At 44.2% G+C, this 144,179-nt stretch overlaps 1 protein-coding gene across 2 annotated transcripts; it reads left to right on the top strand.

Annotated features, from left to right (window-relative positions):
• Window positions 1–53,537: 53,537 nt before the first annotated feature.
• On the top strand, window positions 53,538–116,069 carry PCOLCE (procollagen C-endopeptidase enhancer). Of its 2 annotated transcripts, none has more exons than XM_063449767.1 (9): window positions 53,538–53,736; window positions 93,428–93,536; window positions 93,702–93,960; window positions 94,762–94,886; window positions 107,206–107,342; window positions 112,588–112,976; window positions 113,175–113,246; window positions 114,585–114,758; window positions 114,843–116,069. In XM_063449767.1, exons 1-9 carry the CDS (start codon window positions 53,651–53,653, stop codon window positions 114,971–114,973), a joined length of 1,482 nt encoding a protein of 493 aa, XP_063305837.1. In that variant the 5' UTR covers window positions 53,538–53,650; the 3' UTR covers window positions 114,974–116,069. The 2 variants fall into 2 exon arrangements, with proteins under 2 accessions (XP_063305837.1, XP_063305838.1); XM_063449768.1 differs by having other exon boundaries at window positions 53,539–53,736; window positions 112,588–112,958.
• The last annotated feature ends 28,110 nt before the right edge of the window (window positions 116,070–144,179 follow it).

The raw sequence follows: 144,179 nt of genomic DNA, 5'->3' as shown, positions 1-144,179 counted from the left end.
GCAGGTAGGAAGGGGGGGAGTAGCGTTTATATGGAACGCTTAACTCCTCCCACAAATACAGGCCTTACGGCCTTAAACATATAAAAATTCAACAATTTCTGGCACTCTTCCCAAACAAATGAATCACATCCAATAATTACCAGGTGCCTCTCCGTGCGAAAATATAAACCAAAAAAGATTGAGAGCACTCAGTGGATTTTGTAACTCAATACTATATTAAATATAACGCATACAAATCAACGTTTCGACCGTCTAGCGGTCTTTATCAAGATCATTTATATATATATATATATATATATACTTTTTTTTTGTTATTATTTAGTTCTTCCATTTTAAAGTTGCTGACAACGTTTAGGGCCAAGGAGGCTACTGCAATTCTTACCTCTGACTGATTATTTTTATTTTTCTAATTTTAGTTAGTTAATTAGGGTGCGTGGTAATTCATAGGAAGTTGGGGAGTTTATTGTTACGCTAGGGGTGAAAAGATTTGAAAAAAATAGAAAAAAAAATATTTTATAACATTATTTAGTTAAAGTTCTTGTGTAAAAAGTAAAAAATGCTTAGGAAGTTATGAATTCTATCAGCAGACAGGCAGTGCCCCAGAGTTTGATGCAGGTTAATACGGTGATTAATACCTTCTTTTAAAAATGGTAGGCCTTTGTGGGGTGGTTTGATTTATCAGCCTGCTAAGATGCTCTAAAATTGCACATGGACCCAGCGTCAAAGTTTGAAAAAAACTGATATGGCTTAGTCTCCAATGTGCCCCTTCAACATCCCCATATCCCTAAAAAAAGGTACACATGGGGGCAGTGGTGTATCCTGGTTTTGTGCTGCCCTAGGCAGGACAAAACTCAGGCGCCCCTCTCCCCCACCCCCCCCCCCCACCCCCGCGACACCCCCACCCAACCCTTCCCCCTCCCCGTCCCGCCTTCTAAATACACACATACACACACAAATTCACTGACAGATACGCATACACTAGCTAACAGACACACACACACTAGCAGACACACACACTCACTAACAGACACACACCCTCACTAACATACACACACCCTCACTAACATACACACACCCTCACTGTCAGACACACACACTCTCATATATATAATATATAATAATATATATAATATAATATATAACATATAATATAATATATAACATATAATATAATATATAACATATAATATAATAAATAACATATAATATAATAATATATAATATAATATATATAATATATAATACATTATATAATACATAATATAATAAAATTATATTTATAATATAATATATATATAATATATATAATGTATATAATATATATAATATATATATAGAATATATAATATATATAATATATAATATATAATACATTATATAATACATATAATAATATAATATTTAATATATATAATATAATATATAATATATATAATGTATATAATATATATATAATATAATATATATAATATATTTAATATAATATAATATATATAATATAATAATATATAATATAATAATATTATATCATATATATAATATAAATATATAATATATAATATAATATATAACATATAATATAATATAATATATAATATAATATATAACATATAATATAATAATATATAATATAATATATAATACATTATATAATACATAATATAATAATCTATATAATATAATATATAACATATAATATAATAATATATAATATAATATATAATACATTATATAATACATAATATAATAATCTATATAATATATAATATAATATATATAATATAATATATATAATATAATATAAATATATAATATAAAATATATATATAATATATATAATATAATACAATATATAATATATAACATATAATATAATATATAACATATAATATAATAATATCTAATTAATTTAACCTACCCCCCAGCCTCCTTACCTTTGGGAATGCTGGGGGGAGGTCTCTTTCTCCCTGGTGGTCCAGTGGCTGCCGGGCGTGCAGGCTGCTGTGCGCTGGTGGGTAGGCGGCTGGCGAGGGAGCTCTTCCTTTGAGCGCTCTGCTCAGCTCCCTCGCGCGCCGCAGAGTGAGGCTGGGAGCCGGAAGATGACGTCATATTCCGGCTCCCAGCCTCACTCTGCGGCGCGCGAGGGAGCTGAGTAGAGCGCTCAGAGGAAGAGCTCCCTCGCCAGCCCCCCGCCCCCCAGTGCCGACCGCCAGCCCATCAGCCCGACCGGCAGCCTTGTTAGCCGCAAGGCTAACAAGGCATTTGCCTTGGGCATTTGGGGGCGGCGTTTTTTGCCGCCCCCTGGAAAATGCCGCCCAAGGCAAATGCCTTGTTTGCCTTGCGGCTAAAACGCCCCTGCATGGGGGTATTGTTGTACTAAGACGACATAGCTGAGCAACATAATAGGTGTTATACTGCCGTAGCACACATAAGGATTGCAAAATATACAGTAACATCGCCAAGTGTGTGTCAAAAAGGCAGAAAAAATGCTAATTGCTACTAGACTTGGTACAAACTAGCAAAAAAATGATCGTACGCTAGGGTTTAAAATATGCCCTTTGAAATACTCTGGAGTGTCTACTTTTACAAATGGTAGGCCTTTGTGGGGTGGTTTGAAGTATCAGCCTGCTAAGAGGCTCTAAAATTGCACATGGACCCAGCGTCAAAATTCAAAGTTTGAAAAAAACTGATATGGCTTAGTGTCCAATGTGCCCCTTCAGCATCCACATATCCCTGAAAAAGGTACACATGGGGGTATTGTTGTACTAAGACGACATAGCTGTGCAACATAATAGGTGTTATACTGCCGGAGCACACATAAGGGTTGCAAAATACACAGTAACATCTCCAAGTGTGTGTCAAAAAGGCAGAAAAAATACTAATTGCTACTAGACCTGGTACAAACTAGCAAAAAAATGATCCTACGCTAGGGTTTAAAATATGCCATTTGAAATACCCTGTAGTGTCTACTTTTACAAATGGTAGGCCTTTGTGGGTGTTTTTCGAACCGTCAAACTGCTATAATGGCCCAAATTGAAACATAGGCCCATCAAATCCGTCTCTCAAAATTCTACTGTAAATACCGAAATGGACAGGTCTCCTATATGGCGCTGTAGCTTCACGAAATAGTGCCAAAGACATACAATGGGGGTGTTATTTTACTCAGAAGACTTAGCTGAGCATAATATTGGGGCTTTGATCATGGTGGCACATGTCAAATATACACAATGCCTAGCAAAAATGTAATGCGGATGTAAAAAATGCCCCAAATTATTTTTTACCACAAACTTTGACATACATTGGTGAAAACATGGGGGCATGTTAAGGCACAATATGCACCATATGAGATACCCTTGAGTGTCTACTTTTACAAATGGTAGGCCTTTGTGGGGGTTTTTCCAACAGTCAAACTGCTATAGTGGCCCAAATTGAAACATAGGCCCAGCAAATCCATCTCTCAGAATTCTACTGTAAATACCGAAATGGACAGGTCTCCTATATGGCGCTATAGCTTCACGAAATAGTGCCAAAGACATACAATAGGGGTATCGTTGTACTCAGCAAATGTAGCTGAACACAAAATTAGGTTTTGTACAGGAATAGCACACACTAACTTTACGAAATGCACATGAGAAGTTCTTTGTTAGAATTTTGTGTGTCAAAAAAAACTAAATTTTTGTCCAATATTTAGCAGGGATTAGCGGTGAAATGGCTACGTTAAAAGTGTCAAAATAATGTTAGTTAAATAGCCTGTGATGTCTGCTTTATATAAATATATACTTTTGTGTGACAATTTTGTTTTCTTTTATGGCTATTAGGCTTACAAGACAAACATACCAAATTCTAAAATCGCTCCACATTAAAAGTTTATTTTACTCCTTGTGCTTTGTGACCTGTAACTACCAAAAAAAACTTAAAATCCCAGACACATTATATATTCTGTAAATCAGAACAATTAAAATAATTTATTTTTAATTACTTTCCTTAACCTGCACTAATTATGCACACATTATTATTGCAAAAACTGAAGAAAAAAAAACAATATTTTTACATTTTTGGTCATTTTTGGTATTTTTTTTATAATAAATAAGCATTTATATATATATATGTTACATCAATTTAAAGCCCTTTTTGTCCTTTAAAAAACGGTATATAATATGTGTCGGTGCAATAAAATCGTAAAATGCAAATTGCAGATGAACGCAAACAGCAAAAAATTTGAACATTTCTTGGGTCCTTAAGTGCAAGACAAGCTTTTGAAACTGTGTCCTTAAGGGGTTAATGGAAGTGAATTAGGGATAACAACACAAGAAAAGAACTTGGGAATTGTTATAAGCAACAACATATGCAACAATGTGCAACGTAAATCAGCAGTGGCTAATACCAGTAAGGTATTGTCATGCATGAAAAAGGGCATTCATTCTCGGGATGAGAATATAATTTTGCCTCTTTATAAATCACTGGTAAGACCACACATTGAATATGCTGTGCAATTTTGGGCACCTGTTCTAAAGAAGGATATTATGGCACTAGCAAAAGTGCAGAGGCGGGCTACAAAATGAATAAAAGGAATGGAACATATCAGCTATGAAGAAAGGTTAACAAATTTAAACCTCTTTAGTTTAGAAAAACATCGCCTGAGAGGGGATATGATAACATTATACAAATATAATCGGGGTCAATACAAACCATTGTGTGGAAATCTATTCACAAACCGGCCTTTACATAGGACACAAGGTCATGCGTTTAGACTGGAAGAAATAAGATTTTGACTAAGGCAAAGGAAAGGTTTTTTTTACTGTAAAAACTATAAGGATGTGGAATTCTCTGCCTGAAGAAGTGGTTTTATCAGAGTCCATACATATGTTCAAACAGCAACTATATGCATACTTGCAAAAACAGAATATTCAAGGATATAATATTTCAATGTAGGGTAATAGCTGCTTGATCCAAGGATAAATCTGACTGCCATTCGGGGGTGAAGAAGGAATTTTTTTCCTAGTTTGTTGCAAAATTGCAACAAACTGTTTTTGCCCTCTTTTGGATCAACAGCAAAAACAAATGTGAGGAAGGCTGAACTCGATGGACGCAAGTCTCTTTTCAGCTATGTAACTATGTAACAGGAGGCAAGGTTGTTGCTCACATGCAATAAAACATTAACCAGTAAACAGTGCCTAACAGGTATAGAGTGGACAATATGATCATCATATGGCAATAGGTATGCAGAGTATCTGTTAGCCACGTTGTCTGTGAGAGGATAAATTCCAGCCCTCCCATCTGTGTGTAGGAGCTTAGAAAGGGGGGGGGGGGATATGGGGGGGAGGGGATGACTCTCAAGATGGCAAGACATGTATATTAGCAGCTCCGGCAAATTTGAGCTTTAACCCTGTCTTAATACTTTTACTGCGACTAGAAACAGCCGAGAGCACAGAGCAGCCTGCTAAGCAACTTAGGGGACACTCCTGGTCCCAGAAAAAGCCACTCCGACAAGCAAATTAAACGTCTGGCCATGCAGCCTAGCAAGTCAGGCAGCCCTTTGGCTGGGAGAAGCGGCCGATCTCCCTCCTAGGGTTGTGGGACTCCAATCAACTCTCCTGCAGCCCCGTAACCTCCCTCTTCCCCCTTTGGACAAGTGGGGGATATGCCAGTCCCCACATGGGAATCTTACCTCTCTATAGCAACGGATACGACTTCAGATGACCCTACGGACACGCGGCACATTCAAGATGGCTGAAGCCCTGCAGACTCCACGTGGTCAACTGGGCCTACAGAGTCTGGCATGGCGGGAATAACTTGAGGTCGAATTCGACAAGATGTGCCAGGAGTTGTGGCTTCGCATGAGCAACCGCTCATGTGCTCCTATCCCATCTGCTCAGGCCTCCGACCACAAGAGTGCACGTGGAATAGAGAAGACTGTCCCTCCCTCACCCATGGCTGCACAGTGTTCCCGTTGAGCAGTGTTCCCGTTGGCATCATGCTCCCAATACCGATGAGGCAGCTGAAGAAGAGATCGAAACAGGTGCCACGCCATAAGACAGGTCACCAATGGTACCACCATGACCAAGATCCACATGGGGTCGTCGTCATCCACTCAGCTCACACACTGGGGATGCTCATGGCTGGTATAAGTGGCTCTCACACGCAGAGGACTCCAGGGACCCTGCTTGGGTCACTGGATATAGCTGGAGCAGCAAGCCAAGTGGTATGAATCAAGCAGAGGTCAGGGGCTGGTGGGGGGGACTGGCTGGGGACTATGGGACTTATCCCTCTCCTATGTGGTGGATGCTGTTGGGCTGACATCGGCTAAACTGATACATTGTGGGACAGGCTGTGGGGCCTACATAGCTTAGCTTATGTCACTTTTATATGAACTCTTACTCTATTTGGGAGTACCCAGTGGTTACCGGAATTGATTTACATACTCCTGCAGTGTTTTTTATTTTGCCTTTACACTCTGGTATCACTGTGTACAGCTTCTCAGTGAACATGGCCCTACACACTCGATGTTTGTACCTTGTTTAAAATAAGCTCATACCAACTCTAGTACATGACATACCCTAGAATTCCATAGTTTACTGAGAATCATCTGCAGGTGTAATGATTATCTTGTTGTCATGTTATTATTTTTCATCCTTCTTTAAATTAAGTGCATATATCTTGTCAAGTCATACATTGTACTGCAATTTTGTTTGTTTTATATCATCTTGTGGATATGACACTCCTGTTATAGAATTATTAAAACCCTTATTAAATTTCCCATTAACTTCATTATATGACAGATTTTCCTCTGTCAACAGCATTTAGAATATTAGAAAGAGAATGTATTTTCTAGAAGGATATGAGTAACACCAGAATTGTCAAGTTCCTGTAATATGAAACATTGTATGCCATAGTTAGATCATGAGAACTGTACTAATGAAATGTGTATTCACTAAGCCTGAGAAACTAACCTTGAAGCTAAATGGTGCCAAGTACTCAAAATGGCTGGCTGCCAGATCCCCCCCTCCCATCGAGCGAGCCTCGTGCTAAACAACAATGGCGCTTGAATCTTATGTCCACTCCCGTGTCAAAGATGACGACATCCCATGATGGGAGGATGCCCAACTAGCCACTTAACCCCTAAACCAATTAATAATATAGATGGGAGGGCATTTAACTTACCACTTAACACCTAATCCAATTAATAATGTTTATTTGTTGTTATCTTGATATTCTATGATGATGTAATATTGCCTTTAAAAGGGTCTGCATACCCGCTTTTTGACCAGATGCCATTAAATTTTCTCGAAGTTCTTTTAACCTGAACTCCGTGTGTCAGTGTGAATTTACTTCTGCGTATACGCAATTTAATCATCTCAGATTTGGACAGGAACAGATAGTCATTCAAACATATTTGTTTGCTTAAAATAATCTATATCATTCCAAACATAAAAAAATTACAAAAAAGAAAGGGAAAGATAAAGGATGAAGTCGCAGCAAGGAAAACGAATGGGCAAAGGAAAAGATGGGGAGAGAAGGTGGTTGAAGGGGGAAAGGTGGAAGAGAGAGGGGGGTAGAGGTGAGGACTGAGGAACTAGCCCATCTGCCCGGAGTATGCGGTTCTTCCTGGTTGAGCCATGTGGTGGTTAAGGTATCAAGGATGTATCGGTCAAGAGATCTATCCAGATGCAGGATAGGAGTGATCCAACTCCTTCTCTTATGCCAGTGCCCCCGCTCCGCCACTTACGCCAGCCATGGCTGCCACCTCTTCACGTGTTTCTCATCAGTTCCCAGCAACGAGGCCTGCACAGACTCTGCCATGTATATCTCCTCCACTCTGTCCAACCATTGTCCCATCGTAGGGGTTGTGTCCTGCTTCCAATGTACCGGGATCAAGGTTTTGGCAGCGTTCAGCAGATGTCAAAGGATTTACTTTCTGTAAGCTGTAACGGTAGTTGACATGGATTGTAGAAGGACCTTTTCCATGTCGAAACATCCCGTGTCGCCAAAGATCTCCTCCGATTTCTGTTTCACCCCCTCCCAGAATGGCACAATGCGCAAGCATTCCCACCATGTATGCGTTATAATTCCCGGCCCTTCTCCGCACCTCCAGCAGACATTAGGCATGGCTGGGAAGATTCGATGCAGGCTGTCCGGAGTTCTGTACCAAAACGCCAGAAACTTATAGTTGGTTTCCTGATATTTGGAACTAGAGGAACACTTGTGGTGGAGTATGAGTATCTTCTCCCACTGAGCCCCTGTGAATGACTTGTCCAGAATACGTTCCCATAGCTGGCGGAAAGTGTCTTTACTCTCCAGATGTCCCACGAGAAGGTGCTGGTATAGAAGGGACACTGCCCTATACAGGGTGGTTGTGCCATCACAAAGCCCTTCGAACCATGTTATGTATCGGTGTAATGCATCCCTGTTTGGAAGCTTCTGGTAAAAAATACTTGATCTGTGTGTATCGGAATGTTTGCAGGCTCGATGGCGGGTTGCCTTCGGTCAGCTTCAGCAGAGATGTCAAGCCCGAGTTGTTTAGTAACTTACAAATAGTAAGAAAGTCATCCCCTCCGAGGAAGTCCCATGACAGTAGTGGTCATCCAACCCCTATGTGGGTATTGTGTGGTATCCGGATCAACAGGCTCAGCTGGAGATAAATGGGGAGCTCCCCTGATGCTGTCACACGTCTTCAGCGTTTGGGCCACTGTAGAAGTGGGCTCAAGATCCGCTTGTGTGGGTCTTTTCGAATTCCACACGGCCGTGAGGAGGGAAGAGCACAGGTGACCTTTATCTAGTTCAACCCATTGTTTGTGTGTCGAGTGGGTATGCCATTCCAGTATCCGCTGTAGGACCTATTTACGTAGGTCAGGGAGTGCCAGACCACCCCATTCCCTTGATTGTCAGAGTAGTTTGTGATGGAGTCTAGCCTGGCCTCCACTCGATGCGTATCATAGCGGAGCATAATGAAGCAAAGTAAGCCGTAGGTAGAGCCAGAGGACGTGTTTGGTAGAGGTATAGGATTCGGGGCAGTACATTAATCTTGAGCAGTGGCGTACTAAGGGGGGGGCGGGGGGGGCGGCCCGCCCCGGGTGCCACTTACTAGGGGGGTGCCATGACGTCCAGTGTCATGTGTCACCCCCCATCATTACGCTGCGGCGGCTGCGCACAGCCGCAGCACCTTTGCGGCCCGTCGGGACTTACTTGAAGGAGAAGGGGGAGGAGTGTTGCGGGCCGCGGCGTCGCGCACCGTGATGACGTCGTGCGCAGCGCCGTCAGCCCGCCTTCACGGATATCCAGCTGAAGGTTCCAATATCCGGGCGGTGAGGCACCCAGTCGGTCAAGGCATCATCAAAATGTGAGTAGATTAATTAAGGGGGCTGTATTAAAGGGGGTGTGAATTAATTAAGGGGGTGGATTAAGGGGGGTGTGGATTAATTAAGGGGGTGTATTAATTAAGGGGGGAGTGAGGATTAATTAAGGGGGTGTATTAAGGGGGGTGAGGATTAATTAAGGGGGTGTATTAAGGGGGGTGGATTAAGGGGGGTGGATTAAGGGGGGTGTGGATTAATTAAGGGGGTGTATTAATTAAGGGGGGAGTGAGGATTAATTAAGGGGGTGTATTAAGGGGGGTGTGGATTAATTAAGGGGGTGTATTAATTAAGGGGGGAGTGAGGATTAATTAAGGGGGTGTATTAAGGGGGGTGAGGATTAATTAAGGGGGTGTATTAAGGGGGGTGTGGATTAATTAAGGGGGTGTATTAATTAAGGGGGGAGTGAGGATTAATTAAGGGGGTGTATTAAGGGGGGTGAGGATTAATTAAGGGGGTGGATTAAGGGGGGTGAGGATTAATTAAGGGGGGTGTGGATTAATTAAGGGGGTGTATTAATTAAGGGGGGAGTGAGGATTAATTAAGGGGGGTGTGGATTAATTAAGGGGGTGTATTAATTAAGGGGGGAGTGTGGATTAATTAAGGGGGTGTATTAAGGGGGGTGTGGATTAATTAAGGGGGTGTATTAAGGGGGGTGTGGATTAATTAAGGGGGTGTATTAATTAAGGGGGGAGTGAAGATTAATTAAGGGGGTGTATTAAGGGGTGTGTGGATTAATTAAGGGGGTGTATTAAGGGGGGTGAGGATTAATTAAGGGGGTGTATTAATTAAGGGGGGTGTGGATTAATTAAGGGGTTGTATTAATTAAGGGGGGAGTGAGGATTAATTAAGGGGGGTGAGGATTGATCAAGGGGGGTGTATTAATTGGGTGTATTAATTAATGGGGTGAGTATTAATTAAGGGGGTGTATTAAGGGGGGTGTGGATTAATTAAGGGGGCTGTATTAATTAAGGGGGAGTGATGATTAATTAAGGGTGTGTGAGGATTAATTAAGGGGGGTGTGGATTAATTAAGGGGGCTGTATTAATTAAGGGGGGAGTGAGGATTAATTAAGGGGGTGTATTAATTAAGGGGGAGTGAGGATTAATTAAGGGGGTGTATTAATTAAGGGGGTGTATTAATTAAGGGGGAGTGAGGATTAATTAAGGGGGGAGTGAGGATTAATTTAGGGGGGTGTATTAATTTGGGGTGGTGTATTAATTAAGGGGGAGTGAGGATTAATTAAGGGGGGTGAGGATTAATTAAGGGGGGTGTATTAATTAAGGGGGTAGTGAGGATTAATTAAGGGGGTAGTGAGGATTAATTAAGGGGGGTGTATTAATTAAGGGGGAGTGAGGATTAATTAAGGGGGTGTATTAAGGGGGGTGAGGATTAATTAAGGGGGTGGATTAAGGGGGGTGGATTAAGGGGGGTGTGGATTAATTAAGGGGGTGTATTAATTAAGGGGGGAGTGAGGATTAATTAAGGGGGTGTATTAAGGGGGGTGTGGATTAATTAAGGGGGTGTATTAATTAAGGGGGGAGTGAGGATTAATTAAGGGGGTGTATTAAGGGGGGTGAGGATTAATTAAGGGGGTGTATTAAGGGGGGTGTGGATTAATTAAGGGGGTGTATTAATTAAGGGGGGAGTGAGGATTAATTAAGGGGGTGTATTAAGGGGGGTGAGGATTAATTAAGGGGGTGGATTAAGGGGGGTGAGGATTAATTAAGGGGGGTGTGGATTAATTAAGGGGGTGTATTAATTAAGGGGGGAGTGAGGATTAATTAAGGGGGGTGTGGATTAATTAAGGGGGTGTATTAATTAAGGGAGGAGTGTGGATTAATTAAGGGGGTGTATTAAGGGGGGTGTGGATTAATTAAGGGGGTGTATTAAGGGGGGTGTGGATTAATTAAGGGGGTGTATTAATTAAGGGGGGAGTGAAGATTAATTAAGGGGGTGTATTAAGGGGTGTGTGGATTAATTAAGGGGGTGTATTAAGGGGGGTGAGGATTAATTAAGGGGGTGTATTAATTAAGGGGGGTGTGGATTAATTAAGGGGTTGTATTAATTAAGGGGGGAGTGAGGATTAATTAAGGGGGGTGAGGATTGATCAAGGGGGGTGTATTAATTGGGTGTATTAATTAATGGGGTGAGTATTAATTAAGGGGGTGTATTAAGGGGGGTGTGGATTAATTAAGGGGGCTGTATTAATTAAGGGGGAGTGATGATTAATTAAGGGTGTGTGAGGATTAATTAAGGGGGGTGTGGATTAATTAAGGGGGCTGTATTAATTAAGGGGGGAGTGAGGATTAATTAAGGGGGTGTATTAATTAAGGGGGAGTGAGGATTAATTAAGGGGGTGTATTAATTAAGGGGGTGTATTAATTAAGGGGGAGTGAGGATTAATTAAGGGGGGAGTGAGGATTAATTTAGGGGGGTGTATTAATTTGGGGTGGTGTATTAATTAAGGGGGAGTGAGGATTAATTAAGGGGGGTGAGGATTAATTAAGGGGGGTGTATTAATTAAGGGGGTAGTGAGGATTAATTAAGGGGGTAGTGAGGATTAATTAAGGGGGGTGTATTAATTAAGGGGGAGTGAGGATTAATTAAGGGGTGTATTAATTAAGGGGTGTGTGGATTAAGTAAGGGGGGTGTATTATTTAAGGGGGGTGGATTAATTAAGGGGGGTGGATTAATTAAGGGGGAGTGAGGATTAATTAAGGGGTGTGTGGATTAATTAAGCGGTGTGTATTGATTAAGGGGGTGTGGATTAATTAAGGGGGTGTGTATTAATTAAGGGGGTGTATTAATTAAGGGGGGAGTGAGGATTAATTAAGGGGGTGTGGATTAATGAAGGGGGTGTATTAATTAAGGGGGAGTGAGGATTAATAAGGGGGGTATATTTATTAAGGGGGGTGTGGATTAATTAAGGGGGGTGTATTATTTAAGGGGAGGTGTGGATTAATTAAGGGGGGTGTATTAATTAAGGGGGAGTGAGGATTAATTAATGGGGTGTATTAATTAAGGGGGGTGAGCATTAATTAAAGGGGTGTATTAATTAAGGGGGTGTATTAATTAAGGGGGGTGTATTAATTAAGGGGGAGTGAGGATTAATTAAGGGGTGTGTGGATTAATTGAGGGGGGTGTATTAATTAAGGGGTGTGTGGATTAATTAATGGGGGTGTATTAATTAAGGGGGGTGTATTAATTAAGGGGGGAGTGAGGATTAATTAAAGGGGGCTGTGGATTAAAGAATTAAAGGGGGAGGTTTAAATAATGGGGGTGCAGGGGTTTTTTGATTAAGGGGGTTGCAGTATTCTATTTATTAAGGGAGGATGTGCAGTGCAGATTTTTGTTTTTTGTTTTTTGTTAAGGGGTTGTGCAGGGTTTTTATACGGGGTGTGTGCAGGTTTTTTGTTATTAAGAGGGGTTGTGCACATTTTTATGTGTAGGGAGTGAATGAAATTTATGTGATCGGGGTGCAGGGTTTTTATGTGTAGGGAGTGTATGAAATTTATGTGATCGGGGTGGGGGGGGGGGGGGTGCCACACTCAGGGTCCGCCCCGGGTGCCAAATGCTCTAGGTACGCCCCTGATCTTGAGTATTGCAATCATACCGAACCATGAGATATGATATGGGTGTGTAATTGCCAACGTGCCTTCAGCAGTTCACCATATGTCGCCACCAGTTGGGAATGTTTGTGTAACGGACCGTTTCACTTACAAGAGGATAAAACCCAGTTTAGGCGATAATCCCCTTTTTGAGAGACAGGCACAGCTACTGCAGAACACCAAACTCCCAAACTGGATACAAGATAACACTCCGAACTGGAACAGCTGAACAAGAAAAGCATACAATCCGCTTACACTCCTGGCAGTCAGCATACAATCCAATTCCCCCCAAGAACGAGACGACACTTCATTTTGAGGGTTAAACAGGAACTCCCGGCTGGCTCATCCAGCCTGGCTTTTATTACACTTGTACACTTACAGGCCACACCCAGGGGGATGCATGAAATAACCAATCACATACATGGTTCAGCCCACACATCCCCTCCCCTCAGATACAGTAAACCCAATTATACAGTACACATTTTTAACCAAGTTCTGGATGTACCCCAAAAACAGGGGGTACACCTTTAAAGCATCGCTGGATAGCCCTTATTCAGGGGGACAACATATCCAAAAATCAGTTCATTCGGATAAACGGTTCGGGAGATATAGGGTTCCAAAGATTTGACCGACCGCATGGGTAAAGTATCCGAAAACAGTTCCATGCATTTTGGCCCTGCGGTCGGTCACAGACAAGGGAATGAAAACAGGCGAATTGCCTGTGTTATAGAGCCTGGAGAGGGTTTGAATGAATTCCCTTGTTTGTGGGGTTCTTTCTACCGAACGGCGGGCCATTCGGTAGTTTCTATACGAATTACTGGAAGTATGGAGGTCTCAGCGGTGTTTGCCTAGTCGAGGGTCCGATTTTAGTTCCAGACACTCGACGGCAAAACACCGCTGTTCGGGAGTTTAAGATGGCCGCCGCCACGTGTTCGTTTCCCGAATGGCGGCCACCCAGAGGACAAAGAATACATTACACTGATTGCCAATTTTATTAAAGGACACGGAGGCTCTTATTATGCTTTTCTCTTTCTTTTATTCTACAGCAGCAAAAGAAAATATTGGACATATATTATATGAAAAGGAAAAAACAGTTCAATCACATCACATCAATTATAACGTAACCTCTAAAGGGTTACACAGCTACCATATATGAACCAATCAGGATGTCCCCATTACAACAAAGTCCCATGTGACCCTAAGCCACTCCTCTTTCTTTTGCTGCTGCAGCCTCAGATAAGTGCAAAACTCTGTTGTGGACAGTTATAGTCTTGTTTGTTTTTTCAGTAACTTTACCTTTAATTCGTTTTCCTTCAGTTTGTTGTATGTCTCTTTAACCCTGGTGGGTTTTTCTTCTAGTGAAATTCGTGTGTTTCTACTAGTTTTTCTGCTTCCCTCTGCCTTCCTCGCCCCCTCCCTCCTCCGGTCGGGTTGTTTATTTCCCGACCGTCTTTCTTCCGTTTTCCTCCCTCCGGGTCTACCTCTTCACCGGGTACCGCTGCCGATCGCGGTCCCGGCGGTCCGCGGTAACCGCGGTCACGGCGGCCATCTTTGTTACTGGCAGTTTTGCCGCGCTTCTGCTAGCGCGGCCAATCGGCTGGTTTGGGGGCGGGAGATACATTTGATGCCGGGCAAAACTCTCCCTGTGTTCCCCAGGAACTTATTCCTGAGGGAACACTCGGTGAGATTACTGTTTTGATTAACTTTGTCTGGTGCAAAAAAATAAATAAAAAATTCTGCTGGTTTACCCCACATTAGTGCCTGGTGCCTATTAGTATTATCAGTTGCTCTTTACTCCACTGTCATTGGGGGTTATTATTAGCCTTGAGGTTATAGTTAAAGGGGTACCTCTACACTGTGCCTATAAAATATTTTTCTACTACCATCCCAACATGCAGTCTGACAACAGTGCTTATGGTGCCGCTGCAGCTAGGGCCACCATGCCCACCCCCCCATTACAAGGCCCCAAGATGCCCATAGCGCTGGACACAGCGCAGGAGCATATGGACTCGGAGGAATTACATTCCCTGATAGACGCGGCCATGGCTAAGTCAGTGACTCAAGCCATATTTTCCGCCATGGGTTCCATGTCGGATAATTTATCCCATTCCATAACCATGGCGATGAGAGCCACGCAACTGCCAACTAACCCCGTGGCTAATCCCCCTGAGAATAAACCGGCGGCCCCTAGTGGGCGTAAGGCCGCTAAAAAATCTCGTCATTTGGACGAGTCAGCCTCCAAAACCTCAAAGACGGACAGGGTACGTCCTGTCACAGAACCTGTGGTCGGACCACAACAAAGAGCCCCCCACCGGGCAAAATCGGTGAGGAAATGGAAGAGGGCTAAGGCCCTATTGGAATCCTCCGACTCTGAATCGGAGCTAGAGGAGGCAATGAGTGAGTCCGAAGAGGAGGACTCTGAGGAATTTAGTGAAGACACTAATGAGATTCAATGGCGGGACTATAGCTCCGGCGCAGGCACGGACATGGACCGTAAGAACGGAGCTGACGACTCCGCCTTAGTGGACCCTCAGGGCGAACCTTTGTTTGACCCTGATACCCTACATCACCTGAGGTCCTCGGAATGGTACCCCCTGGACCACGTGGCTAAATACATAGCGGCCCGCATCAGAAAGCCACTGGATAAGGTGGCGCGAAACAAGCTACGGGCAGAGTGCCCTCGCCCCACGGTCCATGCGCCACCCCGGACGTGGACCCCAAAATCGCCCAATTTCTGGGCAAGTCAGGCTGGAAGGCTAAGAAAGGCCTAGACTTTGCCTGGCGGAACTGCCAGGACAAGGTATTGGACATCCTTGGACCACTCGCGAGGATGTTCGATATGGTGGAAATCGCGTTGGCAGGAGGGGCACCGCTGGATCTGGAAACCCTCAGGGGGTGGATCCAGCGTGCCGTGTGTCTTCTGGGCAACGCGAATACGGCAGTGGCCACGGAAAGACGCAAGGCGATTTTAATAAAGATTGAGCCTAAATTAGTTAATCTGCCCATCTCTGAACCAGGTCCCCAAGCTAAAGCCCTTCTGTTCGGGGATAATTTTGTAAAGGAACTAGGCACCTATGTGGGCACCTTCACGGCACTGGATAAGGCTCAGGCCAGTATGAAGAGAGTGTTCCATCAGAGGGTTTTTGGCGGGGCCGGCAGATATCGGGGCCGTCTGCCTGGCCGCTCGCCCCGGGGACCATACCGGGGCTCTCGTGGCTCCATGCAACCTAGGTTCACACCCCCGGAACCCAAACACTTCTCACCATTCTTCCCGGTTCGGGGCAGACCGTGGCAGACTCGAGGACCCAGAGGTTCTTCATATGGCAGACGACCTTATGGTAAGTGCCCTACCTCCTCATATGTCTACACTAACTGTGTTGGGGGGCAGACTGAGCAAATTTGTCAAAGCATGGCACATGATCACTGCAGATGCCTGGGTGCTTCACGCGGCCCGGGGTTATTCTATAGACTTCGTACAATACCCGGTCCAAGTGACACCCCCCAACCGAATGGTGTTCCCCAGGCGGGACCGAGAACTGATAACAAAGGAAGTCCAGGCATTAGCCTCAAAAGGGGCAATCTATACTGTTCCCCCTGGCACACCGGGTTTCTTAAGCAACCTATTTTTAGTACCCAAAAAAGGCGGGGGCGTTCGCTCAGTCATAAACTTGAGACCTTTAAACCTGTTTGTCATGTACCACCACTTCAAGATGGAGGGTATACACTCACTCCGAGACCTCCTCCTCACAGGGGACTGGATGGTCAAACTCGATTTGAAAGACGCATACCTTACGGTCCCAATGGCCGAAGACTGCCATCACTTCCTGCAATTCCACTGGGGAGGGACCATGTGGCGATTCCGATGCCTGCCGTTTGGCCTCTCGTCAGCCCCCTGGTGCTTCACAAAGCTCATGAAACCAGTGGTCGCCCTCCTACGCAGCAGGGGCGTACGGCTCATAATATATCTGGACGATATCCTCATCATGGCTCAAGACCCGTTTCTGCTACAAGTACATTCCTCCTGGACGAGAAATCTATTGGAAAATCTGGGTTTTCTGATCAACTGGGAGAAGTCGATCATCGAACCCTCGCAAACTATAGAGTTCCTGGGATTCACCATAGATGCAGTGAACGGAACGCTCCTACTCCCAACGACCAAAGTCAAGGCCATCAAAAAAGAGCTCAGACGGACGCTCACACGTCCTATCCTCACACTGAGACAATTGGCCAGGATTGTAGGCCTTCTCTCGGCATCGATTCAGGCAATTTTCCCCGGACCACTACACTACAGAGCGCTTCAGCGATTAAAGGCAAAATACCTTCGTTTGGGGCACTCATACTCAGACTCTGTGCCTCTCGACTGTGCCGCCAAAGACGAAATCAAGTGGTGGCTACAACACATGGAAGCCTGGAATGGCCGCGCGATCTTCGGAACAGCACCGGACCTCGTAGTGGAATCCGATGCAAGCTTGAGCGGCTGGGGCGCGCGCTGCGGACCTTTCTCCACCGGAGGACGATGGTCCAAGGAGGAACAAGGACTTCATATCAATTGCCTCGAACTGTTGGCAGGTTCGTTTGCTTTACGGAGTCTTTTTTTTTTAATTCTTTATTTTTGTAGTGCATGAAGGTATAACAGTGAATGTGTGGTACCCCGACGGCATTCCACACACATTTTAGTGACTTTAATAACATTGGGGTATATAGGTACTTTGCACATTTTTAATATATTAACATGAGAGGTCAACTGTATGAGCTATAGCTTAGAGGAGTGTTCAACGCTCATAACATGATAAAAATAGGTTAAGTTATGCATCAGGATTGTCAGATATTGATAGGCCGGGCCCCTGAGACCTTTTAAGATTCACAACTATGCATTTACATGTGGTTTGAGTATAACCAAGGTCAACAGGTGAGGTATAAGATGCAGGTACACATATTACAAGAAAATTAACAGATTACACTGCACTGGCAGGTTATACATGTTACTTAGCTTATCAGGACGAAAACAGCTTTGTGGTGTAACCCTGTGCCATGTTGCTCGTATTGGGAACTGATGAGAGCTGAGAGTGGTAGTTAGGTATGCAGGCTAAACTAGGCTAGCGAGTGTCCAGTGTGGGGCGCGGTATTGCGCTATGCTCCATCTTAGTAGACTATAGAGCCTGGACTTAGTGTAAATCATGCTTAGTTAACAGGTTTGTGAATCCGGCTTATGAGAGTATGAAGAGAGTGCAGGTAAAAGATTAATAGACAGAGTAAACAACACAAATTAACAGATTAACACAGCGAGCCGTATGTCTAGCGTTCAGCATTTGTAACTCTTAGGAAATATACTTGATAAGTTAACGTTGGTATAAGCCTCTTAGAGCTGGCAAGGTGTACACGTTCACTGGTATGTGAAGGGTGTGTGATTAGAATGCAGAGCTAGGTTGTATTGAGGGTTGAGTGGTTGCTTAGACTATATAGCCTAGACTGCAAAGATTGCCTACGTGAGTAGCTAGAGGAACATTTGTAATATATAGCATACAAGAAAAGTGTAAAAATGTTCTGCGTGCTAGGTCAGGGTTGTTATGAGTATGGCTATGGTAGCTTTGCTGTGAGTCTCTGGTACCAGATCTTCCAGCGTCCCTTGATGGCCATCAACCCACGCCGCTTGCAGGCTTTGGGGGTGAGTCTTTCACTGTGTTAGTCCAGCATGGTAGTCCTTGTGGTGTGGCTCTGAGGGACCATGTGCCATGCAGGTGGGGTCTTAGTAGTGCCCAGGGGTTCAGGTCGTTGCGGCCGCAGGGCCCGGCGTCTCCACTTTGGGGGTCGGCTCCGGTAAGTGTCTTCGTGGTGTATGGCCGCGCAGCTCTCTGTGATGCAGCGTTGGCTTGGAAGTGGTGCTTAGAGCTGCGTTGGTAGCCAGGAGTTTGGTCGGATGAGATGTTTGAGAGGATCGGCGCCTTTTCCCGCCTCGAGGCCCTTCGGTGTCTGCGCTGCCGGACGGCCATTTTAGAGGCTTGGGGTACTTGCCTGTAGGAGCTGCGTTTCGCTGCTGGACGTATCCAGGAGGCTACCGTTCGGACAGCTTGGCGGTGGGTTGCCCCTCTGCTGCGTAGAGCTGCTGTGAGGCCCGCACAGAGCCGATCAAAGACCTCCATGGGGGACATACATGGTTTAGGGTGTGTAGTCCGCCGTCTGGGTACATGCTGGGCTGCCATTTTGGTTGGTCTTTGGCGAGTTTCTGCACTCCTATGTTGCATCGCTGGCTTGTTCGTTTTTCCTACTGGTATACATGTCCAGTGGGGACCGGGATGTCCCTCACCGGTCCAGAGGGGGGGGGGAGGCTGATGTGATGTCGCTTGCGGGCTTTTGCGCCCTGGAAAGCTGCCGTTTCCTTCTGGCTTCAGCCTCAGTAGGCCGCATTTGAATTTCAGCGTTTCCGACGTCGGCAGGCCCCGGGGTGGTGTCGTTGGGTTCAGCGGGGCACCCCCGACGTGGGTGATGCCCCCTTGGGTAGTTTTGGCTGGGTAGCCTTTGCTTATTGCCCGGTATTTCTCCTGCCTGGCCGGAGCTCATGTTGGATGCGTCCATGCGGCTCGGCGGTCAGGCTCCGCCTTTACGGAGTCTTTTGAATGTGTCGACCAACTGCTCCATCCTGTTACGCATGGACAACGTTTCAGCGGTTCGATATATCAATCACCTCGGGGGCACGAGGTCAGCAATGCTGGCGGAATTGGCAAAGGACTTCTGGCGGTTCTGCCTGGACCGCAACATTTCAGTGCAGGCGGAACACATCCCGGGGATGAGCAATGTAGTAGCGGATTGGAACTCCAGACATCTACGGGATGCCAGCGACTGGCGGCTGAACCCGACCATCTTCAGCCACGTGCAATCACTGTGGGGGCCTCTGGACATCGACCTGTTCGCGTCACGGCTGAACACACAATTACCAAGGTTTTTCAGTTGGAGGCCGGATCCAGAGGCTCTAGCGGCGGACGCGTTCCGACAACAGTGGCCGAACACCAGACATTACGCGTTTCCCCCATTTTCTCTCATCGCACGGACCTTGCTACACCTCAGACGACAACAGACATCTCTAATCCTCGTATCTCCCTTTTGGACGTCTCAACCCTGGTTCCCTACACTGTTGGAACTATCCATAGACCTGCCGAGATTGCTGCCGGTGAACGACAACATTCTCTTAGACCCAGATGGCAATCCACACCCGCTCATAATGCAGCTAGTGGCATGGCTCCTTTCAGGGGACTCGACGATATCCCAAATGTTCCACAAACGACTCTGGACCTCCTGGCAGGAGCGTGGGCCCCGGGGACAAGAAAATCATATCTACATGCCTGGAACGCATGGTATGGTTGGTGCGTGGAACAACACGTGGATCCCATATCTGCAACTGTGAGTCACGTCCTGGCTTTCCTTACTTCACTGTACGACCATGGCTTGGCATACCGTACAATTAATCTATATAGATCAGCGATCTCGGCAGGCCACGTAGGTTAGAATGGAATTCATACAGGGAAACATCCGATGGTGTGCCGACTCCTACGCGGCATAAAATTTGCACGACCACCACGACCTCGATATTCGGAGGTATGGGATGTGAACCTCGTTCTCCAACTTCTTGAAGGTTGGCCGAGGAACGAGGACTTGTCGATCAAACAACTCACCACAAAATTGGTCACGCTGCTTTGCCTCATCTCCTGTAAGCGGGTCTCAGATGTACGAGCATTGGACATTCAGGCACGCTCATATACACCGGAAGGGGTGACCTTTGATATATCGAGACGTACAAAAACGTCCATCACGAAGGTTTTTTACCCCGTTTTTCCACATAACAGTAAGTTATGCCCAGTAGCCTGCCTCAAAGAATATGAAGCACGAACGGCGAAGATCCGAGATCCCCAACGGGCGGAACTATTCCTGGCCGTTCGACAACCGCATCGTCCGGTTTCCACAGTCACTCTATCTCGATGGGTCAAATGGATCATGACGTCAGCAGGCATTGATACTTCCACATACGGAGCACATTCAATGAGAGATGCGATGGCATCAAAAGCATTCTCATTAGGCTGTAAATTGGAAGATCTTCTCCGAGCGGCCGACTGGTCGAGAGAATCCACTTTCCGTTAATTTTATTTTTGTCCAGTTTCTCATTTTTCCATGTCGGTGATCACACAGCTTTAAACTAGCATAATAAGAGCCTCCGTGTCCTTTAATAAAATTACCAGATTTTACTAATTTCATGACGTAAAGTCATGATTTTATAAAGGACACGGAGGCGAGTATTATCCCACCCATGAGAGGTAAGTTACCCGCCTCTGAGAATACTATGCATGTTAATGTGATATCTTAGTACCATTCGTGTGATTATATTGAGAAAGATTTAATGTCAGATAATTTTGGAATATGATTGTGGGAAATACTATCCAAGACCATATTTTACCATTTTGTTTCTCTGTCTTACAGCTTCCTAATTGGAGTGCAATAATGGTTCAAGCATGCCCACAAGTCTATGAATGGAGGATGACCAGTTTTCGTCCAGTTTGGTTGGACCTCGTTTTGATGTCATCTTCTATTGGATACAATGTTTTGTTTTTTCTACACGATTATTGGTTTTGGTTTTCTGTTTTTCAAGGTCGAGTTTGGAGTGTCCATCAGCAACACCAAAAGAAAGAGGAGTGGCTTAGGGTCACATGGGACTTTGTTGTAATGGGGACATCCTGATTGGTTCATATATGGTAGCTGTGTAACCCTTTAGAGGTTACGTTATAATTGATGTGATGTGATTGAACTGTTTTTTCCTTTTCATATAATATATGTCCAATATTTTATTTTGCTGCTGTAGAATAAAAGAAAGAGAAAAGCATAATACTCGCCTCCGTGTCCTTTATAAAATCATGACTTTACGTCATGAAATTAGTAAAATCTGGTAATTGGAGGCACACTTATTCCTGGGTGGTCTGGTTGTTCGGTAGTTTCACTCAATATACTGAATGGAGTTATTCTACCGAACAATCAGAAGAATGCTGCATACATATAACCCAGGTTAACTGAACACATAAATGCATACATGATATTAAAGGACTAAAGGCAGTATTACTGTAATATGCTCCACAGTCTTAAAAGTACAGTATCCCAAAAGTCCCAATAGGTCCACGGATGGCCCTTAAAGGCCCAGTAGCAGTAATATAAACTATTACATGCCCAAATATAGTTTTTACAGTGCAATATGTCCAGGGGCCATAGTCGCAGGGCAGGAGGCTAGCAACCAGGCTTCTCCAGTTCACAGTGGCGAAGTTGGTTTCGCCACAGTTTGTGTTGAGCCTCCACGGCCGTAATTTTCTCCACAAGTTCGATGGTCTGGCGTTGTGAGTTAAGCGCATCAATGTGCCCCTGATTATGCTTTTGTGAGATTCCCAAATTGTGGTCGCCGTGAGTTCGCCCGGCGTGTTTAGTTCAAAGTATGAGACTTGCTCTGTAGCTTCCAGGTCTAGTAGAAGGGAATCGCGCAGGCGCCATGACCAAGTGGCCGGGCGCGTCCATGGGGAATCCATCTCCAGTACCACTGGGCCGTGGTCCGACCAAACAACTGCCTTTATCTCTGCTGTTTGGATAGTTGGAAGTTGTTCTTGTTGCAGGAATATATAGTCGATTCTCCAGTATCGTCTGTGGACCGCAGAGTAATGGGTATATTCTTTATCCTCGGGGTGCCTTGCTCTTCAACAATCTACCTGTCGCAGATTCTGCAGTGATTTCTGTATGCGCCGTAAAGCCCCTTGCGCTATTCAGCTATGACCCATGGATGAGTCCACTAAAGGATGCAGGGGAACGTTAAAGTCGCCTCTAAAAAGCAAAGTCCCCTCCGTGAACGATGCAGGCTTGGGGCAGGATTTTGCGGACGTATTGAGAATGATTGATTATTATTAGGTACATATATTGTTGCGAATGTGTATCTGCGGTCCTGAATATCTCCTTTCAAGAAGAGGTACCTGCCACCTTGATATATCACTCTATCCATCTCTTGGAATTGTAGCCTTGCCTCCAGGAGTATAGCTACTCCCCCTTACGAGCTGTAGGGTGGTTACTGCAGATGGCCTTGGGGTATTGTTTGCTTTTCAAGAGTGGTGCAGCCCCTGCATTAAAGTGTGTTTCCTGAACGAAAGCTACGGAGATGCGACGCTTGCTCAGGTCCTGTAGCAACTGTGTCCTGCGTACCAGAATGTTTAAACCTCAACAGTTCAGAGTGAGGATACGGTACGGGTCTGGTACGTACGCCATTTGGGAGACTGAAGGGCGGTCCGTGGCTGCGACCTGCAACGCTACAACTGGCTAAGCGGTGTTCTATGGGAGGCGAGAGAGAAGTCCCCGACAGTGAAAGCTCAGTCACCTCCCAGTTAGTAATGGGGGTAACCCGGGGGTGGGCCTCACCCCTTACCGATGACCGCCAAGCAATAACGGTTCTCCCGGCAGGGAGGGCTGGGGTGGGGTGGGGGGGTGCAGAGAGAGTCTAGGGAAGAGAGGAGAGAGTGTAGGAGGGAGGCAAAAGGGTACGCTGTAATTTCACATTACTTGTATACACGTTCCTGGATGCTTCAATACAGCCGCTGTCTCAATCTAATTTGCAGGTTTTCTTCAAAGCCCATCCTACAGCCAACATCAGTCCAGTCAGCACCCCCTCATATCAAGACCTCATCCTAGACTGGAACGCCTCTTAACACGCAGCAGATATCTGGCCAGCTCGGCCCTCTCTACCAATACATCACGGATGTACAATAGAGCATTCACTCTCTATACCAAATTCACGTTAGATTACCAGATAAGCGACACACACTCTCTAGACTCCATAGAGGCGTTTATCTCCTTTTGCTACCTTATCACTAAACACAAACTATGCCTCACAGGAATACATCATCACATCCTAAGTGCCTACCCTAGCACAAATTCTTTCATGTCTACCTATCCCATTAAGAATATACTGAAAGGCATACAATGCTTAGACAAACCCATTACCACTACCAGACTTCCTATTGACGGGCCTAAATTTTGTGCACTTTCAGACATTCTGGACACCAACCCATTTGAAACTCACACTAATCTGTTAATTAAAATGGCAGTTTATCTGGTTTGGGGCTGCTTTGCTGCGTCAGGGCCTGGACGGATTGCTATCATCGAAGGAAAAATGAATTCCCAAGTTTATTAAGACATTTTGCAGGAGAACTTAGGGCCATCTGTCTACCAGCTGAAGCTCAACAGAAGATGGGTGTTGCAACATGACAATGACCCAAAGCATAGAAGTAAATCAACAACAGAATGGCTTAAACAGAAGAAACTACGCCTTCTGAAGTGGCCCAGTCAAAGTCCTGACCACAACCCGATTGAGATGCTGTGGCATGACCTCAAGAAAGCGATTCACACCAGACATCCCAAGAATATTGCTGAACTGAAACAGTTCTGTAAAGAGGAATGGTCAAGAATTACTCCTGACCGTTGTGCACGTCTGATCTGCAACTACAGGAAACGTTTGGTTGAAGTTATTGCTCCCAAAGGAGGTTCAACCAGTTATTAAATCCAAGGGTTCACATACTTTTTCCACCTGCACTGTGAATGTTTACATGGTGTGTTCAATAAAAACATGGCAACATTTCATTCTTTGTGTGTTATTAGTTTAAGCAGACTGTGATTGTCTATTGTTGTGACTGATGATCAGATCACATTTTATGACCAATTTGTGCAGAAATCCATATCATTCCAAAGGGTTCACATACTTTTTCTTGCAACTGAATAGAGTTTGGACACTGATGTACTCCTTGCAAATTGTGATCTATAAATGCCAAATATAGGTACAAATCCTATATGAAGGATTTTCAAAATCCGGTGTCCGATAAAGTTTATCTTAACATTACGTTCCATGCTCAATGTTGTCATGATTAAATACTTAAAGGGACTCTATAGTCACCATATAAAAGCAAGAAAGACAGGTCCCCCAGCCTTCCTTCTTGCTTTTATATGAACTTTCATTAATTAAAAAAAAAAAATCGGTGTTTTTATATTAAAAACTTACCTCCGTTCCAGCGCCGAGCTCCCCGCTAGGCCGCGCCCCCTTTTTCGTCAAAATGACGAAATCGCGGGGCCCAATGGGACGGCTTCGCGCTGGACCAATCGCGTTCTTCATAGAGCGGCATTGAATGCCGCCCTATGAAGAACCTGAGCGCTTTACCGCGCATGTGCGCGGAATGCGCGTTCGCGAGCTGAGCTGTCTGACTGACAGCTCAGCTCGCTTTCTAAAATTATCAATAAGGGGGGGGACCTACTGTCCCCCCCCGGCCCCCACCCCTGAGCGGCGGGTGGGGGCCCTAAAATTATCAATAAGGGGGGGGACCTACTGTCCCCCCCCGGCCCCCACCCCTGAGCGGCGGGTGGGGGCCCTAAAATTATCAATAAGGGGGGGGACCTACTGTCCCCCCCCGGCCCCCACCCCTGAGCGGCGGGTGGGGGCCCTAAAATTATCAATGGGGGGGGGACCTACTGTCCCCCCCCGGCCCCCACCCCTGTGCGGCGGGTGGGGGCCCTAAAATGATCAATGAGGGGGGGGACCTACTGCCCCCCCCGGCCCCCACCCCTGAGCGGCGGGTGGGGGCCCTAAAATTATCAAAAAGGGGGGGGACCTACTGTCCCCCCCCGGCCCCCACCCCTGTGCGGCGGGTGGGGGCCCTAAAATTATCAATGAGGGGGGGGACCTACTGTCCCCCCCCCGGCCCCCACCCCTGAGCGGCGGGTGGGGGCCCTAAAATTATCAATGAGGGGGGGGACCTACTGTCCCCCCCCCGGCCCCCACCCCTGAGCGGCGGGTGGGGGCCCTACAATTATCAATAAGGGGGGGACCTACTGTCCCCCCCGGCCCCCACCCCTGTGCGGCGGGTGGGGGCCCTAAATACAAAGGGGGGGGGGACCCTAGTTAACCCTCCCCCCCCCCCCCCCCAAAAAAAAAATATCTCCCTACCTACCCCCCTCACCCTAAAAATAATGAGGGGGGACCATTAACTAAAAACCTGTAAAAAAGAAAAAATGAGATAAAATCAACTTACCATTCGATGTTTTCTTTCTTCTAAAATCTTCTTTCTTCAGCCCCAAAAAAGGCCAAATAAAAATCCATAATAACCGACGCAATTAAAAAAAAAAAAAAAAAAACCGAGCGCAAAAAAAAATAATCCATCTTCACCCATGGAGGGCTCCGCGCAGACTGAGCTCCGCAGGGTGGGGAAGGCTTATAAAGCCTTGCCCCGCCCTGCAATTAGGCTAAGAACACTCTGATTGGTGGGTTTGAGCCAATCAGAGTGCTCTTTGTCATTTTACAAGCGTGGGAAAGTTTTTTGGAATTTCCCCACGCTTGTAAAATGACACAGAGCACTGTGATTGGATGGGTTTCAAGCCATCCAATCACAGTGCTCTGTGTCATTTTACAAGCGTGGGAAAATTCCAAAGAACTTTCCCACGCTTGTAAAATGACACAGAGCACTGTGATTGGATGGCTTGAAATCCATCCAATCACAGTGCTCTGTGTCATTTTACAAGCGTGGGAAAATTCCAAAGAACTTTCCCACGCTTGTAAAATGACAAAGAGCACTCTGATTGGTTTAAACCCACCAATCAGAGTGTTCTTAGCCTAATTGCAGGGCGGGGCAAGGCTTTATAAGCCTTGCCCACCCTGCGGAGCTCAGTCTGCGCGGAGCCCTCCATGGGTGAAGATGGATTATTTTTTTTGCGCTCGTTTTTTTTTTTTTTTTTTTTTTAATTGCGTCGGTTATTATGGATTTTTATTTGGCCTTTTTTGGGCTGAAGAAAGAAGATTTTAGAAGAAAGAAAACATCGAATGGTAAGTTTTTTTTATCTCTTTTTATTTTTTTACAGGTTTTTAGTTAATGTTCCCCCCCTCATTATTTTTAGGGTGAGGGGGGTAGGTAGGGAGATAATTTTTTTTTGGGGGGGGGGGGGGAGGGTTAACTAGGGTCCCCCCCCCCTTTGTATTTAGGGCCCCCACCCACCGCTCAGGGGTGGGGGCCGGGGGGGACAGTAGGTCCCCCCCTTATTGATAATTTTAGGGCCCCCACCCGCCGCACAGGGGTGGGGGCCGGGGGGGGACAGTAGGTCCCCCCCTTATTGATAATTTTAGGGCCCCCACCCGCCGCACAGGGGTGGGGGCCGGGGGGGGACAGTAGGTCCCCCCCTTATTGATAATTTTAGGGCCCCCACCCGCCGCACAGGGGTGGGGGCCGGGGGGGACAGTAGGCCCCCCCCCTTATCGATAATTTTAGGGCCCCCACCCACCGCTCAGGGGTGGGGGCCGGGGGGGGACAATAGGTCCCCCCCTTATTGATAATTTTAATTTTAGGGCCCCCACCCGCCGCACAGGGGTGGGGGCCGGGGGGGGGGGGACAGTAGGTCCCCCTTATTGATAATTTTAGGGCCCCCACCCGCCGCACAGGGGTGGGGGCCGGGGGGGGACAGTAGGTCCCCCCCTTATTGGACCTACTGTCCGGGGGGGGACAGTAGGTCCCCCCCTTATTGATAATTTTAGGGCCCCCACCCGCCGCACAGGGGTGGGGGCCTGGGGGGGGACAGTAGGTCCCCCCCCTTATTGATAATTTTAGGGCCCCCACCCGCCGCACAGCGGTGGGGGCCGGGGGGGGGGGGGGAAGGAGAGTAGGTCTCCCCCCCCCCCCCCCCCCTTCAACCACTATTGTGGACAGTCAGCTCCCTGTGGGTTCGGGCTTCAGCTGTCAGCTGAAGCTGAAGCTGTCAGCTGAAGCCACGCCCGCAGCAGTGCTGACAGGCTATCAGCACACAAAGCGCGTTCACAGTGCTTTGTGTGCTGATAGCCCGTCTGATGCATTCACCCAGAATGCATCGGACGAGAGGCCTTTTTAGGGCCTCTGAACTCGGAAGTCCCTCTGGTGGCCGTCTGATTGACTGCAACAAGAGGTGTTCCAAGCTTCCAATGTAAACACTGCATTTTCTCAGAAAATACAGTGCTTACAAGAAAAAGGCTCCGGGTAGCTGTAGCACTCACCTGAACAACCTCATTAAGCTGAAGTTGTTCAGGTGACTATAGTGTCCCTTTAATTGTGCCAAGCTATGTTGTTCAAGTATTGCCTTGCTGTGAGTAACATCGTTCCATTATAGCCTCAGTTCGTGTGGGCCAAAAGTAATCTGTCGGGTTACTCCTCTAATCATTGGCTTCAGACCTCGGTTTACGTCAGTGACTACTCTCTCAGATTGTCATTGTCCTCCATTGTTGCTCCTTGACCCCGGCTCCTGGATCATCACTATTTGCCTAATATAAATAAACTGTTATTTGTCTATAAAGCCAATCCAACCTATTAGAAGGAGATTCTACTTCACTGTGCTTCAAGCCATATCATTCAATCTAGGAGGTGATAAAATGTATATATTTATATTGTCTTTATTGTTCTGTTATTTCTTGACCAAGTTATTTGTAACCAAGATAACTCCATTGTGTATGGACTATGAAGTGTCCCAGTCATTGCCAAGAGTGATAAAGTAACTTCTCTTCAGTCTGCTGTAGGAAAGAGATAATCCAGCAAATCACTTATAAAAATGACCCAAATTATTTGAGACTGCAGGCAGCATTATGCAAACGTTCATTGAGGAGTACATGTGCATTTAGGGTCACAAAGGCATTTGATGAATGTCATCTACCGGGATCATGCAGTGGATATTGGACTGTTTCACAGTTTTTCAAAATGAGAAGTGTGGGCATGTCAACTACCGAGACTGTTAAGACTAGTCCTGAGCTTTACCAACTGGAAGAAGAAGAACAATGTCAATCAATTACCACAGGAGAGATGGAGGAACAGAGCGGAACAGAAGAAGCTGACATCTGCTGCATCTGTTTAATGCAATATCAACATGGACAAAGAACGTGAACACTACCGTACAGACACAACTTTCATGCAAAACTGTTTGGAGCTCTGGCTGAGGGAAAAGAGAACCTACCCTCTCTGCCGTGCTTCATACAACTACAACATTTTTATAAAGCTTTCCTGATCATACTGTGGGAAAGGCAGAGTCCCATGTCCCATTCCTCGTTTTTTTAGAACTGGAGGAGTAGGGACTTAGTCTAAAAGGAAACCAAAAAAACATGTCAAATTAACTGTATTAACACGTAAACAATCTGTAATGAGGTAGAGACAATAGAAAAAGACTATATAATTAATAAACTAATTTAATTTTTTTTTCACATAGCCACTGAGAAATGCCTTGGAGGATATGAAAGGCTTTCTTGAAGAAGGTCATGAAGAAGCAAGGGTCTAGCCCAGGTGAGAGAGGCACATTCACCTGTATTTTCCCAGCGATGGATTAGGCTGGTATAATCTACAAAGGATGCCTGCCTTCACAGTCTCTCAAGAGCAAAGGGCAGGAGAGAGACTGTGAAGGCAGGTCAGTGTGTGATGGAGAGGGAAAAAAATAAGAGAATGTGCTGAAGAAAGGAGATAATCATGTGGATTATCTCTAAATTAAAATTATCCAAACTATTTGAGACTGCAGGCAGCATTATGCAAGAGTTCATGGAGGGGCCACTCTCCTATTCAACATGTGCATTTTGAGCAACACAGACATGCTCATCCACAGCCATGAAGTGCAACATGTGCATTTTGAGCAACACAGACATGCTCATCCACAGCCAGCTCAGTATGACTTTCTACCCCCCCCCCTAGTTAGTTCAGTCCACAGTACTGACTCCCTGGGCACCCCAAATGAACCATGTGACTCCTAAAGAAGAGCAGTCCAATAATGAAGCTATACATCCAGCTGATATGGACTCATTTAGGAATAAAGTAACCTTTCCTTTCCCAAAGCTTGAATACTCTTCCTGGGTTTCCGTACATAAGTGTCGGAACGTCAACTACTGGGACCATCCAGTAGATATCGAACTGCCTCACAGATTTCTGAACAAGAAGTAAGGGAATGCCAACTACTCACACCACCCATAAGACTTGAGACTGCCCCCGATGTACTACATCGCATGAACCCAGACAAAGATGAGAAATGCTGGCGATGTGGCGCAGAGAGAGGCACCATGATCCACATATGGTGGACTTGCCCAGCCATCACCCCCTTCTGGGAGATGGTACACACCAAAATACGGGAAATATCGGACCCGGAGCTCCCACTCTAGCCCCTCCCCATGCTACTACACCACACCACCATGTCACTGAAAATCTATAAAAAATCCCTCACAAGACATTTACTAACAGCAGCGGAGTCATTGATACCCACCCTGTGGAAAAGGTCGACCGCCCCCACATTCCAGCAATGGGTGGATAGAGTGGGAGAAATACATACCATGGAGACTATGACAGCAGCCCTCCAGGGTCGCTCGGAGAAATGTCATCTAACCTGGACCCCTTGGATTCTGTACATCGTGGCAGGAGGCTCAGCCCCATGAAAAACTATACTCGGATCAGGTTGAGGACCCCCCCCCTTTTGCTCCCGACCCTTCCCATGCCTTTTCCATACTAGACTATATCCCCCCTTCTACCCCCTCTACCCCCCCCCCCCCTTCATCCCCCTGACCACATCATGACTGGACTGCCCCTCGCCGTGTACTAGACTAAGACACTCAACCCGAGAGTACATGTATGCAAAGTGATAGGTAAACACAGGACGCCCCAAAAGCCTGAAAAATACATGACTCAATGGCAAAAATAACTGCATGATAGGCCACACCACCTCAAGCACCAGGATCGGCCCAACAACACACAGGCCACACTCCTACCCTGCACACATACATAAGGGACATTTTGAACACCCAAGCCCTGCCAAACGCAGAAAGGGACTCACTGTACAAAGTACGCACACCTGAGCACGGGTGAGGTGGGTCGGGCTGCTCCATCTATGGCATCGACAAACCCAAAACGGAGCTATGGAGGGAGGAGCCGCTACCGACGGACCCACACACATACATGGCCCGTTAATAACCCAGCTAAGGTACGGTCCCACACCCGCCCTACCTACACCACGCCCTGGGGCTTCATGAAGGCCCAAACAGGTAGGGGTTCGATACTGTGAGAGCCATAAGACGCACACCAATACGGTCTGGTGTAAATAACAACCAACACTATACATACCCTACAGTCCTCAACTAACTCGGGATATGTAAACATGAAAATATGCAATGCTATGTAATTGTAAAGTTTACTGCTGCTTCTGTACACCCTAAACGACTGTATGACTTCCCTCCCTCTATCCCCTTCTGTAAACCCTTCTCTTACTTTACAAATTGGCTAAAAATGGAAACATGTAATAAATAAAGATTGTCAAAAAAAATAAAAAAGACTTGACACTGTTCCTTTGGCTTTACCAAGAGGAAGAGGAACGATAAAGTAAATGGCATGCCACAAGGTGGGTGGAGGAACAGAACGAAACAGAAGAAGCTGACATCTGCTGCATCTGTTTAATGCAATATTAAAATATGCATAGAACGTGAACACTACCATGCAGACAAACTTTCATACAAAACTCTTTGGAGCTCAGGCTGAGGGAAAAAAGAACCAGACCTCTCTGCCGTGCTACATGCAACTACAACTGTTGCTTTTTTATAAAGCTTTCCTGATCACACTGTGGAAAAGGCAGAGTCCCACGTTCCATTCCTCGGTTTTTAGATGGAGGAGTAGGGACTTAGTCTAAAAGGACTGTAGCGGATTGGTACTGGGCTGTCCTACAAAATTCATGGGAATGATTGTATTCGTTTATATTGCCAGTTTAATGTGTGTAAACTACTGTATTCCTCTGGTTGTTCGGTAGAATCATTCGAATAAAGCAAGGGAATGAAACTACCGAACAAGCAGACCACCTTGTGTGAAGTGTGCCTTCAATTACCGTTTGCAACAATGTTGCAAACGGGTAATTAGCCATCCGTGCAGTGTGGTCTTTGTTCCCTGGGTGTCCGCCATTCGGGATACGAACACGTGGCGGCGGCCATCTTAGACTACCGAACAGCGGTGTTTTGCCGTCGAGTGTCTGGAACCAAAATCGGACACTTGACTAGGCAAACACCGCTGAGACCTCCAGACTCCCAATACTTCGTGGGGAAACTACCGAACGGCCCGCTATTCGGTAGTTTGAACCCCACGAACTGGGGGATTCATTCGAATCCTCTCCAGGCTACAGAACACCAGTAATTCGCCTGTTTCTATTCTCCTGTTTGTGACCGACCGCAGGGTCAAAATGCATGGAACTGTTTTCGGACACTTTACCCCAGAGGTCGGTCAAAACTATACCGAGTCATAACTCCCGAACCCCTGGTCCGATCTGGGTGATTTTTTAGTATGTTGCTCACCCAGATCAGGGCTAACAGGGGATACCATTCTTAAAGGGGTACCCCTACGTTTAGGGGTACATCCAGAAACTGTGGAAATTCATGTACATTATAAGGGGATTATGATGCTAGAGGAGGGGAGGAGATGCGTGGGAGGTTACTATTCACAGATTGGACACTGTATTGATTGATAGAACCTCCTCCCTTGCATGGGAGAGGGCTTTATAAGGCACTGTGGAATAAAGCTTGTCAGTTCTGCTCCTGAAACTGTGTGTCGTCCAGTTATTGGGATTGCTGTTGGGATACTGCTGTATTACTTTACCTGCTGGAAACCTTGCCTGTGGATTTACCATCACCTTGTTCCTGAGCCCCCCTGGGATTTCTAGTGGAGAATAGCTGTGAAAGATCGGCTCTCCGCTACATTGGTTGGCAGCGCTGGGATCCAGACTCACAGAGGAACAAGCATAAATGGAGTACGGATGGAGATTGATTTTTCTGCGCTAAAACGCTCCACACTAAAGGACCTCCTAGAGGCAAGGGGTATACAAGCCAGCAATAAAAAGAAAGCAGTACTTGTTACAGAACTTATGGCAGAGTACAGAATGGAGGGCGATTCAGTTCCTGCACAGAGGGAGCTGGGAGAAACACCACAAGACTCGGAATTCCGGAGGCAGGTTCGATTCAGGCTATCCCTTTATGGGGAAAACCCCTCAGCGGAAATTATTGCCAGGACGGTGACCGAGGTGCAAGAATTCGTCATGAGGACACAGGCGACAACAGTCCCAGAACAAAGCTCTGCAAGTAGTGTACCACAAGAAGGTAAGCCTAAGATACCATACCAGGCTTTTAAAACATATGTGGAGGCAGAGGAAGATATAGACGCTTTTCTGCAAGATGTTGAGAGACTGTGTGCACTGCATAAAATTAACACAGAAGACTGGGTACCTATTTTGGCCGGAAGGTTAACCGGGAGGGCAGCAGAGACTGCACCTAATGACGAAATACGGAATTACAGTAAAGTAAAAGAAATTATACTTGCCAGGTATGCTATAACACCAGAAGCATACCGGCGGAGATTCCGGGATTTAAAGAAAGTAGAGAAAGACTCACACGCAGAGTGGGCATGCCGATTATAGAGGGAGAGGGCAGCACTCGGGTGGGTGCAAGCTAGCGGGGCACGGTCTATGGAGGACGTAATACAGATGTTGCTGATGGAGCAGTTCTATGAGGGAGTAACCAGTGAGGTCCAGGAATGGGTAAGGGACAGAAACCCTACCTCCCTCACCGAGGCTGCCAGAAAAGCAGATGACTACCTGGATGCACGCAGGCAACAAAAACCTGCAGCTCCAAAAGCAACTTTTAAAACATTTGGGGGAACCACCTACACCCCAGCTCCACCGAGACAACTACCACCACCCCCACCACCCGCTGCACAGCCACGGTTCCGCCAGCCCACCGCTGGCCCCTGCCATCACTGCCAGAAGTGGGGACATTATAAAAGGGAATGCCCACAGCTGCGGGACCGTTCCTCCTGGATTCGTCCAGGCCCACCCCCACCAAGGGCAGCCTCAGCCCACCACTACCAGGACCTAGTTGTCACCCCGTATGGTTCCGCAGTTCCCATTACCACTGTGGAACAATGGGAGGTACTGCAAGAGGCAGATCCTGTCCAGGCCAATGTGGACAATCTACAGCATCATCGACAGAATGGTACAGCAGTCCGTGGGTTACGAGATTCGGGAGCTACCATCACTCTGGTACAGAGCCACCTGATTTCGGATCAGGCAAAACTGAACAAAACTGTAGCCGTCCGGGTAGCCGGGGGAGCGGTGTACCGGCTACCTACAGCAAGGGTACATTTACATTGGGGAGCGGGGGCAGGGCACGTGGAGGTGGGGTTGATGCCGCCGTTACCGGCGGAGGTTTTATTGGGGAACGATCTGGGGAGGCTCACTTCTGCTTTTGAGCCCCAGACGCCCACCACAGGAGAGGTCAACCCTGTGGTCACCCGACAACAGGCCCGCACCCAGGACCACAACACACTGCCGGAGGTCCAGGTAAGCAATCCTACCCCTCCTCTAGAATGTGTCCCCTGGGCCCCACCTAATGAATTTGTAGCGGAAGTAGCAACAGACCCCACGCTTCAGGTGTATAGGGACAAGGTTGTCACGGGCTCCCCCGGGGGGGGAGGGAGAGAGATTTGTCTGGGATAAACAGCTTTTGTACAGGGAAACAGGCAAACAGATTACGGGGTCAGACCCGATAGTGATGAGACAGTTAGTGGTACCGCAGCGGTACCGGGCTGAATTACTCCGGATAGCGCATGATATTCCGCTATCCGGACATCTAGGGGTTAGTCGCACCAGGTACAGACTGACCCAAAGTTTCTTCTGGCCAGGGATTAGCCAGGAAGTACGCAGATATTGCACGACATACGATACCTGCCAGAGAGTGGGAAAAAGGGGAGACCGCAGGAAGGCTAAACTTCACCCCTTACCCATAATTGAGGAACCGTTTAGCCGAATAGCGGTGGATCTGATAGGCCCCCTCAATAAAGCTAGCCCGTCAGGAAAAATATATATTTTAACGGTAGTAGATTATGCCACCAGGTATCCAGAGGCAGTGGCTCTGACCAACATCCACGCTGAAACGGTCGCGGATGCCCTCATGCGGATATTCTCCCGGATGGGATTACCCAGGGAGATTATCTCGGATCAGGGCACCCAATTTACCGCAGAATTCACCCAACACCTCTGGAGGATCTGTGGCATTAAGCCTATTATCAGTGCCCCTTACCACCCCCAGACGAACGGGCTCTGCGAACGATTCAATGGTACCTTGAAGCAGATGCTCCGAACCTTCGCAGAGACCCACAAGGACTGGGAACGATTCCTGCCGCACCACCTGTTCGCATACCGGGAGGTGCCGCAGGAATCCACGGGGTTCTCCCCGTTTGAACTACTGTTTGGGAGGAGGGTCAGAGGTCCATTTGATCTTATTAGAGAGCATTGGGAGGGAGACCGGAGCGCAGATGGCACCCCCATCATACCATATGTGCTGGCCTTTCGAGACCGCCTAGAAGCATTGACCAAGACGGTAAGGGAAAATCTTCAGGCGGCCCAGACCCGCCAGCGCACAGGGGAGCCAGGGACCGTAACTTTCAGGTCGGGCAGAAAGTACTAATTTTAAAACCTGTCCAACATGATAAGTTACAGGCCGCCTGGCAGGGCCCATATAGGGTGGTGGAACAAAGATGTGACACCACCTATATTATAGGCCCCTGCACAGGGACTGGGGGGCGACGCATGCTCCATGTGAACATGATGAAGCCCTACCAAGAGCGCGCCGAGGAGGTAACCGCCATATGTGCCTCAACACGGAAGAGTTTGACAGCTTACCCCTCCCCGATTTACTGGGGGATGGGCAGTTGTCTGGGGATTTAGGGGAGGTTGCGCTGGGAGATCGGCTGAGCCCACAGGAGCGGATCGAGGTACAGCAACTATTAGAAGAGAAACGTTCTCTAATGTACCTGGATACACGCCTCTGGCAACTCACCGGGTCGAGACCCCAGGGCAACTACCCATGCGTCAGACCCCCTACCGCATCCCCGAAGCGGTGAGGGAAAACATGCGTAAGGAGATCAATGAGATGCTCCAACTTGGGGTGATTGAACCCTCAGACAGCCCTTGGGCATCTCCTGTAGTCCTCGTGCCGAAGCGAGACAGTACGACCCGCTTCTGCGTGGACTATAGGAGATTAAACGAGAAGACCGTGTCCGACGCCTATCCGATGCCCCGGATAGACGAGTTACTGGACAGAATGGCCAGGGGCCAATACCTCACCACTATTGACTTGTGTAAAGGGTATTGGCAAATTCCCCTGGCCCCAGACGCCATCCCGAAGTCGGCCTTTGTCACCCCATTTGGCTTGTACCAGTTTAAGGTCATGCCATTTGGGATGAAAAACGCCCCAGCCACCTTCCAAAGGATGGTGGATCGACTCCTGGATGGATTCCAGGACTATACCTGTGCCTACCTGGACGATATTGCTATTTTTAGCAATACGTGGCAGGAACATTTAGCTCACATAGGAGCTGTACTGGATAGGATAAGGGAAGCCGGTTTGACCCTGAAGCCGGCCAAGTGTAGTATAGGGATGGCTGAGGTGCAGTTCCTGGGGCATAGAGTAGGGTGCGGCAAACAAAAACCCGAACCCGCCAAAGTAGAGGCTGTAGCCCAGTGGCCCACCCCTAGGACTAAGACCCAGGTTTTAGCATTTCTAGGGACCGCGGGGTATTACAGGAAGTTTGTCCCAAATTACAGTGCCCTGGCCAAACCCCTCACTGACCTGACCCGTAAGAACCTTCCCCGCCAAGTAAACTGGACCCCGGAGTGTGAGCAGGCATTCCAACATTTGAAAAATGCACTGATAAATGCCCCTGTCTTGGCAGCTCCCAATCCAACTAAACGATTTCTTGTTCACACAGACGCTTCTATGTTTGGATTGGGGGCAGTACTGAGCCAAGTCGGGGCCGATGGCGGAGAACATCCTGTGGCTTACATCAGTCGCAAACTGTTACCTCGAGAAGTAAGCTACGCCGCCATCGAAAAGGAATGCCTGGCTGTGGTGTGGGCCCTAAAGAAACTGCAGCCCTATCTGTATGGACAGCCCTTTTCCTTGCTCACGGATCACAACCCGTTAGTCTGGCTGAACCGGGTGGCTGGGGACAACGCCAGGCTGCTGCGCTGGAGTTTGGCGCTACAGCCTTTTGACTTTAATATCCAGTACCGGCCGGGTAAGCAGAATGGAAATGCTGACGGGTTGTCAAGACAAACTGACCTAGAAAAATGATCCGTGAACCCCCGGACATCCCCAAGCCGATCCGTGCTGGATCAGACTGTGTATGCCGGCTTGTGGGCAAGGGGGAGCAGTGTAGCGGATTGGTACTGGGCTGTCCTACAAAATTCATGGGAATGATTGTATTCGTTTATATTGCCAGTTTAATGTGTGTAAACTACTGTATTCCTCTGGTTGTTCGGTAGAATCATTCGAATAAAGCAAGGGAATGAAACTACCGAACAACCAGACCACCTTGTGTGAAGTGTGCCTTTAATTACCGTTTGCAACAATGTTGCAAACGGGTAATTAGCCATCCGTGCAGTGTGGTCTTTGTTCCCTGGGTGGCCGCCATTCGGGATACGAACACGTGGCGGCGGCCATCTTAGACTACCGAACAGCGGTGTTTTGCCGTCGAGTGTCTGGAACCAAAATCAGACACTTGACTAGGCAAACACCGCTGAGACCTCCAGACTCCCAATACTTCGTGGGGAAACTACCGAACGGCCCGCTATTCGGTAGTTTGAACCCCACGAACTGGGGGATTCATTCGAATCCTCTCCAGGCTACAGAACACCAGTAATTCGCCTGTTTCTATTCTCCTGTTTGTGACCGACCGCAGGGTCAAAATGCATGGAACTGTTTTCGGACACTTTACCCCAGCGGTCGGTCAAAACTATACCGAGTCATAACTCCCGAACCCCTGGTCCGATCTGGGTGATTTTTTAGTATGTTGCTCACCCAGATCAGGGCTAACAGGGGATACCATTCTTAAAGGGGTACCCCTACGTTTAGGGGTACATCCAGAAACTGTGGAAATTCATGTACATTATAAGGGGATTATGATGCTAGAGGAGGGGAGGAGATGCGTGGGAGGTTACTATTCACAGATTGGACACTGTATTGATTGATAGAACCTCCTCCCTTGCATGGGAGAGGGCTTTATAAGGCACTGTGGAATAAAGCTTGTCAGTTCTGCTCCTGAAACTGTGTGTCGTCCAGTTATTGGGATTGCTGTTGGGATACTGCTGTATTACTTTACCTGCTGGAAACCTTGCCTGTGGATTTACCATCACCTTGTTCCTGAGCCCCCCTGGGATCTCTAGTGGAGAATAGCTGTGAAAGATCGGCTCTCCGCTACAAGGACCTTTAACACTGTATGTTTGTTTTTATTTGAATAACTCTCATCTCATCATCTGTGAATCTTATTTATTTTCCCTAGCTTTATTTCAGGCCTATTTGACGCTCTTACCTATCTCTCCCTCAGTCTGAATTTAAACTTCCCTGCCTCACACCAGAACAGCACTCAGTCCACCTTCAGCTGATCCAGTTGCAATAAGCAAGGTAGCCTTCTGGACAACATTTCATGCTGCACATTTGCTAAGAATTGTCATAATGTATCCTCCCCCTCCTCCCCCGCCCCCTCCCCCCAGTCATCCTAGGCTATTCATTTAACACTTTTCTTCTTGGCTACCCCATTTCCTCTCCTCTAGCACTCTTTCCCTCATTCTTGGGGACTTTAATATCCCAATCAACAACCATAACTGCCCTGATGCCTCTCGTCTAATTCATCTACTCATAGAGCAGGAAACACTCTTGACCACATCTTCCCCAATCACTGCACCACCTCTAATCTCTCCAATGTTCCATTTCCTTTATCTGACCGCCATCTGCAGTCCATTGACATCCGTATACCCCATACCCAAAGTATACCACCCTCACCACAGCAGTCTTCCAGAAACCTCCATTGTCTTGACCTACAGGAATTATCCACCAAACTCCAAAGTCTCCTTTCACCCATCTCAAATCTCACCTGCCCTAACACTGCAACCTCCCTCTACAACTCTACTCTCTCCTCTCAACTACACATCACGGCACCTCCTACACTTAAACGCACTAAGCGCCCCCCATTCACAACCCTAGCACACCAAGCTGACCCGATACCTCCAAAAATGTTCCAGAATTGCTGAACACTGCTGGAGAAAGTCTCACTCTGCATCTGACTTCGTCCACTATACATTTATGCTGCTCTCCGATAGGTGGGCTCTTTGCTCTTCAAAAGAAAACTACGTCAATATACTCATAACCACACTCTCCCACAAGCCCAAACGACTGTTTAATACTTTTAACTCTTTCCGTGCCCTGTTGTGCCTCCTCCTCCTACCAACCTGACCACCACAAACTTTGCAACTCACTTCACTGAGAAGATTTCTACAATCAGGGAAGAGATCTCTCATCTCTCTCCATCCACTACTAACTTTTGCCCTAACCACACTCCCTCAACTGTCCTATGTTCATTTGCACCCGCTTCAGCAGAAGAGGTTTCTGCTCTGCTCCATTCCTCCCGCCCCACCACCTGTTCCCGCGATCTTATTCCCTCCTATCTCATCTGCACTTTGTCTCCTTCTCTTGCTCTGCCTCTCACTAAAATTTTCAATCTCTCCCTCTCCTCTGGCACATTTCCTCCTCCTTCAAACATGCAACCATAACCCTGACCCCCGATAACTACCGCCCTATCTCACTACTGTTGTTTGTATCCAAGATCCTTGAGAGAGTTGTGTATGCTAGATTGACAGACTTCCTCGAATCCAACCCTCTGCTTGACTAAGTACCATGCCCACTGAATATTCATATGTTTTGCCCTTGCATTTTGTGTTCCCAATGCTTATTCCCATGATTTTCCCTTGCATTCTGTTTCCCCATGTAATTGTGATGTATTTGTGTGTTTTCCCTGCTCCCCGTTCGGGAGAGCTCATATGAACAGAATGTTAGGATTACAGTATGATCCAGCACGTAGAATTGTGTAACACAGAGGACTAATAGGTAATGTATACCGGACCATATAGGTAACGTATACTAACGTACCAAAGAATAGACAGAAATAGCTGAGGTCAAGGGATACAGAAAGAGACACAACGATAATGAAAAGCCAGGGGTCAGGGATGCCAGAAAACAGGGAAGTCAATATCAATGCCAAAGTAAAAAAAAACAGAAAAAACAGAATCAATAAAGTGCTCTCAGACAACCACAAGGGAAACCACGACAGGGCACAGAGCAAGAGGAGAACTGGGCCTATATACCCCGCCTGTGGATCTGATTGGTTGTAACCGACCTTTGACCCCAATGGCAGTTACCAGGTTCCTATTTGCATGATTGCTGCTCAGCACAAACCCTCCTGTGGATTGATTGCTGCTCGGCACAACTTTTCCTGTCAGGACAGTAAATGCCATTAATCACATTTTTATGTGCAGATGAATACGTGACACGGAACTTGTTCGTCTCCCGAACGGGGACCACCCCGATCCCTCATTTGGAATGTTAGTATAGAACATTCAAACCTCATATGAGGTGTGAAAATCACAAACTGCAAGGGTAACAAGCAGCCCGTGCCTCCCCTGGGTGGACGCCGGGTTCGTATAACCGAATGCCAACCAGGGATAGCATGCGTATCCCGAACCAGCTTTAGGTCCCTGTGGCGGGGATCGCCCTACCTGCTCCTAACAGGCTGGGCTCGTAGCTGCCCAAGCGAGCACTCTCTCTGCTGCTACATGATGTGGAGTTAGCCCCTGGAGAAGGACGCGAGCCCCAGCGACATCCCTGGAGCTGTTAGGAGGCTGCACAGCCACAGTGGCCCCGCTGGCCGCATGGAAGTCCGCCAATTGGGTTTGCGCCAATTGGGTTTGCGCCATTCTCCTGCTTGGTCAGTACGAACGGGCGCTGATTGGTCGCCAATTGGTGTAATCGAGTTTTGCGCCCTTTTGCCTAATTGTACGGCGAAACTCCTCTCCTCTCTGTGAGTTGATTGGTGCCTTTTGGTTTCGGGCCTTTCAGCTGATTGGTTGTTGCTTGGTTTAGGCACGAAGTTTGCATTCGCCAGACTAAACCAACTAATTTCAGGGATGTACAGAGCCTCGAGTCCCAGACTTTAGACGATGACCTGGCCCTACCCAGAACTTGGATACCCTTCCTGGGCTTTACGAATGGGAAATGTGGGAACGACATTTACTGGGACCAGCCAGGGAATATCAGACCACTTATCAGCTTTCTGAACGTGAAGTGTGATAAATGTCAACTACTGGGATCTTGCAGAAGACTTGAGTCTTTTCCTTAGCTCTCCCAACAGGAAGAGGAGGGACACAGTCAATTACATACCACAAGGAGGTTGGAGGAACAGAGAGGAACAGAACAAGAGCCTGACACCTGCTGAAGCCTGTATATTCTGGCTAGCTTCTGAGATTCCCTGGGCTGCTGGCTATTAAACATGGTACCATGTTCTGCTCAAGGAAGACAAGAGCACATTTGCTGGAAACCAGTGAAAGAATTGGATACAATTGTTCTATTTATAAATAACATACAGTATATTGATGATCTTTGATATGAAAGTCACTCTGTATTATGTAGGGGATCAAGATAACTCAGACTTTTGGGGTCTGAAATACAATGAATCCAAGGGGTCCAGGACACAGGTAAACGTACAGAATCTGCAAGAAGATAGCAGAAATATAACCTATGTCGCAAGTCCTGGATATACAGAAGAGCAGGAGTATATAGCATGTACCCGGCTGTGATTGAAGCTGATTTCTCTGAAGATAGTCAGAAATGCTATAGAACATGCACATTAGGAGAACAGGTAATAAATAAATGCCCAGGTGGCTTAGGAGACAGACACATTGTCATTGAGAATGCAAGAGCCTGAGTTAAAATCCTCGTCTTTCCATCTCAATATGTTCCTTTCTTTTCTAGTATAGTTTGGACCTGACGAGCATTTCTGCTTGCAGTCATAATAATATATTTTGATATGGTCAATTCTCTGTGGCTTAGTAACATAGTAATCTAGGTTGAGTAAAAGAGTCATGTTACCCTCTACGCATCTGTTTCTGCTGTTGATTCAAAACAAGGCTTTAAATCCCCGTTTGAAACCATTTCTAATTGTGCTACAAATGGGAAAGTACTCCTGATTTCAACATGATCAGATATCTCATTGGAGCAACAAACTACTACCACCTAATTACCGTACCCTAAATATTTATATATAATATAAAATATACTTTACCCTATATATTCCATAAAAATCATGCAGACCTTTTTAGAAAAATCTCTAAAGAATTCGATAAAACAGCCTCTTCATGCAAAAAGAAAAAAATCCACTTATTTATTGGTGTTATCGTAAATAACCATTTCCTCTTCTGTAGGCAACATTTCCTTTCTTTAAGTCTGAAAGGATGACTTCTTTCTTAACCTAATTATGTACAGTTGTGTTAATGAGAAGATTGCAGTGAGCAGAAATAAACAAGAAGTCTTCCAGATGTACCTCTCCAGCAGGTCACGAATGCCATGGCATAGGCTAGATCAGCGATGGCAAACCTATGGCACGCAACGTCAAGTCCTCTCTGTGGGCACGCAGCCATAGGTCGCTGGGGGGGTGCCAGATTCAAGTGACCATGTAGGAGGAGAGCGCTCCCTTCTGCCAGTCACTCTGAGTAGCGTGGCCGGGCGGCATGGACCGCAGTACAGGAACTTTCCTGTACCCGACCGGACTGAAAGGAAGTGATACACAGGGAGTAGGAGGCACAACAGGGAGGGGGGGTTAGCACCAAGGGGAGGGGGAGAGAGGAACACTAAAAGGGAGGGAGAGACCTCTAACGGGGGGGGAGGGGGGCGGGGATAGTGACCACTAAAGGGGGGGGAGAGGAGAGACTACTAAAGGGTGGGGGAAAATAGTGACCACTAAAGGGGGGGGGAGAGGAGAGACCACTAAAGGGAGTGGTGGAGACCACTAAGGGAGTGGGGGAGAGAAGTGACCACTAAAGGGGGGGTAGAGGAGAGACCACTAAGGGGATAGGGGAGAGGAGTGACCACTAAAGAGGGGAAGAGGAGAGATCACTAAGAGGGTTAGGAGAGAAGTGACCACTAAAGTGGGGGAGAGGAGAGACCACTAAGGGGGTGGGGGAAGAGGAGTGACCACTAAAGGGGAGGAGGAGAGACCACTAAGGGGGTGGGGGGAGAGGAGTGACCACTAAAGGGGACGGCGGAGGAGAGACCCACTAAGGGGGGAAGAGGAGAGACCACTAAAGGGGGGTAGAGGAAAGAACCACTAAAGGGAGGGAGGAGAGAACCACTAAGAGGGGGGGGGGGGGAGAGGAGAGACCACTAAGGGGAAAGGGGAGAGGAGAAACCACCAGGGGGCAGGGGAGAGCTCTAAGGACGGAGGGGACAGCTCTAAGAGAAGGGAGAAGATAGAGCACTAAGTGACAGTGGGGCAGGAGAGATCACAGGGTGACAGGGGAGAGAACAAAGGGACAGGAGGGGAAGGGAGAGCAATAAGGCTTGTAACGGACCGTTTCACTTACAAGAGGATAAAACCCAGTTTAGGCGATAATCCCCTTTCCAGATGCACAGGCAGCTACTGCAAACACCATTCTCCCGACTGGAACCCCACGAACACTGGAACAGCTGAACAAGAAAAGCAGACATCGGCTTACACTCTTGGCAGTCAGCATACAATCCCATTCCCCCAAAGACCGAGACGACACATCGCTTTGAGGGTTAAGCAAGAACTCTAGACTGGGACACCCAGTCTGGCTTTTATTTCCAACTCACACATACAGGCCACACCCAGGGGGAGGCATAAAAGAACCAATGACATAGATGTTACCTCCCACACATCCCCTCCCCTTAGTGTGACACATAATCCCATTATGCATACAGAGTAAAATATACTTTTACACAACTTTCATAACTTTAAAACCATACATCACATTCACATAAAAATACATATCCACAATCAATCCATTCAAGGGAACAACATATAAAAAAATGGCATGAATCCGACCAGGGGTTTAAAAGTTACTAAAAGTATCTTTTGGGCCCTTGCTTGCAGCATGGCACAATCTGGCCCAAACAGAAGTAAAACATCCCCCACAATGCATCCCGGCTTCCTCCCTTCTGCCCTGCAGATAATTGGAGAAGTAATCCAATTATCTAGGACTAGAGTCAGACTCCATTAACCACATGGTTGCAAAAAGACAGTAAAAGACATAAAATTACATACTGATACATTTAACACATAAAACACACATTTCTACATATCCCCAGTTTAACTGAACACAAATACCTACATAATATTTAAGACAGTATTACTGTGATATGTTACTGTAACGGACCGTTTCAGCATACAAGAGGATAAAACCCAGTTTAGGCGATAATCCCCTTTCCTCAGAAAGGCACAGCTACTGCAGAACATCAGAACTCACGAACTGGATATAGGTGAATAAGGTAGCACTCCAGCTGGAACCTCACAAATAGCTGCTAGCAGATGAATAGGAAAAGCAGACATCAGCTTACACTCCTAGCAGTCAAATCTCCAACAGCATACAGTGGATCCCCCCAAGAACGAGACAAGGCTCCGTGTTGAAGGTCAAGCAGTGGTCTGAGGTGCTGGGCACCCAGCCTGGTTTTTATTACATGAGTACACATACAGGCCACACCCAGGGGGAGGCATAAAATAACCAATAACATAGATGTTACCTCCCACACATCCCCTCCCCTTAGTGTGACACTTAATCCCATTATGTGTACAGTTCAACATATACTTTTACACAACTTTCATAACTTTAAAACCATACATCACATTCACATAAAAATACATATCCACAATCAATCCATTCAGGGGAACAACATATTAAAAAATGGCATGAATCCGACCAGGGGTTAAAAAGTTACTAAAAGTATCTTTTGTTCCTTCTGGCTCAAACAGTAAAAGTAAAACATCCCCACAATGCATCCTGGCTTCCTCCCTTCTGCCCTGGAGATAATTGGAGAGGAAATCTAATTATCCAGGACTAGAGGCAGACTCCATTAAGCACATGGTTGCAAAACAACATAAAACTCTTTAAAATACATAAAGTCACTTTTTATACATTAAACACGGACATTTAACATATCCCCAGATAGCTCAGGTCTGCGTGCACATTATTAGGTGAATGGCACGCAGACCACACAAATACAGTTTAATTGCCATGGAGCCAAAGTCTTTCCCATAGTCTTTCATTATATGAATAGGCTCCATGGCATAGCTATCTGGGGGGTATCACTGCTCACACAGGGCAAGTACCGAATGGCCCCACTGTATTTAAAGGGCCAGAATGAGTGACATGCACTCTGTTAGGGCCGAATACTGTTTGTAAAGGGCCCAATCTCCCAGGGCCATAGTCCAAAGGCAGCAGGCGGGCAACCAGGCTTCTCCAGTTCTCAGTGGCGAGGTTGGTTTCGTCACAGTTACAAAGTCTTAAAGGGACATTAGTCCCAAAATGTCCACCGCTGATTTTAAAGGGCCAGTAGCAGCAATATAAATTATACATGCCCAAATATAGTCTTTAAAGTGCAATATGTCCAGGGGCCATAGTCAGCGGGCAGGAGGCTAGCAGCCAGGCTTCTCCAGCCCACAGTGGCGAAGTTGGTTTCGCCACAATTCTCCCCTTTACCAATTAGACTAACAGGGTATCTGACCTCCTGCCGGTCAGTGCCCTGGTTAGTCCAGCAACCCACCCACAGAACAGAAGTAGTAGAGCAGCCCACCCATAATACACAGTTACCACACCTGGGTGAGGGAGAATTTTGTCCAAGTTCAGGTGCCTCCCCACGGCTGGGTGAGAGACTGATAGGCTGCCTTGGTGGGTTGCTGAGGGGGCAGAGACCAGCGGTACTCTGTCCTGTTGCCAGCACTACCACGGGAGTAGTCTGGTGGGAGCCTGGCTGCTGGAGACCGACTGTCTCCCCTTTAGATATATCGCTCTGTGGCTGGGGGACAGGACCGACCGTCCCTATCCCTTGTGCTGTAAGTGCAGAGACTACGGTCCCATCTGCACAGATGTGGGGCTTAACATCTCCCCTTGGTGGGTTAGGCTGCCGCTGGAGAGAGGGTGTAACAAGCTCCTCTCTCTGGACGGTAAACTGCCGCTGGGGAGGGGGGTTAGCAGGCTCCTCTCCCTGCCACTCTCTCTGCTGGTGGAAAGGGGGACCAGCTGTCTCCCCTTTCATTCTCTGGTCCGGCTGCTGGGGTGCGAGACTGACTGTCTCTGCTCCCTGCAGGACACACTGCCGCTGGGGAGGATGGACGACACCATCAGCTCCCTGGGGCACACACTGCCGCTGGGGAGGGAGGACGCTGCTCTCCTCTCCCTTCGCTTCACACTGCCGTCTTGGCATCTCACTTTGCTGCTGAGGGGCAGGAACAACAACCTCTGCCCCCTGTAACTCAGCCTGCCGCTGGGGAGGAAGGACTGCACCTTCGGCTCCCTTGGACACACACGGCTGCTGGGGAGGATGGACGACACCATCAGCTCCCTGGGGCACACATTGCCGCTGGGGAGGGAGGACGCTGCTCTCCTCTCCCTTCCCTTCACACTGCCTTCTTGGCATATCACTTTGCTGCTGGGGGGCAGAAACAACAACCTCTGCCCCCTGTAACTCAGCCTGCCGCTGGGGAGGAGGGACTGCACCTTCGGCTCCTTTGGACACACACGGCTGCTGGGGAGGATGGACGACACCATCAGCTCCCTGGGGCACACATTGCCGCTGGGGAGGGAGGACGCTGCTCTCCTCTCCCTTCACTTCACACTGCCTTCTTGGCATCTCACTTTGCTGCTGGGGGGCAGGAACAACAACCTCTGCCCCCTGTAACTCAGCCTGCCGCTGGGGAGGAAGGACTGCACCTTCGGCTCCCTTGGACACACACGGCTGCTGGGGAGGATGGACGACACCATCAGCTCCCTGGGCCACACATTGCCGCTGGGGAGGGAGGTCTGCAAACCCCCTGGCCCGCTCTGATTCCCACGGCAAGTACTCTCGCACTGCTTGCTTCACACGCTGCACTCTATATTCTGAGGGGTTGGGTCCGCATAAAGCCAGTATCTTGGTGACCTCTCTGTCATACGCCTCTTGAGTGTAGCTGGGTGCCATGCTTGCTCAGCTGCAGTTGGTTCCTTGTAGATAGGGGCGCTGTACGGGTACTGGCGTTGCCCTCACTTTGTAATCCAGGAATGGTGTTGTCTGTAGCTGTCCCTCTGGTTGTAGGAACGATCCCGCCGCTGCCACCAATTGTAACGGACCGTTTCAGCATAAAAGGGGAAAAATCCGTTTAGGCGATAATCCCCTTTTCTAGAGACAGGCACAGCTACTGCAGAACACCAAACTCCCGAGCTGGATACGAAATAACACTCCGAACTGGAACAGCTGAACAAGAAAAGCATACAATCGGCTTACACTCTTGGCAGTCAGCTTGCAATCCAATCCCCCCCAAGAACGAGACGACACTTCATTTTGAGGGTTAAGCAAGAACTCTAGACTGGGACACCCAGTCTGGCTTTTATTTCCAACTCACACATACAGGCCACACCCAGGGGGAGGCATAAAAGAACCAATGACATAGATGTTACCTCCCACACATCCCCTCCCCTTAGTGTGACACATAATCCCATTATGCATACAGAGTAAAATATACTTTTACACAACTTTCATAACTTTAAAACCATACATCACATTCACATAAAAATACATATCCACAATCAATCCATTCAGGGGAACAACATATTAAAAAATGGCATGAATCCGACCAGGGGTTTAAAAGTTACTAAAAGTATCTTTTGGGCCCTTGCTTGCAGCATGGCACAATCTGGCCCAAACAGAAGTAAAACATCCCCCACAATGCATCCCGGCTTCCTCCCTTCTGCCCTGGAGATAATTGGAGAAGTAATCCAATTATCTAGGACTAGAGTCAGACTCCATTAACCACATGGTTGCAAAAAGACAGTAAAAGACATAAAATTACATACTGATACATTTAACACATAAAACACACATTTCTACATATCCCCAGTTTAACTGAACACAAATACCTACATAATATTTAAGACAGTATTACTGTGATATGTTACAAAGTCTTAAAGGGACATTAGTCCCAAAATGTCCACCGCTGATTTTAAAGGGCCAGTAGCAGCAATATAAATTATACATGCCCAAATATAGTCTTTAAAGTGCAATATGTCCAGGGGCCATAGTCAGCGGGCAGGAGGCTAGCAGCCAGGCTTCTCCAGCCCACAGTGGCGAAGTTGGTTTCGCCACAAGGCTGTCTGTGTATCTGTGAGTATGTGTGTGTCAGTGTGTGTGTGTATCTGTGAGTGTCTGTGTATCTGTGAGTGTCATTGTGTATAATTGCCGTGTTGGCACTTTGAGGACTTTGAGGTTTGGGCACTCGGGCTCAAAAATGTTTGCCATCACTGGGCTAGATGAACATGAAGCTAATACAAAGAATATGTTTGTTGTTTTTTTTTTTAGATGTATTTGATTTTTTTTCTTTTTCTTCGTCTGAAGACCCAGGAGAGTCAAGATAATGAAATATGCAGGCCTCAACTTAATATTTCTAGATAAAATTATATTTTCAAAGTATTCAAATATCAAAAAATATATAAGATATAATAAAAATATACATATTTCAAAAATATTAAAACTGTACAATATTAAAATATTTTTTATAATATAAATAATTTGAAAAGTTTATCCAAATATATAAAATTATTTGAAAAGCTTATCCCAAAACGTTTATATTGCTGCCATTGAGCGACTTGGTCCATGAGCTTGCAGTCTAAAGGAGACCATAGAGAGTGAGAAAAAGGTAGCAGTGATTACTTCAAATCTGAAAGATGTTAAATTCAGGAAACATTAGTAATTCCTTATACTAGGATTCTGTAATATCTAAAAAGCAAGAAACAGCCACAAACTGACAAAAAAAACCTCATGTTGGGATCCTGTAGTAAGACAGTTGTGATAGAAACAGGGTGTCTGGTCCCTGACGTTGCATCCAGACTTGAATGTGGTAATGCATCCATTCCTTCTCCATGCCACCAGGGACCTCCAGAAGCTACCGCACCAACCTGGTACCTTGTAGTGACTCGCCTAGCAGCCTGAGCTTCTTCAGTGATATCACCTAACCATCACCCAGATACTGCCAGGATTACTAACTGATCATTGATCCAACACGTAGAACTGTATCACACCTAGGACTTAAAGGTAACGTCTTACCGGGCCTTAGAATGGACGGACTTAAAATACCAAAGAATAGTGAGAATACTTGACGAGGTCGGGGACACAGAATGGGACACAATGATAAGGGAAAGACAAAAGTCAGGGATACCAGAATACAGGGAATGCAAAACGAAGCCAAAGTAAAAAAACAGATATTAACGCTTAGGAACACACTCTTGGACAACCACTAAGGGAAACCACGACAAGGCAACGAGGAGAAGTAGAAATGTGTTTAAATAAGCCCTTTACAAATCTGATTATCCAAAATCAGCCTTTGACACCAGAACATGCGCGCTTCTCCCACGTGACGTCGCACCCTGACATCGTCATCACCGGTGGCTAAAATCCGCAGCGGCCGGTGTTCATCAACATGTTGCAGGAGTCGGGTACACTGACACATGGCCGCTGAGCGCAGATACCGCAAGGTGAGGATGAATATGTTACAGATACTGGATAAAGTGATGAACAGCTCATTCCATTGTGTACCCAAACACTAGACAATACTGAGTACAGGGGCAAGAGAATACATGTTTATTGAACTACGGGCAGTGCATTTATTCAGTACAAGGTGTTGCATAAAGGCTTGGCCTGGTGGGAGACTGCAGTGACACAGTGGGAACCAAGCAGAGTGCAATGAAAGGTCAGCCATGCTGACCAGGGTTACCGGTCAGAGAACCATGCGATGGATAATGGTATTTAAAACCATAAAGTACACATTTAATTCTATTAGTCCTGCCACATTGATAACAGTACTCCTCTGTAAACTGATGCAGTCCAACACAATGTTAAATGGTTGTGTCCTTTGTGAAAACGCGTGCCCAGATGTTTGTTCAAGTTGGCACTCTTATCTTTGGTAACAACAGCCATAAAACTCAATGCTAGTTTCTATATACCACATTAATCGAAATGTTAGGAGCCAATGACCATATCTGTATTCCTAGCACTATAGTATCCCTTTAAATTAAGAATGGCATCTCATAAAACTGACGGGTCAGCAGCCTGTTATTTTGATCATTCAGGATTTAAGGAATCAGAATAAAAAAAGAGCAGCAACCCAAACCTTTTCACCCAATTTATACTGCATTTCTGCAAACCTTTTTTTTCTGCTGGATTGAAATAATGAAACTCTAAAATAGCTGAGACAGATGTTCCAGAACTTCATCCAGCAGTAGATGGGGTACTTGTGGTTTGACGGACTCCTGGAGACAATGGAATTTCTGCCGTCTCTGGCTTTGACGGGAAGGAATGTATACTGTGATCTCTCTGGCAGTGGTAGGATAAGAAACTTCTAGTAGCAAAATTTGTCACATTTCCAAGGAAGGCTGGGATAGCATTCTCACCAGATGTGTTCTTCAAAGAGGCTGAGTGTAGGAGCCACGGATATAAGAACTGAGTAGAGTTGGCACAGTGTTTAATCTGCTTGAGAACACACAACTCAGAAGTTATTATACTGTATTTCAGCAAGGAAGATACTCATGTACTTGGATTTCCTGAGAGATGGATAGGGAAGCCGACCTCAGTATTTCATTAATGTAGTCAGCCGTCCTCTTAGCTCGGAACAATGTCATCTTGTTGGGTAAAGTAATTGAAAGAGAATTAAATGTAAACAATGATTAGGGCAGGTACTGCCAGACCAAAAATACCAATTTCTTTTATATTCTCAGTTTGTTATTTTAAATATAGAAAGAACAGAGAGTTAACTGTGGTGCTATATTACACAGAATTCCTAAGGTTTTAAAGTGTTCCCTTATAGACACTCAAAACACAATAGTTAAAAGAAAGAAGAAAAAACCAAAAGGAAAAGACCGTGTAGTTCACCATAAAGTGATAATAATAAAATATTAATACAAACTGAGTATCATAGATGTATTCAATATGAATATCTATAGAGAAAAAAAATATAGAAATATATAGTGTAATATGGTTAACACATATGGAAGGTGGGGGTGGTAGAGAACTCACAAAATCAAGATGAATTCAGGCTTATCTCCCTTGATATGTAGGGAATAATAGCAATGGGAAGGACTTCCAGCGATGTAATTCTGGATGGAGAATGATCAATATTCCTTGCCCACTCAAAGTAAAGGAAGAGAAATGATGGTGCAGATTGTATAAAAAGTATTACAATTTATTACAAATATTGCACTTACAATGTTGCAAATAAAAGACAGCTTGTCTCCACACCAAGGTGGTATCCATGCAAATCAGCCAATGGGATCACAGCAGGAAATGGCAAGCAGTATCAGCAGTCAGAATAAAATAAAATAAAATAAAAGTGAACAACTCCAACGCGTTTCGTCCTTCTTGGACACAGATCCCTGAGGAAGAAAGAGACAGACAGAGAGTGACTAAGAGATACATAAAGAGAGAGATTGTCTTCTTGTACACTCTATACCTTCCACACACCGTCATCGAAACACACCATTCATTTTTAGAATGAAGACACCAGTCAGAGAATTTATCTTAATTTCTTAAATGTCACACACTAAAATGCCCAAAATTCTCTCATCAAAAAACAAGGGGGAAGGAAGAGGATCTAAAAGAATTTGGATATATTAGTGGATTTCTCCAGTGGAAGGTTTACTATCTTGAGTGTTTTGACCCTCGCTCGAGTTCTAGGTTTTAAACCTTATTAAAGTTCCAACACCTGAGTCTTCAGTGAATTCCTGAGGCATACATACTAGGTCCTATTTCCTGAGTTTTAGCAGTAAAATTCTATCCCACATTTCGGCTCCGGAGTTAGGGAACACGGAACAACGTATAGGCCCTGGGGAGATAGCGCAGCTAAGCGGACAAGGGCACATGTAGGAGTGTGGGGATAGATGCATGGGATAGGTTGGGGAAGAGTGTGTGGGTGGGATTATGTTCTGTGTAAGTTAGTGTGGGGGAGGTCTTACCTCAGTGCCACTTGGGATTCAGGCCAGCAGACAGCTTCCCTCCCGCCCGCCCTATTAGTATATTTTGTCGCAGCTAGCCGGGGGTATGTCCTTGCCAACTGAGTTTGAGGTTTGAGTATATGGAATGAGATGAACAAGTTTTTTAAGGTCTCAAACCTCCCCTGCTTCAAAGGTTAAACTTTAGGTTGCCTGAGGTCTCTTGCCCATCGAGCGTGGATAAGGTCGGCTGATGGCAGGCATTGGAAATATATGATTTTTATGACGAGGGGGGAGGTGAGAGGGAGTGGTGATTAGGAACCACTGTATGTTTATTGGCAAGGACGGTTGGGTCACTGTATAACACTATGTGTGGAGTTATATATGTATATATGTTCATTTATGCTTATTTATGTCTAACATTTTGATTACAGAAAGAAGAGATTTAATAAATAAAGTTATGGATGTGTTATGCAGTAATTTAGTTTGTGATAATAAATGCTGTGGCCTGTTCATCCATACTAAGTGGTCTGTCATTACTGGGGGGTTGAATGGAGTTAGATTTTGTTCTAGGCTGCATCGCGATTCCCCACTACGTACATACAAGGGCCTGAGAGGTGTAGACATGTAGCAACAGACTGCCTGGCCTAACCATAATTTTCCACTAATTGTGGAAGGAGATGAGTCCACGAGTAGATTTTCCTCACTCAGTCACCGGTTTTAGCTAGTTAGGTAACTATCTAAAACAATTTAAGATTTGACGGCAAGTTTGAAGAATTATCAAAGAAGATTGCGGATATCAGTTGAATAAAGACCAATACAAATCAATGCTCGGTGTTATGGGTACTCATCTGTGATGCCTCCCTACTGATAACAGATTAACCCGCATTTCTCCAGAATAATAACAGTGATCCAGTCTGGCTGCCCGGTTTACCTGCTGAGTTTAGGACAGCTACTGCTGAGGTCTATGAGTTTAGTGAATTGATCATTGCAGATTTTCGCATCATTAAAGCTGTACAGAGAGGTTCATATAGAGACATATAAAGCAATATACACAGAGTTGTTTGTGCATGTGTATGTGTTTATTGTATGTATATCTGCAGACAGACTGTGCTGCTGGCGCTGCCTGAACTGTCGAATTCAACAGCACATCTGTTTGCTATAACTTCCTCCCCCCTCTCTCTGTTCTCCTGACACTTAGTGGATACTAGCTCTCATTTGTTAACCCAAATTAAACCCCCACCCCTCTCTCCCTCTGTATATATATATGTAATTATGTTTTATATACATATATATATATATATATATATATATATATATATATATATATATAAAACATAATTACATGAAATACATTTAGTTAAATGGATGATACATCTCGGTTTCAAACACACACTCTTAGACAGTCAATCTGCAATCCCCCCTTAGCACACACATACACACACACACACACATGCAACCACACACACACACACACACACACACTTCCACTGACTCTACCAGCAGTCTGCACAGATTGAGTCAGTCAGCAGCAGCAGCAAGTTAGCAACCTTCCCAAACATGACCCGTACTGTGCTTCTCTGCCTTTCGCTATTCTGTGGGCTCTGCTGGGGCCAGAACCCCGATACACAGACTAACTACACAAGGTAAGGACTATGACTGTCTGTAACTCCCTTACATATAAAGAAGTATACATTTCAGGACTAGGAAATTCTATACCTCCCCTATACAGAATATCTATATATATGTGTGTGTGTCAGGACTGTTCCAATCTATATCTTCAATATTATATACAGGATATAATGTCAGGACTGAGAAACTCTATACCTCCTCTATATATAATCTATATATGTCAGGACTGAGAAAGTTTATACCTCCCCTATATATACTGTATAATGTCAGGACTAAGAAAGTCTATACCTCCCCTATATCTAATGTATATATGTCAGGACTAAGAAAGTCTATACCTCCCCTATATAGAGTGTATATATGTCAGGACTAGAAAGTCTGTACCACCCCTATATATAATGTATATATGTCAGGACAGTCTATACCTGCCCTATATACAATATGTCAGAGCTGTAACAGTCTATACCTGCTCTATATACAATATGTCAGAGCTGTAACAGTCTATACCTTCCCTATATACAATATGTCATAGCTGTAACAGTCTATACCTGCCCTAAATAAAATATGTCAGAGCTGTAACAGTCTATACCTGCTCTATATACAATATGTCAGAGCTGTAACAGTCTATACCTTCCCTATATACAATATGTCAGAGCTGTAAAAGTCTATACCTTCCCTATATACAATATGTCATAGCTGTAACAGTCTATACCTGCCCTATATACAATATGTCAGAGCTGTAACAGTCTATACCTTCCCTATATACAATATGTCAGAGCTGTAACAGTCTATACCTGCCCTATATACAATATGTCAGAGCTGTAACAGTCTATACCTACCCTATATACAATATGTCAGAGCTGTAACAGTCTATACCTTTCCTATATACAATATGTCAGAGCTGTAACAGTCTATACCTTCCCTATATACAATATGTCAGAGCTGAAACAGTCTATACCTTCCCTATATACAATATGTCAGAGCTGTAACAGTCTATACCTTCCCTATATACAATATGTCAGAGCTGTAACAGTCTATACCTGCCCTATATACAATATGTCAGAGCTGTGACAGTCTATACCTTCCTATATACAATATGTCAGAGCTGTAACAGTCTATACCTGCCCTATATACAATATGTCAGGGCTGTAACAGTCTATACCTCCCTATATACAATATGTCAGAGCTGTAACAGTCTATACCTTCCCTATATACAATATGTCAGGGCTGTAACAGTCTATACCTTCCCTATATACAATATGTCAGAGCTGTAACAGTCTATACCTTCCCTATATACAATATGTCAGAGCTGGAACAGTATATACCTTCCCTATATACAATATGTCAGAGCTGTAACAGTCTATACCTTCCCTATATACAATATGTCAGAGCTGGAACAGTATATACCTGCCCTATATACAATATGTCAGAGCTCTGACAGTCTATACCTTCCCTATATACAATATGTCATAGCTGTAACAGTCTATACCTTCCCTATATACAATATGTCAGAGCTGTAACAGTATATACCTGCCCTATATACAATATGTCAGAGCTGTAACAGTCTATACCTTCCCTATATACAATATGTCAGGGCTGTAACAGTCTATACCTGCCCTATATACAATATGTCCGAGCTGTAACAGTCTATACCTTCCCTATATACAATATGACAGAGCTGTAACAGTCTATACCTGCCCTATATACAATATGACAGAGCTGTAACAGTCTATACCTTCCCTATATACAATATGACAGAGCTGTAACAGTCTATACCTTCCCTATATACAATATGTCAGAGCTGGAACAGTATATACCTTCCCTATATACAATATGTCAGAGCTGTAACAGTCTATACCTTCCCTATATACAATATGTCAGAGCTGGAACAGTATATACCTGCCCTATATACAATATGTCAGAGCTCTGACAGTCTATACCTTCCCTATATACAATATGTCATAGCTGTAACAGTCTATACCTTCCCTATATACAATATGTCAGAGCTGTAACAGTATATACCTGCCCTATATACAATATGTCAGAGCTGTAACAGTCTATACCTTCCCTATATACAATATGTCAGGGCTGTAACAGTCTATACCTGCCCTATATACAATATGTCAGAGCTGTAACAGTCTATACCTTCCCTATATACAATATGTCAGAGCTGTAACAGTCTATACCTGCCCTATATACAATATGTCAGAGCTGTAACAGTCTATACCTGCCCTATATACAGTATGTCAGGGCTGTAACAGTCTATACCTGCCCTATATACAATATGTCAGAGCTGTGACAGTCTATTCCTGCCCTATATACAATATGTCAGAGCTGTAACAGTCTATACCTGCTCTATATACAATATGTCAGAGCTGTGACAGTCTATTCCTGCCCTATATACAATATGTCAGAGCTGTAACAGTCTATACCTGCCCTATATACAATATGTCAGAGCTGTAACAGTCTATACCTGCCCTATATACAATATGTCAGGGCTGTAACAGTCTATACCTGCCCTATATACAATATGTCAGAGCTGTAACAGTCTATACCTGCTCTATATACAATATGTCAGAGCTGTAACAGTCTATACCTTCCCTATATACAATATGTCAGAGCTGTGACAGTCTATTCCTGCCCTATATACAATATGTCAGAGCTGTAACAGTCTATACCTGCCCTATATACAATATGTCAGAGCTGTAACAGTCTATACCTTCCCTATATACAATATGTCAGAGCTGTAACAGTCTATACCTTCCCTATATACAATATGTCAGAGCTGTAACAGTCTATTCCTGCCCTATATACAATATGTCAGGGCTGTAACAGTCTATACCTGCCCTATATACAATATGTCAGAGCTGTAACAGTCTATACCTGCCCTATATACAGTATGTCAGGACTGTAACAGTCTATACCTGCCCTATATACAATATTTCAGAGCTGTAACAGTCTATACCTGCCCTATATACAATATGTCATAGCTGTAACAGTCTATACCTGCCCTATATACAATATGTCAGGGCTGTAACAGTCTATACCTGCCCTATATACAATATGTCAGAGCTGTAACAGTCTATACCTGCCCTATATACAATATGTCAGGGCTGTAACAGTCTATACCTCCCTATATACAATATGTCAGAGCTGTAACAGTCTATACCTGCCCTATATACAATATGTCAGAGCTGTAACAGTTTATACCTGCCCTATATACAATATGTCAGAGCTGTAACAGTCTATACCTTCCCTATATACAATATGTCAGAGCTGTAACAGTCTATACCTGCCCTATATACAATATGTCAGAGCTGTAACAGTCTATACCTGCCCTATATACAATATGTCAGGGCTGTAACAGTCTATACCTGCCCTATATACAATATGTCAGAGCTGTAACAGTCTATACCTTCCCTATATACAATATGTCAGAGCTGTGACAGTCTATTCCTGCCCTATATACAATATGTCAGGGCTGTAACAGTCTATACCTGCCCTATATACAATATGTCAGAGCTGTAACAGTCTATACCTGCCCTATATACAATATGTCAGGGCTGTAACAGTCTATACCTTCCCTATATACAATATGTCAGGGCTGTAACAGTCTATACCTTCCCTATATACAATATGTCAGAGCTGTAACAGTCTATACCTTCCCTATATACAATATGTCAGAGCTGGAACAGTATATACCTTCCCTATATACAATATGTCAGAGCTGTAACAGTCTATACCTTCCCTATATACAATATGTCAGAGCTGGAACAGTATATACCTGCCCTATATACAATATGTCAGAGCTCTGACAGTCTATACCTTCCCTATATACAATATGTGATAGCTGTAACAGTCTATACCTTCCCTATATACAATATGTCAGAGCTGTAACAGTATATACCTGCCCTATATACAATATGTCAGAGCTGTAACAGTCTATACCTTCCCTATATACAATATGTCAGGGCTGTAACAGTCTACACCTGCCCTATATACAATATGTCAGAGCTGTAACAGTCTATACCTTCCCTATATACAATATGACAGAGCTGTAACAGTCTATACCTGCCCTATATACAATATGACAGAGCTGTAACAGTCTATACCTTCCCTATATACAATATGACAGAGCTGTAACAGTCTATACCTTCCCTATATACAATATGTCAGAGCTGGAACAGTATATACCTTCCCTATATACAATATGTCAGAGCTGTAACAGTCTATACCTTCCCTATATACAATATGTCAGAGCTGGAACAGTATATACCTGCCCTATATACAATATGTCAGAGCTCTGACAGTCTATACCTTCCCTATATACAATATGTCATAGCTGTAACAGTCTATACCTTCCCTATATACAATATGTCAGAGCTGTAACAGTATATACCTGCCCTATATACAATATGTCAGAGCTGTAACAGTCTATACCTTCCCTATATACAATATGTCAGAGCTGTAACAGTCTATACCTGCCCTATATACAATATGTCAGAGCTGTAACAGTCTATACCTGCCCTAAATACAGTATGTCAGGGCTGTAACAGTCTATACCTGCCCTATATACAATATGTCAGAGCTGTGACAGTCTATTCCTGCCCTATATACAATATGTCAGAGCTGTAACAGTCTATACCTGCTCTATATACAATATGTCAGAGCTGTGACAGTCTATTCCTGCCCTATATACAATATGTCAGAGCTGTAACAGTCTATACCTGCCCTATATACAATATGTCAGAGCTGTAACAGTCTATACCTGCCCTATATACAATATGTCAGGGCTGTAACAGTCTATACCTGCCCTATATACAATATGTCAGAGCTGTAACAGTCTATACCTGCTCTATATACAATATGTCAGAGCTGTAACAGTCTATATCTTCCCTATATACAATATGTCAGAGCTGTGACAGTCTATTCCTGCCCTATATACAATATGTCAGAGCTGTAACAGTCTATACCTGCCCTATATACAATATGTCAGAGCTGTAACAGTCTATACCTTCCCTATATACAATATGTCAGAGCTGTAACAGTCTATACCTTCCCTATATACAATATGTCAGAGCTGTAACAGTCTATTCCTGCCCTATATACAATATGTCAGGGCTGTAACAGTCTATACCTGCCCTATATACAATATGTCAGAGCTGTAACAGTCTATACCTGCCCTATATACAATATGTCAGAGCTGTGACAGTCTATACCTGCCCTATATACAATATGTCAGAGCTGTGACAGTCTATACCTGCCCTATATACAATATTTCAGAGCTGTAACAGTCTATACCTGCCCTATATACAATATGTCATAGCTGTAACAGTCTATACCTGCCCTATATACAATATGTCAGGGCTGTAACAGTCTATACCTGCCCTATATACAATATGTCAGAGCTGTAACAGTCTATACCTGCCCTATATACAATATGTCAGGGCTGTAACAGTCTATACCTCCCTATATACAATATGTCAGAGCTGTAACAGTCTATACCTGCCCTATATACAATATGTCAGAGCTGTAACAGTCTATACCTGCCCTATATACAATATGTCAGAGCTGTAACAGTCTATACCTTCCCTATATACAATATGTCAGAGCTGTAACAGTCTATACCTGCCCTATATACAATATGTCAGAGCTGTAACAGTCTATACCTGCCCTATATACAATATGTCAGGGCTGTAACAGTCTATACCTGCCCTATATACAATATGTCAGGGCTGTAACAGTCTATACCTGCCCTATATACAATATGTCAGAGCTGTAACAGTCTATACCTGCCCTATATACAATATGTCAGAGCTGTGACAGTCTATACCTGCCCTATATACAATATGTCAGAGCTGTGACAGTCTATTCCTGCCCTATATACAATATGTCAGAGCTGTAACAGTCTATACCTTCCCTATATACAATATGTCAGAGCTGTAACAGTCTATACCTGCCCTATATACAATATGTCAGAGCTGTAACAGTCTATACCTGCCCTATATACAATATGTCAGAGCTGTAACAGTCTATACCTGCCCTATATACAATATGTCAGAGCTGTAACAGTCTATACCTGCCCTATATACAATATGTCAGAGCTGTAACAGTCTATACCTTCCCTATATACAATATGTCAGAGCTGTGACAGTCTATTCCTGCCCTATATACAATATGTCAGGGCTGTAACAGTCTATACCTGCCCTATATACAATATGTCAGAGCTGTAACAGTCTATACCTGCCCTATATACAATATGTCAGGGCTGTAATAGTCTATACCTGCCCTATATACAATATGTCATAGGTCTGACAGTCTATACCTGCCCTATATACAATATGTCATAGGTCTGACAGTCTATACCTGCCCTATATACAATATGTCAGAGCTGTAACAGTCTATACCTGCCCTATATACAATATGTCAGAGCTGTAACAGTCTATACCTGCCCTATATACAATATGTCAGAGCTGTAACAGTCTATACCTGCCCTATATACAATATGTCAGAGCTGTAACAGTCTATACCTGCACTATATACAATATGTCAGAGCTGTAACAGTCTATACCTGCCCTATATACAATATGTCATAGGTCTGACAGTCTATACCTGCCCTATATACAATATGTCAGAGCTGTAACAGTCTATACCTGCCCTATATACAATATGTCAGAGCTGTAACAGTCTATACCTGCACTATATACAATATGTCAGAGCTGTAACAGTCTATACCTGCCCTATATACAATATGTCAGAGCTGTAACAGTCTATACCTGCTCTATATACAATATGTCAGGGCTGTAACAGTCTATACCTGCACTATATACAATATGTCAGAGCTGTAAGTCTATACCTTCCCTATATACAATATGTCAGGGCTGTAACAGTCTATACCTGCCCTATATACAATATGTCAGAGCTGTAACAGTCTATACCTGCCCTATATACAATATGTCAGAGCTGTAACAGTCTATACCTGCTCTATATACAATATGTCAGGGCTGTAACAGTCTATACCTGCCCTATATACAATATGTCAGAGCTGTAACAGTCTATACCTGCCCTATATACAATATGTCATAGGTCTGACAGTCTATACCTGCCCTATATACAATATGTCAGAGCTGTAACAGTCTATACCTCCCTATATACAATATGTCAGGGCTGTAACAGTCTATACCTGCTCTATATACAATATGTCAGAGCTGTGACAGTCTATACCTTCCCTATATACAATATGTCAGAGCTGTGACAGTCTATACCTGCCCTATATACAATATGTCAGGGCTGTAACAGTCTATACCTGCTCTATATACAATATGTCAGAGCTGTGACAGTCTATACCTGCCCTATATACAATATGTCAGAGCTGTAACAGTCTATACCTTCCCTATATACAATATGTCAGAGCTGTGACAGTCTATACCTGCCCTATATACAATATGTCAGGGCTGTAACAGTCTATACCTGCTCTATATACAATATGTCAGAGCTGTGACAGTCTATACCTGCCCTATATACAATATGTCAGAGCTGTAACAGTCTATACCTTCCCTATATACAATATGTCATAGGTCTGACAGTCTATACCTGCCCTATATACAATATGTCAGAGCTGTAACAGTCTATACCTGCCCTATATACAATATGTCAGAGCTGTAACAGTCTATACCTTCCCTATATACAATATGTCAGAGCTGTAACAGTCTATACCTGCTCTATATACAATATGTCAGAGCTGTGACAGTCTATACCTGCCCTATATACAATATGTCAGAGCTGTAACAGTCTATACCTGCCCTATATACAATATGTCATAGGTCTGACAGTCTATACCTGCCCTATATACAATATGTCAGAGCTGTAACAGTCTATACCTGCCCTATATACAATATGTCAGAGCTGTAACAGTCTATACCTTCCCTATATACAATATGTCAGGGCTGTAACAGTCTATACCTGCCCTATATACAATATGTCAGAGCTGTAACAGTCTATACCTGCTCTATATACAATATGTCAGAGCTGTGACAGTCTATACCTGCCCTATATACAATATGTCAGAGCTGTAACAGTCTATACCTGCCCTATATACAATATGTCATAGGTCTGACAGTCTATACCTGCCCTATATACAATATGTCAGAGCTGTAACAGTCTATACCTGCCCTATATACAATATGTCAGGGCTGTAACAGTCTATACCTGCCCTATATACAATATGTCAGAGCTGTAACAGTCTATACCTGCCCTATATACAATATGTCAGAGCTGTAACAGTCTATACCTTCCCTATATACAATATGTCAGAGCTGTAACAGTCTATACCTGCCCTATATACAATATGTCATAGGTCTGACAGTCTATACCTGCCCTATATACAATATGTCATAGGTCTGACAGTCTATACCTGCCCTATATACAATATGTCAGAGCTGTAACAGTCTATACCTGCCCTATATACAATATGTCAGAGCTGTAACAGTCTATACCTGCCCTATATACAATATGTCATAGGTCTGACAGTCTATACCTGCCCTATATACAATATGTCTGAGCTGTAACAGTCTATACCTGCCCTATATACAATATGTCAGAGCTGTAACAGTCTATACCTGCCCTATATACAATATGTCAGAGCTGTAACAGTCTATACCTGCCCTATATACAATATGTCAGAGCTGTAACAGTCTATACCTGCCCTATATACAATATGTCAGGGCTGTAACAGTCTATACCTGCCCTATATACAATATGTCAGAGCTGTAACAGTCTATACCTTCCCTATATACAATATGTCAGAGCTGTGACAGTCTATTCCTGCCCTATATACAATATGTCAGGGCTGTAACAGTCTATACCTGCCCTATATACAATATGTCAGAGCTGTAACAGTCTATACCTTCCCTATATACAATATGTCAGAGCTGTGACAGTCTATTCCTGCCCTATATACAATATGTCAGAGCTGTAACAGTCTATACCTGCCCTATATACAATATGTCAGAGCTGTAACAGTCTATACCTTCCCTATATACAATATGTCAGAGCTGTAACAGTCTATACCTTCCCTATATACAATATGTCAGAGCTGTAACAGTCTATACCTTCCCTATATACAATATGTCAGAGCTGTAACAGTCTATACCTTCCCTATATACAATATGTCAGAGCTGTGACAGTCTATTCCTGCCCTATATACAATATGTCAGGGCTGTAACAGTCTATACCTGCCCTATATACAATATGTCAGAGCTGTAACAGTCTATACCTTCCCTATATACAATATGTCAGAGCTGTGACAGTCTATTCCTGCCCTATATACAATATGTCAGAGCTGTAACAGTCTATACCTGCCCTATATACAATATGTCAGAGCTGTAACAGTCTATACCTTCCCTATATACAATATGTCAGAGCTGTGACAGTCTATTCCTGCCCTATATACAATATGTCAGAGCTCTGACCGTCTATACCTTCCCTATATACAATATGTCAGAGCTGTAACAGTCCATACCTTCCCTATATACAATATGTCAGAGCTGTAACAGTCTATACCTTCCCTATATACAATATGTCAGAGCTGTGACAGTCTATACCTGCCCTATATACAATATGTCAGAGCTGTAACAGTCTATACCTGCCCTATATACAATATGTCAGAGCTGTAACTGTCTATACCTCCCTATATACAATATGTCAGAGCTGTAACAGTCTATACCTGCCCTATATACAATATGTCAGAGCTGTAACAGTCTCTACCTTCCTATATACAATATGTCAGAGCTGTAACAGTCTATACCTTCCCTATATACAATATGTCAGGGCTGTAACAGTCTATACCTGCCCTATATACAATATGTCAGAGCTGTAACAGTCTATACCTGCTCTATATACAATATGTCAGAGCTCTGACAGTCTATACCTGCCCTATATACAATATGTCAGAGCTGTAACAGTCTATACCTTCCCTATATACAATATGTCAGGGCTGTAACAGTCTATACCTGCCCTATATACAATATGTCAGAGCTGTGACAGTCTATACCTACCCTATATACAATATGTCAGAGCTGTAACAGTATATACCTTCCCTATATACAATATGTCAGGGCTGTAACAGTCTATACCTGCCCTATATACAATATGTCAGAGCTGTGACAGTCTATACCTCCCCTATATACAATATGTCAGAGCTGTAACAGTATATACCTTCCCTATATACAATATGTCAGGGCTGTAACAGTCTATACCTGCCCTATATACAATATGTCAGGGCTGTAACAGTCTATACCTGCCCTATATACAATATGTCAGAGCTGTGACAGTCTATACCTGCCCTATATACAATATGTCAGCGCTGTAACAGTCTATACCTTCCCTATATACAATATGTCAGAGCTGTGACAGTCTATACCTGCCCTATATACAATATGTCAGGGCTGTAACTGTCTATACCTGCCCTATATACAATATGTCAGAGCTGTAACAGTCTATACCTGCCCTATATACAATATGTCAGGGCTGTAACAGTCTATACATGCCCTATATACAATATGTCAGAGCTGTAACAGTCTATACCTGCCCTATATACAATATGTCAGAGCTGTAACAGTCTATACCTGCCCTATATACAATATGTCAGAGCTCTGACAGTCTATACCTGCCCTATATACAATATGTCAGAGCTGTAACAGTCTATACCTGCCCTATATACAATATGTCAGAGCTGTAACAGTCTATACCTGCTCTATATACAATATGTCAGAGCTGTAACAGTCTATACCTTCCCTATATACAATATGTCATAGGTCTGACAGTCTATACCTGCCCTATATACAATATGTCAGAGCTGTAACAGTCTATACCTCCCTATATACAATATGTCAGAGCTGTAACAGTCTATGACTGCTCTATATACAATATGTCAGAGCTGTAAGTCTATACCTTCCCTATATACAATATGTCAGAGCTGTAACAGTCTATACCTACTCTATATACAATATGTCAGAGCTGTAACAGTCTATACCTTCCCTATATACAATATGTCAGAGCTGTAACAGTCTATACCTACTCTATATACAATATGTCAGAGCTGTAACAGTCTATACCTTCCCTATATACAATATGTCAGAGCTGTAACAGTCTATTCCTGCCCTATATACAATATGTCAGAGCTGTAAGTCTATACCTTCCCTATATACAATATGTCAGAGCTGTAACAGTCTATACCTGCCCTATATACAATATGTCAGAGCTGTAACAGTCTATACCTTCCCTATATGTCAGAGCTGTAACAGTCTATACCTGCCCTATATACAATATGTCATAGGTCTGACAGTCTATACCTGCCCTATATACAATATGTCAGAGCTGTAACAGTCTATACCTGCCCTATATACAATATGTCAGAGCTGTAACAGTCTATACCTGCCCTATATACAATATGTCAGAGCTGTAACAGTCTATACCTGCTCTATATACAATATGTCAGAGCTGTAACAGTCTATACCTGCCCTATATACAATATGTCAGAGCTGTGACAGTCTATACCTGCCCTATATACAATATGTCAGAGCTGTGACAGTCTATACCTACCCTATATACAATATGTCAGAGCTGTAACAGTCTATACCTGCCCTATATACAATATGTCAGAGCTGTAACAGTCTATACCTGCTCTATATACAATATGTCAGAGCTGTAACAGTCTATACCTGCCCTATATACAATATGTCAGAGCTGTGACAGTCTATACCTGCCCTATATACAATATGTCAGAGCTGTGACAGTCTATACCTGCCCTATATACCATATGTCAGGGCTGTAACAGTCTATACCTTCCTTATATACAATATGTCAGAGCTGTGACAGTCTATACCTTCCCTATATACAATATGTCAGGGCTGTGACAGTCTATACCTGCCCTATATACAATATGTCAGGGCTGTAACAGTCTATATCTGCCCTATATACAATATGTCAGAGCTGTAACAGTCTATATCTGCCCTATATACAATATGTCAGGGCTGTAACAGTCTATACCTGCCCTATTTACAATATGTCAGAGCTGTGACAGTCTATACCTGCCCTATATACAATATGTCAGAGCTGTAACAGTCTATACCTTCCCTATATACAATATGTCAGAGCTGTAACAGTCTATACCTGCACTATATACAATATGTCAGAGCTGTGACAGTCTATACCTGCCCTATATACAATATGTCAGGGCTGTGACAGTCTATACCTGCCCTATATACAATATGTCAGGGCTGTGACAGTCTATACCTGCCCTATATACAATATGTCAGAGCTGTAACAGTCTATACCTGCCCTATATACAATATGTCAGAGCTGTGACATTCTCTATCTGGAATTCTATATTTGTGAACTGAATAGTATATTTAGATTATTTCAGCTATATGACATAGTATCAGCTAGTTTAGACGCATATGGCGATCAGGTCCGGTATAAATCAATGGAGTCGCCCTACAAAGAGCAATTCTTGGGCAACGTTCTAAAAGTGAAGTAATCAGCAGGAATATTTTATTGATTTCCATGGCGACTGCTTGTACCTTTCTCTCCCCATGTTAAAAGGGTAATAAAGATGTGGATCCCGTTCTCACTGTACCTAGAGGGGTGTCAGCTACACCTCCTTGACGAGGCCCGAAGAAGGCTGAAACTGTTGTCCGGGGTTGCGTATCTCTTGTGCAGAAAGGACTTACTGGTATTTCGGTTCTGGACTGTCCTTACGGGTGGGATCAGTCTGATATGCAATGGTCTAGGTTCTCTCTGTAATGGCATCAATGATTTTGAGACCTTAGCGGGGATTTACAGAAGGTCAAGAAGCTACTGAGGTTCTCTAAGTTTTTGTCTGTTCTCAGGGTTGCTATACTATCTGTTTTTGTTGCTTGTACTCTTACCATTTCATCCATAAATCCCACTGCTTGTCTACAGGAGAGTTGATCAGTTTGTTTGTGCACTGATCACATTTTTTAATAAAATGTGTATAACAGGGGGTTTCTAAGGTTCAGGATTATTAATCTTTTTTTTTTTTACTTGGGCTTAACAACAAAATGTATATTTTTTTCTTCCCTCCTGCCCCCCCCCCCCCCCCGCGTCCAAATAAGTTTTAATGGGGATCATTTACTACACTATGGATTTTGGAGAATCAATAAGGAAATTGCAAATTATAGACCTAAATAGCCAGTATGAGAAAATACCGTCGTATGAGAAGCTCTTCGAATACAGCAATTTTGACCCTAATGTTCAATTCCCTGGTCAGTTCTCTACAGATTCCTGTTTAATAAATAATCTTTAAGGGTTTTCCTGAAATGAAAGCAACTGTCAGTCATGGAGAGTGATGGGCACATCACCCAGGACTGTTTTATGAGTGACCTGCACAAAATAAAACAAAGGTAGACTTTGTACAGCTCTGTGGCATGTGTTTGCACATTGTTAATAGATTCTAGAAGTTTTTGTATAACATTTGATGGAGACAGAGAAGACAAACATCAGGTCAGGGACACAATTTGTTTGTCTAATCAATGAACAAATATTTATGTAAACTTTGGTCTAACTTTATATTCTATTATACCAATCAAGTTCCCTCCTACACCAACTCCCCTACTATTAGCTCTGCTAGTAGCTTCCTCCTCTCTACACGGTGCCGTCAGCTACAGGGCTACAGCCCACTGCTGTGGTTATGGTTCTAGGAATGCTGTGGTGTCCTCCCAGTGTAATTAGTATATCTATTGGCAAATGGTTTAACAAATTACCTGGGGTCCGCCAAGTGCTGGTCACTCTTATCTCTGGAATTTGAGAATCCAGCAAATAGCTGTACCCTGCATCACACATCTGACCACTTACACTGAGTGGGCATCAGGGTACTCCTGGCACCATGACATTCTACATCAGGCTGTAGTGGCTAGGGTACTTAGAGTGTTCTTTCAATACTTTCTAACAATATTAGATTTCCACCAAATCAGTCTCTTGTTCAAGTTAACAGGTTAATTTATTCCAAGCAATATATTTAACCACACTGAACAGGTTAATTTATTCCAAGCAATATATTTAACTACACTGAACAGGTTAATTTATTCCAAGCAATATATTTAACTACACTGAACAGGTTAATTTATTCCAAGCAATATATTTAACTACACTGAACAGGTTAATTTATTCCAAGCAATATATTTAACTACACTGAACAGGTTAATTTATTCCAAGCAATATATTTAACTACACTGAACAGGTTAATTTATTCCATGCAATATTCGACTATTACGAATAGATTAATTTATTCCACGCAATATTTAACTAAATCGAATAGGTTAATTTATTCCAAGCAATATTCAATTATTCTGAACCATATGATCAACAACAATGTCCCCCACATGGTTTTAGCATGGACAACGTGTTAATAGCTGGGCTGCAACCCTCCAACTCTCCTAGTATTTAATAATGATAGTGTCTAAGATGGAGCAGCCATAGGGCGAGCTTTTGTCAGTTTTCAGTGGCCCTTTAGGTAGGGTTATGTGAAATTTCCCCTTTTAAATGGAAGACGATATAGGATAATTCACTAGCAAGTGAGCTCTGATGAGGTGATAATCACAATATGTGCATCAAAACAGCTGAGCGTAAACCATTCTTCAATTTGTATTTTTTTCAATGTGGCTTTTTTTTAGCCCATTTTTGTAAGTCAGTATTCCGGTCACTACAAATTCCTGTTACTGTTAGTGAATAAACCCATGTACCAGAAATTGTGGAGAAATGACAAAGGAATTGTAAATTGTAAATTGTTGTGAATGAGGGTTGCCCTGCCTCGGGCAAATCACAGAAGTCAGCAGCGGCGTGGGGGCTAAATGGAGGTGGGTGTTACATGAAGAGTAATACCCAAGAAAGCTCGGAACATGCGCTGGAACGAGGTATGGTGAGTACATCTCAATATTGTACATTGAATACACTATGTATCTCTATGATAAATGATGCATTCAGTGTGATGGGGGGATTTAGCTGAAGTGGAAACTTAAACAACAGGTTCACTTTAATCACTCGATCTGGTTACATCCCGGCCATTGGGCCGATTCCTCTCCTATAATAGCAATTATAAGTTATAAGATCCTCCTAATGTGAAGAAGGTACTTGTGGAAATTAAATCAGACAATTTATTTGCCCTCAATTCCTTGCACACCCATCCCTCACTTCTCTATCTAGTAAAACGGCAAGGGTGACACATTACAGGATTTTACAGGATTACAGCATTTTAAAAATATATTTATATATTTAAGCTCCTTAAAGTGATTGTTTTTGATCGTGAATGGGAGGAGGGGGGGATGATGGAATGTCTGGGCACTGTAGATGTTTGAGAATTATGATTCCCATAATGCAATACCTCTCAAATAAATGAAGTACCAAAGTTAGTCACTGGCCTGCAGAGAAAGATGATGCTGGGTAACGGCTCCACCAATGTTTCCAGGCATCTCCATCAATATATATATATATGTAAAGTCCCAGTGGATACAGTTATAAAGCAGTCACGCAAGTTGTTTCCATAATAACAATCACTTAATTCATTAAATCATTACGTTGGTGTCAATATGATGGCTGACTGGAGTCCTATTTTGATTGTCTGACAATTTTTTAAAGGCATCACTCAGCTACACCGAATTATACTTATTCCAAGCAATATATTTAACTACTCTGAACAGGTTAATTTATTCCAAGCAATATATTTAACTACACTGAACAGGTTAATCTATTCCAAGCAATATATTTAACTACACTGAACAGGTTAATTTATCCCAAGCAATATATTTAACTACACTGAACAGGTTAATTTATTCCAAGCAATATATTTAACTACACTGAACAGGTTAATCTATTCCAAGCAATATATTTAACTACACTGAACAGGTTAATTTATTCCAAGCAATATATTTAACTACACTGAACAGGTTAATTTATTCCAAGCAATATATTTAACTACACTGAACAGGTTAATCTATTCCAAGCAATATATTTAACTACACTGAACAGGTTAATTTATCCCAAGCAATATATTTAACCACACTGAACAGGTTAATTTATTCCAAGCAATATATTTAACTACACTGAACAGGTTAATTTATTCCAAGCAATATATTTAACTACACTGAACAGGTTAATCTATTCCAAGCAATATATTTAACTACACTGAACAGGTTAATCTATTCCAAGCAATATATTTAACCACACTGAACGGGTTAATTTATTCCAAGCAATATATTTAACTACACTGAACAGGTTAATTTATTCCAAGCAATATATTTAACTAACTGAACAGGTTAATTTATTCCAAGCAATATATTTAACTAACTGAACAGGTTAATCTATTCCAAGCAATATATTTAACTACACTGAACAGGTTAATTTATTCCAAGCAATATATTTAACTACACTGAACAGGTTAATTTATTCCAAGCAATATATTTAACTACACTGAACAGGTTAATCTATTCCAAGCAATATATTTAACTACTCTGAACAGGTTAATTTATTCCAAGCAATATATTTAACTACACTGAACAGGTTAATCTATTCCAAGCAATATATTTAACTACACTGAACAGGTTAATCTATTCCAAGCAATATATTTAACTAACTGAACAGGTTAATTTATTCCAAGCAATATATTTAACCACACTGAACAGGTTAATTTATTCCAAGCAATATATTTAACCACACTGAACAGGTTAATCTATTCCAAGCAATATATTTAACTACACTGAACAGGTTAATTTATTCCAAGCAATATATTTAACTACTCTGAACAGGTTAATTTATTCCAAGCAATATATTTAACTACTCTGAACAGGTTAATTTATTCCAAGCAATATATTTAACCACACTGAACAGGTTAATCTATTCCAAGCAATATATTTAACCACACTGAACAGGTTAATCTATTCCAAGCAATATATTTAACTACTCTGAACAGGTTAATTTATTCCAAGCAATATATTTAACTACACTGAACAGGTTAATCTATTCCAAGCAATATATTTAACCACACTGAACAGGTTAATTTATTCCAAGCAATATATTTAACTACACTGAACAGGTTAATTTATTCCACGCAATATATTTAACTAACTGAACAGGTTAATTTATTCCAAGCAATATATTTAACTACACTGAACAGGTTAATCTATTCCAAGTAATATTTAACTACACTGAACAGGTTAATCTATTCCAAGCAATATATTTAACCACACTGAACAGGTTAATTTATTCCAAGCAATATATTTAACTACACTGAACAGGTTAATTTATTCCAAGCAATATATTTAACTACACTGAACAGGTTAATTTATTCCAAGCAATATATTTAACTACACTGAACAGGTTAATCTATTCCAAGCAATATATTTAACCACACTGAACAGGTTAATTTATTCCAAGCAATATATTTAACTACACTGAACAGGTTAATTTATTCCAAGCAATATATTTAACTAACTGAACAGGTTAATTTATTCCAAGCAATATATTTAACTAACTGAACAGGTTAATCTATTCCAAGCAATATATTTAACTACACTGAACAGGTTAATTTATTCCAAGCAATATATTTAACTACACTGAACAGGTTAATTTATTCCAAGCAATATATTTAACTACACTGAACAGGTTAATCTATTCCAAGCAATATATTTAACTACTCTGAACAGGTTAATTTATTCCAAGCAATATATTTAACTACACTGAACAGGTTAATCTATTCCAAGCAATATATTTAACTACACTGAACAGGTTAATCTATTCCAAGCAATATATTTAACTAACTGAACAGGTTAATTTATTCCAAGCAATATATTTAACCACACTGAACAGGTTAATTTATTCCAAGCAATATATTTAACCACACTGAACAGGTTAATCTATTCCAAGCAATATATTTAACTACACTGAACAGGTTAATTTATTCCAAGCAATATATTTAACTACTCTGAACAGGTTAATTTATTCCAAGCAATATATTTAACTACTCTGAACAGGTTAATTTATTCCAAGCAATATATTTAACCACACTGAACAGGTTAATCTATTCCAAGCAATATATTTAACTACTCTGAACAGGTTAATCTATTCCAAGCAATATATTTAACTACTCTGAACAGGTTAATTTATTCCAAGCAATATATTTAACTACACTGAACAGGTTAATCTATTCCAAGCAATATATTTAACCACACTGAACAGGTTAATTTATTCCAAGCAATATATTTAACCACACTGAACAGGTTAATTTATTCCAAGCAATATATTTAACTAACTGAACAGGTTAATTTATTCCAAGCAATATATTTAACTACTCTGAACAGGTTAATCTATTCCAAGCAATATATTTAACTACTCTGAACAGGTTAATCTATTCCAAGCAATATATTTAACTACTCTGAACAGGTTAATTTATTCCAAGCAATATATTTAACTACACTGAACAGGTTAATCTATTCCAAGCAATATATTTAACCACACTGAACAGGTTAATCTATTCCAAGCAATATATTTAACTACACTGAACAGGTTAATCTATTCCAAGCAATATATTTAACTACACTGAACAGGTTAATTTATTCCAAGCAATATATTTAACTACACTGAACAGGTTAATTTATTCCAAGCAATATATTTAACTACACTGAACAGGTTAATCTATTCCAAGCAATATATTTAACTACTCTGAACAGGTTAATTTATTCCAAGCAAAATATTTAACTACACTGAACAGGTTAATCTATTCCAAGCAATATATTTAACTACACTGAACAGGTTAATCTATTCCAAGCAATATATTTAACTACACTGAACAGGTTAATCTATTCCAAGCAATATATTTAACCACACTGAACAGGTTAATTTATTCCAAGCAATATATTTAACTACACTGAACAGGTTAATCTATTCCAAGCAATATATTTAACTACACTGAACAGGTTAATCTATTCCAAGCAATATATTTAACTACACTGAACAGGTTAATTTATTCCAAGCAATATATTTAACTACACTGAACAGGTTAATTTATTCCAAGCAATATATTTAACTACACTGAACAGGTTAATCTATTCCAAGCAATATATTTAACTACTCTGAACAGGTTAATTTATTCCAAGCAATATATTTAACTACACTGAACAGGTTAATCTATTCCAAGCAATATATTTAACTACACTGAACAGGTTAATCTATTCCAAGCAATATATTTAACTACACTGAACAGGTTAATCTATTCCAAGCAATATATTTAACCACACTGAACAGGTTAATTTATTCCAAGCAATATATTTAACTACACTGAACAGGTTAATCTATTCCAAGCAATATATTTAACCACACTGAACAGGTTAATTTATTCCAAGCAATATATTTAACCACACTGAACAGGTTAATTTATTCCAAGCAATATATTTAACTACACTGAACAGGTTAATTTATTCCAAGCAATATATTTAACTACACTGAACAGGTTAATTTATTCCAAGCAATATATTTAACTACACTGAACAGGTTAATTTATTCCAAGCAATATATTTAACTACACTGAACAGGTTAATTTATTCCATGCAATATTCGACTATTACGAATAGATTAATTTATTCCACGCAATATTTAACTAAATCGAATAGGTTAATTTATTCCAAGCAATATTCAATTATTCTGAACCGGGGAAGGGATTCAACCACAGTTATATTAAAATGTTATTAAGTGCAAGCCAGCATGGCAATTTTCTCACATGACAGGAGGCTTCAAATTTTGCATTAACTTCTCCAATAGCAGCAAAGAACATATAAAAAGAAATAAGAGAGACAAGAGACAAGCAGAGTATATATCAAGCACCTCCCACTGAGGCACTTCCTCTTTCTTTGCTGCTCCATCACAAGTCAGGTCAGAATATTGTGTGTCTAACACTTTGCAACTGGCTTGTCTTGTTAATATTATTGTGTCATTATTTTATTTTTACTATTATTACTTTTATTGTGTTTCTAGTAAGTTTTGTATGTATTTCTTTGGGAAATTTAGAGATATCTTGCACCCTTCAGGGGTGCATGAAGGTTTGGTTTTTCCCCTATTCCCTTTCTCAGTTTTTTTCCCTTTCCTCACAGGTTCTGCTTTCCGGGTTATACCGACGGTTTAAAATCCGTATACCCCACACTCTCTGTGGCTGCGCTCACCACTTTTGGGGAGTCCTCGCGGCACGGTGCGCTCACTCTGGTGAGCGTAAAGCACCTAGGAGGCTCTCCTAAGTGGCCAGACGTTCGTCTGTTTGGGACGTTTCATTGCGTTATGCGTTCGGTGAAAAATTTCCCTCTTAACATTCGCTGACTTTCCACGAACACACAGTTGTTTGCGGGCACCAGCATTCGCATAATATCCACCGAACGCGACTAAAACAAACCATTTGCATTCGGTAGTTTTGTTCCCATTGTTTCATATATATTTTCGCAAACGTTTGTTCATGAACAACAGCATTCACAGCTTAGCACTGTTCGTTTTCTATCTCCTCGTTCGGGAGTTTTTTTCCTGCGAACAATATTGCGGATTTGCATGCTTTTTTCAGTGGCCATTTTGGATCTGGCATCGCGAGAGTCCCGGCGGCTATTTTAAACACTGAGTGTGTATTTAAAGTTATTCTATGCGGACATTTTTCTCAGTGCTGTGTGGAAAAACTTGTGGAATTGATTTAATTGCCTGCTTACTACCTACTGCCTGTCTCAGGGACCTGCTATAGGTTAGTAAACCTTTAAGGGCTCAGTTGGTCAGGTTATTACCGAGTACTCTGGCTTGGGGTGAGCCCCCATTTATTAGTGCTGCTGAGCGGAGCTGTTCACACAGTCTCCTTGTTTCTGGGTGACCCCCAGAACTTTGTCTGCCTATACATGGGCCTTATATATACAGGCCATTTGAAAACCCGGGTGGTCCCTGCTGACTATCTGCCACAACGTGCCTATCCACCAAAAGATATTCACTGATTTTGGGTTAATCCAGTGCCTAACATGGAAGAGTCCCAGATGTCAACAGACCTGCAAGCCCTTATTAATGCGGCAGTGGCCGCTTCAGTTGAAAAGGCATTAGCCAAGGCGCTACCAGTCACTCAGGACCCGAAAAAAATCTCTCCCCAAGCGCTGTCAACGAGAGTCGAGAGAATTATCAGATGATTCGGATTCATCCTCCAAAGAACACTCCCGCCCGGCGAAACGCCACTGGAAGGGCGAAGGGCCTAAACCATGGGTAGTCAACCTGGTCCCTACCGCCCACTGGTGGGCGGTTTGGGATTTCAGGTGGGCGGTGGTAGGTTCTGCAGAAAACTCCCAGTGGGCCTTGATGGCCGTGGATCAAGGCCGGCAGTGGAGATCTTTTCATCTCTGCTGCCGGCCCATGCAGAGTCAGCGTTGCTGTAAGCCCTCTCGGGCTGGTGAGGAGATCAAAGATCTCCCTCACCGGCCTGCTGGCACTTAGTTCCAGTAGAGGGAGGGAAGGGCCTGGGAAGTTCTGTGTTCCTCCCGCAAGCAGGCTAGTCGGAGCTTTGCCGTGTTACCATGGCAACGCTCCAATACAGTGCCTGCTTGCTGGAGGACAGGAGAGTCAGCCTGCAACCAGAGGAGCTGCAGGCTGAAGTGAACATGCCACCACTGGACCACCAGGGCTTGCAGCACTATGTCCCCCCTCCATGGTAAAAGAAAGAAGAAGGGAGGGGGAGACATTAAGAAAGATTTTCACATCTCTCACCTACACACAGCATAGACCCTATGCACCCTTCACACACTACACCCATTATCCAAACACACTGCATCCGCACACAGACACACTGCCCCCTCACACACACACTGCCCTCCTCTCCTACACACTGCACTCCTCACACACCACACCATTCACACACACTGCCCCCCTTACACACACACTACACTCCTCACACACACATACTGCACCTTTCCACACACACACTGCATCCTTCACACACACTTTACCTCTCTCTCTCGCACACACACACACACACTACACCCTTCACACACACAAAAAGTAGAATAGAAAATAGAAAAAAAAAGCTTACAAAAAACCCTCCTTTCTAAAAAAAAAAAAAAACGCACATGCGCTTTAAAATTTGTTACTGTGGCACTGGTGGGCGGTAAGGAAATGCTACCACCAACAAAGATACAAAAGTGGGCGGTAGGTATTAAGAGGTTGACTACCCCTGGCCTAAACGAAATCCTAACAAAGGCAAAGCTCCCTAAAAAAGGGTAAACATGTGCAACCTGTGCCTCAGAGGGTTTATGAAGGTATCAGATGCATTATATACCTGAACGACATACTTTTGTTTGGTCAAATACGACAACGACTGTGGAATTGTGGAAGTGTTGGAATTCCTGGGATTCATCATAAATCGCACAAAATCAGCAATGATTCCAGCTCAATGTATACAATTTCTGGGATTCAACATCGACTAAAGGTCCTGTACACTTCGACTTCCAACAACAAAGGTCTCAGCAATCTGGAAAGAGATTCGCAGGATCCTCCATCCTCCCACTCGAATGTTAGCACGGATAGTGGGTTTCCTATCCTGCTCCATTCAGGCAATATTTCAAGGCCCGCTACACTATCGTGCCATGCAATGCCTGAAGGCACGTTTCCTCAGGCGAAACCCCTCCTACGACCAACACGTTCCCTTGACAGAAAAAGTCCGACAGGAACTTTGGTGGTGGCTCGATTGCATGCAAGCCTGGAATGGACGTCCATTTTCGTCACGCGTCTGGATTTCGTACTGGAATCTGATTCCAGCCGATGGGGCTGGGGTGCCAATGATGGACAACTAGCCACAGGCTGGGTATGGATGATGAAGGAGCTCGCTCTCCATATCAATTGGCTATAATTGCTGGCAGGGGCCTTTGCAATTTGAAGCATGACGAAGGGGAAAACCGATTGCTGTATCTTACTGCGCATGGATAACGTCACCACGGATTGATATATCAACCATCTAGGAGGCACCCGCTCCCAAACATTGGCAGATCTCACGAAGGAGATCTTCGAGTACTGTCTACCACGCAACATAATACTCATGGTGGAACATCTGCCGGGTGATATCAACATGATGGCAGACTGGTTCTCCAGTTGGCTCCCGGATCCAGAGAGTTCGGCAGTGGATGCATTCCTACACCTACCCGCAATTTGTGATGATCGCAGGAATACTGCACCACATCAGGTTGCAGAGAGTGACGGTTCTCCTATTGACCCCCTCTATGGCCAAGACTACCATAGTTCCCAGACCTCCTGGCTCTATCATGCGAGGACTCTCCCCTCCTCCCATTAGGCCAAACAATGCTCAAACACCCCATGGGGAACGTGCATTCGATGCTCCGAAACGGACACTTATCTTTGGTGGTCTGGACTCTTTCAGGGGATCATGGTGCACCGAATTATCGGTGGAGGATAAAGACATCCTCTAGGATTTACGGGCTCCAGGAATTAGGAAATGTTACCTCTCGGCTTAGCTCTCATGGTCTAATATGTGTGTGGGACGGGATCTCGATCCCTTTACGGCCTGTGTCCCCTCCATGTTGAATTTTCTGGCATCTCTGTTTTCGAAAGGTAAGTCTTACCTTTCTATCAATGTGATCCGCTCAGCCCAGGTTCTCCGATTCCTAAAGGACAGGCCTTCTAATGCTCATCTGTCCCTGAGACAATTGTCGGCCAAGTTAACTCTCTCCTTCCATCGATTTTCCGACGTTCGAGCTTTGGATGCAGACACTTTTTCCTTTTCTCCGGAGGGCTTCAGATTCTGGGTATTGCGATGTACAAATCGGATTCTACATAGTTTTTTTTTACCCCCTTTTTTCCATCGGAACCCCAATTGTGTGTGGTACAAACTCTACAGGCTTACTTAGAGGCTACAGCCGCATTAAGGCCTATGTCCTCTCGTCAATTGTTAATCTCCTTTGTTAAACCACACGGCCCGGTTTCAGTTACCACTTTGTCATGCTGGGTTAGGTGGCTTTTATCTTTGTCCGGTATCGACATGCCATTTGGCGCACATTCGGTTCGGGGTGCAGTGGCTTCATCTGCCTTTGCGACGGGGGCCTCTATTTTTTTATTTTTTTTTATTCTTTATTTTATTCGTGCTTAGAATAACAACAGACGTGCAAGGCCACAACAGCCGTTGCAGGCATAGTATCAGCATTTCAAATTGTGGCAGAGTAGACAGCACATTTTTTTTTTATATGAGGTTAGAGAATGACAAGCTATAAAACATATGCAGTGAGTAATAGACACGCAGAGAAATAAGTCTAACTAGCTATGAGACTTCAGTAGGTTACAATAAGTATGCTAGTACTTGTAGTTGCCAGACTATGAAACTTCAGCGGTTAATCTGTAGAATAGTAGGCAGCACATTTCTATATCATAGGTTAGAGAATGACAAGCTATAAAACATATGCAGTGAGTAATAGACACACAGAGAAATAAGTCTACAGAGCTATGAGACTTCAGTAAATTACAATAAGTATGCTATTGCATGTAGTTAGCTAGCTCTGAGACTTCAGTGGTTAATCTTCAGTTGTGATAGTAATGTTACATGTTTAATAGGCTAGAACAGTGCTTAGACTAGTCTGTGGGCATCTCAGTTTATGCATATAAAAAAGGGAGAAGAAAAGCCAGACTTAAGAGTAAGACATGTAGGCGATTAGGCAGGTAGGTATGTTATAAGTATAGTAATAAATGACAGGCTACCTAGAAGCACGTCTTATGCATGCCGGAGTGCAGAATGCAAGTGTAAAACAATTACATGCTGTGAGTGTTACTCAGAGTCCTCTACTGATGAAAAGTCTCTGCTCATGGGGTGCCACGTGTAGCCGGTGCCGTTTGGAGCCTTTGGTGTGTAGATCTCTTTCAGCCATAGGTTTGGTGTACCAGGGTACCCGGTCTGTTTCCAGTCACTGGATGCTGTTCTCTAGGCTGGTACTCTGCTGGGATTTTACAGCATATGACGATCTCCTCGGCGGCAGGGGTGTAAATGGTTGCTTGACTGCTGTTTCACCACGTGTCAGTAAGCCCCGCGGAGTGGTGATAATTGCGGGCAGCCAGCGAATCGGTGAGTCGGCATGTACTTTGCACAGAGGAGGGAGAAGGCCTCTGAGACTCCAGCCATAGCGGTGGTGAGTATCGTGTTTAGATTCGAGGCTGTATGCAGGTGGTCTCTGTGCCATCGCACATGACCTCCGCCATCTTGGTTACAGTGCTGGGGTTGCGGGACTTGGCGGCCCAGCTACAACGCCTCAGGTGCGTCTTGGTGTTCAGGTCCAGAGGGTGAGGACCGGGATCACCCCCCCGGTCCAAAAAGGGGGGGGTTTGGGGCCAGTTCCCCGCAGGGCCGACTCTTGGCTGGGCGCTGATCGGCAGGCAGTGGGGCAGCGGCCGTCTACCCCGCTCTCCTCCTGAGTAGGCCTTAAAGTGCCAATGAGGAACCCCCCTCCTGGGGACTGAAGCCCGTGTGGCCAGCCTCTCCCTGGATCCAGGGCTCTCTGCCCGCTGAGGGCCACCAGTGCTGGACGGTTTTCTGCCCAAAATTGCATTGTTTTAATGCCTATTTAGGCCTAGTTTGCAGGAGCTGGTGTCGAGTGCGACCGTCCAGCTCGGCGGTCCGGCCCCGCCCCCGGGGGGGCCTCTATTTTAGTGGCAGCTGATTGGTTGCGGGAATCCACTTTTCGGCCCTTTTATTTTCGGCCTCCTCCGAATGCCGCGCTCTCCCTGTTGCAATAGCATTAAAATTGCAAAATATGAATATAGGCAAGTATCTCCCCCCCCCCCCCTTTTGTTGTTTCTTTTCCCTCCCTTGACTTTAGGTTTCCGGCTAGGGATCACATGGGGGCCTTATGTACAGTCTTTATTTGATTTCCTGGTTAAGAGATTCACATGTATGATATACATCTCTTTGTGGGTGCGATTAGTCATTATTTCATATGGTATAATTGTGTTTGTGAGTTAGACTGGGTTGGCTATTTATTACATTTAACAAGTATTGTTACCAGTTATCCAGACGATGGTTGCTCATGTATTTCACAGTTACTTGCTATACCACTAAAACATTCAGCTTAACCCCTTCAGGACGGAGTCAATAGTGCACGTTCTGATCAAAACAAAACGTAAACAAAAACTGGAATTTGCGCTATATGTCTGTTCACCCGTAGTTCCCCTCTTTCAAATTATATGCACCCACACTTATTATATATCATTTTGTTCAGGAGAAACAGGGCTTTAATCTATCATTAACTATTCAGATATGGAACATAATTTATTATGAATAAAATTAAAAAAAATGTGAGAAAATAAGATTTTTTTTTAAATTTGCATTTCCGTCTGACATTTTAACTGTGAATGTCATAACACTGTTAGGTTTTACTGGAAAAAAAATGCACATATTTGTAATCAGCGATGTCTCACGAGTACAACAGTACCCCCTATTAACAGGTTTTATGTTGTTTTGGAAAGTTACAGGGTCAAATATAGAACATTGCATTTTCAAATTGAAATTTTCCAGATTGGTAATGTTACCTTTGAGACGGTGTGGTAGCCCAGGAATGAGCATTACCCCCATAATGACATAGCATTTGAAAAAGTAGACAAGCCAAGGTATTGAAAGTGGGGTATGTTTAGTCTTTTTTAGTAGCCACTTAGTCACAAACACTGGCCAAAGTTAGCGTTCATATTTGTTTTTGTGTGAAAAAAGCAAAAAACGAATATTTGGCCAGTGTTTGTGACTAAGTGGCTACTAAGAAAGACTGGACATACCCCACTTGCAATACCTTGGGTTGTCTACTTTTGCAAATGGTCTGCCATCATGGGGGTAATTCTCATTCCTGGGCTACCATACGCTCTCAAAGGCAACATAACCAATCTGGCAAATTTCAATGTGAAAAAAATGAAATGCAAGCCTTATATGTGACTCTCTAACTTTCCAAAACACCATAAAACCTGTACATGGGGGATACTGTTATTCTCGGGAGACTTCACTAAACACAAATATTAGTGTTCTAAAACAGTAAAACATATTACAACAATAATATAGACCATAAAAGTGCTGTTCGCTTGTAAAAAATGCGAAAAACGTCACTTTTACTTAAAATATCATCGTTGTAATACAATTTACCAGTTTGAAACACTAATATTTGAGTTCAGCGAAGTCTCCCGAGTAAAACAGTACCCCCTATGTACAGGGTTTATGGTGTCTTGGAGAGTTACAGGGTCAAATATAGTGCTTGCAAATTACATTCTCTGCACTTTCTCCCTGTGTTGTCAGGCATGTCAATCAAATTTTAATTAATCAAATCACATAATTACGTTAAAAGATTATTTAAATATACACGTAGAATTTTAATATATATGCATTTATAGGTATTTAAATTCTACGTGTATACTAATGTAATCTTTTATGTAATTATATGTATTTATCTACATATATATATTTGCGGTTATTTGTATTTTATAGATAGATAGATATATATAGAATGTCATTCTAAGTGTATTTTGTTACCGATATATATATATATTAATAACAAAATACAGTTAGAATGAAATTACATATACATATATAATTTATATTAAATTTTGTTTCAATATTTTATTTATTTATTTTATTATTTTATTTATTTATTATTTTAATTATACGTGTTTATATATAATATATATATGTACATCTATTATATATATAATATATATACATATTATATATATGTAACGTCATTCTAAGTGTATTTTAATATTAATATATGTACTTATATTAATATTAAAATACACTTTGTATGACGTTACATATATATAATATGTATATATATATTATATATATAATATATATACATATTATATATATATATATAAAAATATATTTAATTTATTTTTAAACATGTTTATTTTATTTTTTTTACACCTCCTACCAGCAGGGGGACTGTCTGATATTTCAAACAGTCCCCCTGCTGGCAGATCCATAGCCAGCTATAGGGGGCCATGTGATCGCTCTTTGAGAGCGATCACATGGCCCCCGGGGGCCTCATTTGCCGGAAGTGGGCTGCCTGGGCTCTCAGGCAGCCCCCCAGAAGAGGATCGCGGCGGAGGTAAGTACACCTCTCTTCCTGGGGGCTTAAGCCGTTACGGCGTACCATGCCGTCGCAACGGCTTTAAAGCCCATTTAATGCGTGACGGCATGGTACGTCGTAACGGCGTTAAGGGGTTAATGCTACATGACACGGCTTCGGATGTACTCTTGGGAAGATGTTTCTGCATCCGACTGTCGTATGGAGTCTAGAGGGACAATCTCTATTCGTTAACACTGTTGGACGTTTCCTGGTTCGGTTTACGTTTATTTGGACTTGTGATGTCGATAATTTTCAAGTGCCTCAGAGGGAGGGGCTTGATACATACTCTGATTGTCTCTTATCGATCATTACTTTTTATATGTTGCTATTGGACTAGTAGAGGAAGTTAATGCAAAATGCTCGCCTCCTGTCATTATTAAAATAAGATTATTAGTACACTACAGCTAGCATAATCTTCAAGTTAAAATCAGCATCTGTAAGGAAAACTCCCACTGCCACAATAATTTCAGCTCATTGAAGTTATTATAAGGGCAGGATTGTGCGATCAATGTCTTGCCTTTAGGGGATAAACTTTTATTCCAGTGGTTTAACCTAAAAGTTGGCCCTCCAGCACAGTATGAGGAAGGACGGCCGCTGGTGTTAGGCCCAGGATACCCAGACACCCCTACCCCATAACAACTTCAATGAGCTGGGTGACAGTGTTCCTTTAACAACAACGCTGGCTGCAAGACAATGATCCTGCATGCAGGCACCGCGCACTTAGCCAGTGTTTTGTTCATCAGCCAGAGCTTCATCAGTTCTTAGAGCACGCTCTGGACAAACCCAAGAAATGTGGCAATAATTCCTAGAGAAAACAATAACATTGCAAACATTTCTATTACTCTGATAACCAAAATATAAACAGCTATCCCCTGGAATCCCAGCTAAAGGCAATTACAGCTAGCTCTCTAACTAGGCACCAGACACATTTTTCAACAGGCCCAGCACTCCATTAGGATTACATAACTCTACATTTTACCCAAAGGCTGTGTTAATGTGAAAACTGAATATACCTCCTAGGACCAGACCAATTATTTTTAACTCTTCCAAAAATGTAGCCCTCACAGAGAAGTCCCATTACTATACAGACATGGGGCCGCCTTCTCCTTACTGCAAAGAGAACGCTCCCAGACTCACCAACCACACAATTACCATCCGGAGCTACCGCATCCTCCGTGGCAAGCTTTGTGGCAAATGCATTACTCTGAAAAACAAACACATTACAGAGAATTGCTCTAAATGGGCACCAAAAACTTAATGTGAATCATAAACTCGGCAGGTTTCACCAACTTGCTCTCTATATGTTCCAAAATCAAGTATTTATTCAATTAACAGTGAATTGTATAGAAATGGAAATCAACCTGCATATTTAGACCAATGTGGCCAATTGGTAAAAATGTCCAATCTCCGTTCCAGTCACAGCTTGGCTATTGTTTGGACATTTGAATTGCAGTTCCTAACCATTTGCTGTTTAGTGAATAAACCCTTTGCACATGACGTTTCTAGATTCCCAAACCTTTTGGTTCCCACTTGCTGTGCGCAGATCTCTTTCCTGGGTATATACGTGCTCTTCCTTCCCCTGAAAGGGAATCTTGGAGTGGATCCTCATGCTGTCACACAATCTGACATCCCCCAAACTAGGCTCCTTGTGCAGGTTAACCTGTAAAAAGTACCCTGCGTTTGTAATAATTAGTAATGCAGACATTTGCAAACATTTCCTTTTTACTCTCCCTCACACATGCTCTGTGCCATCATAGGGGAGTTATTGTACAGCAATGTGCAAGCTATACAACTCCTGAATAACCTGTCCTGTACAGTTTCTCTCATAGATTTCTGGCATACTCCATAGTATGTAACTATAACCCACCCAGTAGATGCATTACACCTAGCAGAATGATTTAATTCAACTTTTTCATGAATGAAAGTACTTGCAACTGATGAGCTACATATCTCAGAAACCTCAACCAACCATTTTTCATGCACTCCTCCGCACATTGCACATTGGACAGTGGAGGGTGCAAGTTTCACAGCCATGGAAGTTGGGGTGATCAAGAGTGAGGTTAATGTTATTATTATCATTATTAATATTATGCCATTTATATAGCGCCATCAAATTCCGCAGCGCTTTACAATGGGTGGACGAACAGACATGTAGTTGTAACCAGACAAGTTGGACACACAGGAACAGAGGGGTTGAGGGCCCTGCTCAATGAGCTTACATGCTAGAGGGAGTGGGGTAAAATGACACAAAAAGGTAAGGATAGTATTAGACTAGTGACAGTTGCAGAAGAGGAATCAGTCAGGAGCTATTAACAGTTTAATTGATACGCTTTTATGAACAAGTGGGTTTTTAACGATTTTTTGAAGGAGTGGAGACTGGGTGAGCATCTAACGGAGGAGGGAAGCGAGTTCCATAGGAACGGTGCAGCCCTCGAGAAATGTTGAAGGCGAGCATCAGAGGTGGGATGCTTTCCCTTCTAGCTGCAAAGGCCTATTTATTTTTTTAATCCATTTTTTTATTTGTTTGTTTGGGAATTTTGACAGTAATATTTAAGTTATTCTCTAATTCAGGGCTGAATTGTAAGTTCAGAGGAGCGTGCAAAATTCACGCTCTGAATTATCTTAAATTATTTTCTCGATTTATGTCACCTTGATATTATTACGTGTAAATAATATGGATATTTATATATATATAAATATATATATATATATTACAATAAAATTTGTAGAAGCAAAAAACTATCAGGAGTTTCTGATGTATGGGTCAGATGTGCAGAATTGTTTTATGGGATATGTAGTCTTATGCACCCAGCCCATAGGATGCCTTCGGCACACGTCCCAGCTGTAGGTATTCTGTTATATAAACCAGTACACTATGGGTCATTGCTTTATAGAAATCAATTAAAGGAAGGAATAACGACATGCATAGAAAGTTTTCATTCAGAGGGTTACCCTTAGTACTGCATTTTTGGAATATGCTGGTACCATATAAATGAAATAGTAATAATAATTAATAAACTGTCTTCAACCACATTCTTATGAATGGTCGTACCCAGACAGCATCGTAACGGGTGTTTACATCTACCAGAGCAGAGATTCCCCCACATATTCCCCTTCAGCAACTGAATCCTGGAACTCGAACGAAGAGGAAGTGGTTTCAATATTTATCCCTCTCAATGTTCCCTGTGTACCAGGCCTGGGCCACATAAAGAGACTTGTGTAGAGACATAAACAGGCTGTGTATACAGTGTTTATTGACGGGAGTTAATTATGGCCGTAATGGGCTCTCTGTGTGAGAAGGGAGGATTGATGAAAGGGTCACATAGGGGGACAGAGATGGGGAGAAGAGGAAGCAGAGGAAATGAAAAGAGAAGACAGTATAGAGGGAAAAAACAGGCTACCCCATACTTATATCTATCTATCTATCTATCTATCTCTCTAACTATATATCTATCTATCTATCTATCTATCTATCTATATGTCTGTCTGTCTGTCTATCATCTACCTATCTGTCTGTCTATCTATCTGTCTATCTATCTATCTACCGATATCTATCTTTCTGTCTTTCAATGCATATGTTTGTCCCTCTGTCTGTTCTTCTCTCTATACCAGCCCTGTTGTTGATTCCTCTCTTTATCAATCCATGTTTCTAACTATTTGCCTGCCTATGGGCATGTGTCTAATTCTCTCTGTTCATTGCATGCAGCGATTTCCCCTGACCAAACTGACCCCTCTCCCCTTAAGTCTGTCTTCTCTTCCTCACAACACCCTCCACTCAGTATCTGTTTATATATATATATATGCAGATGTGTAATTATATGTTGAGGAAACCCAAACTATGCCTGGAATTTAGCAAACAAAGAATAATCCAGACTCTGAGATATAAGTTACTGCAGATGTCAAACTATCTGTCTAAATTATTAGATTCCAACGAAACAATGTGGGGGGGAAGAGGGGGCGAGGGGGAGGGGAGAGGGAGTCGTGCGTCAGCCACATATTGAACCATTAAAAAGCCATTTATATTTTCAAAGATGTTATCCCTAAATTCAATGAGGAATTTAAAGATTGGACAAGCTGACAGAGTCCTGCACAAAGTCCCAAAATCACCCTACAAGACTTACTAATTATAACTTCAGGATTGCCTCCCAACACTGTGCCAACACAAACTGCTAACCAACATTGTGCCCATAGACAACACTTTGCCAGCATTGTGCCTACTCATGCCAACACTGTGCCAATCAATTGATTTAAAGGATACTGGTGAAAGGTTTACACTGTGATACAATATTTATTCTGCTGCGCGCAAACTATCCATATTGTAGAAGATGATCAGTAGCTGGTTATAAATTGAAACTGATGGATGATCAGTTTCCCTTATACTAAATATAGGGATTATATGTGGATCCATGGTCATAGACAGATGAATTGTGGATAGATCTTTATGCTTGGATAAACAGTATAAAACAACCGTCCTGTGAATAGATAATGCCAGAATGAGGGAACAAAAGACACAAGCTCCAAGTGTCCATTGTTAATCATAGAAACGTAGAATGTGTCGGCAGATAAGAACCATTCGGCCCATCTAGTCTGCCCAATTTTCTAAATACTTTCATTAGTCCCTGGCATTATCTTATAGTTAGGATAGCCTTATGCCTATCCCACGCATGCTTAAACTCCTTTACTGTGTGTCACATATTTATCCTCACCTCATGGTGTCTGTGATGGTAACTACCTTCCTGGCATTGATGGAGGTGCCACTCAGCGGCCCTGTGCTGATGTATCTGACTCTTGCGGCATTTTGATGGACGCCAGCCGCTGTGGATGCATGCCATTTTGTAACCCCATGTCCGCCCACAGTACTGACTACATCAACTTGCGTGTAACGTCACGCAAAGGACCTGCACACACATTCTGGGTTCAAAGGCCGGGTATGGCCAATCGGATCTGAAGGAGGCTTATTTAAACTCATTTTTACTTTTCCTCATTACCCTGATGTGGATTTCCTTAGTAGGTTATCCGAGAGAGTGTTCCTGAGTGTTTATTTCTGGTTATTGACTTTGGCTTCGTTTTGACTTCCCTGTATCCTTGACTTCCGACTTTCCCACATCGTTGTGTCTCCTTCTGTGTCCCTGACCTCTGCAAGTATCCTGACTATTCTCTGGTACGTTAAGTCCGGCCATTCTAAGGCCCGGTAAGACGTTACCTTTAGTCCTAGGTGTGATACAATTCTGCGTTCTGGATCAACTAGTATCCTGACACTGTGTTTACCACTTCAACTGGAAGGCTATTCCATGCGTCCACTACCCTCTCAGTAAAGTAATACTTCCTGATATTATTTTTAAACCTTTGTCCCTCTAATTTAAGACTATGTCCTCTTGTTGTGGTAGTTTTTCTTCTTTTAAATATAGTCTCCTCCTTTACTGTGTTGATTCCCTTTATGTATTTAAATGTTTCTATCATATCCCCCCTGTCTCGTCTTTCCTCCAAGCTATACATGTTAAGATCCTTTAACCTTTCCTGGTAAGTTTTATCCTGCAATCCATGAACCAGTTTAGTAGCCCTTCTTTGAACTCTCTCTAAGGTATCAATATCCTTCTGAAGATATGGTCTCCAGTACTGTGTACAGTACTCCAAGTGAGGTCTCACCAGTGTTCTGTACAATGGCATGAGCACTTCCCTCTTTCTACTGCTAATACCTCTCCCTATACAACCAAGCATTCTGCTAGCATTTCCTGCTGCTCTATTACATTGTCTGCCTGCCTTTAAGTCATCAGAAATAATTACCCCTAAATCCCTTTCCTCAGATGTCGAGGTTAGTAGGGTTTAAAATATTCTGTACTCTGCCCTTGGGTTTTTACGCCCAAGATGCATTATCTTGCACTTATTCACATTAAATGTCAGTTGCCTCAGCTCTGACCATTTTTCTAGTTTACCTAAGTGTAGTCAAAAACCACAAAAAATCAATGAAATACTGAAAATAAAATTCTCGTGGGTGATCTTATAATTAACACAAGAGTATAATTTCTCGTAGGTGATCTTATAATTGACTCAATGGTTTCATTTCTGGTGGGTGATCTTATAATTGACCCAGGAGTGTCATTTCTGGTGGGTGATCTTATAATTGACCCATGAGTGTCATTTCTGGTGGGTGATCTTATAATTGACTCAATGGTTTAATTTCTGGTGGGTGATCTTATAATTGACCCAGGAGTGTCATTTCTGGTGGGTGATCTTATAATTGACTCAATGGTTTCATTTCTGGTGGGTGATCTTATAATTGACCCAGGAGTGTCATTTCTGGTGGGTGATCTTATAATTGACTCAATGGTTTCATTTCTGGTGGGTGATCTTATAATTGACCCAGGAGTGTCATTTCTGGTGGGTGATCTTATAATTGACCCAGGAGTGTCATTTCTGGTGGGTGATCTTATAATTGACTCAATGGTTTCATTTCTGGTGGGTGATCTTATAATTGACCCAGGAGTGTCATTTCTGGTGGGTGATCTTATAATTGACCCATGAGTGTCATTTCTGGTGGGTGATCTTATAATTGACTCAATGGTTTCATTTCTGGTGGGTGATCTTATAATTGACCCAGGAGTGTCATTTCTGGTGGGTGATCTTATAATTGACCCAGGAGTGTCATTTCTGGTGGGTGATCTTATAATTGACTCAATGGTTTCATTTCTGGTGGGTGATCTTATAATTGACCCAGGAGTGTCATTTCTGGTGGGTGATCTTATAATTGACCCAGGAGTGTCATTTCTGGTGGGTGATCTTATAATTGACTCAATGGTTTCATTTCTGGTGGGTGATCTTATAATTGACCCAGGAGTGTCATTTCTGGTGGGTGATCTTATAATTGACCCAGGAGTGTCATTTCTGGTGGGTGATCTTATAATTGACTCAATGGTTTCATTTCTGGTGGGTGATCTTATAATTGACCCAGGAGTGTCATTTCTGGTGGGTGATCTTATAATTGACCCAGGAGTGTCATTTCTGGTGGGTGATCTTATAATTGACCGAGGAGTATCGTTTCTCGTAGGTGATCTTATAAATGACCCAGGAGTGTCTTTTCTCATGGGTGATCTCATAATTGACTCAGGAGTGTCATTTCTGGTGGGTGATCTTGTAACTGATGCAGGAGCGTCATTTCTGGAAGTGGGCATTCTTGCAAGTATCTAACATGCTAACTGTCATTGCAAGTATCTAACATCAAAGGAACAATCTAGGCACACAAACCATTCTATCACCTTTTCACTACTGCTTGTAGAAGCCTATGCGTCATGTTTCTGAAGCATTACTCACTATGGACTTCTGTATTTGTGAGCAGCAGAAGAAAAGAAGACGGACTGGCGCTTTGGGAATCAACTTAAGTGTTAAGCCATTCAAAGTGAATTTTGGTTCCCAGACTGTACCTTTAAATCTAGCTACTCTAAATACCAGTAACAAGCGGCTATTATATTTGCTTTTATGTTCTTGGTAGAGAACTGTCCTATTCTTTTTTTTTTTTTTTTATATTCTTTATTTTTCTTTGCAAGACAGCAGATACATATCATACATAAAAGCAACAACACAGAACGGAAATACGGTATGATGGTGTGCAACTATGTAATGTTAATGGTATTCCATGATAACCTCTTTCGTGACGACGCATTGTGCATGTGTGTCACATTCCAATGTCCATGCTCGTCCAATATGGTGTTGCCCATAATTTCCAGTCCTGATAAAGCGATCTTAAGTATCGCTGTACATCTCGCAAAGTGTTTTTAGTTTTTTAAATCTTAAAACAACAAGATATAACAAGGAACTATCGTAATGTAGTCACCATACTATGCAACTAAGGGAGTTATGAATAATCGCATTTGCATCTCTAGCTGTGCGGCAAGCCCCCCATAACCCCGGCGGCTGCAAGTAAACCCTTATGCTGGTCTCATAAGATAGTTCAAAATATCGTGATTTCAAAGGTAGGAAAGAAGGTAAGTTTCCTCGAAGATTCGAGGAAAAGGAGATATGCAGATATAAAGAGGGGAGAAAAAAGAAAGGAGAAGGGGAAGGAAAAAAGGGAGGGAAGGCGAGTGGGGATGAGGCGGATTATGGGGAGGAGGTCGGTCCGAGCAGCACCTCTGTTCCAGTAACGATAATAGGGAAGGGGGAGTGATCCCCCTCCACCAGCTATCTGTCCTAGGCGTCACTGTGAGCAATCGCTCTGCGACATAAGATACATGTGGGACGGTGGGAGTCCAAACCCCCCGACTTCGTTAGTGTGGCGGGGTTTTAATCAAGAACAATCTTGTCTGGTTACATCTCAGTCGTTAGCTATGCTGTTAACCCACGGGTCCCAGATCTTTTCGAATTTTCTGATAGTCCCCCTAACCTGAGCCGTCAGTTTATCCATCAGATATGTGTCCTTTATTTTATGTTTTGTGAATGCTAAGGTGGGGGTGTCGCTCTGTAGCCACGTTTGCGCTAAGGCTCGCCTTGCGGCTAGGGTTATTCTGTGGAGGAGGGTCTGTTCTGTTCGTGACCAATTCTCTAGGGATCTCGATAACAGGAATACCCACGGGTCTGGCTCCACCACCCTGTCAAATACATCTCCTAATAACGTCGCTATTTTCTTCCAGTATATCTGCACTATCGGGCATTCCCACCACATATGAATATACGTACCCTTCTGGCCGCAGCCTCTCCAGCATACGTCCGTCGGAACCTTTCCCATGCGGAAAAGTGTCGCCGGGGTGGCATACCATCGGAAAAGGGTCTTATACGATTGTTCTTGCTGGGTTACACACACTGAAGAGGCCGCGGCTGCTTCCCAAATTTCTTGCCACTCAGCTCCTTCTAACACTTCGTTTAAGTCCGCTTCCCATTGATCAGTGTATTTTATGGTCCCCCATTCCGAGGTGTGGGTACTCAGGTGTGCGTATATGCAGGAGATGAGTCCTCTCGGAAACTGTTCCCTGGAGCATATCTTCTCGAAGAACGTAAAGGGCATCTGTGCCGCTCGTTTGATCCTGGCAGCTCGGGCATAATCCCGAAGTTGAATATAACGGAAGTAGTCAAAGGGCTTCAGCGGGGTCCTGCCGTTCAAATCCTCGAAGGAGATCATAGACTGATTAACATATAGATGATGCAGTCTCTGCAGTCCCGCGGTTTCCAAGCCTTTAAAGTCTCGGGCCCGCATACCTGGAGGGAAATCTCTATTTCTCAAGTACGGAGTCATCGGGGATATAGCGGCAGTCAGGTCATGCTTAAGGGCGTTCGTGTCCCAGACCTTCAAGGAGGTCTGAACCGCTTGGCACGGGACTCTGTCTAGGGGTCTAAATTCTTTTGGGGTCCATATGAGGAATTGGGGGAGGTCCGGGTTCAACAAAGAGGATTCTAAGTCCACCCACCGCCTCTCGTCAGGGGGTGTATGCCACAACGCAATCTGGGCTAATTGGGCCGCCACATAGTAATAATAAAGATTTGGCAGCCCCAGGCCCCCCCTCTCTTTCGCCCTGTAAAGTATATTTCGCGACGTCCTATGTTTCCTGTTGTGCCAGATAAACCTACCGATTGCCTGTTGGAGCGGCCCCAAGCTGGATTTGGTCAAGTGTATCGGGAGGGCTTGAAAGAGAAAAAGTATCCGAGGCAAGATATTCATTTTTACCGAATGAATCCTCCCGATCCACGAAATTGGTTTATCTACCCACACCTCCAGGTCACGCATTAATTGTCTAATTAGGGGCACGTAGTTCTGTTGGTGTAGCAGGGAGGGGTCGGCTGTTAGCCAGATGCCTAAGTATTTAATATGATCCCTCACCACTTGGACGTTAAATACTCTCCCGATGTGCGTAATCTCGGCATCGCTCATCCCTATGGGGAGTGCGGACGACTTGTGGAGGTTAACCTTGTAACCGGCCACCACGCCGTAATCTGCCAATATCCTCTGCAGGGCTGTCATTGACTTCAACGGAGCCGTCAATGACAGTAGTACGTCATCGGCGAAGCCCGAGATTACGTATTCCTGTCCCCGTATCGCGATGCCCTCGATCTCTGGGGTGGTGCGTATCTTTTGCATGAGAGGTTCCAATGATAGGACGAATAGCAGCGGCGACAGGGGACAGCCCTGTCTCGTGCCGTTGCTCAGCGGGAATGGGATCGACCTCGCTCCCGTTATCCTAACCTGTGCCCTGACATTAGTGTATAAGGCTTGTATTGTCGTGATAAAACGATCCGGCATCCCGAATTGACGCAGTGTTTCGAATAGGAACGGCCATTTAACTCTGTCGAACGCTTTTTCAGCGTCCAGTGATAGCATCAACGTCGGGATCTGTAGTCGAGCTTGTCTCTCTATGAGATCGATGTTTCGTCTCGTATTCTCGAACAACTGCCTCCCCGGCACGAAACCCACCTGGTCTGGATGGACCAGGCTAGTGAGGATCGGGTTCAATCTGATCGCTAACACCTTCGCTAGGATCTTGGAATCATGGTTAATTAAAGATATCGGGCGGAAATTCTCCGGGAGGGAGTCATCCTTTCCTGGTTTTGGCAGTAAGACAATATTCGCAAGGGACATATCTCGATCCGTGATCCCCCCGTCTTGGAGGTCATTAAACCATGACTCGAGGTGGGGTACCAGTTCTTCCCGGAAAGTCTTATAGTAGCTTCCGTCGAAGCCGTCCGGACCAGGTGCCTTATTGCTCTTCAGAGTTGATATCGCTGCGTCTATCTCCTCCGTCGATATCTGGCTACTAAGGGTGGTCGCATCGGCTTCGCTCAGTGTCGGGAGATGGATCCCCGATAGGAAACCACGAATCTCTTCCATACGTTTTTGAGGTTCTGTGTCTTCACCTCTGGAGTGGTTGTATAGGTCAGAGTAAAATTCTGAGAATATTTTGGCGATATCATTGGGATCCGTCCGGTATGCTCCCGCAGCATCTTTAATCCTTGTAATATGCGTGTTCCGCGGGCGCGGCCTGAGGGATCTTGCCAACAAGGTGTCCATTTTATTAGCCTTCTCATAAAAGGACCGCCGAGACCACAAGACAGCTCTCGTGGTATCCTCCATAAGTAAGTCGCGAATACTGTGCCTCAACTCTTGTACTGTGCCCAAGTTGGTCCGTGTGGGATCCGACTTGTGTCTCTGTTCCGCCGATCTCAGAGCGCTCAACTGCGATGCCAGCAATTGGGTTTAGAACTGTCCTATTCTAGTGTGATGGATCACACCTGTCATGACAAATAATCATATATAACACAGTTCCACCACATTTGTGTGCCATTTCAATGCCACACATTTTAAAATTAATCCAAAAGCTAGCTGCCTAATCTAATTCCACATTTACCCCTATCATGGCTGGAGAGCCTTTGCTGCTAGTCATTGGCTATGGGCATGGCTCACACTCTCAGGTAGGTGCATGTAGTTCTCTATTCCAAGGACAAAGATTTACATTTTTATTTTGTATAATGTATTAACTGTAATTATTTATATGATGACTATCTAAAATAGTTTATTTTACTTATTACTGATTATTTATATAATTTTCAATAATTGCAGGCCTGTATTTCACTGTGGAGGAGATATAATCGGAGATTCTGGATACATAGCAAGCGAAGGCTTTCCAAACTATTACCCCCACAACAAGAAATGCGTGTGGAATATTACGGTAAATATGTAAAAAAACTCTAAATCGGATGAGATCGTATGTGAGGGGCTATGACATACTGAAAGAATCAGGAGTCAGATAGGGATAAAATTGTGCATAGGTGATGTAGAGCAATAACATGAAGTGACCGTAGTAGGTATGCAAAGCTGTCTTTTCTGATTCTAGGTCCCTGAGGGCCACGTGGTAATGCTCTCATTTCGTGTGCTGGATATGGAATCAGACCCCAACTGTCGCTATGATTACCTTAGCATATATAACGGGCATAGCCGAAGCGCACAGGAGTTAGCACGTGTGTGCGGGACGTTCCGCCCCGGTGCGCTCATGTCCACTGGCCCTACCATGATGCTGGAGATGGTAGCAGATGAGGAAACTGGAGGGCGTGGATTTCTGGCTTGGTACAGTGCAAGTGCCCCTCACATCAGCGGTAAGAACTAAAGAGAGAAACTTATAGGTCATTTCTGGGATGTGCTTCATTCAGTATCACTTTCTCATGTCCCATGGCTCTCTAGTGATGAAACTCACAGTTTTGTGTAGTGTGTACGAGTGTTTCACAGAGTTCCACAGTAATAAAACTCATAGTAATGTGATGTGTGTATGATTGTATCACTGAGCTCCACAGTAATAAAGCTCATAGTAATGTGATGTGTGTATGATTGTGTCACTGAGCTCCACGGCAATAAAGCTCATAGTAATGTAATATTGAGGGAGCATGTGGTCTGCACCTTGCGTGGATGCTGATTCTCAGTCCTGGAGCTTAGTGAATGGACTGGACAAAAGGAGGATTTACAGTAAAATCAGATGTATAGACACAAACTCTACCCACCATGAAGCAATCCCCCTTCCGAAAAAGTAAGGAGGACTGAGGCTTCCTAATAAAATATGTGGAGAGGATACACACACAATGTCCCCCCACCAAAGAACACATACTGCTGCCTTATCACTGAATGCAGCCTTCTAACACAGCCCCCAAACACAAAGTAAACCCAACAAGAAATTCAACATGAACAAAACACACACTTCCCACACAAACCACTTCTTCCATATGCATAGCTTCCCCCCAAAACACACAGCTTCCTCCAAACACACACACGTAACCTCCTCAAATAAACATAGCATCTTCACACACAACAGACCCCCTCCACCCTCCCACTTCCCCATCTAACCAACTTAATTGAATTTAAAATGAAATTACTCAGATGCTTTTAATGATCATTCTCTGTTTCAGAAAATCAGTTCTGTGGAGGGAAGTTTGAAAAACCTCAAGGCAGTTTAAGTACCCCCAACTGGCCAGAAAACAATTATCCAAGTGGAATAAGTTGTTCCTGGCACATAGTTGCCCCACAAAATCAGGTAAGATATCCAAGTATGAGATGCACTCTATATCCCACTAGAACTTATAGGAATCCCTGTGTGTGAGACGCTCTCTTATCCCATCAGAGGGGGCGTCACTGACCCTATAACTTATAGGAATCCCTGTGTGTGAGACGCTCTCTTATCCCATCAGAGGGGACGTCACTGTCCCTATAACTTATAGGAATCTCTGTGTGTGAGATGCTCTCTTATCCCATCAGAGGGGGCGTCACTGACCCTATAACTTATAGGAATCCCTGTGTGTGAGAAGCTCTCTTATCCCATCAGAGGGGACGTCACTGTCCCTATAACTTATAGGAATCTCTGCGTGTGAGACGCTCTCTTATCCCATCAGAGGGGACGACACTGACCCTATAACTTATAGGAATCCCTGTGTGTGAGACGCTCTCTTATCCCATCAGAGGGGGCGTCACTGTCCCTATAACTTATAGGAATCTCTGTGTGTGAGACGCTCTCTTATCCCATCAGAGGGGACGACACTGACCCTATAACTTATAGGAATCCCTGTGTGTGAGACGCTCTCTTATCCCATCAGAGGGGGCGTCACTGACCCTATAACTTATAGGAATCCCTGTGTGTGAGACGCTCTCTTATCCCATCAGAGGGGGCGTCACTGACCCTATAACTTATAGGAATCCCTGTGTGTGAGACGCTCTCTTATCCCATCAGAGGGGGCGTCACTGACCCTATAACTTATAGGAATCCCTGTGTGTGGGACGCTCTCTTATCCCATCAGAGGGGACGTCACTGACCCTATAACTTATAGGAATCCCTGTGTGTGAGACGCTCTCTTATCCCATCAGAGGGGGCGTCACTGACCCTATAACTTATAGGAATCCCTGTGTGTGAGACGCTCTCTTATCCCATCAGAGGGGGCGTCACGGACCCTATAACATATAGGAATCCCTGTGTATGAGACGCTCTCTTATCCCATCAGAGGGGGCGTCACTGACCCTATAACTTATAGGAATCCCTGTGTGTGAGACGCTCTCTTATCCCAGCAGAGGGGGCGTCACTGACCCTATAACTTATAGGAATCCCTGTGTGTGAGACGCTCTCTTATCCCATCAGAGGGGGCGTCACGGACCCTATAACTTATAGGAATCTCTGTGTGTGAGAGGCTCTCTTATCCCATCAGAGGGGGCGTCACTGACCCTATAACATATAGGAATCCCTGTGTGTGAGACGCTCTCTTATCCCATCAGAGGGGGCGTCACTGACCCTATAACTTATAGGAATCCCTGTCTGTGAGACTCTCTGTTATCCCATCAGAGGGGGCTTCACTGACCCTATAACTTATAGGAATCCCTGTGTGTGAGACGCTCTCTTATCCCATCAGAGGGGGCGTCACGGACCCTATAACTTATAGGAATCCCTGTGTGTGAGACGCTATCTTATCCCATCAGAGGGGACGTCACTGACCCTATAACTTATAGGAATCCCTGTGTGTGAGACGCTCTTATCCCATCCGAGGGGGAGTCACTGACCCTATAACTTATAGGAATCCCTGTGTGTGAGAGGCTCTCTTATCCCATCAGAGGGGACGTCACTGTCCCTATAACTTATAGGAATCCCTGTGTGTGAGATGCTCTCTTATCCCATCAGAGGGGGCGTCACTGACCCTATAACTTATAGGAATCCCTGTGTGTGAGACGCTATCTTATCCCATCAGAGGGGACGTCACTGACCCTATAACTTATAGGAATCCCTGTGTGTGAGAGGCTCTCTTATCCCATCAGAGGGGACGTCACTGTCCCTATAACTTATAGGAATCCCTGTGTGTGAGAGGCTCTCTTATCCCATCAGAGGGGACGTCACTGTCCCTATAACTTATAGGAATCCCTGTGTGTGAGACGCTCTTATCCCATCAGAGGGGGCGTCACTGACCCTATAACTTATAGGAATCCCTGTGTGTGAGACGCTCTCTTATCCCATCAGAGGGGGCGACACTGATCCTATAACTTATAGGAATCCCTGTGTGTGAGACGCTCTCTTATCCCATCAGAGGGGGCGTCACTGACCCTATAACTCATAGGAATCCCTGTGTGTGAGATGCTCTTATCCCATCAGAGGGGGCGTCACTGACCCTATAACTTATAGGAATCCCTGTGTGTGAGACACTCTCTTATCCCATCAGAGGGGATGTCACTGACCCTATAACTTATAGAAATCCCTGTGTGTGAGACACTCTCTTATCCCATCAGAGGGGACGTCACTGTCCCTATAACTTATAGAAATCCCTGTGTGTGAGACACTCTCTTATCCCATCAGAGGGGGAGTCACTGTCCCTATAACTTATAGGAATCCCTGTGTGTGAGACGCTCTCTTATCCCATCAGAGGGGGTGTCACTGACCCTATAACTTATAGGAATCCCTGTGTGTGAGACACTCTCTTATCCCATCAGAGGGGATGTCACTGACCCTATAACTTATAGGAATCCCTGTGTGTGAGACACTCTCTTATCCCATCAGAGGGGGAGTCACTGTCCCTATAACTTATAGGAATCCCTGTGTGTGAGACTCTCTCTTATCCCATCAGAGGGGGCGTCACTGACCCTATAACTTTTAGGAATCCCTGTGTGTGAGACACTCTCTTATCCCATCAGAGGGGATGTCACTGACCCTATAACTTATAGGAATCCCTGTGTGTGAGACACTCTCTTATCCCATCAGAGGGGGAGTCACTGTCCCTATAACTTATAGGAATCCTTGTGTGTGAGACGCTCTCTTATCCCATCAGAGGGGGCGTCACTGACCCTATAACTTATAGGAATCCCTGTGTGTGAGACACTCTCTTATCCCATCAGAGGGGACGTCACTGACCCTATAACTTATAGGAATCCCTGTGTGTGGGACGCTCTCTTATCCCATCAGAGGGGGCGTTACTGACCCTATAACTTATAGGAATCCCTGTGTGTGAGACGCTCTCTTATCCCATCAGATGGGGCGTCACTGACCCTATAACTTATAGGAATCCCTGTGTGTGGGACGCTCTCTTATCCCATCAGAGGGGGCGTCACTGACCCTATAACTTATAGGAATCCCTGTGTGTGAGACGCTCTCTTAACCCATCTGAGGGGGCGTCACTGACCCTATAACTTATAGGAATCCCTGTGTGTGAGACGCTCTCTTATCCCATTAGAGGGGGCGTCACTGTCCCTATAACTTATAGGAATCCCTGTGTGTGAGACGCTCTCTTATCCCATCAGAGGGGGCGTCACTGACCCTATAACTTATAGGAATCCCTGTGTGTGGGACGCTCTCTTATCCCATCAGAGGGGGCGTCACTGACCCTATAACTTATAGGAATCCCTGTGTGTGAGACGTTCTCTTATCCCATCAGAGGGGGCGTCACTGACCCTATAACTTATAGGAATCCCTGTGTGTGGGACGCTCTCTTATCCCATCAGATGGGGCGTCACTGACCCTATAACTTATAGGAATCCCTGTGTGTGGGACGCTCTCTTATCCCATCAGAGGGGGCGTCACTGACCCTATAACTTATAGGAATCCCTGTGTGTGAGACGCTCTCTTATCCCATCAGAGGGGGCGTCACTGTCCCTATAACTTATAGGAATCTCTGTGTGTGAGACGCTCTCTTATCCCATCAGAGGGGACGACACTGACCCTATAACTTATAGGAATCCCTGTGTGTGAGACGCTCTCTTATCCCATCAGAGGGGGCGTCACTGACCCTATAACTTATAGGAATCCCTGTGTGTGAGACGCTCTCTTATCCCATCAGAGGGGGCGTCACTGACCCTATAACTTATAGGAATCCCTGTGTGTGAGACGCTCTCTTATCCCATCAGAGGGGGCGTCACTGACCCTATAACTTATAGGAATCCCTGTGTGTGGGACGCTCTCTTATCCCATCAGAGGGGACGTCACTGACCCTATAACTTATAGGAATCCCTGTGTGTGAGACGCTCTCTTATCCCATCAGAGGGGGCGTCACTGACCCTATAACTTATAGGAATCCCTGTGTGTGAGACGCTCTCTTATCCCATCAGAGGGGGCGTCACGGACCCTATAACTTATAGGAATCTCTGTGTGTGAGAGGCTCTCTTATCCCATCAGAGGGGGCGTCACTACCCCATAACATATAGGAATCCCTGTGTGTGAGACGCTCTCTTATCCCATCAGAGGGGGCGTCACTGACCCTATAACTTATAGGAATCCCTGTGTGTGAGACACTCTCTTATCCCATCAGAGGGGGCGTCACGGACCCTATAACTTATAGGAATCTCTGTGTGTGAGAGGCTCTCTTATCCCATCAGAGGGGGCGTCACGGACCCTATAACTTATAGGAATCTCTGTGTGTGAGAGGCTCTCTTATCCCATCAGAGGGGGCGTCACTGACCCTATAACTTATAGGAATCCCTGTGTGTGAGACACTCTCTTATCCCATCAGAGGGGACGTCACTGACCCTATAACTTATAGGAATCCCTGTGTGTGGGACGCTCTCTTATCCCATCAGAGGGGGCGTTACTGACCCTATAACTTATAGGAATCCCTGTGTGTGAGACGCTCTCTTATCCCATCAGATGGGGCGTCACTGACCCTATAACTTATAGGAATCCCTGTGTGTGGGACGCTCTCTTATCCCATCAGAGGGGGCGTCACTGACCCTATAACTTATAGGAATCCCTGTGTGTGAGACGCTCTCTTAACCCATCTGAGGGGGCGTCACTGACCCTATAACTTATAGGAATCCCTGTGTGTGAGACGCTCTCTTATCCCATTAGAGGGGGCGTCACTGTCCCTATAACTTATAGGAATCCCTGTGTGTGAGACGCTCTCTTATCCCATCAGAGGGGGCGTCACTGACCCTATAACTTATAGGAATCCCTGTGTGTGGGACGCTCTCTTATCCCATCAGAGGGGGCGTCACTGACCCTATAACTTATAGGAATCCCTGTGTGTGAGACGTTCTCTTATCCCATCAGAGGGGGCGTCACTGACCCTATAACTTATAGGAATCCCTGTGTGTGGGACGCTCTCTTATCCCATCAGATGGGGCGTCACTGACCCTATAACTTATAGGAATCCCTGTGTGTGAGACGCTCTCTTATCCCATCAGAGGGGGCGTCACTGTCCCTATAACTTATAGGAATCTCTGTGTGTGAGACGCTCTCTTATCCCATCAGAGGGGACGACACTGACCCTATAACTTATAGGAATCCCTGTGTGTGAGACGCTCTCTTATCCCATCAGAGGGGGCGTCACTGACCCTATAACTTATAGGAATCCCTGTGTGTGAGACGCTCTCTTATCCCATCAGAGGGGGCGTCACTGACCCTATAACTTATAGGAATCCCTGTGTGTGAGACGCTCTCTTATCCCATCAGAGGGGGCGTCACTGACCCTATAACTTATAGGAATCCCTGTGTGTGGGACGCTCTCTTATCCCATCAGAGGGGACGTCACTGACCCTATAACTTATAGGAATCCCTGTGTGTGAGACGCTCTCTTATCCCATCAGAGGGGGCGTCACGGACCCTATAACTTATAGGAATCTCTGTGTGTGGGACGCTCTCTTATCCCATCAGAGGGGACGTCACTGACCCTATAACTTATAGGAATCCCTGTGTGTGGGACGCTCTCTTATCCCATCAGAGGGGGCGTCACTGACCCTATAACTTATAGGAATCCCTGTGTGTGAGACGCTCTCTTATCCCATCAGAGGGGGCGTCACGGACCCTATAACTTATAGGAATCTCTGTGTGTGAGAGGCTCTCTTATCCCATCAGAGGGGGCGTCACTACCCCATAACATATAGGAATCCCTGTGTGTGAGACGCTCTCTTATCCCATCAGAGGGGGCGTCACTGACCCTATAACTTATAGGAATCCCTGTGTGTGAGACACTCTCTTATCCCATCAGAGGGGGCGTCACGGACCCTATAACTTATAGGAATCTCTGTGTGTGAGAGGCTCTCTTATCCCATCAGAGGGGGCGTCACGGACCCTATAACTTATAGGAATCTCTGTGTGTGAGAGGCTCTCTTATCCCATCAGAGGGGGCGTCACTGACCCTATAACATATAGGAATCCCTGTGTGTGAGACGCTCTCTTATCCCATCAGAGGGGGCGTCACTGACCCTATAACTTATAGGAATCTCTGTGTGTGAGAGGCTCTCTTATCCCATCAGAGGGGGCGTCACTGACCCTATAACTTATAGGAATCCCTGTGTGTGAGACGCTCTCTTATCCCATCAGAGGGGGCGTCACGGACCCTATAACTTATAGGAATCTCTGTGTGTGAGAGGCTCTCTTATCCCATCAGAGGGGGCGTCACTGACCATATAACATATAGGAATCCCTGTGTGTGAGACGCTCTCTTATCCCATCAGAGGGGGCGTCACTGACCCTATAACTTATAGGAATCCCTGTGTGTGAGACACTCTCTTATCCCATCAGAGGGGATGTCACTGACCCTATAACTTATAGAAATCCCTGTGTGTGAGACACTCTCTTATCCCATCAGAGGGGACGTCACTGTCCCTATAACTTATAGAAATCCCTGTGTGTGAGACGCTCTCTTATCCCATCAGAGGGGGAGTCACTGTCCCTATAACTTATAGGAATCCCTGTGTGTGAGACGCTCTCTTATCCCATCAGAGGGGGTGTCACTGACCCTATAACTTATAGGAATCCCTGTGTGTGAGACACTCTCTTATCCCATCAGAGGGGATGTCACTGACCCTATAACTTATAGGAATCCCTGTGTGTGAGACACTCTCTTATCCCATCAGAGGGGGAGTCACTGTCCCTATAACTTATAGGAATCCCTGTGTGTGAGACTCTCTCTTATCCCATCAGAGGGGGCGTCACTGACCCTATAACTTTTAGGAATCCCTGTGTGTGAGACACTCTCTTATCCCATCAGAGGGGATGTCACTGACCCTATAACTTATAGGAATCCCTGTGTGTGAGACACTCTCTTATCCCATCAGAGGGGGAGTCACTGTCCCTATAACTTATAGGAATCCTTGTGTGTGAGACGCTCTCTTATCCCATCAGAGGGGGCGTCACTGACCCTATAACTTATAGGAATCCCTGTGTGTGAGACACTCTCTTATCCCATCAGAGGGGACGTCACTGACCCTATAACTTATAGGAATCCCTGTGTGTGGGACGCTCTCTTATCCCATCAGAGGGGGCGTCACTGACCCTATAACTTATAGGAATCCCTGTGTGTGAGACACTCTCTTATCCCATCAGAGGGGACGTCACTGACCCTATAACTTATAGGAATCCCTGTGTGTGAGACGCTCTCTTATCCCATCAGATGGGGCGTCACTGACCCTATAACTTATAGGAATCCCTGTGTGTGGGATGCTCTCTTATCCCATCAGAGGGGGCGTCACTGACCCTATAACTTATAGGAATCCCTGTGTGTGAGACGCTCTCTTAACCCATCTGAGGGGGCGTCACTGACCCTATAACTTATAGGAATCCCTGTGTGTGAGACGCTCTCTTATCCCATTAGAGGGGGCGTCACTGTCCCTATAACTTATAGGAATCCCTGTGTGTGAGACGCTCTCTTATCCCATCAGAGGGGGCGTCACTGACCCTATAACTTATAGGAATCCCTGTGTGTGGGACGCTCTCTTATCCCATCAGAGGGGGCGTCACTGACCCTATAACTTATAGGAATCCCTGTGTGTGAGACGTTCTCTTATCCCATCAGAGGGGGCGTCACTGACCCTATAACTTATAGGAATCCCTGTGTGTGGGACGCTCTCTTATCCCATCAGATGGGGCGTCACTGACCCTATAACTTATAGGAATCCCTGTGTGTGGGACGCTCTCTTATCCCATCAGAGGGGGCGTCACTGACCCTATAACTTATAGGAATCCCTGTGTGTGAGACGCTCTCTTATCCCATCAGAGGGGGCGTCACTGTCCCTATAACTTATAGGAATCTCTGTGTGTGAGACGCTCTCTTATCCCATCAGAGGGGACGACACTGACCCTATAACTTATAGGAATCCCTGTGTGTGAGACGCTCTCTTATCCCATCAGAGGGGGCGTCACTGACCCTATAACTTATAGGAATCCCTGTGTGTGAGACGCTCTCTTATCCCATCAGAGGGGGCGTCACTGACCCTATAACTTATAGGAATCCCTGTGTGTGAGACGCTCTCTTATCCCATCAGAGGGGGCGTCACTGACCCTATAACTTATAGGAATCCCTGTGTGTGGGACGCTCTCTTATCCCATCAGAGGGGACGTCACTGACCCTATAACTTATAGGAATCCCTGTGTGTGAGACGCTCTCTTATCCCATCAGAGGGGGCGTCACTGACCCTATAACTTATAGGAATCCCTGTGTGTGAGACGCTCTCTTATCCCATCAGAGGGGGCGTCACTGACCCTATAACTTATAGGAATCCCTGTGTGTGAGACGCTCTCTTATCCCATCAGAGGGGGCGTCACTGACCCTATAACTTATAGGAATCCCTGTGTGTGAGACGCTCTCTTATCCCATCAGAGGGGGCGTCACGGACCCTATAACTTATAGGAATCTCTGTGTGTGAGAGGCTCTCTTATCCCATCAGAGGGGGCGTCACTGACCCTATAACATATAGGAATCCCTGTGTGTGAGACGCTCTCTTATCCCATCAGAGGGGGCGTCACTGACCCTATAACTTATAGGAATCCCTGTCTGTGAGACTCTCTGTTATCCCATCAGAGGGGGCTTCACTGACCCTATAACTTATAGGAATCCCTGTGTGTGAGACGCTCTCTTATCCCATCAGAGGGGGCGTCACGGACCCTATAACTTATAGGAATCCCTGTGTGTGAGACGCTATCTTATCCCATCAGAGGGGACGTCACTGACCCTATAACTTATAGGAATCCCTGTGTGTGAGACGCTCTTATCCCATCCGAGGGGGAGTCACTGACCCTATAACTTATAGGAATCCCTGTGTGTGAGAGGCTCTCTTATCCCATCAGAGGGGACGTCACTGTCCCTATAACTTATAGGAATCCCTGTGTGTGAGATGCTCTCTTATCCCATCAGAGGGGGCGTCACTGACCCTATAACTTATAGGAATCCCTGTGTGTGAGACGCTATCTTATCCCATCAGAGGGGACGTCACTGACCCTATAACTTATAGGAATCCCTGTGTGTGAGAGGCTCTCTTATCCCATCAGAGGGGACGTCACTGTCCCTATAACTTATAGGAATCCCTGTGTGTGAGAGGCTCTCTTATCCCATCAGAGGGGACGTCACTGTCCCTATAACTTATAGGAATCCCTGTGTGTGAGACGCTCTTATCCCATCAGAGGGGGCGTCACTGACCCTATAACTTATAGGAATCCCTGTGTGTGAGACGCTCTCTTATCCCATCAGAGGGGGCGACACTGATCCTATAACTTATAGGAATCCCTGTGTGTGAGACGCTCTCTTATCCCATCAGAGGGGGCGTCACTGACCCTATAACTCATAGGAATCCCTGTGTGTGAGATGCTCTTATCCCATCAAAGGGGACATCACTGTCCCTATAACTTATAGAAATCCCTGTGTGTGAGACACTCTCTTATCCCATCAGAGGGGGAGTCACTGTCCCTATAACTTATAGGAATCCCTGTGTGTGAGACGCTCTCTTATCCCATCAGAGGGGGTGTCACTGACCCTATAACTTATAGGAATCCCTGTGTGTGAGACACTCTCTTATCCCATCAGAGGGGATGTCACTGACCCTATAACTTATAGGAATCCCTGTGTGTGAGACACTCTCTTATCCCATCAGAGGGGGAGTCACTGTCCCTATAACTTATAGGAATCCCTGTGTGTGAGACTCTCTCTTATCCCATCAGAGGGGGCGTCACTGACCCTATAACTTTTAGGAATCCCTGTGTGTGAGACACTCTCTTATCCCATCAGAGGGGATGTCACTGACCCTATAACTTATAGGAATCCCTGTGTGTGAGACACTCTCTTATCCCATCAGAGGGGGAGTCACTGTCCCTATAACTTATAGGAATCCTTGTGTGTGAGACGCTCTCTTATCCCATCAGAGGGGGCGTCACTGACCCTATAACTTATAGGAATCCCTGTGTGTGAGACACTCTCTTATCCCATCAGAGGGGACGTCACTGACCCTATAACTTATAGGAATCCCTGTGTGTGGGACGCTCTCTTATCCCATCAGAGGGGGCGTCACTGACCCTATAACTTATAGGAATCCCTGTGTGTGAGACGCTCTCTTATCCCATCAGATGGGGCGTCACTGACCCTATAACTTATAGGAATCCCTGTGTGTGGGACGCTCTCTTATCCCATCAGAGGGGGCGTCACTGACCCTATAACTTATAGGAATCCCTGTGTGTGAGACGCTCTCTTAACCCATCTGAGGGGGCGTCACTGACCCTATAACTTATAGGAATCCCTGTGTGTGAGATGCTCTCTTATCCCATTAGAGGGGGCGTCACTGTCCCTATAACTTATAGGAATCCCTGTGTGTGAGACGCTCTCTTATCCCATCAGAGGGGGCGTCACTGACCCTATAACTTATAGGAATCCCTGTGTGTGAGACGTTCTCTTATCCCATCAGAGGGGGCGTCACTGACCCTATAACTTATAGGAATCCCTGTGTGTGGGACGCTCTCTTATCCCATCAGATGGGGCGTCACTGACCCTATAACTTATAGGAATCCCTGTGTGTGGGACGCTCTCTTATCCCATCAGAGGGGGCGTCACTGACCCTATAACTTATAGGAATCCCTGTGTGTGAGACACTCTCTTAACCCATCTGAGGGGGCGTCACTGACCCTATAACTTATAGGAATCCCTGTGTGTGAGACGTTCTCTTATCCCATCAGAGGGGGCGTCACTGACCCTATAACTTATAGGAATCCCTGTGTGTGGGACGCTCTCTTATCCCATCAGAGGGGGTGTCACTGACCCTATAACTTATAGGAATCCCTGTGTGTGAGACACTCTCTTATCCCATCAGAGGGGGAGTCACTGTCCCTATAACTTATAGGAATCCTTGTGTGTGAGACGCTCTCTTATCCCATCAGAGGGGATGTCACTGACCCTATAACTTATAGGAATCCCTGTGTGTGGGACGCTCTCTTATCCCATCAGAGGGGGCGTCACTGACCCTATAACTTATAGGAATCCCTGTGTGTGAGACGCTCTCTTATCCCATCAGATGGGGCGTCACTGACCCTATAACTTATAGGAATCCCTGTGTGTGGGACGCTCTCTTATCCCATCAGAGGGGGCGTCACTGACCCTATAACTTATAGGAATCCCTGTGTGTGAGACGCTCTCTTAACCCATCTGAGGGGGCGTCACTGACCCTATAACTTATAGGAATCCCTGTGTGTGAGACGCTCTCTTATCCCATTAGAGGGGGCGTCACTGTCCCTATAACTTATAGGAATCCCTGTGTGTGAGACGCTCTCTTATCCCATCAGAGGGGGCGTCACTGACCCTATAACTTCTAGGAATCCCTGTGTGTGGGACGCTCTCTTATCCCATCAGAGGGGGCGTCACTGACCCTATAACTTATAGGAATCCCTGTGTGTGAGACGTTCTCTTATCCCATCAGAGGGGGCGTCACTGACCCTATAACTTATAGGAATCCCTGTGTGTGGGACGCTCTCTTATCCCATCAGATGGGGCGTCACTGACCCTATAACTTATAGGAATCCCTGTATGTGGGACGCTCTCTTATCCCATCAGAGGGGGCGTCACTGACCCTATAACTTATAGGAATCCCTGTGTGTGAGACGCTCTCTTAACCCATCTGAGGGGGCGTCACTGACCCTATAACTTATAGGAATCCCTGTGTGTGAGACGTTCTCTTATCCCATCAGAGGGGGCGTCACTGACCCTATAACTTATAGGAATCCCTGTGTGTGGGACGCTCTCTTATCCCATCAGAGGGGGTGTCACTGACCCTATAACTTATAGGAATCGCTGTATGTGAGACGCTCTCTTATCCCATCAGAGGGGGTGTCACTGACCCTATAACTTATAGGAATCCCTGTGTGTGAGACGCTCTCTTATCCCATCAGAGGGGGCGTCACTGACCCTATAACTTATAGGAATCCCTGTGTGTGAGACGCTCTCCTATCCCAGCAGAGGGGGCGTCACTGACCCTATAACTTATAGGAATCCCTGTGTGTGAGACGCTCTCTTATCCATCACGGAGGCTTCACTGACCTGACAACTATCTCGTTACAAAGGAAACTGTCACAGCCCATTTTATAAAATACATATTTATATGTGTAGAGTACATTCTAACATCCAGATCTGTCTGTCTGTTAGGTTGTAGAGTTATCATTCAAGAAGTTTGATGTTGAAGAGGATAGTTATTGCCGATATGATTATGTTGCTGTGTTCAACGGTGGAGAAACTGACAACAACAGACTGATTGGAAAGTTCTGCGGAGATTCTGCCCCAGTGTGAGTATGGTAATGAATACATGGTTGTATATTCCGGTACAGCCACCAGTGACCTCCATTAGAGTTCCCTTATTGTCCCTTTCCTTTATCATTTGCCAACAAAGCTCTTCCTGCTAACCTGTTTCCAGAAAAGGTTGTAGTACAAGAACAGAGAAAATTATATTTACTAAGACCTGATAGATAGATCCCACTCCAGAGGGAGGTCTGCCTTCCACAAAGATACCCAACGTGAATATGGCTCTATCTCATTTAATTCTCTGTGTGAGATGTGTTCACATGTTAATTCCAGGCACCGTTTATAGTTCTACAATTCTACCAGCTTTACACAGCCGCATCCTGCCGATGTAATTTCTTATTATTATTTTTATAAATTCTTAATTTTTTTGTGCATGGGGTTACAGCAGTGCTTGTATAGCCACAACAGCTTCCACAAGCGCATTATTATTTGAACATAGGTAAGTTATGCGTTAAATTTGCACATTTTTACATTTAGTGAGTTGTATGAACAAGCTGAGCTAAGGAATCTCCGATCGGAGATTGGCATCATATAGATAGATCGTATGTAGGTATGCCTAGTTTGATTTGGGTGTAGGTTAGTGTTTTGTCTGAGAAGGTCTGGGAGGTTGAGGTGGGGTTTTTAGCTTTCTATCAGCTCAAGTTAGTTGAGGTTGAAGGAACCCCGTGTTGATTGTGGATTGTTGCTTAAAGGTTCGGGGTCTTATTATTATTTTTGGTTAAATTGCTCCGGCTCTGTGAAATTTAATGGGGTTTTGGTTAATGGAAGTAATCAGTTCTTCACGTACATATATTCTCACAGGAAAATGTCAAATACATAAAGCACTTCAGCTTGCTTGCCCTCTGTTTTTCATTTTCTAAAACGGTAACTTTTTATAGAAATCAGTATTTTTAGAACTGAACCGGGTTAGACTTATCTTTTAATATAAATGGAGAACATCGGCTTAGACTTGCTGTACGATTAAATTCAGATTCATGTACTTAAACTATATCAGTGTAACCAACTTTCTGGCATAATCTCTCTAGAAATTTCACCATTTTATAAATAATCAAAATCAACTGTAACTTATGTTAACTGTTTTATTCACGTGATACTCCATTTTGTTTATATTAAACATTTAGCAATTAACAATTTAATCCAGTTCAGTGGTGGGACAGAATGTAGTGGAAGAGAAGAAACAGAAACATATTGTGTGTCTCCTCCTCTCTCTGTGCTCTCTCTCTATGCTGACTGACAGGTGAAAAGAGTGGAGCTTATCAGTGATAGAGAGCCAAGAACTGAGTTCTAAGACAGAGATAAATTCAAAGTGAATTTCAAATTTAAGGCCAAAACAGACAAACTGGAAAAGTTCTCTAAATCATCTATGCTTCCAGGTCAGCCACTTTAGCCTTAAATTTGAAATTCACTTTGAATTTACCTCTGTCTTATCGCTATCCTGTCTTATCGCTATCCTGGCTCTCACTGATTGTTATAAGTCAGTCAGCATAGAGAGAGCACAGAGAGAGGAGGAGAAGCAAAACAGTGTGTCCGTAACTCCTCCTTCAAAACCATCCGTATATCATGATACCACTTCCTGCATTTCACATCAGAGTTCTTTTTGTCCAAATACAGTATTTGATCCCATATAGAAAAGATGAGGGAGCAGGCAAAACATATTTCATATGGGATTCATGTTTAACTGTAGGTTATAACAGAATGGCACAATCATGGCAACAAAGAAAAAAATGAAACGACCCCTGTCTGCATACCCTTAGTTCTTAATACTGTGTATTGCCCCCTTTAGCATCAATGACGGCGTGCAGTCTTTTGTAATAGTTGTCTAGAAGGCCCCTGATTCTTGCAGGTGGTATAGCTGCCCATTGGTTTTGGCAAAATGCCTCCAGGTCATGCAAAGTCTTTGGTGGTCTTGCATGAACCGCGCGTTTGAGATCTCCCCAGAGTTGCTCGATGATATTAAGGTCAGGAGACTGTGATGGCCACTCCAGAACCTTCACCTTTTTTTGCTGTAACCACTGGAGGGTCAACTTGGCCTTGTGCTTAGGGTCATTGACATGCTGGAAAGTCCAAAAGCGTCCCATGCACAGCCTTCGTGCAGAAAAATGCAAATTGTCTGCCAGTATTTTCTGATAACATGCTGCATTCATCTTGCCATCAATTTTCATAAGATTCCCCATGCCTTTAGAGCTCACACTCCCCCAAAACATCAGTGAGCCACCACTTCACAGTGGGGATGGTATTCTTTTCACTAGGCCTTGTTGACTCCACTCCAAACATAGCGCTCATAGTTGTGACCATAAAGCTTTATTTTGGTTTCGTCACTCCAAATTACAGTGTGCCAGAAGCTGTGAGGCGTGCTAAGGTGTTGTTGGCATATCGTAACTGGGCTTTTTTGTGGTATTGGCGCAGTAAAGGCTTCTTTCTGGCAACTCGACCATGCAGCTCATTTTTGTTCGAGTATCGTCGTATTTTGCTCCTTGAAACAACCACATCGTCTTTTGCCAGAGGTTACCTGTGGATTTTTTTTTTGTATCCTGAATAATTTTTTGGGCAGTTGTAGTCAGGGCCGGTGCAAGGATTTCTGCCTAGGCAAAGATCCATTTTGCTGCCCCTCATGTCACTCACTCATTTACAGACACACACTGGCAGACACACACACTCACTGACAGACAAACACTCACTCACTGACAGACATACACTCACTAACAGACACACACTCACTAACAGACAGACACACACACACAGACACTTACTGACAGACAAACACAGACACTTACTGACAGACATACACTCACTGACAGACATACACTCACTCAGTGACAGACACAAACACACACACACTAACAGACATACACTCACTGACAGACACAAACACACACACACACAGACACTAACTGACAGACACAAACACACACACACAGACACTGACAGACATATACTCACTCACTGACAGACACAAACACACACACACACACACTTTCTCACAGACATTCACTCACTCATTGACAGACACACACACACACACACACACACACTGACATACACTCACTGAGAGACACACACACACACTCTCACTCACTGACAGACAGACAGACAGACACACACACACTCACTGGCATACATACACTCACTCACTGACAGACACACACACACTCACTGGCATACATACACTCACTCACTGACAGACACACACACTCACTGGCATACATACACTCACTCACTGACAGACACACACACAGACACTCACTGACAGACACACACACACACAGAGATACTTACTGACAGACACTCACTGACATACATACATACACTCACTGACAGACACACACACAGGCAGACACTCACTGACAGACACACACACACCCATTCACTCACTCACTGACAGTCAAACACTCACTTCCCTGGGGTCCAGTGTGTGGCAGCTCCTCACTCCTCCCGCCCACTGTTTAGTATGCCGGGGTCGTAATGACGTCATATTTCGGCTCCTGGCATAACAGAGGGCGCGCGAGGGAAGAGTGAGAGGCTGCAAGAACAGCCTCCCTCGCCGCCTGCCTGCTTCGTCCTAGTTCTTTTCTGCTCCCCATGGCTCAGTATCTAGCCTGCTCAGTGCATCCACAAGAGAGCTAACAAACTCTTTGACTATTTATACACAGACACTAATTGCAATTTAAAATGCCACAGGTGTGGGAAAGGAACCTTTAATTTCCATTTTAACCCATGTGTATCCTTATGTGTCTGTAACAAGGCCAAATATTCAAGGGTATGTAAACTTTTGATCAGGGCCTGTAACGATAACTTACCTTTCCCTGCCGGACCCGCACAGCGTCCTCTTCCAATACTTCCGGGAGGCGGCTCAGTCCTTCTGACGCCGGCCGCTCGCAACACGCCCATTTTTATGACGCGGCACATGCGCGCCGACGTCAGCAAAATAGTGCCACCAAAATTATAACGTGGCCACGCTCCCTGACCTTTTGGGGGCGTGGCTTTAAAGCTAAAGATCCCACACTATAAAAAGGCAACCATGGCACTTGTTAGGCACCCTAGTGTGGTTCTTGTTTGAGTCCTCTAGTGCTCTTTATATTCTGATTGTCTTTTTTGGTATCTGACTCTTGGCTTCCACTCTGACTATTCTGTTCTCTGGTTTCCCATTATTTCGGCTTGGATTATCGTGTGCCCGTCTTCTGTATTCCCTTGACCTCTGGCTATTCCTTTGACAACTCTCAGACGCAAGTCCGGGCACTCTAAGGTCTGGTAAACGTCTTCCTCTGGGTTTCACTCTGTGTGAAGGGGTCACTGTCGTGACAGGGCCATTTGGGTGATTTCAGTTTAAAAAGGAGCCAAACACCTATGTGATAATAATTTGCTTCAAATCATCACTATCCTTCAATAAAATATATTTTTTTGCATTATCAGTCTATTATTTTCTAAATCAATGACAAACCTTCACAATTTCTGCCAGGCTATGCACATCTCTATGAGTGATGGTAACATTTAAAGGGGATCTATCACTTGCAATGATGTTTAGCTTTATGTTTACTCACTTATTTGACAAATATATACAGGTAAAGCCTAACACACCAAAGCAAAGTTTTCATTACCTTTCTTCTGGAGGGTCACTCTGCGGCATATCTTTTTGTCTTGATAAAGTGTGGTCTTCACAAAACGCATAGATGTTTTTTTGGGCTGATAATATGGATCACGATCTGCTGCAATATGACTGATGTCTGATTTCCTTTATAGATGGTGTATATACCTTTCCAATACCCTAGGAGAGAATAAAGGAAGGAAATGTTTTTTAAATCTGCTGGAAGATAATTAATTTTATCATATACTTCTGGTGGTCTAAGACATAAAATTAAATTTAGAACTCCACCCATCTTTATCCTGTAATTGGGCGCCTCCAACTTAGCTCCCTGTCAATCGTCGTTACAAGCTCTGTCCTTTGCACCTTGCAGTCATCTCAGAGAGCATATGGAGCAGAGGAGAAATTAAACAAGGTTTCTTCGCCTCTTCATCTAATGCAATGTGTGCCGTGGCTGTGCTGGACTGAACGGAGTGCTAGATTTAAAATATTAAAAAAAAAAAAAAAGGTTAACACATAGTATAGTGGATTTTCAATGGCGAGATGTTCATAACTGTTTCGTAAAAGAGAGTTCCGCCATTTTTACAGCAGTTAAGGTTATTATGGACAACATTTGTTGTGACCTCCATCCACTGCATTTTGGTTTTCAGATCTATTTATTCTGATGATAACGAGATGCTGGTTCAGTTCGTATCAGATCTCAGTGTCACGGCCGATGGCTTTGAGGCTTTCTACAGAATGAAAGATGCTTCCGAAGTTATTAAGAAAAGCCTGGATTCCAAATCAACTTCAGCCAGTGCTCCAGCTCCAAAGATCCCCTCTAAAGAACCTCCAAAACCCAAACCCATACCAAAAGCCACAGCCAAGCCAACCCTGAAATCCACAGCCAAGCCTACCATGAAAGCTACAGCAATTCCTACCACAATGGCCACAGCCAAACCCACTAGGAAATCAAAGCCAACGAAAGAGACAAATGTGGCAACTGTAGCTACACCCAAGGCAAAGTCCACTGCTTCATCAGGTGTGTCAAGGAGCCCAGGTGAAGACCAGACTAATCCAAAAGTTTGTTGATATAAAAATATGTTCCTCTTCTTAATTTATCCTACTCATATTGCCTGGCACAATAATTTAAATTAACAGCTATTAATAATTTCTCAAGTATCAAATGTAACAGACTATATTGGACAAGATGTATATTAATTATCACACATTCTCATAAACGTTCTATGTTCAGCAGGGTCCGTGAAATGTCCTGAAAAGTGCAGAAAAACAGGGACGCTCAGCAGCCATTACTGCGCCAATCAGTTTGGTAAGAAAATCATTTCATTGTCTCTTAACCATTTGAGTGACTCACAGGGTTATTATATATACCCTATAGTCTTTTAAAGATGTTCTGTCTTTCCACAGACAGTTATGGGTCTTCATTGGTGTGACCCGCTGACCATGGCTATCACAATGGTGATACATCCAGAACTTGTAACTGTATAGCTTTGGGATACATATCAGAACACCGACACCAACAACCCATTGAAAATCCTCAGTCTCACTAATAAACATTTAGAATTGCTGTCACTTGATCACATGGAAAGGGCTGGGGAAAGGGGAATGTGAATTTTATGTCCAATAACCTTTATTATTGTTACATTCTGGTGGCATTATCTAACAAGTGGTATTTCCATTTATATTTAAAGGACACTATAGTCACCAAAACAACATTAGCTTGATGAAGCAGTTTAGTGTATAGATCATACCTCTGAAGTCTCACTGCTCAATTGTCTGCTATTAAGGAGGTAAATCACTTTTGTTTCTGTTTTTGCAGCCCTAGCCATACCTCCACTGGCTGTGACTGACACAGCCTGCGTGAAATAAAATGGTTTAATTTTCAATCAGATGTAACTCACTTTAAAAGTTTTTATCTCCTGCTCTGTAAATGTAACTTTTTATTACATGCAGGAGACTTCTGCAGGGTCTAGCAAGCTATTAGCAGAGCAGGAGATACATTCTGAATTAAACAGAATTTGAAATAAAGGAAGTGTAAACATTAGATGTCTCTTTACAGGAAGTGTTTAGGAATGTGATGCTAGTCACATGCCGGGAGGTGTGTCTAGGGCTGCATAAACAAAGTGACAACGCCTAAATGGCAGAGAACTGAGCAGCGAGGCTGCAGGGGCATGATCTATACACCAAAACTGCTTCATTAAGCTAAAGCTGTTTTTTGCGAATATAGTGTCCCTTTAATCAGTTTTGTAATTTCTATTGTATGTGTCCAAAAAGGTATTTCTGTTCTGCGCTAATATTTCAGACCCTGTCAGCAGTTGGCCATACTAACCAATAGCATTGACAGGTCTGCCATAAAGATAAATATATTTTGAGCCATATATAAAAACAATCAGTTGTGGATTAATCCCTATATGCAATTTACTTGATTGCAATGTTCTGCATTATGTATTTTTTGTAATGTAATGCTTGACTGATGACATATTATTTAATGAATTCCCATTGTTATATAAATTGCAAAAAAATGAAAAAAAGCAGATTACGTTACATGGTTTATAGTTTTTAAGCTTCTAGTAACATGATTTTTAAGATGAAAGGAAGAGTTTACTATTGATACCATCTACTTCTGCTTCCTCTTCTACCTCGGCAGTGGTGACCGGGACAGTGAAGTCTCTCGTTAAGGGTGAAGTGGAGAACACTGTAGTGGCTACCGTCAACATTATTGACTCCTATAAAGTGGGTGACCTGAGCATCCAGCAAGCAGGGAAAAGTATGACCATTAAAGTGGTCAATGTATGTCCTCGGTGCCCCATCCTGAAGCGAGGTAACATACACTGAGGACAGCGAGGTAAATACACAGATAGTGATCATGTAATTAAATGATACTGAATGCATGTTATGTTTCTAGGCACGAGCTATCTATTCATGGGAGCTATTGACGAGGAAGGAAGAGGAATGATTGTTCCTGAGAGTTTTGTCATTGTCTACAAAGCAGCACAGCATCAGGCCCTGTCAAATATCGCCAAGAAGTCTTGCTAGTGTCTGCCATTCTCCAATCCGATGCACTGTGCCCCCGTCTTCACCCAACATTCTGCGCTTCCCACTGACGCCAATCTGCTGTGCCTCGCTGTGACCCAATGCACTTTCCCAAGTGAAACACTCGGCAACATTTCCTGAATGGAAAGCACTCTGCGCCGCTGTCTGACACATTCTCTCCCATTCTTTTTTAACCCTATGCTAAGTGTCATTCTGATACACATGACTGGTGCCGTTTTCCAATCCCAACATAGTCTGTGCCACTTTATGATCCTACTCCTCTGACCAAATACATTTTGCCAATTTCCAATCCAAATGTTCAGTGTCAGCTTCTGAGTCGAACAATCTAGGTACCAAACCCAAGATCAGCCTAGAGTTTAATATCACTTTTGTGTCCCCTGCCTTCGTTGGCGCTTCTCTGTTTTCTGACAGCAATTCACTCTGCTGATGCTTTATGCTAATTATCTCAAACTTTTTTTTAGCCACCCAGAAATTCTATTTAAAATTGGAAAAGAAAGAAATCCTTACTGTTTTTCTATGATGTCGTATTTCACTTCTCTGTCTCTTTAGTTTCCTATATCAGCCTTCTATGTCTGTTGCTTTTATGAGAGATGTTGGACAGAGATTTGTGTTGTTCTGCAAAGATCGAGAAATTGTTTTAACTTAGTAAAACGATTAGCACGTTAGTAAATTTCTGCCTTTTTAATGATCAATATTTCACTATCCCCGGCTTACTGTTCTGTTTATTTCCTTCCTTTCCTTCTATTCCCTTGCCATTTATGATTTTCTTGCATTTTTACCTTTCTATCTGTCCCCATCCCACCCTCCAACCATTTTGAACCTCCTGGTCGGTTCCTCTCTTTTTCCCACCTTCTGTCCATTCTTTTCCAATTCCGTTCTCTATAACTCACACCCTCTGTCCAAGATCTTTCTTATGCTTCTGTCTAAGGCTCACTTTCTAAAATGTGTCTCCCTTCCCACGCCTCTTTATTTCAGCCTCCCCTTGCTTTACTTTCATGGTTTCTGTGTCTTGTTCCTTAAGAATAGTTTTGGTACTGGTTCTCTTTATATCAATATAATAAATGATATTTTGATCCACCTCGCTGTTTCACTTTGTGTTTCACACTGATCTCATGGGCTGAGTAGAGAGAAGATGAAAGCACAAATGCATGGGTCTCAAGAATTTCTGGAGGATATAAAGTGGCTATTTCATGGCAGGTTCATTTAAATACAAATAATATTTTTAATTGAAACAAAACAAACAATAATATACCTTTTCCCCAAATCTGCCATCAATGTAAACCAGTGCACAAAGCATGACCAGTGGCTACAATCAGGGTCGTCTTTAATAATGATTGGACCCTGGGCAAGCATTTGCAAGGGGCCCCATAGACCGTGTCCCCCAATCCCTTACATGCAATCACGCCCTCCACCCCAACGCAGTGGCAGAACTAAAGTATAAAGATCCCTGGTGCAAGAATTTTATTTGGCTCCCCAATTGCAAGTTTGGACGACCCTATCTGTCGTGCAACTCCAACAATGCATTGACAGGTGGGGTTCTACTAATTTCCCATGCTTGCAGGGCTGTATTTTGCACTGTTTGAATGTAAGCATGTTTCTGTATGAAGTATGTTTGTCTGAATGTGTTTGTATGTGGTGTTGGAGTTTGGGTGCAAGCGTGCATTTATGTCTTATGGTTTTTTTTGAATGTGTGTTTATATAGTTTCCTACCTTTTGCTGGAGGGTGGCTTCCCTGGGGTCCAGTGTGGTGTTTGAGGCTGATTGGAGTGAGGAGCCCCTATCCTCACTGCCTTCTCCTCACTCCTGCTCTGCTCCTCATGGTCCCTCCCGCAGCTGCTCCCTTTATGGAAGCAAGTGACTCGCGGCAGTCACTTCCTCCCATGTTGCCGAAAAGAAAGGGTCTGGTCGTGCTGTTAAAGGGCTACAACTTCCTCCCATGTTGCTGAAAAGAAAGGGTCCGGTCGTGCTGTTAAAGGGCTACAACTTCCTCCCATGTTGCTGAAAAGAAAGGGTCCGGTCATGCTGTTAAAGGGCTACAGCACCCGACCGGGCCCCTGTTCATAGAAGCCCACTGGGTAGCCTAAGTGCATGGGCCACCCGGTGAGCCTCCTTAGGGCTGACCCACAGGGCAGCTGCTTTGGGCCCCCCAGGAGTAACTGGGCCCCGCAGCTGTCCTGATTGCCCCGCGTTGATGGCCCTGGCTACAATGGCCGAGAGTAGGTGAACTATCTGTAGGAGGGTACTACTGCTTTCCCTTCTCAGTCACTTGTATAAGTTCAAGGAATACTATACCGTTAACAATACAAATATGTATTCCTAAAGCTATAGGTGAGCGGGCCCCTGCTAAAGTTAAAAGTCAATGCCTTGGGGGCGGAGTCTGACTCCCATGCAGGGCAGACATGTTTCATTCCTGCAAATTGAGCCAATTTTGGGGTGATAAACCTGATTGCACAGAAGCCATATGCTCTGCAGGGCCCTCATATTGTGAGGGGTTTTTAGGTGCCCACACTAAGACTTACCACGTCTCTGTCACCCACCAACGAACCGAGATACTCTGCTGCAGCCTACTGGGAACCGAGCCGGGAAGAGGTGGCTGCTCTCCTCGATCTTGGACACTTGGTATCGCTGCACTCCTAGCCCCCCCACCCCTCTTGGGCCGGTCAGGGTTATCCCGGTCCACTCAGGACACGCAGGGGCTGCCCACCCAGACTTCAACAGGAGAAACAGGGTGACCGCTGCCGACATTTATTCCCAGCATTTAGGATGGCGGCTGCCCCCTTTTCCACTATGATGGGCCTACCTCCATACCAGCAACCTAAGTCTCACACTGCTAAAACAGCTTTGCAGTGCCTGGATGACATATTCAAAAAGTTCTGGGTGAGAATACAGGAGCGTTCCCGAGCAATCATACCCAAGCGACAGGGGAGTGATAAGAGAGAAGTCCTGCCGGAGTGGAACTCCTTTAGGCGGAATCCTTGTACCAGCATGTACACACCCTACAGCTTGCCCACCCGGATCGAGAGTCCTTAGAGGCATTGCCTCCAAGCATCGCCCACAGAAGCGAAGGATCACCCGCCGGAAATGGTGTTCACTATCTGGAACCCCTGCTTACCTCAGACGGGGTAGGGACTCGACCCCTCAATGTCCCCTAGTCTGTGCAATCAAGATGTGGGCCTGGGGCTGGAGGAGCACTTTGCCCTGCTGATGGGGATCGGCTGATCCTACTTCTGTGCTTCTACTCAGAGACCCAGTGCGAATACAGCGATGGCGGAGTCAGACAACATATTAAAGGGGCAGCGTTATATTAATGCTCTATGTTATATTAATACTTTCTGTTTACATTTTTGTTTATTACCTATGCTTGTAGGTCTCAATTAACTTACTCAGCCAGCTGATTCTTGTAATGCGGAGTTCTCTTACTCCAACATCTGGGTGCCCCGGTGACCAGTGGTCTTACTAGTGAGTGATCCAACATGTATCCACATATATAGCCTGTGAGTTTAATCTTAGTCACACACATCATTTCATCTCCCCTGCCGGCCCATGCAGAGCCAGCCTTGCTGTAAGCCCCATCCAATATCTCCCTCACCGGCCTGCTTGCACTTAGTTCCAGCAGAGGGAGGGAAGGGCCTGGAAGGCTCTGTGTTCCTCCTGCGAGCAGGCTGGTCAGAGCATTGCTGTGCGTTACCCTGCAGCCCGAGAAGCAGCAGGCAAAAGTGAACATGCCACCACTGGACCACCAGGGCTTGCAGCATTATGTCCCCTCTCCAGGGCCGGTGCTAGGATTTTTAGTTACACAGGCGAAGATGCATTTTGGCGCCCCCAACCCTCATTAAAAAAAAAAAAAAATGCATCTTCACCTGTGTGTCTTTCCTCCCAAGCCACAGGCACACAGGCATCATTTTTCAGTCACACAGTCAAAGTCATACAGGTACACTGTCATACAAAGACAGCAATAATCATACAGAGACATACAGACACATACGGTCAGAGACATACAAGCAGAGACATACATGCATACAGAGACATGCAGGCATACCGTCATACAGACACATACATACAGACAGGCATACAGAAACATACATACAAAGACATACAGGCATGCAGACACATACATACAGGCATACAAAGACATACACACATACAGATACATGCATGCATACAGAGACATAACGTCATACAGACACATTCATATAGACAGGCATACAGACACATACATACATACAGAGGCATATCGTCATACAGACACATACATACATACAGAAACATGCATACAAAGACATACAGGCATACAGAGACACACAGACACACACATACGTACATACAGAGACATAAAGGCATACAGTTACATACATGCATACAGAGACATATATACAGACATTCAGAGACAAACATACATCCAGTTACATACATGCATACAGAGACATACAGAAACATACGTACAAGACATACAGGCATACGGACACATACATACATACAGAGGCATACCATCATACAGATACATACATACAGACAGGCATACAGAAAAATACATACTCACTCACACACACACACACAAACTCAGACACATACTCGAACACACACACACACACACATACTCACATGCGCACACACACCGACAGACACACTCACTCACACACAAACTCATAGACACACTTACACACATACTGACAGACACACATACTGACAGACACACACACACTCACTCACACACACACACACTGACATACACACACACTCACTCACACACAAACTCATAGACACACTTACACACACACTGACAGACACACACACTGACAGACACACACACACTCACTCACACACTCATAGACACACTTACACACACACTGACAGACACTCACACTCACATGCACACACACAGTAATTAATAAAGTAATTAATAATAAATTACATTTAAATGTCCCACCCAGCCTCCCTACCTGGAGTGCTGGCGTGGGTCTCTCATTGGTGGCCCAGTGGGGCTGCTGGGAGGCGTGCGGCTGAAGTTGATTAGGAGGCGGCGAGGGAGCTCTCTGATCTCTCTGACCGGCTCCCTCGCAGGCTGTTTTCTGATGCCGCGGGAGCCGGAATATGACGTCATATTCCGGCTCCCGCGGCATCAGCAAAAGGCGCGCGAGGGAGCCGGTCAGAGAGATCAGAGAGCTCCCTCGCCGCCTCCTAATCAACTTCAGCCGCACGCCTCCCAGCAGCTCCGGGGATCCAGGAGGTGACCAGGCAGGAGGGAGCACTTCCCTCCTGCCGGTCACTGGAATTTTGCGCCCCCAGAGCCGGTGCGCCCTAATGCGGCCGCCTGGGCCGCCTTATGGACGCGCCGGCCCTGTATACCATGTTATGTTTGTAATACCTGTCAAAGAAAGCTTGCAACAGCTGTTGGAGCTGTGCAAGCCCAATGTTATTTTATGCACAACCAAAATAAAAATAAAGAATTTTAAAAAATAATAATAATAAAGAATTAAAAAAAAATTTAATATAAAAAAAAAAAAAAATTAAATATATATAAAAAAAATTAAATATAAAAAAAAAAATCAAATATAAAAAAAAAATTAATCTTACCCCCTTCAAGTGCTGGCAGACAGTTCTAAAGTGATGGGGATCTGAGGAGACTGCAGGCACTCCAACACTATGGGGAGCAGTCTTGCAGAAGAGGCAGCTCTCCCAAAGTAAGTCTGCTGCCGCCTGCCGCCTGCCTGCAGGACTTTGACAATATGGAGTCAGGGGAAAGGGGGCGGAAGTCAGGCCACCTACTCGGCTCACCATATTAAACTAAAGTCCGCCTGGGCCTATCTGCCTATCTCCCCTCCCCTCCCCTTCCCTTCCCTTCCCTTACCTTCCTGTTTTCTCTCTGTCATGGGCGCCGCCATATTGGAGCCAGCAGAGGGAGCCCGGCCCTGATGCATCCGACGGTGGACCGCAGGGGACTCTGGGGGAGGTGTAAGTCGCGCCCTCCTCCTGACATCATCGGGAGTGGGCGGCGCGGCAGGAACTTCACCTCCGGTCCAGAAGTCAGGGAAGCAGGCAGCCTCAGCAGTGCAAGGTAGGCTGCGGTATTATAAAAATCCGAATCCCTAGCCGATGGCTGGGGATTCGGATTTTTGCGCCCCCCCTGCTCGGGCGCCCTTATGGACGCGCCGGCCCTGCCCCTCTCCCCGGTAAAAGGTAAGAAGAAGGGAGGGGAAGACATTAAGATAGATACTAGAGAGGATAAAGGGCACAAAAAAACGTTTTCCTCAAAATCTCTCCAAAAGTGTACCTACAAAGTAATAGTGACTCGTAAGGCACGAAATGATAGTATAATAAAGGTATAAAACAATCTTTATTGAATAATACTTGATAAAGTCTATGGACTTATATAACAAAAAACGAAAAACGTGCAAGTGATTTAAAAAGGACAGAATCCCTGTAGCTCATCTAAATTGTCTCCCTGGATAACTCTCAATATGTGAATTAGAGAATAATTATACAGTTTAGTAGTAAGTCACGTGACAACCAGTTGGAAACTAAAGGCAAAATGAAAACTTAGGAGTTCCTTTTGTATGTAGTCTAAGTATAGGGGTACCTTGCGGTGTTAACCGCTAATAGCGGGGCATACAGAGGGATAGATGTCTAGGGTAACCGCAACTCAATAACGGGAGGGGGAGAGAGGGCTAACTATTCTTATTATGATATTGTCAATATGGTAATGATTCTTTCCATTAAGGCATATAAGCGCCCCCTTATGACACCAAAATCCCAGATGTATAATGCACACTTAGGCAATCAAGGCAGCTTGAAGCCGTGTGGTAACAAAGGGGAAAGAAAACGGCTAAATATAGCAAGTATGGTTAGAGCCCGTATGAAAATACTCCCTCACGTGAAAAAAGTATACAGTACCCCCAGTACGACACGTAGATCCCAATAAATAACAGCAGGATAGGAACACAAAGGAAGTTAGGACCGCATAAAACTCGTCACTGGCTGAAAGTTGCATACTTCCATAGACAATAAAGTAATAATGGAGGTCCCCCAATATGTGTAACTTCTTACTAATGAGAGAAACAGTGTATCCAAACGAATAGGCAAAAACGTAAGTCAAAGGAGCTACTGTCGAGTAAGCTACCTAGAAAAATGCTATGTAACGACACAGTAAGGGATTACTCATTTAGATTCTAGGAGCCCAGTCCCTATTGCTTATTTCAAGATACTCTGCCTACAATCATTCCAAAAGTTTAAAGTAAATAGAGAATAAGAGAGCTACATAGAATATGTGTCCTAACTAAAAAAATAGCGTAAAAACTCGACGCGTGTTTCAGCGCTCTCTGGCGCCTTTTTCAAGAGTGTCTAAATTGCAGGGTATCTACCGGTCCTTATAAAGTGATGAAAGATATGCCCCCTGAATTATTACTTTACTTGTCTATGGAAGTATGCAACTTTCAGCCAGTGACGAGTTTTATGCGGTCTTAACTACCTGTCAGGAATTTTGTGCTTTTATTACTGGCCCTTTAAGACGGCACTGACGTACGTAACTCTTGATTATTTAAACGTCCATCGTCAGTGCCTCGGGGCACAATTAATGTGTTGAACTGTTTGTTTGCAAACTAGTCCATTCCTCCTTATCTTAGGATCCTCTATGGAGACTCCTTGTGTCCCGTCACCGGAATCCTCCTGAAACTCTTATCTTCAACTCTGATTTATCTTCTGATACCGACCCGGAATGAATACTTGACCTTTGCTTCTGAATCATCCCTTCTATGCTGATAGATTTCCTGTTGAACGAACTCGGACTGGACTTTAACTTTGCTTCTGTATAGTGATGTCGCGAACATGAAATTTTAGATTCGCGAACCGCGAACGGGAACTTCCGCAAACGTTCGCGAACCTAACATTCCTAAATCACAATGGATATGGATTGACACCTGACATATGACATATTGACACCTTGACATATGGATTGACACCTTGACATATGGATTGACACCTGTCCTCAGAGACCCTGATACACACTGACACAGAGCAGAATAGGGACTGTTCCCCCTACATAGGGTCACTTGGCAGGTATGGATTGACACCTGTCCTCAGAGACCATGATACACACTGACACAGAGCAGAATAGAGACTGTAACCCCTACATAGGGTCACTTGGCAGATATGGCGTGGTCGTGGGAGGAGGAGGATGACTTTCACCTCTTCCCCTGTTAGATTCCCGTTGTGCTGTGACATCACCCTTATACACTGTGTAAAGCATACTTTTTAATTTATTTTGCAAATGCTGCATCCTTTCCGACTTGTAATTCGGTAACATTTCCGCCACTGTCTGCTTATACCGGGGGTCTAGTAGCGTGGACACCCGGTACAAGTCGTTCTCCTTCAGCCTTTTTATACGAGGGTCCCTCAACAGGCACGACAGCATGAAAGACCCCATTTGCACAAGGTTGGATGCCGAGCTACTCATTTCCCGTTCCTCCTCCTCACACAGAGCAGTATAGGGACTGTTCCCCCTACATAGGGTCACTTGGCAGATATGGATTGACACCTATCCTAATGATCCCTGATACACACTGACACAGAGCAGAATAGAGACTGTTCCCCCTACATAGGGTCACTTGGCAGATATGGATTGACACCTATCCTAAGGATCCCTGATACACACTGACACAGAGCAGAATAGAGACTGTTCCCCCTACATAGGGTCACTTGGCAGATATGGATTGACAACTATCCTAAGGATCCCTGATACACACTGAAACAGAGCAGAATAGAGACTGTTCCCCCTACATAAGGTCACTTGGCAGATATGGATTGACACCTATCATAAGGATCCCTGATACACACTGACACAGAGCAGAATAGGGACTGTTCCTCCTACATAGGGTCACTTGGCAGATATGGAGTGACACCTATCCTAAGGATCCCTGATACACACTGAAACAGAGCAGAATAGAGACTGTTCCCCCTACATAGGGTCACTTGGCAGATATGGATTGACACCTATCCTAAGGATCCCTGATACACACTGACACAGAGCAGAATAGAGACTGTTCCCCCTACATAGGGTCACTTGGCAGATATGGATTGACACCTATCCTAAGGATCCCTGATACACACTGACACAGAGCAGAATAGGGACTGTTCCTCCTACATAGGGTCACTTGGCAGATTTGGATTGACACCTATCCTAAGGATCCCTGATACACACGGACACAGAGCAGAATAGAGACTGTTCCCCCTACATAGGGTCACTTGGCAGATATGGATTGACACCTATCCTAAGGATCCCTGATACACACTGACACAGAGCAGAATAGGGACTGTTACCCCCTACATAGGGTCACTTGGCAGATATGGATTGACACCTATCCTAAGGATCCCTGATACACACTGACACAGAGCCGAATAGAAACTGTTCCCCCTACATAGGGTCACTTGGCAGATATGGATTGACACCTATCCTAAGGATCCCTGATACACACTGACACGGAGCAGAATAGGGACTGTTCCCCCTACATAGGGTCACTTGGCAGATATGGATTGACACCTATCCTAAGGATCCCTGATACACACTGACACAGAGCAGAATAGGGACTGTTCCCCCTACATAGGGTCACTTGGCAGGTATGGATTGACACCTGTCCTCAGAGCCCATGATACACACTGAAACAGAGCAGAATAGAGACTGTTCCCCCTACATAGGGTCACTTGGCAGATATGGATTGACACCTATCCTAAGGATCCCTGATACACACTGACACAGAGCAGAATAGAGGCTGTTCCCCCTACATAGGGTCACTTGGCAGATATGGATTGACACTTATCCTAAGGATCCCTGATACACACTGACACAGAGCAGAATAGGGACTGTTCCTCCTACATAGGGTCACTTGGCAGATTTGGATTGACACCTATCCTAAGGATCCCTGATACACACTGACACAGAGCAGAATAGAGACTGTTCCCCCTACATAGGGTCACTTGGCAGATATGGATTGACACCTATCCTAAGGATCCCTGATACACACTGACACAGAGCAGAATAGGGACTGTTACCCCCTACATAGGGTCACTTGGCAGATATGGATTGACACCTATCCTAAGGATCCTTGATACACACTGACACAGAGCAGAACAGGGACTGTTCCTCCTACATAGGGTCACTTGGCAGATATGGATTGACACCTATCCCAAGGATCCCTGATGCACACTGAAACAGAGCAGAATAGAGACTGTTCCCCCTACATAGGGTCACTTGGCAGATATGGATTGAAACCTATCCTAAGGATCCCTGATACACACTGACACAGAGCAGAATAGAGACTGTTCCCCCTACATAGGGTCACTTGTCAGATATGGATTGACACCTATCCTAAGGATCCCTGATACACACTGACACAGAGCAGAATAGGGACTGTTACCCCCTACATAGGGTCACTTGGTAGATATGGATTGACACCTATCCTAAGGATCCCTGATACACACTGAAACAGAGCAGAATAGAGACTGTTCCCCCTACATAGGGTCACTTGGCAGATATGGATTGACACCTATCCTAAGGATCCCTCATACACACTGACACAGAGCAGAACAGGGACTGTTCCTCCTACATAGGGTCACTTGGCAGATATGGATTGACACCTATCCTAAGGATCCCTGATGCACACTGAAACAGAGCAGAATAGAGACTGTTCCTCCTACATAGGGTCACTTGGCAGATATGGATTGACACCTATCCTAAGGATCCCTGATGCACACTGAAACAGAGCAGAATAGAGACTGTTCCCCCTACATAGGGTCACTTGGCAGATATGGATTGACACCTATCCTAAGGATCCCTCATACACACTGACACAGAGCAGAACAGGGACTGTTCCTCCTACATAGGGTCACTTGGCAGATATGGATTGACACCTATCCTAAGGATCCCTGATACACACTGACACAGAGCAGAATAGAGACTGTTCCCCCTAAATAGGGTCACTTGGCAGATATGGATTGACACCTATCCTAAGGATCCCTGATACACACTGACACAGAGCAGAATAGGGACTGTTCCTCCTACATAGGGTCACTTGGCAGATTTGGATTGACACCTATCCTAAGGATCCCTGATACACACTGACACAGAGCAGAATAGAGACTGTTCCCCCTACATAGGGTCACTTGGCAGATATGGATTGACACCTATCCTAAGGATCCCTGATACACACTGACACAGAGCAGAATAGGGACTGTTACCCCCTACATAGGGTCACTTGGCAGATATGGATTGACACCTATCCTAAGGATCCCTGATACACACTGACACAGAGCCGAATAGAGACTGTTCCCCCTACATAGGGTCACTTGGCAGATATGGATTGACACCTATCCTAAGGATCCCTGATACACACTGACACAGAGCAGAATAGGGACTGTTCCCCCTACATAGGGTCACTTGGCAGATATGGATTGACACCTATCCTAAGGATCCCTGATACACACTGACACAGAGCAGAATAGGGACTGTTCCCCCTACATAGGGTCACTTGGCAGGTATGGATTGACACCTGTCCTCAGAGCCCATGATACACACTGAAACAGAGCAGAATAGAGACTGTTCCCCCTACATAGGGTCACTTGGCAGATATGGATTGACACCTATCCTAAGGATCCCTGATACACACTGACACAGAGCAGAATAGGGACTGTTCCTCCTACATAGGGTCACTTGGCAGATTTGGATTGACACCTATCCTAAGGATCCCTGATACACACGGACACAGAGCAGAATAGAGACTGTTCCCCCTACATAGGGTCACTTGGCAGATATGGATTGACACCTATCCTAAGGATCCCTGATACACACTGACACAGAGCAGAATAGGGACTGTTACCCGCTACATAGGGTCACTTGGCAGATATGGATTGACACCTATCCTAAGGATCCCTGATACACACTGACACAGAGCCGAATAGAGACTGTTCCCCCTACATAGGGTCACTTGGCAGATATGGATTGACACCTATCCTAAGGATCCCTGATACACACTGACACAGAGCAGAATAGGGACTGTTCCCCCTACATAGGGTCACTTGGCATATATGGATTGACACCTATCCTAAGGATCCCTGATACACACTGACACAGAGCAGAATAGGGACTGTTCCCCCTACATAGGGTCACTTGGCAGATATGGCGTGGTCGTGGGAGGATGACTTTCACCTCTTCCCCTGTTAGATTCCCGTTGTGCTGTGACATCACCCTTATACGCTGTGTACAGCATACTTTTTCATTTATTTTGCAAATGCTGCATCCTTTCCGACTTGTAATTCGGTAACATTTCCGCCACTGTCTGCTTATATCGGGGGTCTAGTAGCGTGGACACCCAATACAGGTCGTTCTCCTTCAGCCTTTTAATACGAGGGTCCCTCAACAGGCACGACAGCATGAAAGACCCCATTTGCACAAGGTTGGATGCCAAGCTAATTATTTCCCGTTCCTCCTCCTCACACAGAGCAGAATAGGGACTGTTCCTCCTACATAGGGTCACTTGGCAGATATGGATTGACACCTATCCTAAGGATCCCTGATACACACTGACACAGAGCAGAATAGGGACTGTTCTCCCTACATAGGGTCACTTGGCAGATATAGAAACATAGAAACATAGAATGTGACGGCAGATAAGAACCATTCGGCCCATCTAGTCTGCCCAGTTTTCTAAATACTTTCATTAGTCCCTGGCATTATCTTATAGTTAGGATAGCCTTATGCCTATCCCACGCATGCTTAAACTCCTTTACTGTGTTAACCTCTACCACTTCAGCTGGAAGGCTATTCCATGCATCCACTACCCTCTCAGTAAAGTAATACTTCCTGATATTATTTTAAACCTTTGTCCCTCTAATTTAAGACTATGTCCTCTGGTTGTGGTAGTTTTTCTTCTTTTAAATATAGTCTCCTCCTTTACTGTGTTGATTCCCTTTATGTATTTAAATGTTTCTATCATATCCCCCCTGTCTCGTCTTTCCTCCAAGCTATACATGTTAAGATCCTTTAACCTTTGCTGGTAAGTTTTATCCTGCAATCCATGAACCAGTTTAGTAGCCCTTCTTTGAACTCTCTCTAAGGTATCAATATCCTTCTGAAGATATGGTCTCCAGTACTGTGTACAGTACTCGAAGTGAGGTCTCACCAGTGTTCTGTACAATGGCATGAGCACTTCCCTCTTTCTGCTGCTAATACCTCTCCCTATACAGCCAAGCATTCTGCTAGCATTTCCTGCTGCTCTATTACATTGTCTGCCTACCTTTAAGTCCTCAGAAATAATCACCCCTAAATCCCTTTCCTCAGATGTTGAGGTTAGGACTCTATCAAATATTCTGTACTCTGCCCTTGGGTTTTTACGTCCAAGATGCATTATCTTGCACTTATCCACATTAAATGTCAGTTGCCACAACTCTGACCATTTTTCTAGTTTACCTAAATCATTTGCCATTTGGCTTATCCCTCCTGCAACATCAACCCTGTTACATATCTTAGTATCATCCGCAAAAAGACACACCTTACCATCAAGACCTTCTGCAATATCACTAATAAAAATATTAAAGAGAATGGGTCCAAGTACAGATCCCTGAGGTACCCCACTGGTGACAAGCCCAAGCTTCGAATATACTCCATTGACTACAACCCTCTGTTGCCTGTCACTCAGCCACTGCCTTACCCATTCAACAATATTGGAATCCAAACTCAAAGATTGCAGTTTATTGATAAGCCTTCTATGTGCAACAGTGTCAAAAGCCTTACTGAAATCTAGGTAAGCAATGTCTACTGCACCACCCTGATCTATAATTTTAGTTACCCAATCAAAAAAATCAATAAGATTAGTTTGGCATGATCTCCCTCAAGTAAACCCATGTTGTCTCTGATCTTGAAATCCATGTGTTTTTAGATGTTCAACAATCCTATCCTTTAACATGGTTTCCATCACTTTCCCCACTACTGAAGTAAGGCTTACTGGCCTATAGTTGCCCGACTCCTCCTTATTACCTTTCTTGTGAATGGCCACAACATTAGCTAACTTCCAATCTTCTGGGACTACTCCTGTTAACAATGATTGGTTAAATAAATCTGTTAATGGTTTTGCTAGTACACCACTAAGCTCTTTTAATAGCTTTGGGTGTATTCCATCAGGTCCCATTGACTTATTTGTCTTTACTTTTGACAGTTGAAATAGAACCTCTTCCTCTGTAAACTCACATGTAATAAATGACTCATTTATCCTTTTTTTTAACAGAGGTCCCTTTCCTTCATTTTCAGCTGTAAATACCGAACAAAAATATTCATTGAGGCAGTCAGCTAGACCTTTATCCTCATCTACATACCTTCCTTCTTTTGTTTTTAATCTAACTAATCCTTGTTTTACTTTTCTTTTCTCATTTATGTATCTAAAAAAAGTTTTGTCCCCCTTTTTTACTGACTGTGCTATTTTCTCTTCTGTGTGTGATTTGGAAGCTCTTATAACTTGCTTAGCCTTTTTCTGCCTAATCTTATAGGTCATTCTGTCTTCCTCACTCTGGTTTTTTCTTGAATTTTTTGCTTTTACTGACAAGCCTAATGCAATTTTCTGTTGCCTTCAGTAGTGCAGCTTTTAAATAATCCCATTTATTTTGGACTCCATTTAAGTTGATCCAGTCTGATAATGACTCCTTTACACATATTCTAATTTTAGAAAAGTCTGTTTTTCTAAAGTCTAAAACTTTTGTTTTTGTGTGGTGTGACTCAGTCACTGTTCCTTTATTAAACCACACTGACTGATGATCACTGGATCCTAAACTTTCACCTACAGTAATATCTGATACCAAATCTCCATTTGTTAACACTAAATCTAGTATGGCCTCTTTACGAGTTGGCTCCTCAACGACTTGTTTTAGAGACAATCCCAGTAGGGAGTTTAGAATATGTGTGCTTCTGGCACAAGTAGCTATTTTTGTTTTCCAATTCACATCAGGAAGATTAAAGTCACCCATGGTGATAACTTCCCCCTTCATTGTCATTTTAGCTATTTCTTCAACTAGTAGATTATCTAAATCTTCAATTTGTCCTGGGGGCCTATAAATCACACCTACACGAACTACTGTGTGATTACCAAATTCTAACGTAACCCAAATGGACTCTATGTTCGTCTCACTAACCTTTATTAGGCTAGATTTTATGCTATCCTTCACATACAGGGCCACCCCTCCCCCTTTCTTGCCTTCCCTGTCTTTTCTATATAAAGAGTACCCTGGTATTGCTATGTCCCAGTCATTTTTTTCATTATACCATGTCTCAGTAACAGCGACTAAATCTACACTATCAGTTGCCATTATTGCCACAAGTTCATGGATCTTATTCCCTAAACTGCGAGCATTTGTAGACATGACTCTAAGCTTATCATTTTTTAACACACTTGCTACAGGCACCTTCTGTCCTTGTTTTGGGGGACAGTTGGATTGATGTTTTATCACCCTTTTGCCCCCCCTCCTAGTTTAAATACATCTTAGCAAAACCTCTGAACTGCTCACTGAGAACATTTGTTCCCTTTTGAGAAAGATGCAAACCATCTTTTTTGTACAGTTTATTTCCATTCCAAACAGAGCTACCATGAGCAATAAAGCCAAATCCTTGCTCCCGACACCATTCACCAAGCCACAAGTTAAAGTCCCTAATACGCATCCGCCTGTCATTCTGAGTGTTATGCACAGGCAGAACTTCAGAGAATGACAGTGTGGAAGCAACCTGCCGTATATCATTGGCAAAAACACTAAAAACTTCCGTAACCTCTGAAACCTCATTGCAAGCCAAGTCATTTGTCCCTAAATGGACAAGTACATCCAATTCCCCTTCCTGCTTTGCTTGCTTAACAATATTACAGATACGTCTCCTGTCTCTGTGAGCAGTAGCTCCGGGAAGACACCTCACAAGACCACCATTGTCCATCTCCACACCTCTTATGATGGAATCACCCAACAACAACTGCTTTCTATTAGGCCTCATCATAGTCTTCAAGCCTCTCTGCACAACACAACTGGCATCAATGCCTCTCTCCACAACAGCACTAGCCTCAGTGCCTCTCTCCACAACACCTCTAGCCTCAGTGCCTCTCTCCACAACACCTCTAGCCTGAGTGCCTCTCTCCACAACACCTCTAGCCTCAGTGCCTCTCTGCACAACACCACTAGCCTCAGTGCCTCTCTGCACAACACCACTAGCCTCAGTGCCTCTCTGCACAACACTACTAGCCTCAGTGCCTCTCTGCACAACACCACTAGCAACAGTGCCTCTCTGCACAACACCACTGATACCGGAGAAACTGACGGAAGCCAAGCACAGAGAGATGGACACAGGTTTCTTCAGGAAGGAAGAGATTCTTTATTGGATCACCGATCGGGACTCAGAGGGACTAGCGTCACCAAAATACAGCAAAGTCTGAGTACTGAATACATAGAGTACATTCCTTATATAGCACTGTAGCTCCTCCCACAATTAACTACACCCACACATACCCTTAACCTATTTAATGAATAGAGTCTAAACTCATCCATCCGGTCTAACCACGTGGCTCATCTGATACAAAGGAGAGGGACGCGTAATTCCAGTTCTTACATTCCTGCACCTGGTCAGTACAGTGATAACAGTATCTTAGCTACGTGTTATTAACTAACTGATACTACAAACACATATACATACATATGCCTTGTGGCAATCTTAGCCTGCTAAACTTGTATTTTACTGGAATTACATCACATTCCCCCCTTTGATGCCTCTGATATTTCACAATTACTTGAGGCATCACTTAACCTTGGTTTGCATATACCTCAGGTTACCATGAACCAGACCAGACTTATCTTATGATGTGAATCTTTTAACACTCATCTTCCTGCATTGGTTCTCCTTGATCTAGAGCCTTATACTTATATATCGCCATTATCTGTGCAGCAGCCTTCCTCTCTGCTATACTTCCTATCAGGCTTTGCACAGACCTAACTACTAAGGGTATAAGACACGGTAGGAGTAGACACAACAGTAAAATCAGTAGGACTCCACCTACCACTGCCTTAAGCCCTCCAAACCACTCATACCAGCTACCAAACCAACTACTTGGATTGTACCCTTTCCATACCTGAGTAGGCACATGCACTAGTTTAACCATATGGCTAGTAAGCTCAGCTATTGCTTGCCCTTCGTCATCTATTTGAAGACAGCAATTGCTCAGGTTAAACTTCCCACATACACCTCCCTCTACTGCCAAAAGGTAATCCAAGGCTAATCTATTTTGGTACACTGCTGTCCTCATCCTGGTATTATGCTTCGCTAGAAGATTGAGTGCTTGTGAGGTCTCATTAGTAATAATCTCAACCACCGCCTGTAATCTTATAATACGGTTGAGCATATAAATTGGGGTTCTATAACCAAAGGTACCATCTTCTGCCCACGTGGCTGGCCCATAATAATCTATGATACGCTGGGGAGGCCATTCATTATCTTCCCAGGTGCCTATCTCTAAGGGTCCCCTTTTCTTCCTATGATTCACATCATACACTTTAACACCTAAAGTCTCACCTGTTTCAATCGGTAACAAGAAGAAGGATGGTTTGAGCATACCCAACACACATGCCCCTTCCCAGTCCTGTGGCAACTCCGAATAGGCTTTCTTACCACAGATCCAGTACAAATTTGCTGGGGCTCTCCAGGTAGATGTGATGGATAAATCAAACCACACATCCTTTAAACTGGCATATCTAGCAAACGGGTTAGATGGTTCTGAGACATTTGAAGCCGACCACCAAGTTGTATTTTTAGTATCATCATCATAAGCTTTTTGCCCTAGACAAGTTAATTCTCCTACAGAAGTATTATACATTATTCCTTTCCTTGCTATGCAAACATAACCTATGATGGAGGTCTTTAATCTCCACTCAGATTTACCTCTAACACTCAAATGATAATCGGCTTGTGTAGATATTAGTTGGTCAACTGCCTCAGAACCGGACATTACCTCCTTTGCTTCCCAAGGCCATTGGTCTCCCATGTTAGTACCTCCACACACATAGCAGTTGGTAACATTAAGACTACCGGCAATACTTTCAGCTAGGTCAATGAACAGGTTTTTAGCGTTATGGGGGATCTTATTATCTATACTCATCTCTTCATAAAAGGAATGGTATACTTGATGAGTCTGGGAGGATACCGTATCAGTCTCTATTCCTATAAACAATAATGTCCCAGGATCTAAACCCGTCCCGTATATCTGAAACCCAAATAAATTTCCATACTTATCTAGGAACTTGTCGGGGTTATTAATAAGTATATGGACTGGGTTGCATTCCATAGACTTACAATAAGGGCTAGTCGGCAACTTAGTCACTATCATGTCTTTATCTACTGTCTGTCCCCAAGTCGCCCACCCCACACAAGACCAATATGGACAAAAGTTATAGTCTTTATTTGGGCATCTAGGACTCACATATTTATTTTTGCTACTGGGACAAATGTATTTATCGTTAGACCCATACGTCCTCTCCCATCTAAGATCCCCACATACATTCCACGGTTTTCTACCACTTGATATCGCCTTACATGCATCAAATAGCAGAACACCCGAAGAATGTACGGATTCTAACACCGTCTTATTAATTAGGGTCCCCTGAGGATCTCCATTCCTGAGAGTCAACCAAATTGTACGAGGTTGATACTCTGGACTGAAGCACTTAGGTTCTCCTACTCCTAAATGGCACACACTATAGTCTATATTTAGGTATCTACATTTTGATACCTCTCCTTTACATTCGTATTGTGAATGCCAAATTAGGGTTTGGGAAATATGGTTACCTGTTCTCGTAGTCTTAATGCATACCTCACAGCTAGGAGTGTCGGTACCTCTACCTTCCTGAATATAAAAACACATGTAAATAAACACAATCAAAAGCACATCTTTCGCCGTCATCCTCAGTCTTCGTCCGTGCGATGGAACCTCAGCTTCCAGGATGTGAGGGCTGCAGGGAATGGAGTTCTGCTCGTCTTCACAGGTGTCCCTTCGAGACTTTCCTGGCTTATACACTATGTGTTGGTAAGCGGACAGGCTTTATTATGGCCTTCTCACTCACACCTGTAACAATAAAATTTGTAATCCACAATAATTCCTCGTTACTCCGACTGAGTAGTGCGTTTCAACCGGATCTTGCAGGGATTCTCTGGATCTGCTGTAATTTGCCAAGAATCGACTGCTGCTGGTTTAACCCTGGAGTGATGTATCCACGGAGTTACTTCGGCTACTTTTATCGCTGTAGGGGTAGACAAAAGAACAACATAAGGACCTCTCCACTTGGGCCCTAACGGTACATTATTCCACTCTTTAATCCACACTTGATCTCCTGGATGATAACTATGAACAGGGGGATAAATATTCACAGGTAATCTATCTTGTACCCATTTCTGTACCTCCTCCATAGTCTTACCCAACTCTACAACCTGCTGCCGGGTAATTCCTTCTCCCAACTGACTCAAGTCCCCCCTTAAGTTACCAAGTACGGGAGGTGGTCGCCCATACATGATTTCAAAAGGAGAGAGGCCCATCCTTCTGGTAGGGGTACTGCGGATTCGCAATAAAGCTATGGGTAAGAGAACGTTCCACTTAAGTTGGGTTTCCTGACACATTTTAGCCAACTGGTTCTTTATAGTTCTATTCATTCTCTCTACCTTACCAGAACTCTGGGGTCTATATGCAGTATGAAGCCTCCACTTTATACCAAGCATATGAGTCAGTTGTTGTAGGCACTGATGAACAAAAGCTGGACCATTGTCCGATCCTATAGAACAGGGTAGTCCATATCGGGGTATTATTTCTCGTAGCAGGAATCTCACAACTTCTCCTGCTTTCTCTGTACGAGTAGGACATGCTTCTACCCAACCTGAATAGGTGCACACAATTACCAACAGGTAACGATGTCCACCCGATTTAGGCATCACTGTAAAGTCTATTTGTAGATCGGACATGGGGAGTCCCCCCATAAACTGGACTCCTGGTGGCTTTACTGGTCCTTGTCTTGCATTATTTTTAGCACACGTTACACATCTACGTACAATGGCCTGAGTCAAGTTGGACAATCTTGGTATGTAGAAATGTTTCCTGAGAGATTCTTCAGTACTGTCTCTCCCAGAATGTGTCCCGTTGTGATAATTTTGGACAATTTCTACCGCTAGTGATGCTGGTATGACTATTCTTCCATCTTCTAGCTGATACCACTTGTTCTCCAAATACTTTCCCGGTTCAGTCTTTAACCACTCCTCTTCTTGAGCTGTATAAACTGGAGTCCATTGGGACAGTGGAGTTGGTATAAGAGCAGCTATATGCCCCACATACTCCTGTCTTCCTGATTCAGCAGCACGCTTAGCTGCACTATCTGCCATCCGATTTCCCTTGGTTACATCACCATCTCCTCTCAGATGCGCTCGACAATGTATGATACCGACTTCTTTCGGCTCCCACACTGCTTCCAATAGTTGTAGGATTTCAGCTGCGTACTTGATTTCTTTGCCTTCTGAATTCAGTAGTCCTCTTTCTTTATACAAAGCTCCGTGGGCATGAGTGGTTAAAAACGCATACTTAGAGTCCGTATAGATATTTACTCTTAAACCTTCAGCCAATTGTAACGCTCGTGTTAGTGCTATTAATTCTGCCTTTTGTGCTGATGTTCCTTTCGCCAGTGGCCGAGCTTCTATCACCTTGTCTATTGTTGTCACTGCATATCCTGCATAGCGGATCCCTTCTTTCACATAACTACTGCCGTCGGTGTAATATTGAACATCGGGGTTCTGGATGGGAAAATCACGAAGATCTGGTCTACTTGAAAATACTTCATCCATTACTTCCAAACAATCATGTTGACTTTCAGTAGGTTGCGGCAAAAGGGTAGCTGGATTTAAGGTGTTTACAGTCTCTAAATGCACTCTTGGGTTTTCACACAACATTGCTTGATACTTGGTCATACGGCTGTTACTAAACCAATGATTTCCTTTGTAATCCAACAACGTCTGTACTGCATGTGGGACTCGTACATAAAGTTCTTGACCCAGAGTGAGTTTATCGGCTTCAGCTACTAGCAGGGCGGCTGCAGCTACGGCTCTTAGACAAGGTGGAAGTCCGCTGGCCACTGCATCCAGTTGCTTAGACATGTAGGCAACAGGTCTTTGCCATGATCCCAAGTACTGTGTCAATACTCCCACAGCCATTCTTCTTTGCTCGTGTACATATAAGTAGAATGGTCGTGTGTGATCAGGTAGACCTAATGCTGGGGCACTCATCAAAGCCTTCTTCACATCTTCAAATGCCGTTTGCTGTTCTTGGGTCCATAAGAAGGGGTCGTGCTCTGTACCTTTGATGGCTGCGTACAGAGGTTTTGCCAGTATCGCATAGCTGGGAATCCATATCCTACAGAAGCCTGCTGCCCCCAAGAATTCTCGCACTTGTCTTCTATTCTTGGGTATTGGTATTTGGCAGACAGCTTCTTTTCTCTCTGGCCCCATAATCCTTTGACCTTCAGAGATATGGAATCCCAGATACTTGACAGTTGGCAAACACAACTGAGCCTTCTTCCTGGACACCTTGTATCCTGCCTTCCAGAGAATATGTAGTAGATCGTGCGTTGCTTGCTGACATTTTTCTTTTGTAACTGCTGCTATCAACAAGTCATCTACATATTGTAACAATACACATTCTCCTGGGATAGACTCGAAATCCAGTAGATCTTGACTTAGAGCTGAACCAAATAGGGTAGGTGAATTTTTAAACCCTTGGGGCAGTCTTGTCCAAGTCATTTGGCGTTTTGAGCCCGTTACAGCGTTCTCCCATTGGAAAGCGAAAATACATTGGCTTTCTGCGGCAATTCGGAGGCAAAAGAAGGCATCTTTGAGATCTAAGACTGTGAAGTAAGTAGCCCCGCCCGGAATTAAAGCAAGCAGGTTATATGGATTGGGTACAACTGGATGTATGCTAACAACCGCATCATTGACTGCTCTTAAGTCCTGTACAGGTCGATACTCATCTGTACCGGGCTTTTGAACAGGCAGCAATGGGGTGTTCCAGGGGGAAGTACAGAATTTTAGGATACCATACCGTATGAACTTATCCAGATAGGATTGGATGTTCTTCTTAGCCTTCTGCGGAATGTGATATTGTCTTAGGCTCACTGGATAAACCCCATGTTTCAGTTCAATTTTTATTGGTGGAATATTGCGGGCCAGTCCTGGTGGGTTGTTCTCTGCCCAAACTCCTGGTATGTTAAACAATGTCTCATCACTCCTAGGGTTTTGGCTAGTCAACACTGTATAAAGTCGCCACTCTTCTTCCTTTGGTACGGATAAAGTCATAATACCTGAAGGTCCATTAAACTTTAAGGATGTTGTTCCATTTGGTAGGAACGTAATCTGCGCTTGTAATTTTGATAGCATATCACGTCCCAGCAATTGGACTGGACATTCAGGCATATAAAGGAATTGGTGTTTTACTACGTGGCCTCCCAATGTACAGAGTCGACTTTTAAGAACCGGTTTTTCAGCACTTCTTCCAGTTGCTCCTATCACAGTAATAGTCCTTCCAGATGGAGGAGCAACTAGATTAGTCACCACTGAATGTTCAGCACCAGTGTCGATCATGAACGCACTCCTTTTTCCCCCTATTGATACATCGACCATAGGCTCCGCTCGACCAAGGGGGATGGAGCCCGGTCGGTATCAATAGTCCTCCATGACAGTGTCAGCCAATCCTACAAAGTCCCTACCTTCTCTATCGCGGGACCTTTGCGCTGCTGGAATATACCTGTCTTCCCTAACACTTCCTCTGTTCCCATTACTCCCTCTATAACCATTACTCCCTCCGGGGCCTCCTCTACCTCTCGCTCTACCTCTAAAGTTTCCGTAGCCTGCCCTGGGTTGGTCTCTCTCGTACTGCTCTCTTTGCGGACATTCGTTCCTCCAATGCCCTTCTTCCTTGCAATACGCGCATTGATCCCTACTCAAAGGCTCCCTACTCCATCTATTATTGCCTCTATCTGGGCCCCGTTTATCTACGCCTGCGATCGCTACCGCTAGCATATCAGCCTTTTTACGCATCTTGCGCTCTTCCTCTTTCTTACTTTCTGTATCCCTGTTCATATAGACCTTATTTGCTACCTCCATTAGTTGGGTGATGGACATACCTGCAAACCCTTCTAACTTTTGTAGCTTGCGCTTAATATCTCCGTATGCTTGGCTGACAAAGGCGGAGTTAACCATTCGGGAATTGTCTGCGTCTTCCGGATTAAAGGGGGTATACAAGCGGTATGCCTCCAATAATCGGTCATAAAAGACACTGGGCGCTTCATCGCTTTTCTGGATCACCTCAACTGTCTTCGACATGTTAATGGCTTTCTTTCCTCCGGCTTTCATGCCAGCAATTATAGCGTCTCTATAGGCTCTGAGTTGAACCATATCAGCACCATTTACGTTCCAATCGGGATCGGTGTTGGGATAGTGTGTCGCGGCCCATGCTGCTGGATTGGCTTGGTTCAAAGCACGGGCTCTATCCTCTAATGCTTTAATGGCTGCTTGATTTATTCTTGTCCTTTCCTCATTGTTAAATAAAGTCATTAGTAACTGCTGGCAATCAGCCCATGTCGGATTATGCGTCTGTACTATTGAGGTGAACAGATCAGTCATAGCTTGTGGTTTCTCAGTATACGAGGAATTATGGGTCTTCCAGTTTAAAAGATCGGTTGTGGTAAATGGGACATATACGAAGACTGGGTCAGCGTGTGCCATTTGACCTGCGGCATCGATATAAGCTGACCCGGGATTCAGACGAAGAGGCATCTGATAGTGCTTTAATTGTTGGGCACCAGTCAACTGTCGGGTTTGGATGGGGCTACGTAGAGAGGCGTCAGTCATGGGTTCCGGTCGGGGAGAGATAGGGTATGGGGATGTGGGAGGTCGGTTTTGGGAAAAGGTCGTAAATAAAACACTTCGAGCCGAGCTAGATGAAGCTTGACCGGAAGTCTGAAGTGGCGCCAAATCAGGATATTCGTTTCTAATGGGGGTGGATTCTGGTTCCGGAAGGGGAGATTTAGTACGAGGGGGGGTGGATCCTGTACTGGAGGAGGAAGCGGAAGTGGATGAGGGTAATGAGGGGAGGGGTGCAGGACTTCCTGCGTTTGCGTCACTTCTTCTTAACGGAAAGTAAGGGGGCGGCAAAGGGATCTCGGACTCAGGGGGCGTGTCCAAAATGGGCCTAACACCAGTCCTAGTGGACGAGCAAGTCCTAGCTACCATGAGGCGACACTGCTCCTCGTGGCATGTCTGGAGCCATTTTGGCGAGTCATTTACGGCCTGTCTCCAACAGTCAATATAAGGAAACTGGCCGTAAAGTTCAGGCCTACCCGATACAGCCACGTGTAAGCGCTGTACCAGAGTTGGATCCAAACTGCCACGTGGCGGCCATGCCGCAACCAAAGTAGGCCACTCCCTAGTACACAAAGTGACCAAACGTACAGGAGACATCTTTACCCCAAAATCACAAACTTTGAATCCCTTTTTAAAATTCTTAACCATACATCCTAAGGGATCCGGAATCGTTGACTGCGACGCACCCATACTTAACAATGGAACGTCGTCGACAACGAATACTATACACGCGTACTATTCAACAGTCACACCCGTTTCCTCTGGCAACAGCACCACGTGGTACGGTTACCAAGTGAAACGTACACAATAACAATAAACACTCAGGGAATTCCCGTACACACACAGCTGTTACACCAGTCACTATATAATCAATATTATGCCCTTTGGCGTAACTATACAGTCACCCACGCTATAATTCTCTATATACGAATTACCCGTCTATAACACACCCCAGTAACATCGTCTTTTACAAATAGCGGTTACAGTACGGTTAGCATAGGTCAAAGCACAAGTTAAGGTCACAATACAATTATTAGTGGTTATGGTGTTAAACATGCAATGGACGACAATGATTAGTACTTATTATATAATGTCAGTAAATATACAGGGTTATGGTACCGTGCACTATAATACAGCAACACACTATTAACACTCTCGCTAGACGGCTGAGCTCGCGCTATCTAACAAGATATACACTTTACTAAAACAATCGTTAACACATTTACAATTCCCAACTAAACTATTGGCCAGTACCTTGAATGGACTACCTAAAACTATATACACCCGTTTTGGTTAGCCACACTGCCCAATCACCACATATATAGCGAGCTAGAGAACCGAATTTACACAGGCGCCTCTTAGTCGCACTATCAAAAGTCTAGTGGGTTCCAAATTTACACGCCTTCCCACTTAGCCCAGATAGGATGAGAACTAGCGAACCGAATTTACACAGGCGCCGCTTAGTCTCCCGGTCCCTCCGACCTAGCGAACGTAATATACACCCTAGAACGCTAGTCTAGACAAGACACCGGTGTCCGGCTAGGGCTATCTTACACCTGGACCCCGCCTGACTAACCAAATCAAACGGTCTGACTAAAGAGCGTTCGATCGAGCGGTGCGCCTTCGCTCCTTCCCTCCGACAGAGGGGGCAGATACAGATTCAAAAACCCCTTTGGGCCTACCGCACAATCGGTATACCCCTAGCGGGTCCTGCCGTCTAAAACAGCAGTTATCTTACCTCCTCGTTCCTGAACCTGAGTTCACACTCATCGACGGGGACACCCCAGCACTTCTCACGTAGAGGCCGATGATCTCCTGGACAACAGACCAGTGGCGCCGAGACGAAGGGAGGTCCACGCAGAAGTTCAGGGGTGCAGCCGTAGAGAACGTGGGCAAAGATAGACCGTCTCACGCCTCTGCCTCTCAGCTACCGTTGAACGATGAGCTTCCCGGCCAATGCACCAAATGATACCGGAGAAACTGACGGAAGCCAAGCACAGAGAGATGGACACAGGTTTCTTCAGGAAGGAAGAGATTCTTTATTGGATCACCGATCGGGACTCAGAGGGACTAGCGTCACCAAAATACAGCAAAGTCTGAGTACTGAATACATAGAGTACATTCCTTATATAGCACTGTAGCTCCTCCCACAATTAACTACACCCACACATACCCTTAACCTATTTAATGAATAGAGTCTAAACTCATCCATCCGGTCTAACCACGTGGCTCATCTGATACAAAGGAGAGGGACGCGTAATTCCAGTTCTTACATTCCTGCACCTGGTCAGTACAGTGATAACAGTATCTTAGCTACGTGTTATTAACTAACTGATACTACAAACACATATACATACATATGCCTTGTGGCAATCTTAGCCTGCTAAACTTGTATTTTACTGGAATTACATCACACCACTAGCCTCAGTGCCTCTCTGCACAACACCACTAGCCTCAGTGCCTCTCTGCACAACACCACTAGCCTCAGTGCCTCTCTGCACAACACCACTAGCCTCAGTGCCTCTCTGCACAACACCACTAGCCTCAGTGCCTCTCTGCACAACACCACTAGCATCAGTGCCTCTCTGCACAACACCACTAGCCTCAGTGCCTGTCTCCATGACACCATTACACTCTGAAAGTGCAGAAAATGAATTATGTAGAACAACAGACTGTGCAATATGCCTTTTATCCACAACTCTAAGTCTACCAGATCCTACAGTAATCCATCTGCCATTCCTAGTATGTCTCTGTGGCAGTGGCTTTGCAGCAGTTCCAGCCTGAGTTTGTTTACCAGATAATTTACAAATCTCAGACTTCAAAAATACAATCTCCTGCCGCAAGATAGAGAACTGTCTACAGATTAGACAACAACTAAACCTCCAAAAAGTGGAACGCGAAACAAATGCATAGCAACTATTACACTGAACTAAGTTTGCCATTCCAATGAGATCAATTATTTAAATCAAACGAATCTTAACTTTTTATTTATCCTCCTGAATACCTCAGATTACCTCCAGTTTATCTCCAGAATATCTCCAACCACAGACACTTAGAAGCAACACTCTCCAGAATATCTCCAACCACAGACACTTAGAAGCAACACTCTCCAGAATATCTCCAACCACAGACACTTAGAAGCAACACTCTCCAGAATATCTCCAACCACAGACACTTAGAAGCAACACTCTCCAGAATATCTCCAACCACAGACACTTAGAAGCAACACTCTCCAGAATATCTCCAACCACAGACACTTAGAAGCAACACTTAGAAGAAGCAACCAAGCTCTATTAGCCAAGCTAATGACAACAGCCCTTAAATACTCCTAAAATCACCTCCCACTAGGAATGTTTAACACCTGGGTAGGCCTCTGCTTATTAGCAAACAATAGCTAATTTACACAGCAATCAATAGCAAGCAGCTACCTAATCCAATCAAATGCCTTATAATTACCAACAGGAAATCAAACCTTGTGCAATCAGTAACCTTTTCCTACAGATGAATCTTACCTGTAACAGTAAAAAAGAAAACTCTTAGCACAACTCTTAGACAGTTGAAGCTTCTGTAAAACTCTCCAGAATATCTCCAACCACAGACACTTAGAAGCAACACTTAGAAGAAGCAACCAAGCTCTATTAGCCAAGCTAATGACAACAGCCCTTAAATACTCCTAAAATCACCTCCCACTAGGAATGTTTAACACCTGGGTAGGCCTCTGCTTATTAGCAAACAATAGCTAATTTACACAGCAATCAATAGCAAGCAGCTACCTAATCCAATCAAATGCCTTATAATTACCAACAGGAAATCAAACCTTGTGCAATCAGTAACCTTTTCCTACAGATGAATCTTACCTTGTGCAATCAGTAACCTTTTCCTACAGATGAATCTTACCTGTAACAGTAAAAAAGAAAACTCTTAGCACAACTCTTAGACAGTTGAAGCTTCTGTAAAACTCTCCAGAATATCTCCAACCACAGACACTTAGAAGCAACACTTAGAAGAAGCAACCAAGCTCTTTCAAACCCTTACACATTGTGTATATGTATTTTTTGTCTTAAGTTTGTGGCTTTAAAGGAACACTATAGTCACCTAAATTACTTAGCTAAATAAAGCCGTTTTAGTGTATAGATCATTCCCCTGCAATTTCACTGCTCAATTCACTGCCATTTAAGAGTTAAAGGACCACTCTAGGCACCCAGACCACTTCAGCTTAATGAAGTGGTCTGGGTGCCAGGTCCAGCTAGGGTTAACCCATTTATTTATAAACATAGCAGTTTCAGAGAAACTGCTATGTTTATAAATTGATTAAGCCTTCCCCCTGATCCTCTAGTGGCTGTCTCATTGACAGCCGCTAGAGGCGCTTGCGTGATTCTCACTGTGAAAATCACAGTGAGAGCACGCAAGCGTCCATAGGAAAGCATTGTAAATGCTTTCCTATGCGACCGGCTGAATGCGCGCGCAGCTCTTGCCGCGCGTGCGCATTCAGCCGACGGGGCGGAGAGGAGGCGGAGAGGAGGAGGAGAGCTCCCCGCCCAGCGCTGGAAAAAGGTACGTTTTACCCCTTTTCCCCTTTCCAGAGCCGGGCGGGAGGGGGACCCTGAGGGTGGGGGCACCCTCAGGGCACTCTAGTGCCAGGAAAACTAGTATGTTTTCCTGGCACTAGAGTGGTCCTTTAAATCACTTTGTTTCTGTTTATGGAGCCCTAGCCACACCTCCCCTGGCTATGATTGACAGAGCCTGCATGAAAAAAAACTGGTTTCACTTTCAATCAGATGTAATTTACCTTAAATAATTGTATCTCAATCTCTAAATTGAACTTTAATCACATACAGGAGGCTCTTGCAGGGTCTAGCAAGCTATTAACATAGCAGGGGATGAGAAAATCTTAATTAAACAGAACTTGCAATAATGACAGCCTAAATAGGGCTCTCTTTACAGTAAGTGTTTATGGAAGGCTGTGCAAGTCACATGCAGGGAGGTGTGACTAGGGTTCATAAACAAAGTTATTTAACTCCAAAATGGCAGAGGATTGAGCAGCGAGGCTGCAGGGGCATGTTCTATACACCAAAACTGCTTCATTAAGCTAAAGTTGTTCAGGTGACTATAGTGTCCCTTTAAGGAGGTTCAAGATGTTTCTATGATGTGCATTAGCACAAATGTTCTGTTAAAAGGAGCAATTTTGTTATTTCCTTTTTTATTTTTTTATTTTTTAAGAATGATGTGTCAGCATTGCTT

Source organism: Pelobates fuscus, chromosome 3, assembly GCF_036172605.1.
Source record: "Pelobates fuscus isolate aPelFus1 chromosome 3, aPelFus1.pri, whole genome shotgun sequence".
NCBI classification, from domain to species: domain Eukaryota; kingdom Metazoa; phylum Chordata; class Amphibia; order Anura; family Pelobatidae; genus Pelobates; species Pelobates fuscus.
Note: the sequence above shows the minus strand (reverse complement) of the source record. Positions and strands in the feature narration are given on the sequence as shown.

Excerpts from the sequence above, each read along its gene's own strand:
- PCOLCE (XM_063449767.1), top strand. The coding sequence starts at position 53,651 with ATGACCCGTACTGTGCTTCTCTGCCTTTCGCTATTCTGTGGGCTCTGC. Across the intron at positions 107,343-112,587 it reads TGCGGAGATTCTGCCCCAGT|ATCTATTTATTCTGATGATA; the intron begins GTGAGTATGGTA and ends TTTGGTTTTCAG. Across the intron at positions 112,977-113,174 it reads AGGTGTGTCAAGGAGCCCAG|GGTCCGTGAAATGTCCTGAA; the intron begins GTGAAGACCAGA and ends TATGTTCAGCAG.